Source organism: Cygnus olor, chromosome 4 (genome assembly GCF_009769625.2).
Source record: "Cygnus olor isolate bCygOlo1 chromosome 4, bCygOlo1.pri.v2, whole genome shotgun sequence".
Classification (NCBI taxonomy): Eukaryota; Metazoa; Chordata; class Aves; order Anseriformes; family Anatidae; genus Cygnus; species Cygnus olor.
In genome coordinates, this window is record NC_049172.1 from 77,197,054 (window position 1) to 77,327,190 (window position 130,137).

Below are 130,137 nucleotides of genomic sequence, written 5' to 3' on the forward strand. Positions count from 1 at the left end.
CTGTGGAGGCGGAAACGCTGCAGGGCTGCGAGCGCACGGTGCTGCACGTGCAGGGCGAGCGCGGCACCGGGCCCTGCGTGGGCTCCCAGCTCCTGCCGTGGGCAGGGAGAAAACCAGTGTACCCGGGGGGCTGCAGCTGGAAAATGCTGTGCTCGCTCGGTGCTGCCCCGGCCAGCCCCCTGGTGAGGAAGGCAGCGCGCCCTCGTCCTCCCCGGCCGAGCAGCGACATGCCAGAGTCCTCCCGCAGAGCTTCTGCCTGCCCACGTCAAACCCAGGAGCGAATTACTGCTTTGGGTAAGGATTTAAGGGTCGTGCGTGCACACGCAGCTGAGCGCCCAAGCATCTCTGCTCTCGCTGCCACAGCCTGGCCGGCCGGCCGGCGCCGCGCGCGCGGGGGCTCTCCCGTCCCCAGGGAGCAGAGCCGGGAAGCGGGCATCGATTTTCACGGGTGTTTGGAGGGTTGCGCTCAGGTGGAGAGGAATCGGCTCGCCGGAGCGCGGCGGCGGGCGGAAAGGGCAGGCTGCTGAGTCACCCGCGGGGCTGGGATGTCCCCGGGGGCCGGGGTCCCTGTGGCTGTCACCTCCTGCCCCAGAGGAGCTGCTCAGCTCCCCAAGCTGCCGTCCTGCCCCTCGGGCTGAGCTCCTGCGTCCCACGGGCAGCGCGGCCCTGCCTGGTTTCCGCATGGCGCCCTCCAGGTGCCTGAGAGCCGAAGGAGCGGGACAAGAAGCGGCCGGTAATCAGAAAAGTGAGCTGCTCGCCTAAATATTTACTTAAGTCCGTCTCTGTCTTCCACGATGTTGAAAGAAAATGCACAGAGTGTGGGCAGTGCTGGAAGTGGTGCTGGCTGTCCCCAGGCCCCGTGTCCCCTCGCTGTGCCACCACCCGCACCGCGTGGCACGGCTGCGTCCCCGCGGGCCCCTCGCCCTGCTGCCAGCCGGCTCCCTAATTAGCACAACGAGGCATCGTCAGATTCGCTGGCAGCAAGGGGAAGCTACATCAATCCGGACTAATGAAAAAGGCGTAAATTTTAACGGGGAGAATAATTAACTCCCGCACCGAGGCGCGTGGCTCCCCGCCAGCCGGAGAGGGAAGCTCGGGCGCAGCGACAGCCCTGCCCTGCCCGTCCCATGGCTCTGACACGCAGCTTTCCCTCCTTTGCCTTCACCAGCAGAGCTGTTTGGAAAAGGAGACGTGCACAACGAGCCACCCTGTGGGTTGAGCAGCCCCCGAGATGATGCTCCCAGCCCTAGTTAAGGGTTTGTTTTTTTTTTTCCCTGCAGGCGTAGAGGCAAGCCTGGGGCGGGTTTGCAGCGTTGGGGCTGGACAGCCCTGCCTGGCCCAGCTGGGGACCCTGCCCCTTTTCTGTCACTCAGAGTCTGCTGGGGGAGCTCTGGCCCCAAAACCTCGCAGCTGATGCCCCGGGTGCAGCACAGCTGGTGCTTCCGAGCGGCTGGAGAGCGCTGCCGTCCTCCGGCTGTTCGGGGGGAACGGCAGTGGCTGATGGAGACCGAGTCCCCCCGGTGCTGTGCCCATCCCTGGCCACCTCCAGCTTCTCCGGCAGCCAGAGCTGAGCCCCTACGTCCCTGCCCCGTGCTGCTTGGATGCGCTGGAGCATCCGGGGGGGCCGCAGCCCCTGCACTGTGCCATGGCCAAGGGCGAGCCCCCACGGTGCCACCGTGCTGGGGACTTCGCTCTGCACCCGAGCCCCCAGCACGAGAGGGTCTGCAAAGGAGCCTGGGGGAACCCGGTGCCACCTCGCCTTTAATTAAAGCACAGGAGGATACAGGCTGCTAGGAAATGAGCACAAAGCTAGCGACGAATGGCCTTGTCCGCCGGGTCTGTCTGTGTCTGTCACTTCTCGCCAGGCGTGGTCCTGCAGTGACCTTGGACCCTGCCCCTTCTCATCCCCCCCCCCAGCATCGCCCCCAGCCCAGCGGTGTTTCCCCAGTTTGGGGCAGACTTCTGCTCCCGTGCTGCCGTGCCCCAGCCAGCAGCTGCGCGCTGGTGGCCCTGGGGACACGGTTGGTGGCTGGCTCTTCCCCCTAAGCGGGACGGACGGATGACTGGACAGGACGGACAGCTCTGCTCCCCTCCGGCCGCCCCGCTCCGGGCAGGGCTGAGCTGGGTTTCGGGCTGCCTCCTCTCCGCCGTCTCTCCCCCTCCGGCCAGCCAGGCGCAGGGCCGGCTCCGGGAGATGCCTCCCACCGCCCGCGGTCGGAACTGGACCGGGGTCCCCGTCCCCGTGCCAGCGGCCGGGGGAGGCAGCCCTGCCAGCGTCCTCGTGCCCTGGGGAGAGAGACAGACAGACAGATGGGCAGAGGGGGGTCATCAGAGTCACAACGGGATGCTGCGAGCACGGGGACAGCGAGAGCAGGCCCTGTATGATGGACCTGTGCCACCATGCAGGCGCACAGCCCAACCCGAGCCCCTAAACCAAGCCCCGCAGCCCCTCTGCGCCCAGCCCCAGCCCCTACCAGGCTCCGTCCTGCCCCAGCCCCGGGGCCGGTGCTGTCCGGCTGCGGGGGGGGCGCGGGGGCATCGATCGCCCGGCGGCGCCGCTGCAGGATGGCCTCCAGCTGGCTGTCCTGGCCCCGCACGCTGCTCCTGCGCCCGCTCGCCCTCCTGCTCGCCCTGCGCATGGCGCCCTAGGAGAGAGCGCGCCGAGCCGGGAGCTACGGGAACAGCCCCGGGGGGGGGGGGAGACCCACGGGGTGCTCCCCAGCTCCAGCTGGGTCACCCCATGCTGCCACCTCCCTGCACCCCGGGAAGGGGCACCCCCCCCGCTGGGGACAGAGCTGCTCACCAGGATGCCCCGCAGCTCCAGCGCCGCGCTCCTCCGCTTGCTGGCTGACTGCGGGAGGACGGGAGGAGATGTGACCACGTCCCACTGTCCCCTCGGCCCCGCAGCCCCCCCGTGCCCATGGTCCCGAGGGCGACGCAGGCACTGGGGCTGGGGAGCCCAGGGTTTCTCGGGAAGGGACAGGCCAGGACAGGCAGGTGTCCTCGGGTTAAGGCTCCAGCTCCCCCGCTCGGGAGCAGCGGGCCTACAGACCTGGCACAGGGGGCCCTGGCCCCCTTTCACGTTCCCTTTTGTGTGCACCCAGCAGAGGTGCGCAGGAGCTGGTGCTCCCCAAAGGCACCCCGAGTCCCAGCCCCGGGGCCATTCCCCCATGGGACAGGGTCTGGAGGCGACCAGCCCCACCTCTCCTACCTGGCCCAGGGGCACCCGCTCCTTCGCGGGCCTCAGCACCACCCCGTTCTTTATCCTCTCCATCATCTCCTGCACGGCTTGGGCTTTGGCATCACTGGCTCCTGGCTTGCCTGCGTGGGGAACACCCTGCTGGGACCTCACGCACTGCGGCAGCGGGGAGCTGCCCCCTCCAGCCCCGCCACAGGATGTCCTGTGCCTGGCTGAGGGGGGCTCGCCCCCCACGCAGGGCAGGCGCTCCGTCCGCGTCGGGAGCATCGCCGGCACTCCCCTGGGAATTGGGGGGGTGCCACGGTGCCCCCGCACAGGGGAGGTGCAGGAGGGGAGGGCAGGAGTTTGGGGCCACGCTCTCGGACTTACGGTGCTGCGGCTTTGCCTGCCCCTTCCTCTGCCTGAGCGCCAAGAGGGGGCTGCGGGGAGGGGGGGGAGCGGGGCTGAGAGCCTGCCGGAGCTGCTCCCCGCTCCTCGCTCCCTGCTGCGAACACAGCAAAAAGCAGCGAGCAGCCAAACACACAGCCCGGCCTGCCCGCGTCCCCTGCTCCACCCACGGCACTGGTAAGGACCCGGCCAGACCCCCCCCCCCAAGTCCCTGCTCAGAGCCCACCTCACCCACCCCAGTGCCCAGCCAGAGCCCCCCCGGCACCGTGCCCCGTCTGCTCCCTGCCCTCCTGGCACCCACAGCGCCCCGGGGACAGCCCGGGGACAAGGCACAGCCCCACGGGACAAGCAGCCTGTGTGGGGTGGAGAAGGGTTCGTGTCCCCACGGCCCAGACGGGCCTGAAGCCCCCTGGTGCCGCGCCACTTACTCCACGGGGACAGTGGGCGCAGGCGGTGGCAGTGGTGGCGGCGGCGGCGGCGGCGGCGGCGCGGGCTCGCTCCGTGCCAGGTCCCCGTCCCGCTTCTCCTGCTGCGACCGCGCTGCGGTGGGGCCACATTTAGGGCTCGGGGCGGGGGGGGGGGGGGGGGGGCCGTGCTGGGGCTGGCTCCCCCCAGTGAGCCGAAGCCCCCAGCCCGGGGGTCGGGGCGAAGCACCCACCGGCCGCCTCCAGCTCCGCCAGCCGCCCGCGCGCCTCCTGCAGCTGCGCCCTCAGCTCCTGCCTCCCGTCCTCGGCCGCAGCCAGCGCAGCCCGGGCCAGGTCCAGCTCCTCCTGCCGCGGCCTCGCGCCCAGCTGCTCCTCCAGCTCCTTCACCTGCGGGCAGACACGCATGGGGCAGGGCGGGGGGGGGGGGGGGGGTTCTTCCCAGCCACCCCCCCCCCCCCCCCGCCCCGTGCCAGCCCGCAGCGGGGGTCCCACCAAGCGCCAGCCCAGCCCTGGGAGCCCTCCCCGGGCTTTCACAGCGTGGCGGTGGAAATCCACGGAGGGAAACCCTCTCCGGGCGATGGCAGGCAGTGCGTGGTGAGGGATGCAGAGGTCCGGTGCCACCCAGTGCCGTACCCCGCGGTGCCCCCCCCCCCAGGGCTGGGGCCGGCTCTCACCTGCTGCTGGTGCTGCTGCCGCGCCTCCTCCAGCGCCCGGGTGAGGCTCCCCACCTCCTGCAGCGCCCGCAGCAGCTGGGCGCTGGGCCCCGCGCTCTGCAGCAGGATGCTGCTCTGCCTGCTCGCCTCCTTCTTCGCCACCAGCATCTGCCCGAGGGGCCGGGGTCGGAGAGGGACGGAGGCTGGCGCTCAGCCCCTCGCCGTGCCGCGGCCGAAAACCCCGAAAACCGAACTGTGCCCTGCGGGGCAGCATCCCCGGGCGCTGCGATGGGCACCCGGGAGCCTCCGCTTCCCCTCGGGATTTGGGGCGAAGCCGGCAGTGCACCAGGTGTCTGCGCTGAGGGGCGCTGACGCCCTCGCCCTCCGATGTCCCGTAGGGCACCTGCCCCCCCCACCCCAGCACCCCGGGGTGCCCCCCCCCAGCCCGCCCGCACCTTGTGGGCGAAGGCCTCGGCGTGCAGGCGCAGGTCCTGCTCCAGCTCCAGCTTCTGCAGCGCCTCGCAGTAGTCCTGGGTGACGACCTGGGACACTGCCACGGCGGGGGCTCAGCCCGGGGGCGGGCACAAACCCCTCGGGATGCCCAAATCCCCGCGCTGGGGCTGCGGCATCGCCTCTGGTTTCCACTGGCTCCCCTCAGCTGGGTCACCGGGCTGGTGGCGCTGGGGGCACTGGTGGCACCGGGGAGCCATCCGGCACCTCCCTGGTGGGGTGCAGCGGGGCCGGGAGCGGTGCCGAGGGGACCCAGCACCCCCCTCACCTCTCTTGAAGGATTTGAGCGTCCGCTGGGATGAATCCAGGGCCGCCCGCAGGCTCTGCCTCTCCGTCTTCTCCTTCTCCAGCTGCAGCAGGACGAGCCCCTCGTTGGCACCCCGGGCTTGGGTCCTGCTGCCCCCAGCCCTGCCCCCCCCGCCAGCATCAGGGAGAGGGGCTGCACATGGAGGGGTCCTTCACCCCCCCCCAAAGCCCATCCCAGCTCAGCAAGGGGCTGCAAGGACAAGCAGGAGCTGGGGAAGGAGGGGAAAAGGGAAGGTGCTGAGGGGGCTCTGAGCACATCGGGGGGGCAGAGGGGCTCCTGGGGAGGGGGCACGGCCGGGTGGGAGGGGGGCTGCCCCCGTACCTGCTCCTGCAGGTCCCGGTTCTGCCTCTGCAGCTCCTGGACCTGGATGCTGAGCTCCTTCTTCTCCACCAGCAGCCAGGAGAGCTTCTCCTGCAGACCTGGAGCAAAAAGGGGGGGGCACGGGGTGGCCAAGGGGACGGCAGCCCCCTCCCCAGGTGGCACCCGTCCTGGCTGCGTCACCAACGACCCCACTGGAGGCTGGAGCGCAGCACCCCTGAGCACAGCATCCCCGCCCCCCCCCCCCCCAGCACGGGCAGGCGAAACAAGCTCCAGGCCACAAACACAACCAAAATCTCGAGCATGGGAAAACAGAACAGAGGAGGAGGAAGCGGGGCTGCAGCGTTTTCGTTTTGCCTCTTTCGCTTGTCCCAGCAGCACTCCCTTGTTGTTTCCCGGAATGAGGCACGAGGGAGAGCCGCAGGACAAACGCTGTGTGGGTGGCACTGAGGGACGCAGCCGGGCAGGGGACAGGGACCCGTGGGCTCAGCACCAATTAATGCGAATTTGGGGTATGACGTGCTTGCCACTAATTAGCTAATTTTGAGAACACCACTACGGGAACGGCCGGGGTCTGTGGCTCGCACCAGGAGCGAGCGCAGCTGGGCAAAATTCACCCTTGGGTGCCGCGGGAGCCATGCGGGGAGAGGCAAAAATAGAGGGGCCCAGCTCACCCTTGAGCTCCTGCCCGTGGCGCTGGGCAGGGTCGGGGCTGGCGTCCCCCTCCTCGGGCAGGTCCCCGTCCCCTGCGCCCACACCGGGCGGCAGGGCCAGGCTGAGCCGCTTCAGCTTCGTGTTCTCCTTCTGCACCTGGGGAGAGGCCGGGGCCGGGGCCGGGGGTCGCTGCTGGAGCCCTGCCCGGGGCTGCTCCGTGGGTCCCCAGGGCAGGCAGGGTGCCAGCAGGGTCCTGTCCCCGCTGGTAAATCCTGACCCCCCCCGCCAGGTGCAGCCGGCCGGGGGCACAGAACAGAGAGGGCTTCTCCCGTTGCAGGAAACATCGTTGGAAATGGTGGAAATTTGGCCCGTTTTCCTATTCGTTTCCATGCACAGCAAAAATGCCAACTCCAGCCCCATTCGAGGGGGGGGGGGGGGGGGGCAGAAATTGAAGTCTTTCTGCACGGAACTGCTGCTGACGTCCCCGGGGGGCACGGCAGCCCTGTCCCTGCTCCTGCTGTGACCCGTGTCCCCTCTGCTGCCACCCCTCCGTGACGCCACCTCGCAGCGCCTGGCTTTGGGCAGTGGCAGGGGACACAGCCCGGGAGGGAGCTGTGCCCACAGCGCTGCCCGTTTCCCTGAAACCAGCCCACAAATGAAGCCAGAGGGACGGCAGAGGGGTGCACAGCACCGCCCCGCTCCCACGGGCGCGGGGTCCCTACCTGTGCCGCGTACACCTCGGCTTGCTGGCGACACGTCCTCTCGATCTCACACTCTGCCTCCAGCGCTGAGAGCTCGGCCAGCAGCGCCTGCGAGGCTGCCGGGACAGCGACCGGGGCTCAGCACCAGCATGGCCACATCTGCCCGCGGTCCCTGCCCTCCTCCTGGCACCCTGCGCCCACCCCAGTGCTCGGGGCGCTGCGGAGAAAGCTGGGCCAGGGTCCGCACCGGGACATGCCTTTGGGCTGCCCTTCCCGGGCCGATCCCACCTCCTCCATCCCCATCGAGGCGCTTGGAGACGGAGGCGAGCAGCCCCCGGCCCCCGGCCCCAGCCCGGGGTGATGTCGTGGTACCAGTGATGCTCGGCAGGATGCGGCCACCGCACTCACCCTGCTGGAAGTCGTCCAGCCACGCTCTCACTTCGTCTTCCTCGGCGAGGGTCTGGGGGTGAGGCAGCGCTCAGCGCCGTGCTCGCCCCGCGTGAGCCCCAAGCCCCCGATTCCATGGGGTCACTGGGACGGGAACAGCCCGGCGGCAGCGTCCCGGGGTCCCCGGGGCACAGCAGGGCCAGCGGGCAGGGGACCCGGCTGGAGGGGTGGGTACAGAGGTCCTCTCTTGTCCCCTCTGGATTGCATGGGGAAGATGGAAATAAAGCAGAGAATGAGCCCATGAGTGATACCTGGACCATGGCTGCCTCTTCTTCCTCCTCGTCTTCGTCCTCCTCTTCTTCCTCCTCTTCCTCCTCCTTCTCTTTCTCCTCCTCCTCCTCGTTGCTGTCTGACTCCACGATGGCTGCAGGGGAAGCGAAACAGGGCCGGAGGTTACCAGCGCAGGTGGGAAAGTGTTTGCACTGCCACTCTTGTGGCTCGGTGCTCAGCAGCACCCCCAGGCACCAGGAGCAGGGCTGTGGGTTCTCAGCCCCGGGGGACCGGGGTGGTCAGGCCGGGGACAGGGACCCGCAGCAGGGCCGGCGGCGGAGCCAAATTTTGCTGCTGAAAATCAGTGAAGGAGCCAGCACCCCGCGCTCACCCGTCCTGATTTCAGCATGACCGGTTTCCCACTGGTCCCCAGTTTCCTCCCTGCTCACCAAACCTCGCACAGGGGCAGCCCGGGGACCCCCTGAGAAATGCGCTGCCCTCCCTGCCCCATAAAACAATGGGATACGGGTGGACCACGGCTGCCAGGTGCTGCTGCAGCATGCTGCCTCATGACGAAGGCAGTGAGGTGACAAAAAAGGGACCAAGGAACAGGTTGCAAAAGCCAGAGCCAACAACAGCAAGTTTCTTAGGGGAGGCAGCTCGGCCATGGGACCAGAGAGACCCTGGAGCAAAGGGGGTGCTCGGGGAGGGGTCCCCGGGGAAAGCAGGAGCACGGCGGGAGGCCGACACCGACCGCAGCTCCAGGGACGGAGCCGCTGCCGTCCCCGGCTGGCTGGGCACTGTGGGGGTCCTGGGGGGGACCCCTCGAGGCAGCAAGTGGCAGGGGGGCGAGCTGGGCTCCTGGGGAACCCAGGACCCCCGTGCACCCCCATTTTCCTGCATCAGCCCCTCCCCGGACCAGCTCCCAAAGCAGGCAGGGGCCGCGGTGCGTCACGGGCTGCGGGGCAGGAATCCGGCACCTGCCTCCGACCCTTTTCATAACAGCCCTAATCTGGTGGGGAATGCGCTCCGGAATCCAAATCCCCCCTTTTTAATCCACCCTCCGCCACCAGGACCCGCAGCCACCTGCAGGGGCCGGTGGTCCCACAGGACCCGCGCCAGCTGTGCTTGCAAGCCACCCCGCTGCACCTCATCGCTGCCGGTTTTGTTCTTTGGCCCACCCCACGCCGTCAGAACATAAAGATTTGGGCAGATTTTGAGGTGTGCCTCCCACGGCCCGGACGGACGGACGGACGGACAGAGAGACAAGCGGACAGACACACAGACACCCCCCATCTCTGGGGTCTGGCGGATGCATCTAAACGCAGCCCCACATCATCCCTCCCTCCCCTACACAGGGCTGTGCTGCACAGGAACCCCACCCCCCCCACCCCGCATCCACAGGGGCTGGCTCTGCCCTGCAGAGCACCTCGGGGAGCCCAGGGCACCCAGAAACCACGGGGACGGCCGCGGGCACGGCCCCACCACCCTTCCCTCGGGACGTGCCGGCACTCCCGGCTACCCCTGAGCCTCCGGGAAGGGAAGGGACCGGGACCCCAGACCCCCCCCGAGCCTCACCTGCCAGCTGCCCGGCGCCTGCCCCAGCCCAGTCCATGGTGGCAGCGGTGCCGGTGCCCCCCGGTCCCCCGGGTGCTGGGGCCGCCTGCTCCCAACGCCCCGGCGCTCGCCTGCCCGCCGCAGGGAAGTGAAACCCCGGTGCACGCTCAGCGGCTGCCCCTCGGTGTGCAGCAGCAGCAGCTCGGGGCCGAGCACCCGCATCCCGGCAGGGATTTTCCTGCTGCAGCCAGCCCTGGGGGTGCTGGTTCGGGGGGGACGTGGCGGGGAGCACGGCGGGACCCCCGGCAGCAGGGCTTTTTGCAGCGGGAACGTGCCGGGGAGATGCGCTGCTGCAAAAAGGCAGTGGGAACTGAAACTCGCTCTGCCCCAGCTGCAAGTCCCATTTCCCTCATGGTTGCGCCTTTTCTGTGCAGATTTGCAACAGAGACACGTTCTCGGGGGCTTTAAGCCTCCTGGGTCCTCTCAAAAAAGAAAAGGAGCTGTAGTTTAACGAGACGCCAGCTGTGCGCAGCCCAGGCAGCTTTCTGCAGCCGAGCACGGAGCACAGAGCGGGGCTGGGCTGGCTGCTGGGGCCCATGGGGCTGGCTGCGGGGCAGCTGCAGCATGGAGCAGGGCCTGGCCCACGTTCCTGGGGGGGGGACAAGGTGGGACAGCAGCGCCAGGCTGCCACGGGGCAGTGCCGTGGGGAGGCACGGGGCAGGAGGAGCTCAGAGCCGGGGTGGGAAGCACGAGCGCACAGCCCGGGTTTAGAGATCGCACTGCTTTATTGAGCGAGGGTCGGAGGTTTCTTGCACTTTCCTTTTCATTTGGGTTGGAAGCGGAGGTTTCTGGGCAGCAGCAGCCCGGCGCCGACCCCCCCCGGGGTGCTCACAGCGCCGTGCTGGCCGTCTGCTGGCCCGCAGCCTTGGCCTCGCGCGGGTAGTACTCGGCCAGGATGGTCTCGGGGATGCGCTTCAGCAGCTGCTTGGGGAAGATGCGCAGCAGCTGCCAGCCGATGTCCAGCGACTCGAAGATGCTCCGGTTCTCGTAGGGCCCTGGGGGAGATGCAGGCGAGGGCAGTGCAGGGGCTGGGTGGCGCCGGGCTCTGCCCCGTCCCACGCAGCCCTACCCTGGGTGATGAACTGCTTCTCGAACTTCTGCAGGAACTCCAGGTACAGCAGGTCGTCGGCCGACAGCGCCTCCTCCCCGACCACCGCCTTCATCGCCTGCACGTCCTTGCCGATGGCGTAGCAGGCGTACTGCGGGGCAGGGGGTGCCCTCAGGACAGACGGACCCTCCGTGCAGCCCCGGCAGGAGCAGCGCAGCTGGCGGCTGCCTGGCTCGGGAAAACGCCAGCCTGGGCTTGGCTGCTTGCCCCCTGCTCGTGGCACGCCTGGGGACACCCCGAGCGGGGTCTGTGCGCCTGCGTTGGGGCTGGGCAGCTGGACTTTGCGGGCATTTTTTGACCCTCCACACCCTGCAGCACCAACAACCACCAATTTGTGCTGTGTGACCAACATCCCCTTGGCTGCGTCTTGCTCCTGCAGCAGGACAAGCCACAGCCGTGCATCCCCTGTGCCCCGCTGGGACTTTGCGCCCTCGGGACTTCCAGCTTCCCAGGCCAGACACCCCAGCTCCTCCTCACCTCCAGGAGAGGCTGGGTGCTGAAACTAAGGGCTCCAGCCCATGATGAGCAAGATCTCAGCCCACAGACAGGGGAGGAGGGGGCTGCAGCGACAAACGGTGCCGCTTCCCTCCCGCCCAGCCCTTACCAGCTGGTTGGAGACATCGCCGTGGTCCTTCCTGGTCATGCCCTCCCCGATGGCCGACTTCATCAGGCGGGAGAGGGAGGGCAGCACGTTGATGGGGGGGTAGATCTGCGGGGAGACAGGCACGGTCCCACACTGCCAGCCCCAGTGACTGCCCTTGGCCCCCCAGTTCCCCCTCACGAGCCCCGGTGCACTCAGTATCGCTGCGCTCCCCAGCCCACGGGCATGGATCCGGATCCATCCCCGTCGCGGTGCCGGGAACAAACCTGCCGGTTGTGGAGCTGCCGGTCCACGTAGATCTGCCCCTCGGTGATGAAGCCCGTCAGGTCGGGGATGGGGTGGGTGATGTCTGGGGAAAGCAGGCGGCGTGAGCACGGCTGCTCCGTGGGCACGGGCACAGCACCGGCCACCAGCCCAGGGCAGATGGAGCAGTGCCACTGGAGGATGCAGCTGGGAGAGAGAGCGGGTCCCGCACCACAGGGCAAGCAAGCACCAGGTGTAGAACTTTGTGTGTGCGCACACCCCTGGGGGGTGCCTGTGTGCCCCCCATGCACACGTGCACCCCAGTCCCGTGCCCACCCCAACCACGCTCTGGCAGGAGTGTAACGCCGTGCGCCTCTGTACTGCTCCGCCTGGGGAGGCGCAGGGGGACACCGTGGGGAAAAAAGGAGAACGAAATTGAAACCAAGCAAGTTTTGCTACAAAGCGCCTTGAACAAAGCCATGGCAGATCCTACGAGCTCCCCCACACCCGTTTGAATAAAAGAGTTTGGCGTTCCCCAGCCCTGTGGTTTCCCGTGCCCTGGTGTCCCCGCGCACCCCAGCGCGACGCTCACCGTCGTTGGGCATGGTGAGGATGGGGATCTGCGTGATGGAGCCGTTCCTGCCTTCCACGCGCCCAGCGCGCTCGTAGATGGTGGCCAGGTCGGTGTACATGTAGCCGGGGAAGCCGCGGCGCCCGGGCACCTCCTCCCTGGCTGCCGACACCTGCGGGACAGGGGGGCTGCAGTCGGTGCTGGAGGGGGCAGCGGGGCGAGCAGAGGGGGCCTGGGGACGTGGGGGCATGGGGATGGGGAGCTGGGTGGGGGCTGTGGGCGGCACCGACCTCCCGCAGGGCCTCGGCATAGGAGCTCATGTCCGTCAGGATGACCAGCACGTGCTTCTCGCACTGGTACGCCAGGAACTCGGCCGTGGTCAGCGCCAGGCGCGGGGTGATGATGCGCTCGATCCTGCGGGGAGAGGGGCTGGCGCTGCCGGGGGGCTGCGGCGTGAAGCGCCCAGCGCCTGCAGAGCCTCCCGGGAGGAGGAGGAGGAGGAGGAGAATAAGAGCTGTGTGCCGGAGCCCCCGGGTGACTCACGTGGGGTCGTTGGCCAGGTTGAGGAAGAGGCAGACGTTCTCCATGGAGCCGTTCTCCTCGAAGTCCGACTTGAAGAAGCGAGCGGTCTCCATGTTCACCTGCGGGGTGAGGCCGCTCAGCGGGCACGTGGCAGCTCCGTGCACAGGGAGGCAGAGGCAGGAGAGTGGCGTGCCCCATGCAATTTGGCTTTGCCGAGGTCCCCTCCCGGGCCCGACTCACCCCCATGGCCGCGAAGACGATGGCGAAGTTGTCCTCGTGGTAGTCCATCACGTCCTTGGACTTCTTCACCAGGCCGGCCTGCCGGCAGATCTGCGCGGCGATCTGCAGCGGGACGGGGCAGGCGTGCAACGCGGGGCCGTGCCGCAGGGGCCACAACCATGCCGGGACCGCACCACGGCCCCACGGCACGGCCAGACCCCAGCGAGGGGCAGGGGGTGCCTCCAGGGCACAGACAGCGAAGGAGGAAGCATCCCCAGGCACCAGCATCCCCAGCCGCCCACCTCACGGCCGTCCCTGCTGTCCCCAGGTGCCCCGCAGGGGTTGGGACCCGAGGGGCCGGGGGGGGACAGGCAGCTGTGCCCCACGGCCGTGCCACCGTGCCCTTCGCACTGAGCCCCGGCTCGGCCGTGTGAACTCTCCCCTGTCACTCCTGATCCATCAGGGACGTTTTTCTGTCCCACTGCATCACCGTCTGGCGCTGCGCCGTGCCGCTGCTGCCGGGGGAGCGAGGGGCTGCGCTCCCCGACCCTGTCCCTGTCCCTGTCCCCATCTCTGTCCCCAGCCACCCGAGCTTGGTGGTTTTGGTGCAGCGCCCATGACTCAGGGGATGCTGGGGGGGCACTGCAGCCCCCACCCCATGCTCGGGGCACCCCACATTTGGGGCACCCCTCACCAGAAAACCCCACATCTCATCTTATAGAGAATCATAGAATATCCCGAGTCGGAAGGGACCCACAAGGATCATCGAGTCCAACTCCTGGCACCACACAGGTCTACCCAAAAATTCAGACCATGTGACTAAGTGCACAGTCCAAACGCTTCTTAAACTCCAAAATCTCTGCCCCCAGTTCGGCTCTTGGCATAATGGGGTAGCAGAGGGGGAACTGCAGATGGGGAAACTGAGGCACGAGGGAACGCCTTCCCCGCGTGCACCCCAGCGGTGCGCCTGGTACCCACCCTGCACGGCGTGGATGTGGCAGAGCCCAGCACCACGCAGAGCCAGAGCAGGGGGCGAGGAGCAGACGCTGGTGGGAGCCAGGATCCTAAACCACCCCCCCGGTGTCCTCGTGCCGGGAGCTCGTGGCCCCGCTCTGCCCCATGGGGACAAAGGCACCCACCTCGTTGTGGGGGAGGCCGGCGGCGGAGAAGATGGGGATCTTCTGGCCGCGGGCGATGCTGTTCATCACGTCGATGGGCGAGATGCCGGTCTGGATCATCTCCTCGGGGTAGATGCGCCCGTGGGGGTTGATGGGCTGGCCTGGAGGAGGAAAGGCCGACGGGGCACCCCGAAGTGGTGGGGATGGCCCGGATGACACAAAACACATTAACAGAATAATAACCATAATAATTAATATAGTACAGAATAACTAATAAGTAGCCTTCTTCGGACCCGTGCAGCCACCCAGCCCCACAGTGGGTGGGGGGCCTGGGCTCAGCAGCCCCACCCCGGCCCCGGTGCCCGCGCCCGTTACCGTTGATGTCCAGAAAGTCCTCGGCCATCACCGGGGGGCCGCTGTCGATGGGCTTGGCGGAGCCGTTGAAGACACGACCTGCAAGGAGAGGGCTGCTGGTGCCCACGGGCAGCTGCACGGCCCCGGGGACAGGAGGGGACGGGTCTGGCTGCGCCCCCCGGCAGCGCTGCCGGGTGCATTTGGGCACTGGGGTGAGAGGCGGCTGAGGCCGAGCTGTGTTCATGGAAAAGCAGCGCTTTGGGTGCCCAGAGGGTGCACCCAGCCCCAACCCCTGCTGGGCCATTCCCAGCATGAAGCATTGAAACGTCTGCCCCAGGCAGCAGCTGAAGGGTCTGCGACGCTGCTGGGCGTGGAAATGGAAATGGGGAGCACCCAAGGGTGCCACGGGGCGTGGGCAGGGAGCAAGGCACGCGAGGGCTGGGTGACATGCACAACCCCACGGCACCCCGGCAGCAAGACGCCAGGACACGGGGCCAGGTCCCCGCAGCCCTCCTGACGCCACCCACGCCACCTTCTCCATGGGGTCCCTGGGCTGGGGTGACACCCAGCACCCCACGTCCCCAGACTGGCTCCAGGGGGTGCCAGAGGGCTCCCGAACAGCTCCTGCACTGCAGCTCGTGCTCAGCCTCCTCATCGAGCGGCTCCGCTGGGGATCGATAGCTCCAAAGCCAGCGTGTCTCCGGTCCCCCCCACCTGCCGCCCCTGTAGGACTATAGGGGCCGGGGCAGCATTGCGGGTGTCAGAGCACATAAAGATCACGGCGGGGATGGGAACGGGGCGAGGGAGCGCGGAGCATGAAAGGTCAGCAGCCTTGGTGCTGGCTGGGCACGCAGGCAGCGGTGGCACGGGGCCGTCTGATTCATTGCTGGAGCACGAGGAGAGGCGGGGGAGCTTTGCTTTATTGACCATTTTTCCCTTTGCTTTGCTTTATTGACCGGTTTTCCCTTTGTTTCGCTTTATTGACCATTTCCCTCACCGCCGCCGGTCCCGGTGGCACCAAGGTCAATAAAGCAAAGCACCTGAAGAGCACCACGGGGGGGGACAGACCCTGCACCCCCCCCTGCCCACACCCTGCAGGGGATGGGGAGACCCCGGCCGGGACCCGTGCAGCCAGCACCGCACGCAGCCGTGGCGCTCAGCACCGTGCCCCCTGCCCTTTACCGCTGCCCTTTGCAGGCAGGGCGCTGGCCCCGCTCCCCGCGAGCTGGGAAGGAGATAGCAGGAGACAGGCAGCCACGAGCGGGGAGCGGTGCCCTGCGTCCAGCAGCCCCCTTCACCCCGTGCAACCCTGGTTGGGGTCAGGAGATTGTGCTGACAACAATAGGACCTGGGGCTGGAGCTGGGCTGTCCTGGTGGGAAAACCCTTCTGGTCCGTGCCAAGCTCCGTGTCCTGGGCCAGCCGGGCACCGAGACGAGCCAGGGCTCGGCCGAGCCGGGCTTACCGAGCATGTCCTCAGACACCGGCGTCCGCAGGATGTCCCCGGTAAACTCGCAGGAGGTTTTCTTGGCATCGATGCCCGATGTTCCTTCAAACACCTGCAGGGAGCGGGGCAAGAGTCCAGCTAGCGGCAATTAGCGGGCAGAGAGGGGCAGGGGGGGCTCAAGCGCACCGTGGGGCTGGGTTTCATCAGCAAGGTTACTCGATTTGCCCTCATGGGAAAAATGCACCAGGGAGAGGTGATAAAAGAGAGGGAGAAATCCCGGGGTTAAGAGGTCTGCCCCGAGAGGCGCTGGCTCAGAGCGCAGCAGCGGCGATGCTCCGGGTCATCGCTCCCGCTGCCAGCCCCAGCTGCACCTTCCCTCAGGGAGCACGGGCTCGGGACACACGAGGTGCCCTTAAAGGCATCCCTGGGGATGCAGGGAGGTGCAGGAGGGGTGCTGGCACCCAGCACTGGCTCTGGGCATCCCCTGGGTCACACTGCACGGCAGCCGTCCCTAAAGTGGCACGCATGAAGGCGTGCGCGGCTGCGCTCACGTTGGTGCGCCTGAGTAAATATTTCCCAACCTGTAAAGCATCGCTGCAACAAATTCCCAAACTGGTGGCACCAGCTCCTGCTCACACGCAATAAATAAGTGCTAGGGACCTGCAGAGGCACCCTGTGCTTTCAGGCCTCCCGGGTGGCTGCCGAAGCACCCCCGGGGCGGACGAGGTGCTCGTTACAGCAGGGAGCGCAGCAGCCCCACAGCGAGACCCCATCGCGGCGCTGCCCCTAGCAGGGAAGGGAAACCCAAGGCACTTTCATCCGTATAATATTTGACACCATTTGTATTAATTAACCTCCAGGCCACTCCTTTAATTAGAGCCGGAGGGCCCCCTGGAGAAGGGCTGCCTTGGGAAAGCCGTGGCACGCAGCCGGGTGACGGCGCGGTGCCTGCGGGTGCATGCCCGCGGGTCTGCCTGCCAAAGCACCGAGCTGCTCCTGCCAAAGGAGCCTTTTTTTTTCTTTTTTCCTTTTTTTTTCTTTTTTTTTCCCTTTTGAGGCTGACTCCCTAATAGGATTAAGAGGGCGCTGCAAAGGTCTGGGCAGCATTAGAGGGGCGAAGTTCGGCAGCTCGCCAGCGAGGTCCCGCACAGGTCGCCCCCGCAGCCGCCTCGGTTCACCAAACCAAGCCACAGACTGCGCTGGCTTGGTGACGATGATGATGGTGATGGTGGTGGTGGTGAGCAAGGACTGGGGCCACCTGGGTAGGATGGTCCCTTTGCCTACAGAGGGCCCCCATGCTCATGGAGAACCCCCCCCCAGGCTCTTGGGAGCCCCCAGTCCCAACCACCTGCCCGTGGGGTGGATCAGGGCAGAGGGCTGGTGGCCGTGGAGTGACAGCGGGGGGGTCACAACGTTCCTGCCAGGATGCGCAGGAAGGCAGAGCAGGGAGGGAACAGGAGGACATGGGGACAAGGGACAGGGGTCCTGAGGTGGCTGTGGCATCACTCGGCCAGCTTGCCCCAGCGGGGACAGTGGGTGACGGCTGGGAGAGGGGACAGGGGGACACACGAGGACCAGAGGCCAGTTGTGGGGCTGTGCCCACGTCCGCCCCCTGCATCCTACTGAACTTCTGCAGATTTTGCTGTTTGGAATTTGGCACCCAGACGCTGCTGCTGTGAGCCAGCTGGGTGCCAGCCCCGTCCCCACACGTGCCACAACGCGACCCCACGCTCGAGCTGCTGGGCCGAGGGCCAGCACCGCAGCTGCTGCGTGTCCCGGGACACGGAGCCGCGGCCACCAGCGCCCTGTGGGCTGGGACAGCCACCACTGGAGGGGGACAGAGCCACAGGACAGAGCCCCGGGCCATGCCTTGCGGTGCCGTGCGGTGCCGTGCAGCCCCTGCCCGCCGCGCCGCGCTCACCTGGACGATGGCTTTGGAGCCCACCACCTCCAGCACCTGCCCGCTGCGGCTGGTGCCGTTGGGCAGCGTGAAGTTCACGATCTCGGCATACTGGGCAAACTGGGGGGGACAAGCAGAGGTGGGAGGTCAGGGTGGGATGGCAGGGAACACGTTGCAGCCCCCCATGCAGCCCCCTCCTGTCCAGGGGTCCAGGGAGGAGGAGGAGGAGGAGGAGGAAGAGCGAGGGGAAGGTGCCGCCTCGCCAGCCCCATCCTAGAGCGTGCCCAGGTGCAGCACAGCCCTCTGCTTCTCCGGGCTGTGCCGCATCCCCCGTGCCCCCCGGGAGGGGAAGCCAAGCCATGTCCTGCTCTGGGGACAACGTCCGAGGGGGTTCACTCCACGAGAGCCTGCCCAGCCCTGCTCTCTCCTCTCCCCTTTTTCCTCCTCCTCTTCCTCCTCCTCCTCCTCCTCCCCATGAGTCCCCAGCTCGCGCTCAGCCGCCGGGGCTGGCTCCGCCGCTGCGAACTTTGGACTTTAATTCTCCTGCAAAGACCTTTGCATAAAGGACAACAAAGCGAAGGAAACACTCGCCGCAGCCTAGCTCCTTAATTGAGCTTATTAATTTCCGTCCTGCCGGGATCGGCGTGAAAGGGGCCATAGAAAGGAGCCAACAAAGCCCTGACCGTGCATCCCGGCCCCACAGGACCCTCGCGGGCTCCCAGCTGGGGGACGCTGCGACACCCGGCTGCGCCCACCCAAACCCGGCCACAGGAGCAGGGACACCACCGGGGTGCCCCCGGCCCGGTGCTGGGGACGGGGTGCGTGGTGCCGTCGGGGCAGGCGGCTGGTGCAGGACTTGGGGCACCTGCAGGAGCTGGGCAGAGCGTGCGCCCGGTCACCCGTCTGCATGCGGAGAGCACGTGCTGCGCGCACACACTCATACGTGTGCACACACACTCACACGTGTACACGCTCACACACTCAGCCACGGCTGCTCGCCGGGCTCTGCTGCTGGCTGCGTCCAGAGGAGGGAGCTCAGGGACGGCTCACAGATCCCCAGAGTAGGGGACAGCCCCGGGGACAGGGGGCAGCCCAGGGGACGGGGGTCGCACTGCCCCATTGCCCACTCCCTGCCCCAAGAGGGGGCTGGCAGCCAGGCCCATGCAGGGACAGCACGGTGGTCCCCCCCAGCCCCAAGTGACACGGCCGAGGGGGTCCCCCCTTGGCAAAGGAGGCTCTCTCCCACCACTGGCACGGCCAGCACGTGAGCTGGTGGCCAAAGGCGTGCCGGGGCCGCGTGTCCCCATGAAAGGTGACACCTCTGGTGGGGACATCCATGCCACGGTGGGACGATGCTGTCCCCCTTCCAGCCCCGTGGGACCGAGGAGGGGGCTCTTACCTTCACGTTGTCCAGCACCACGAGGGGCCCGTTGACGCCGCACACCGTCCGGTAGGCTGTGGGACAAGGACACAGTCAGTACCCGGGGACCACGGGGATGTTCCCAGCCCGCTCCCCACATCGCCACCCCCAGCCCACGGGAGGGGGTGCCAGAGAGGGGTCCCGGGACACAGACACGGCCCTGCCGTGCCCTGGGTGCCAGCTTTGACCTCGGCTGCTGGAAACAGCCCATAGGAAACATCCCTTTCACCCAATGAGTTCCATCTCAGTTCGCATTAAAATATTTAAATAAAATACAAGTTGCAGAAAGAGAGGAAATCGGCAGCCTCCAAATACGCTGCGTGTGCAGCCAAACAAACGCCGAAGCTGTCCCTGGAGCACTTCTGCAGCAGGCTGCTCGCGGTGCGCCTCGGCACGCAGCAGAGAATGGAAACAAAACGACATTTAGAGCCCGAAGTGAGTCAGCGCCGACAGCCTGCCCCGACCCGGCCGGGAGCTTTCGCTCCAGCACCTCTTGCCAGAAAACGGAAAGCTTTTGTGCGAGTCGATGTTTTCCAAGGGCAGGTTTGCATTACACCGAGTCCGGGGTTTGAGAGAAGGCAATACGGAACCTGCTAGCGGAAATAAACACAGAAACAAGTCACAGGAGCTCCTTGGACCGGGGAAGGGTGATGCGGGCAGGATGGGGCCCATGCCCCCCAAGGGATGGCGGTGGCTCCGCGGTGGCTTCGCTGCCATCACGCACGGTGACAGCCCCACCACCCCGAGGTGCCCCCGCACCCCAGCATCGCGGGGTCCTGCAATGGGGGGGCCCTGAGGCAATCCCAAGTCCCCAGCCCCATTTGGGGACGCAGCCCCCTCCAAGCACGCAGCTCTGAGCCCGTTTTTGGGCCTTGCTGCAGGCGGGACCCCGGCGGGACCTGGCTCCCAGCGGGTCCTCTGCTGCCCAAGCCCCTGCCACAACCCGGGGGTCACAGCTTGCCCCAGCAAATCCCCCGGGATGGGCAGCGGGAGCTGGATCCCACCAAGCACGGGACCGGCTCCGGGGGCCACCGGAGGTGCCAGCACCCTGTGGGGCTGGGGCTCTGCACCCCTTGGCTCCAGGAGATGCAGGGTGAGGAGAGGACCCGGGGCACGGCCAGCACGGGGTGGCTCGGGACGAGGCGGGGCTCCCAGGGGACGGGACCTCTCCAAAGTGACCCAAAGGCAGGGAGCACCCGTGGGGCTGAGCGCAGGGACCCCAGTGGGTACACACAGGTTCACAAACCCCGCAAGAGGGGGACGGTGCCCAGGGAAGGGGCAGCGGGGCTGGGAGCGGCTCCCAGGCGGGTGCAGGTGCTGGGGAACTGATCCGGCTCTAAGCTGCTCCTTGATCATTTCCCCGATGTGTCAAACGCCGGAACGCCTGCCATGGCGGGGCCTGGCTTTGCTGACCCCGCAGGGCCCTTTCAGCCCCCTGCCCTCTCCTCTCACACCGGGCTCTCTGATTTACTCATGATCCTAATAGGATTGGAGAGGCCGGGCCAGCTGGCGAGCTCGCGGCCCCCTCCCTCCAGCTGCGGGGATGGGTGGTCTGCAGGGGACGGGGGACCCTCGCCGCAGCGTCCCCGCAGCCAGGGCTGCCCGGTGCCGGCGTCACCGCGGCACGTGCATGGGCAGGATCCGGCCCCAGAGCCGAGCGGGACACGGGGAGCTACCCCGTCCCTCCTGGGCCCTCTCCGTGCGCCCACCCTCACGCCCCGGTGTTAATCCCGGCCACTTTTGCAATTAGCCGTCTCCTCGTTACCCAATTACGCCCCGCTCCTGCCCAGTAGCCCCGCCGCCCATTCAGCAGCCTGGGGGGCTGGCGCGCCGGGGGACCCAGCCGCCAATCTCCCCGCTTTTGTCTCCTTTATTCCCAAAGTGACCATTCTGCCTTTTATTTCCCCTTCCAGCCCCTTCACAAATATCCGCCCGCTTCCCTTCCCTTGGGAGGTTTTGTTGGGCTCTTTTCTTCTCTCCCGCTTCCCTCCGCCACCGGAGCCACCCACGTGGGGCACCCCACGGGCTCGGCCTTCTCCCCACCCCACGGTGGTCTGCGGGCACCCCCCTGCCCGCCGGCCCACTCCAGGACATCCTCGCCCACCGAGGGCATCAGAGCCGCCGGCTGCACCACTCGGTCCCCCCTTACCCACCAAGCTTCCCGCCTGCCCGCCACCTTTACACAACCCAAATATCTCCATGCCCTCCGGAGGGCGCAGGCAGGAGGCTGATGGAGGTGTTCCCGAGGGACACGGGGCAGATGGAGACATCCATCCCCAGGGCTCGGCCACACAGAGCCCCACAGCATCACCCCGGGCTCGCTCTCACCATCACGGCACCACCGATGCGGGCAGGGACCGCTGGGGCCACCAGGTCACCTGGAGCTGGGGTGGGGAGCCCATGGGGAGCCTCCCCAGGCAGCTTCTGCAGTGCCCAGGAGGAGATCGGGGGGACTGGGCCCCCAGAGATGGGTGGGCAGGAGGACGGATGGACAGAAGACCCAACCTTGGGTCTGGAGAAAGGCGCAGGGGTGCTTCGTGCGGGTGAAGGCCTCGCTCACACATCGCTGCTCTTCACCGGTTCCGCTGAAAAGCCCGGCACAAAACCCTCCCAGGGAGCTCGCCTCATCCTGGGGGGGTTTCTGGGGGTTCACCCGGCCTGCCCCTGGTGGGGCCGACGTTACGGAAACCTTAATCACACGCGAGGGACTCTCCTGCAAAATTTCTCATTTCCTACGACGCGAGGAGTGAATGACAGCAGGAACGCTCCTGGGAGCGCAGCTCAGCTTGCTGCAAGCCAAGGGGCACCCGAGAGTCACCACGCGGTGACGTTCCCCCCAAAATTCAGGGACACCCCCAGCTGGGGCACCTGCCCCTACGTATGTCACACCAGGGGACGGGGGCAGCTCCCACCTGGTGCTCTCTGGGCCCTACCTCGACGTACGAGCATATCGCGACATATCGCGACAGCACCGACGGCCGCTCGGCAGGCGCGGGGCGATGTCGTGACGGGGTTAGGGGCGAGCGGGGAGGAAGGGAAACCGCCGAGAGCAGGGGGAGGAGGAAGGTGGGGGAGTGCCGGGGCGGAGGTGGTGGGGGAGAGCCCCCGCTACCGGAAAGCACTAATTCAGATAATTAAGACGTTGAGCCGTTATGAAAAACCCAGCCCCGGAGCGGCGGGGTGGGTGGGCTGGGGGGGGGGGGGGGAGAGGGGCCAGGGGGGGCCCAACCTGCGGGCAGAGCGGGACTGGGAAAGCAAAGTCTGGCAACCTGGCCCTTGCACGCCCCCTCCCCAAATTCACAGCTGCTGTCAGATGCCATCTCCGTTAGCCGGCCGCTCACGCACTATTAACTCCAGCGGCGGAGGGCGGCCGGGGCAGGGGGGGGCGCAGGCACGGCCCGCTGACAAAGCGGCCCCCACCCCGCTAATTGGTGCCGCTCAGCCGCCCTGCCCTCCGGCCCTCTGCCCCTGCCCCGGCAGCGCTGGGTGGCTGCTCGGCCGGACGGCTTAGGGCTCTGCTCCAAAGAGCCTCGCTGCCTGGCCCTCCTCTTCCTCATCCTCATCCTCATCCTGCTGCCGGGGGGGCCGCATCCCGCGCCTCGGCTGAGCCTGGCGCCGGAGGTGACGGAGGCGTCCCCGTGCCGCTGCTCGTCCCGCTCCACGGGGCCCTGGACACGGGGCAGAGACTGGCACAGACACCCCTGGGTGACGGGCTCACCGGAGGCTGGGTCGAGGCCGGGTTCAGGTCGATTTGGGTGACAAAGCTGCGAAGGGCTGCCGCAACCAGCTCCACAACAGCTGCGTTGGTGCCCAGGACTCGTGTGAGGCTCAGCGCTGCCCGGGGGGGGGGGTCCCGCGGCCCCCAGCCACCTCCCCAAGCACCGACTGCAGCTCTCGGTGCCCCTCGAGCCTCCGAACATCTCCGGCCCCAGGCGTGAACCGAAGCACTGGGGCAGGAAAAGCGAGCAGGAGCTGGCACAGACTGGGAACGTGCCCAGCAAACAGCCCTACAATGCTCCCAGCCCTTCTCCCGGCCCCAAGCACAAGGAGCGAGGGGACAGAGCCGGGGTCACCCCGCACGGAGCCGAGGGCACCCACCCAGCCCCACGCTGACCTCCCCACCCGAATTTTAACCAAAACTCTTAGCGAGGCCCATGCTAGGCACGGCACAGGTCCCAAGACGGGGCACGGATCCGTGCTGGTGGCCCGACGGCGGCTTTCGGCACCAACCCCGGCCCTGCCCGTGCCTTGGCCGCCCCGAGCCGCGCGTGCCGAGCCCCGTGGCCGCTCCTCAAACTTTTCCGACAGTCCCTAAGTGACCGCTCTCCCCCTCGCAACCTGCCCATTGTGCGATGTGTCAGTTTGTGCAGCGCTGTCAAATGCGCGGGGCTGCCCAAGCCCAGCGGAGCCCGTGAAAAGCCCGGCGGGGGGTCACACACTATGCCACTAATTAGGGCCGCCGGCCGAGGGTTCCCATACACACCTGCACGGTCATGTGAGGGAGGGCAAAGAATGGCAGCACCAGCCAAGCGTGAACCAAACAACCAGCCCGGAGAGAAAGAAAAAAAAAAAAAAGAAGGAAAAAAAAAAAAGAAAAAAAAAAGCACTGGGCTTGCTGTCACATTTCTATCAGACTAAACAGGGCTGGGGGTGGAGGCAGGAGCGGGGCTGCAGGACCCCGTCCCGGGGGGGCAGAGCAGGCGCCAGCTGGGCCAAGTGCCCTCGAAGGACTGCGGGGCTGAGATGCAAGAGGCATCTCTGCCTGCCTGCAAGCTGCTGGTAACCCCTCCGGAGGTGCTGGTGCCCGCTCGTGGGCACAGAGTGGGTGCTCCGGGCATGGCAGGGGGGCTCGGGATGGGCTCTGCACCCAGGCAGCTTTCCTTACCCCCCCCAAATCCTTTTCTCACCACTCTGAAACAAAACCCCTTTGTGGGCTCCCCTTTCTGGGCTCAGCCCTGCTGCTCCGGCACCCTCTCCAGGCCCCCAAGCACCACCCGCGCCCCCCCCGGCCTGCAGCAGCAAAGGCACCCCTAGGGCCGGGCAGGCAGGAGCTGGGCAGCGGCAGCAGGAGCCTCACGCCAGCTCCCCGTCACCAGCAGCCCCCCAGTGCCCAGGGACAGACAGCCTGGCCCCGTGGAGGCACGGTGCAGCGGTGCCCACATCGAGCACCGGGTCCCCTCCCAGGCAGCACCTGGTGCTTTGGGCTTTCTGCTTGCCCCCACCCTGAGGTGGCCATTTCGGAAAGCCGGCGTTGCCCTCGCCAGGCACCCATCACACACCTCTGGTGGCTCTGGGGGGGGGGGCTTTTATTCCTTGTCCGGACGGACAGGGGTGTTCTGCCGAGCCAGCTCCGCACACAGCACAGCCGGAGGACGTCGTGCTGGCACAGAGCTGCCACGGCTGCCTCGGGGAGCGGCACGGAGCAGCCACCCCCCTGCCCGAGAGGTCACACCGACACCGAGCTCCCGCAGAGCCGTGGGCACAGCACGGGCTGGGACCCCGAGGAGCCGCCCTGCGCCCGCCAGCACCAGGCTGCTTCGGTGCAGCCTCGGTAGCCATGACCCAACCCCATCCAGCACAAACCACCCGTCCTGCACGGCACACACCAGTCGGGGATGTCACGTCTTAGCCTCTCAGACCTCCCCAGCGAGCAGGGGAGGTCCCACCACGTGCTGATGGCTGCCCAAATTCGTGTAGGAAGGGGCGCCAGGGGCTCGCACGCCCGCAGCTCTGACGTGGCCGCCTTCACCGCACGGCCACAGCTCCCGGGAATTCTCCGCAAGGCTTTCAGGGAGCTAAATTTGGATTCCTGCTCCGTGCCTCTGGCTGGCTGTGACTCAGTGTCACGCTCCCAGCGAGCTCTCTCAGGTCTTACGCTGACTGCAAGTCGCTGGGCACGGCAGCGAATAGTCAGGGCGGTGTAAAGCAGAGACCAGGCAAGGCAACGTGCCTCCTCCCTGCTCCGAGCAGAGCCCCCCGAGCTCCTTGCTTCTCCCCCCGACTCTCCTGCACGACCCCAGCTGCTGCCCAGGCTGGGGGGGACGAGGACTGGTGCTCGGGGTGCGCGGGGCAGCCTGCACCTCCCCGGCTGCATCCCGTGGGACAGAGCCCCAGCCCCAGCTCTGCATCCCCCTGGCACCAAGCAGGTGGACAGGGACAACCCGATGCCGCCACAGAACCCAGCCACCAGGCTCGCTGCCTTCCCCCCCTGCACCCCCCACCTCCTTGCAGCCCTCGGGCCCCCTCCAGGCAGCGTTTGCGGGGCAGGGCTGGGCGCTGCGCGTTGCACGGGCAGCCCCGGGTCCACGTGCGGGCGGTGGCATCGCTCGCCGGGTTGTTTTTCGTAAAGATGGGTCAAGCCAAAGGCCAGGAGGTGATAAGTGCTTCTGCCACTCGCTTGTGCTAATGGATTCGCAGCGCTCGCCAGCAGCTGCTAATACCTCCTGGCTCTCAGGAGAGCCGGCCCCAGCAGAGCCGCGCGGGCAGGGCAGGCTCAGTCCTCTCCGCCAGCCAGCGCCGGGGACGTGTCCCTGAGGGGGACGGCTCCGGGTGACAGCCCAGTGCCAGCCTGAAGCTGGGGCCGTGTGGCTGCTCCCACAGGCAGCACCCCGTGGGGACCCCACACCGCTGGGCACCCCGTGCCGCTGCCACCCAGCCGTGGGGCTGGCAGCTGATGGGGTCACACGTGTTGGAGACCCCGTGCACAAACCCGGAGCTGCCAGGCAGCGCCCACAGGACCGTCCAGAAGCGGCACTCAGCTGTGCTCAGCCTCGCATGCAGGGGGCCCTCATAAAAGTCCCCCCAACCCTTCCAAATGCCACTCTCAGGTGCGCCCTACAGGGACAGCACCAGCCTCCCGCCCTGCTCCCACCCTCCCCTTCCTACCACCCCCATTCTGGGGGTCCCAAGGGCTCCCCCAGCTCCAGGACCCTCCTCTCCGAGTCCTCCACCTCCCCACAGCAGTGGGGGAAGGCACAAGGCTCGCTCATGCCCATGCGAGGCTGGGAACATTCCCTGACACACGGCCCCCAGAGCCAACGCAGCCCCCCAGGGCAACGTGTCCCTTGTTCCTACAAGCATCGCCACCACCCCGCTGCACCCCTGCACTCCTCGCCTCGTGCATCACGGGGAACGCTGGTGGGGGCACTGCGTGAGCCTGGCACGGGGGTGGCTGCTGCCCCGCTCCATCAAACCGTCACCCATGGGTGCACAACGCCACGGCAGCGAGAGCCGGTGCCTGCAGGACCGGTCTGGGGCTCTCCGGGGAGGGCAGGAGCTGCCTCCAGCGGGAGGAGGCACAGCCTCAGCCCCTCGCACTGCCCTCGCTGCCCTCCCCGCCCCTCCCGAGGCCAAAGGCTGCCCTCGCCCAGCGCCAACTGGGGAGAAGCCGCCCGCAGCCGGGCCCCGGCGGGTGCTGCTCCTGCCCCGTGTTGACAGCAAACACCGGGCAGAGCCGGCGGCACGCAGCCCTCCCGGCCTCCCGCGGGCCTCCAACGGCCTCCAACGCCCTTGACACCTCCGACCCCACCGAGCCCGGGCAGGTGGAGGCACGGTGACGGCCCCGGCTGCCCCTGGCCCCCCGGAGGTGTGCGGGGTCTTCCTGCCCGGCTCATGCACGGTGAGCCCAGGGACCCCCGGCAGGGCTGTGCCCGCACCAAGCACTTTTGGGGCCGGGAGGGGCTGGGAGCAGTGACACGAGTGGGTGCCACGCTCCGGCTCGTTGTCCTGGGGGGGGCAGAGCCGTCCCCATTACGGTGGGCTACCCCGGCTCCATCCCCTGGAGGAGCCCCCGCGCCCCCCAGCACGGCTGGACCTGACCTTGGCAGGGGGGCGGCCGTGACACCGGGCCCTGCAGGCACCCCGCAGGGTGGCGGAGCCCCCCCCAGCCCCAGCCCCAGCCCCCGGAGCCCCCCCCGAGCCCTGCCCCGCACTCACTCAGCCGGGGGCTGCTGCTGAAGTCGCGGGTGACGGCGAGGGCGTGCTCCCGGGCTGCTGCCTGCACCTGGACCGCCATGGACCGGGACTTGGACCCTCGGCACGGCTCGGCACGGCACGGCACGGCACGGCTCGGCACGGCTCGGCACGGCTCGGCACGGCACGGCACGGCTCGGCACGGCACGGCACGGCTCGGCTCGGCACGGCTCGGCACGGCACGGCACGGCTCGGCACGGCACGGCTCGGCACGGCACGGCTCGGCACGGCACGGCACGGCTCGGCACGGCACGGCACGGCTCGGCACGGCACGGCACGGCACGGCACGGCTCGGCACGGCACGGCACGGCACGGCACGGCTCGGCACGGCTCGGCACGGCACGGCTCGGCTCGGCACGGCACGGCTCGGCACGGCACGGCACGGCTCGGCTCGGCTGCCCCGCCTGCAGCAGCACTGCCCTGTGTTGGCTGTAAACAGAGGGGAGGTAGGGGCGGGGAGTGGGGTGGGGAAACCCAGGGGCAGTGGGGCAGGGGCAGGGGCCGGGGGGGTGATAGGTAAGGGTGGGGTTTGGGTCGGGGGAGGCTTGGGCTAAAAGTGGATTTAGGGTTTGGAGCGAAGGCCAGGTAAATTAGGAGCGTTAGGGTCGTGGGGAGGGCTGAGGACAGCGTTGGGGTCAGGTGGGGGGCATTTTGGCAGGGGGCTGGGGTAACCAGGGGGCTTTGGGTGGGGGTAGGGGTAAGGGTAAGGGAAGGGAGAGGGTCAGGGTCAGGGTAAGGACAGGGTAGTGTAGGGGAAGGGTAGCGTAGCCGGGAGGGCAGCTTGGCCACCGAGGGCGAAGGAGGAGGCGGCAGGCGGGAGGCAGGACGTAACTTTTATTAACCATTAGAAACCATAAGAAACCACGTTATTCATTAAAGTTTTACATACAGTACATTTTTCTTTTTCTTTTGTTCCAACTTCACAGGTCAGGGCGAGCGGCTGGCGGCGGTGCTGGCGGCGAGCAGGGCTGGGGCGAGCGCCCCGTGAGCGGGACCCTCCTGAGCCCCCCCGGGTCGGTTTTGGGGCAGCAGCAGCTTGGGGCGGGTTTGTGGAAGCTTTACCTGGGTTTAGCTTGCCGTAGGTGCTCGCTGTTACACTGCGGAGCAGCCTCCGCCTTCCCTGCTGCCCTCGCCGCCGAGCAGCAGGAGCAGGGGCGCAGGGGTCCCGCGGGGCATCCTTGGAGCATCCCAGGCTTCGGGGACTCTTTGGGAAACAAACCTGGGCCTGGCTCTCTCCGAAGTGAGCCCAAACATCCCCGACCACGTCAGGGCGAGGGGGTCACTTCTGTACCAAGCTGCCCCGAGTTTCCTCCCGGTTCAACCAGGAGGGGAGGAACCAGGCTGAAACCCTCGGGAAACGCTGGTGGCACAGCTCCCCCCGGGAGGTGGCTGCTTGGGGAAGAGGGAGAAGCAAAACCGGGCAAGCCCCGGATCTGTCAGCAGGTCCTGCCTGCGGGACCCAGCGCCAGCCCGCTGCCAGCCTGCCGCACGCTGCTCGCCCCCGCTCGCTCTGAAATACCGAGTCTGCAGACCGGGGAGGATGAAGAACGGCGATATAAATATAAATTAAGTGACGTGGGGAGGGGGGAAGGTCCTTGTCCTGCCGACATCCAAAACCTCAGTCAAACACAGCATCGCGACGTCGATGTTTGCAGCGCGGCAGCCGGTGCTGGTGCGGACGGGAGGGGAGGGAGGACGGGGAGCAGGAGCGGGCATCGGGGCCACCGCGAGCACGTGCCACACTTGGGGACAAGGGCATCTGCCTGCAGCCCCGGCGGGGCAGTGAGCTGTGGTCTGAGCCGAGCAGGAGGAGGGAACATCCACCGTGCCCCCCACTCTGTCCCTGCCTCCTGCCAGCCCCCTGTCCTGCCTCAGTTTCCCCACCTACGCTCTGGGCGCGGACCCCTCCTGGGCAGCTCCCATAAAGTGCTCCAGGCGTGAGTGATCGACAACTGCTGTGCCACAGAAACGCTTGATTTAAAGGAAAAATAGTCACTGGGACCTTTCCATAAAATCATTTATTTTAAATATTTCCCCGCACTGTGGCTGGGGCCGCGTCCTCCCGCAGCAGGGGCAGGCTCGGGCGCTGCTGCCTGGGGTTCCTGCACCCGGCACCGAGCTGCACGGGCAGCGGAGGACGCGGGGTCCCACGTCTGCCTGCAGTGCACACCCTCAGGGATTTGCTTTACCCCGGGCAGGGACCTTTGCTAGGTGGTTTCTGGTGTTATTTTGAACTTCTTTCTGCCTCTCTTCCCCAAACACTTCAGTTCTGTTGAAAAAAAGAGAATGTGAGACTCTTAAAGCTGACTTTCGCTCAGTGCTTACAAGGCTGGCTCTAGTTCCAGCTCCTGCTTTTCCTCTTTTCATTTCCCGGACAGAAATCTGCAGAGCTTCCCCCACCCGCAGCAGACGTTGGGTGTGAGTGGTTTGGTCACTGCAACCCCCGCAGAGCAGAGCAGCCCGCGGGGTTTTGCCATGGGCTTCCCAGGAAGCCTCTGCACCCAAACGCACAGCCCCGTCCACGGGGTGAGCCGGGAGCACTCTGCAGGGCGTCCTGCTGGGAATAATGCCACTGCAGAGCATCCTGCCAGGGAATAATGCCACTGCAGGGAATCCTGACGGGGAATAATGCCACTGCAGGGAATCCTGACGGGGAATAATGCCACTGCAGGGCATCCTGATGGGGAATAATGCCACTGCAGGGAATCCTGATGGGGAATAATGCCACTGCAGGGCGTCCTGCTGGGAATAATGCCACTGCAGGGCGTCCCGCCAGGGCAGTGCCTCTGCAGGGTGTCCTGCCAAGGGGATGCCACCGGAGCATCCTGCCCAGGAGGTGCCAGGCAAGGATCCTGCCCACATGATGCCGCCCAGGAGCAGCCCCAGCACCGCGCACAGGCTGAGTCCTGCCCAGCAGTAAGCTGCCATCCCCACCACTGCCGGGGCTGAGCCCTGCTCCTGCCCAGCAGTGGGAGGACTGGCACCGGGACCCTATGGCCACCGGGACGCTTCAAGAGAACCTCAGCCAGCGCTCAAAGCCCTTTGCAGGTGGGGAAACTGAGGCCCAGACGCTTGCCCAAGAACAGGCAGAGACACGGCCTGGTCCTGCCCTGCGCTCTCCCTTTCGGGTTGCCCTCCCGCCTGTCCCCATCCCCAGGGACATGGTGACCCCAGCACTTCGGGTGACAGCCCGCAGGGACCAGGGCTCTGCGGTTTCACCCGTGCCGCTCCGTGGGACGTGAGCAAACAGCGGGAGACGTCCACAGGGCATCAGCACCCCCTGCCCACCCCCGGGGGCTGCTCCTCTCCCACAGCAGAGACCACAGCATCGTCCTGCAAGCCCTGCCCGGGGGTACCTGGAAGGGGAGGTGGCCCCGGTGGATCCAGCAGTGTGGGAAGGGGACGCGGCGGTGCCGGTGACACGGGACACCCGGGAACCCAGGCAGCGGTGACCAGGCTCGGCGTCAGCCCTAGCGAGAGGAGGTGGGCGGCGTAGTCCTCGGTGGGATCTTAGTTCCTAGGGAGGGGGCCGGGCGTGCACGCACACACACACGCACAGCACCCGGACATTTGGTAAAGTCTTTCAAACCCCACTCGCGAAACAAGCCCCGTGTGGGGCGCAGGGTGCGTGGGGACGGAGGGGGGGCAGGACGCCTTTTGACACTCGTTTTCACTTAAGGGCTCGGCTTCTTGCTGGGTATAGAATTGTCTTTCCTTTCCAGCCGCGTGTAAGGCTCAAAAGCGGAACTGCCCAGTCCGTAAGCGCTCGGGAGGTCGTGCAGGCTGCCCAGCAGCGGCGCCCCGAAGCACAGCGGGGCCGCGGGCAGCCTGGCCGAGGAAGAGGAGGAGGAGGATGAGGAGGAGGAGGCGGCGAGGGCAGGGACCTGCAGGCTGAAGGCTCCGGTGCCGGGGGGGCTGCTGCGGCCGCCCAGCCCCGGTGAGGTGGTTCCCGGGGTGGCCACGCCGGACCCGCTGCCCGCAGGACTCCCGACGGGGTGGGAGGTGGGGGACAGGAGGCTGGGGGGGGCCGGGACGGAGAGGAGCCGGCCTTGCTCCAGCAGCCGGAGGATGTTGCAGGTGGCGAAGGACTCGGAGGTGGAGGTGGAGCGTTTCTCAGAGTCCCTGCTCTGGTCCTTCTTCTGCTTGGTGCGCCGGTTCTGGAACCAGACCTTGACCTGGGGAGGGGAGCGGGGGGACGGGGCAGGGGGGGACAGAAAGGCACGGGCAGAAAGACAGCACGGGGAGGGCAGGGACAGAGAGACAAGAACCAGGAGAGAGTGAGAGATGCGAGAGAGACAGACGTGTTAAAACAAACGCCCGAGCCCCGTGCCCCCGCAGAGAGGCTGCGGGGAGCCCAGCCCGCTGCCATTTCCAGAGAAACAGCAAATTTCTGAAACAGCAAAGCTCTGAAACAGCAAAGTTCTGTGTCTGCGAGGGGGAAGCGGGGCCAGGGCCTGCTTCCCATGGTGCTGCCCGTGCCCATGGGTGCTCTCCTGGGGCAGCTGAGCTACGGGCGCTGGGCATCCCCTGTGGTGCCCCTAAACCCCAGCTGCGGCTCTGCCGTCCTGCCCAAGCAGCAGGAGTGTCCCCGGCCATGCTACGGTGCTGGGGTCACCTTCGGGCACAGCACGGCTCTGGTGGCCCTGAACATCTGAAGGCAGAGCCGCTTCCAGGCGTGAAGCCGCGGGGAACGGGGCAGGCATCCCCTCCCCAAGCTGCCTCGAGCATCCCTGCTCCAGCCCCTCCATCCATCCTCCGGCCCGCAGGAACTCCAAAACTGGAGCTCGAGCACCTGAGTGCCCGGGTGGGACGGGCCCCCAGCCCTCTGCCCCGCATGTCCCTTGTCCCACGGCCACCCTACGTGCTGGGGCCAGCTCAGGGCTCAGCCTGCGGGTCGGGGCTGCCCCGGCACCCCTAACCTGGTGGCATCGCCACGCTTCTGTCCCTCCCTGGCAGAGCAGAGGGGTAGGAGAGGCAGAAAGAGACAGAGAGGGGAAGGAGGGACAGACGGACAGGCAGAGGCAGGTGAGGGAAGGAGACGGGTGGGAAGACATTCGTGTTAGCGCCTGGCAGGAGGGGCTGCCACCCTTGGGGCCGCTGCAGCATCGCCCCAGGACGGCCACCGAGCGGCACAGCCCTCGCGCGTCCCCCGGCACAATAGACCCACAGTGCAGAGCTAATGGACCGTGGGCTGGAGGAGGTCGCAGCCCCCGGCCCCTTTCTGGGGGAATAACAACGCAGATGTCTGCGCGAAGCCGGCCGCGGGCTGGGGCTGCTCGGGGAGGAGCAGGGACACCAGGACCAACATCCAGCACCTGAGCCTGCTGGAACACGCGCCATCGCCAGCCCACGTCCTGCCCACACCCGTTCCCAAGGGGGGGCCCTGCATGACCGCTCACCTCCATCCCAAGGGGCCCTGGGTCCCTCCTTGCCACTGGGGTCCCCAGAGCTGATGTCCCCTTCTCACTGCCCCCATCCCTCCCTCCACATCAGTGAGCAGGACAGGCCACACACCTCCACCGCCCTGCATCCTGGGGCACAGCATCCCACCACGGGGTTAGCAGCCCCTGGCTCTTCTGGTGGGCACTCCCCAGGGCGGCCCCGTTCTCCGGGGAGGGGGCAGTGAGCCACCAGATTAACCTGGTCCTCCTTGGGATGCCCAGCAGCAGCGCTGTGAGAAGAGGACCGGGGAGAACAGTTCCCAGGCCAGCACGGGTCCTGCTGCTGCTCCGGGACAGCAGCCAGGCAGAAATGCGCAGCTCCAGCCCATGTGCTTCGAGCCCAGCCCAATCTGTGTCCTTCAGCCCCACATCCCCAGCACCAGTTTTCACCCCTGTCCGTGCTCTCCCAGTCTGAGCACATCACCTCCCCGTGCCCTGGAGTGCCGGGGGGGCGTCTCACAGATCCATCAGCTTTTGGTGCAAAGGGAAACCGAGGCACGGACAGCCCCTGAGGAGCTCATTGCATTGCAAAGTACCCCGGATCCCAGCAGGGTGGGATGCCGTGCTGAGCAGCACCAGCCCGGGCAGGGCATTACCGCGCTGAGGGACTTTGGAGCAAGCACCTGAGTGGAGGCACAGCCCCATCACCACGCGCCGAGAAGGACAAAAGGCACCGGCGTGTCCTGCACGTGGGACGAGCAAGCCCCAGGTGACGAGGCCGGTGCAGCGCACCCACAGCAGCACAGCGGGGGCAGGCGAGGAGGACGGGGTCCCCTCACCGGTATTTTTCCTAAGACGAGAACCAGGAGGCACCAAGTGGGGTTTCCAGGTCGGGGCTGGGTCAGCACCTGCGCCGCTGCCCTCTGCGCCCTGCGCCCCAGCCCAGCGCTGCGCTCCTCGTCCTCCCACCCCCTGCCCGGCAGGGGCTCCTCCTGTCTGCACGGGTGCCGTACCCGACGAGCAGGATCACATTTGCCCTCATGGCTAAAGTTCATATCCAGCTTGTTGCTAATTAGTAGATCCATGTCCTTTTCATCCTCCATTACGATCAAGGGCTGCGTCCCTCTCGCCGGAGATGTAAATAAGCTCAGCCAGACCCGGTCCTCGACGAGTCCATGAGTAATTCCCCTCCAGCCCTTCGTCTTCCAGCAGTATCCGTCCCCACCTCCCCTCTCGTATGGTTCTCACCGCAGCCAGAGCTTTGCCAAGGTCTTATCTTCATTTTGTCCCGGCAAAAAGCCGCCTCCTGCCCCCGGGGTGCCGGCACGGAGGAGGCAGGCGGCACAGAGGTGAGCCCGAGGGGATACGGCTCACAAGAAGCCCGGCAAGAGCTCTCGGCGTGGTGCTGCAGGTGTGAGGACAGGCACGGGCTGAGGCTTACAAATCTGTGAGCGTTCGGAGGAGTCCTGGTGCTGGGGACACAGGCAGTTACCGCGCCACACGGCCAGGTCCAAGGGTGCCCAGCTGGGACGCGGGCATGCGCTTCCCACCCCTGCCTGCACCAGAACGAGCAGAGCCGCTCCCAGGAGAAGGGTAAGGGAAGTGCAGGAGGAGCGCTGAGCGCCGCGTGAAAGCAGGGCTGCAATTCCCTCCCCTCCCAAGCAGCTCCTGCCGCTGCGGGAGGTCCCCAGGGCCACAGCCAGCCCCGAAACCGCGCGCCTGGGAGCTGGGACGTGCGGCGCTGGAGGCAGCATGTGAGCTCCCCGCGTCTGCGAGGCTTGGGCAGCCGGCTTAATTTAATTCAATTTAATGGTTTTATTTTATTAGTTAGTTTAACATATTAATTTAATATATTAATATTTTTGTTTGCTTTACTTTAAATGCACCCCCCCCCCCCCAGTGCCTGCCCTGTGCCAGAACGAGCAGCCGGACTGGCAGGGGCACAGCCCCGAGCACCCAGCTGCTGGGCATTTCCCTGCACGAGGCTTCCCTCACATGGGGAAGGGTTCGTCCCCTGCGAGCTCACTGCCAGAGGCCCCACGGGACCCCCCGGCAGCCCCCACGTTGTCTCATGGTTTCTCCGTGGGCCCCCTCGCGCTGCACCTTGTGCTGGGGCTGCCCCCCCTCCCAGCATCCTGCAGTGCACGGGGGGTGCAGGGAGAGGAATTAAAGATTCCTCGGACTGCAGGAGGCCGGATTCCTGCCTCCATCCTGCTCTGATGGGGGAAAAGGGTCACTGGGAGGAGTGGGGTGAGCCTAATGGGGCAGTGCCATGGGGAGGTGGAGAGTGGCCGATTCCCTTCCCCTCCGAGCAAAGCTGCTGCCAAACACTCTCCCCCTGTCCCCCTGCCCCCCGTCCCCCTCCAGCCCACCTCCGAGGCCGGGCTGAGCACCACCAGCCCCCCTGTGCCCCCCATACATCACAGCAGTGATGTCTCCGACCGCCCCCCCCGGCTCCCCACTTGGCAGCCGAGCAGCAGAGCCGCGTGCTCGGTGCCACCTGCTCCCCTGCACTGGGAAAACGACTCAAAATGTCACCGAGCACCGGAGCTTCCCAGGGCTCTGCTGTGGGGATGCTCCGAGAAGTCACTCTGTCCGTCTGTCCGCCTGCCAAGCAGTGGGACGGACACACATGGGCTCTCCCCATGCCCAGGCTGCCCCACAAGGCGCAAGTGCCCGCATCTGGGTGGGAAGATTCTACATGAGAGACTTCACCAGCACGTGCCAGCAACACCGAGTGCTTTAAAGCATCCCCCAAACCAAACAGTCACTGCACCCGCTTCTCTGCACCGCCAGTGGAAAAGCCGCCCAAGGGGCAGCCAGGATTTGGGGTGTGCAAAACCACCAGGGGACTGAGGGGGCTGGGGCAGGAGGAAGGCACCAGCAGCCCCCCCACGGGTCCCCTGCAGGGAGCTGTGCGCAGCGGCTGCCTTTTGGCACGGCCCCACGCGCCCACACACTGCGCACACGCGCGTGCTCTGATCCACGCGCGCTCCTGCCCACACGTGTGCGCTGGCACGGGCAGCACCACGTGCGCACGCTCGCGCCCTCGGCAGCATCCTGCTCGCAGCCAGCCGCGGGGCCACGTCTCCCCCGAGGGGAGAAGCAGGGCGGGGGGCACGGCCCCCGGGGGAACAAGGCCGGGCAGCGGGGATGCTGCTGCACAGAGCAGCGGCTGCAGCACGTGCGGGCAGCCCTGGGCAGGCTCCTCCTGGCTGACCCCGCGCTGCTGCAGCATCAAGAACGGGCACGGGGCCCTGTGCCATGAGCACGGCTCTCACACGGCTGCGGGCAGCGTGGGGCACCAGGAGCAGCAGCCCACACGAGCTCTGCGGGGGGGGAGTTGGTCCCCAAAGCCTTTGCCCCCCGCCACCTCCTTCCGTGGCTGAGCCGGGGCTGCAGTGCTGGGAGCGGCTGCCGGGACCCTGCTCGGATCCCTGCCCTCCGCCCGACACCTCTCAGCTACAAAAGAAACGATTTCCAAATGATTAACCCCGATTAAGGCCCCCAGCCGGCAGGCCAAGCTCCCCGTGCCGCTCCGGGGTGGAAAGGTGGAGGGAGCCCGTGGCTGGGGCGGGGAGGGAGCAGACATCGTGGGGAGGGAGCTCAAATTGTGGGGAGGGAGCCCAAATTGTGGGGAGGGAGCCCACATTGCAGGGCAGGAGCCCGCATCGCCCTGGGGCATTTGGAGCATCCCAGAGCCCAACGAAGCATTTTGGCTGCAGTCCCCCTGCTCCGCTCGCCCATCGCTGCCCCAGGCCCTGCGAAAGGTCCCACAAGATTTCCCACCCCACGCCAGTCCCCACCTAGCCGGATACAGCCCCTGGGCACTGCCCTCCTCTCTGCACACCTATTTTTCATGTCACAGGGCACCCAGCAAACGCGTGGCACTGGCAGGAGGCTGAGCAGCGGCACGACATTTCTCCGTGTGGTCACAGTTCACTGGAGGAGCCGAGCAGAGCCCGAAGCCGCCGCCGCTGCCCACCCAGGTCCCGTGCCCTCAGCCCTGCTCACTAAGCCGTGCCGGCGCGCACACACTCGTGCAGGCGCGCACGCTCACCTTCGCCATCTCCCCCCGGCCGCCCTGCCCTTCCCCAGGCTCCCCGTTGGGAAGGCACCGAACCTCCCCAGCCCATCGGCAGCTCCGCGCCCCACGGTCTGGAGCTCCCCATCCCCTGGTGCTGGCGCCCTCGGGCCTCGCCACGTGGGGGACGCGGGGCCGGGCGTGGGCAGGGCGGGGGGCTCGCCTGTTTTTTTTTAACGCCGTTTGTTATTTAACAGCCCGGCCCCGGCAGTGACCCCGGTGCTGTGACGCGCTCCGCGCCGTGCGCATCCATCGCGCCGGGCAGCCGGGCGCTTCGCAGCGCCAAACGAGGCCATTTCCCCACCGGTGCTGGGATCCGCCCGGGATTAGCTCCCCGCCGCTGCGCCCACCGTGGTGCGGGGAAGGTGGGAGGCAGCCTGCCGCAGTCCCAGCTCCCGGCGCACCCGGCTGCCCTTCCTCCTCCTCTTCCTCCTCCTCCTCGCACCACAGCCGGCAGAGCCCTCGCGCGTTGCGTAAGCCGGCGGGCTGCTCGCCCAAGAGGTTTTGTAACCGCGCGGTGGCCGCGCAGACGCTGCCTTCTCGCCAGCCCCGACGGTGATGGGAGCCGGCGCTGAGCACCCACCCCCAGCCCCGAGAGTGCCAGGGTGCAGCACCCACACCGAGCCCTCCGAAATGCCCAGGATGGACGTGCTCCGGGCCATGGCTGTGCCTACGACGCACGACAGAGCGCGTCTGCAATAAGCACCGGGAGCCCTCCCCACCACGCCGTGCTCCGAGCCCCACTCTGCCCCAGCACTGCTGCCGGGCTGAAGGCAGACACCAGCCCTCAGCCTCCCTGTGCCCTGCAGCTCAGGACCATTCCAGCTTGCCAAGAGCATCGCAGGATGCTATAACGCCCCGGCAGGGCTGTGCGAGACGGAGCTGGGCACAGCTGGGTGGGAGCAGCGCCCTCCTCCACCCGGCCCCGCCGCCTCTCGCAGGGGGCACCCAGCCAGTGAGTGCCGAAACCGGGTGGGGACGACCTCAGATCTCCTCTGAGGCTCCGGCAAGGCTGTGGGATGTTTTTCCCCATCTATAAAAAGCCTCGGGGATCCAAAAAGTGGTCTTGGGGAGGAGACAGACCTGGAGGTGGGCAGGGAGCTGTGTGGTGGGAGCCCCAGGCAGCACCGGGGTTCGGGCTGCAGGGCTGGGGTTCCCTGCGCCAGCGGCACCAGAAAATGGGGTGGCATCAGAGCCAGCCCCCGAAACTCCCGTCAGAACTGCTTTCCATCAGAAAGTGGCACTTTTAGGAAACTCCTTCCCCATAATTGCACCCACTGCGATCAGTGGAGCTTGTTCGGAGAACACCCAGCGCCCTCTTACACTTCAGAACCACAACCTTCAATCACAAACTCTGGGATTATCTTCCATTTGCAATTGGAAGTGCCTAATGATATGAATCTCAGTTAAATTTTCCACCTTTATTTACATTGACCATTTTGCTTAGCGCCAGCTGAGTTTGGGGGACTATAGGAGCACCCAAGCCTTTTGGATTACCCCCTAAACCATCTCTAGAGCAGCTGTCTCACAAAAACTCCAAAAATAGGTGAATTTTGGGTGGTGGATGGGTGGGAGGATGGACGGGAGGATGGATGGATGGATGGATGGATGGATGGATGGGTGGATGCCTCCTCAGGAAATAACGTACTTGGCTCTGACAACTATCTATTCTGCATGGTCGGGAAAAGGGATTTCCAACAAAGCTTTGGAAATTTATCTTCCCCACATGCTGAGGACTGCAGAGACTCCAAGGACGACGAGTGCTCTGCCCCATGGCACGAGGCCCAGCCTGGTGGCCCTACCTGCCCCTTACACTTTGGGACGGCTCTGACCCACGGATCCCACCTGAGGCTCTGGATGGCTCTCACCCCCTCCGGACCACAGCTTTCCTGTGGTTCTCCACGCAGGAGGCCAACAGACCGTTGTTTCATTGTTCTCTCGATGCAGGGGCCGATAGTTGTTAATGACTGGAGGTGCGATTAATTTTTAACAGCGTCATCTTAATTGTCGTGCTATAAATAGACCTGCCTGCCCCTCCCCTGGCTCGGCTGCTTTCTCACGTCTGTTTTGCTCGGAGTCAGGGGGAAAAGTCCTGGAAGCCTTGTGCAGGGGGTACCCCCCCCCCCCACCACAGAGGATGCTTGGGGGTCGGGCTGTGGGGCTGAGGATGGCCCAGGACCCTGTCCTGAGCAGGCTCTGCCAGCCGGACCCGCTGCGAGGCACGCAGCGTGGTGCTGGGACCTCTCCTCTCCGTGCCCCACCATCGCTCTACAGGGGGTGTCCAGACCCTACACGGGAGCCCAAAAGCTCACCGAGGTCTCCCAGGAGGTGCACGGTCCGAGGCCCGCCAGCAGTGCTCCAGGACATGGCATCGCCCCCCACGGCCACCCCCGTCCCCCAAGGGGGCTCCTGCGTTTGGAGGAGGGAGCGGGCTTGGAGCTGGGCACCGCACGGAGAGCATCCGGCACAGCAAGCCCGGTCCTCAGCCCCTCGGACATCCCGGGTGCCCCGCACGCAAAAGGGACCCGGGGTGGACGTGTGCCACCTCTGTCCTCACTCCCATGACATAGGAAGAGCTGGCAAAGGCAGCGGGTCGCTTGAACCTGAGCCTGGCATTGAACTCCTGACCCAGAAAGCAAAGCCTCCTGGCCCGGGCAAATCCCCCCAGCCAGCCCACCCCTCCTCGCCTCCCGCCTGGGGATTTGCAGGAATTATCCTCCCCGCGACATCCCCCCGGGGTCGTTCTGCCTCGCCGCTTGGCTTTTCCATCCCGTAACGACACTAAGAAGGGGCACCTTGCCCTAACGCCTGGGGGTAGGGATGCGCTGCCTGGAGACAGCCTGGTGCGGGGAGAGGGGCTGCTGCTGGGGGGACTCGGGCAGCCCCCGTGCACCGCCCCGGGATGAGATGGGATGAGAGAGCCCACTGGGATGTCCCCGTGCCAAGACAGGATGAGGGAACCCACGGGGATGTCCCCATGCCAAGATGGGACATGGGAGCCCACCGGGATGTCCCAGTGGGGACGAGGGAGCCCACCAGGACGTCCCAGCGGGCAGGGATGCATTTCCAAGCCGCTGCTTTACAAGCTAATGGAAGCACTCTCTGGGCTAATTAAACTCGCTTAGCACTAAACTGCCATTTGCACGGATTAATTAGAAAGAAAGAACGCAAACGGCACTGGGCTGGGGCCAGCGCAGCACCCGGCAGGCAGAGCAGGCGCTGGGCCTCCTGCCTGGAGGTGCCCCCCAGCCCTCGCCCGGTGCCCAGCAGTCCCCCAGCTCCCCTGGGGAAGGCAGAGCCGGCCCATCCCAGCAGACGGACACGGGGACAAGGCACAGGGGGGTGCAAGGTAGCCTGGAGCAAGGGGAGACACCGGTGGCTGTGTCCTGGGTGCTTCCCCATCCTCGGTGAGCCCCCACCCTGGGCAATCCCCCCTCTCTGGGGCTGGGGCCAGAGAGGAGAAACCCAGAGGATCCCAGCTGCCCAAAACAGAGGTGAGGTGCTCCGGCTTCCCTGCAACGCGCTGCAGTTGCTTCCTTCCTCCAGGACCACCAAAAAGCAGGACCAGATGCTGGGGAAGTAAAACAGGAGCCCAAAGATGCATTTTTTCTGAGTCAGGATCCCTCGGGGCCACACCGAGGGGCAGCCTGGCTGCGGCCCCCCAGCTGCGATGCCACCGTGTCCCTTCCCACCTCGTCACGCTGCCTGCGCCCTCTCCTTTCGCAGGGTTGGATCCTTCCTTCCCTGACTGCTGGCAGGGGCAGAGCCCACCCGGGCAGTGCTGGCCCTGTGTGCATGGGGGGACGTGGGGGGGTCCCGCCACGGGTGCAATTCGAGGTGTAATTCAAGGAGGGAGCGCAAAGGATCTGCCCCACGGTCCCAGTCGCCAGCACAATGCCAAATTCGACCAAGAGCGAGCCACAGGATGCTGGTGGCTGGAAACTGCACAAAACATCAGATGGAGCAGTTACCCCACGGACTGCCCCGGGTCCTGGGAGCTGGATAGCTCACTGGGACGGAAACCACCCAAAGTATGAGAAATGCAGCAATTATTGCAAAAATTGGATTTTCCGTGTCTGAGGCAACGGGCACAGGGGAGCCCCGTGGGACAGGAGTGGCTGGTGCTGAACCCCCAGCTCTGGGTCACATCTCAGGGGGGGAAGCGTGGTGCGTGGGCCGTGCAGCACAGACGCGTCCCCCAGCCAGGGGGGCATCACCAAGCTCCTGCCACAAAACCTCCCCGACGCAGACAGCAACGCCTGGGTGTGCAGAGAGCCCGCAGCGCCGACCCAGGGGCCCCACCTCGCCAACGAGAGCGGGGCCGGGGAGGGACGGCGGGGGGCACGGAGCTGCCGCTGGGAACTGGCTGCAGGGGAAGAAACGCCGTGAAAAGCACAGAAGGGGATTCAAGAAGACAGAGATGAAGGAGAGCGATGGGGAAAAGAGGATGCGGGAAGGAGAAGAGAAGAGGAGAAGAGACAGCCGTGGCCTACAGGGTGTGAATTTTCTCACCGAGCGACGAACGCAGCACCGAGGCACCAAACAACCAGACACTGGGCCCTGACACAAAGGCTGCGCCTCCCCTCCTGCCAGCCCCGGGCTGCGGCAGCCAGCGCCCGCCCGGCCCCGCTGCCCTCCCCTGCTCGTCCCCAGCACGGCCCCGCCAGCGCCGTGCTGCTGGCACCGGCTGCGTCCCCAGGGCTGGCACCGCGGGGAGCAGACCCCGAGCGCAGGACCCGGGGTGCTTCGCTCCTCACCGCGCTCAGCCGTGCCACCAGCACCTCCTGGGACGCGTCCCACAGTCAGAAACCTGCTCCCTGCCACCAGCAGAGCGAGGGGGTGTTGGGGTTGTGTGAGGGGCTCTGCTCCTCCCTGCTCCCCTCGCAGGGCAGCGCAGCGGCCAGAAGGGGGATGCCGTGGGGGTCTCCCCGCAGCCAGACCCCCAGCACGGCACGCAGCAGGAGCCTGAAGCCAGGGGCCGGGCTGCTGGCAGCGAGGGAGGATTTGTTCTGTGAGACTTTGGGAAAAATTGAGATTATTTCCAATCTGAATGTGGGAGAACTCGTAGCTGTCTCCAAACGTGCCTTACTGGCCAGACGGAGCAGACGGAGTTATTTTGGTAGTTCCCAGCTGTGCTGTTTGGCACCGGCGTCTTCATTAAATTTATTGTTATTACATTTGCATTAGTTTTCAAACCGAAACCACTGCAACCCCAGCAGACACACTCCTGCTTAGCAGACGTCACCACAACCCCCAGAGCACGGCACAAACTCCTCCACCTCCGCTCGCCCGGACCGCACAGCCCAGCGCAGCTCTCCCCGCGCCCCGCAGACCTCAGCAGAGCTGTGCTGGGGCAGGGTGCGTGCATGTACTGGATTTATGGTGTGGGTTAACCACCACACAGCAGACCTGGACAGCCCGCATGCAGCCTGCTCCCGGCAGCACCGGGCGCTCCTGCCCGACCACGCAGTGCCGCGGGCGCTGCCGTGAGCGTTTTGGGGCAGCACCGAGAGTTTTGGGGCAGCACCACGGCACCAGGGATGCTCCCTGCAGACCCCACATGGGTGCTTGGCCCCCCCCTTAACAGGCAAACTGACCGCTCCTTGGCTCAAAAAGTAATAGTGTGAGGGCACCTCACACACAGCACCTCGCACACAGCACCTCGCACACAGCACCTCGCACACAGCACCTCGCACACTTCTCCCAGCTCCAGACCGAAACACGAGCGAGCCGGCACGCACCGAGCCCCTCCTTGGGGGCTGGAGCTGTGGGCTGGGGTCAGCCGCAGGCTCTGCACCGGGACAGCTCTCCCCCTCCCCTGCGCCCACCTTCCCCCTCCCCACGTCCCCGGGGAGGCCCAGGGGAGCCGGGGATGGCAGCGGGACAGCGGCTGGCCCCTTACCTGCGTCTCGGAGAGGTTGAGCTGCCGCGCTAGCTCGGTCCGCTCGCGGCCCACCACGTACTGGCAGCGCTGGAACTCCAGCTCCAGGCGGTAGAGCTGCTCCGCCGTGAAGGACGTCCGCGTCCGCTTGGGCCGGTCCAGGTCCAGGCCCTTGGGGAGGACGATCTCCCGAATCGTCCCTTTGGCATCTAGGGGGAACGGGGAGAGGGGCCGTCAGGGGGGAGCCTCCGCGGGGGGAAAAAGCCTGGCCGGGGGGAAAGGGGTCTGGGGGAACTGGTCCGAAGCACCCGCTACAGGGGGAGGAAAATCTTCCTTAAATAAGGCTGCACAACGAGGGCCGGGGGGAGGTTTCGTTCCTGGGTTCAACGCAGGAGTAACTCTGAGAAACCGTCCGAGCTGCGGCTAGGAGAGGTGACACCGCATAGTTCAATTGTCCCCTCCGGCCCCAAATGCTACGAATTTATAAATCTGCAGGGAGTGTTAACAGTTCTTCATAAAAACGGGGATTTTTTTTTCAAAATGAAAAATAGAAACCAAAAAACTCCTTAAGGAAAACGAAGCGTTTGGTCACAGATAAAATAGTTTCTGAAAGCTAGAAGCAGAAGAGAGTTGTATACCAAGAAAGAGTTCAAGTTAAACTGAATTTTAATTAAAAAGAAATTTCATTTTTTGTTTATGTCCTGCCTTTAGAATATTGGGGGGAAAAATCCCTGTTTAAATTCCCTTTTTATAAAGGTATTCTCACTGCAGGAATACTCTCATTACAAGTCAGCAGCCCCCACTTCTGGGGCAGTTCTCTCTCATTGAGCCCCTTCTGGATGCGCTGTGTGCCTCGGGATGCTCCCGCGCCCCGGAGGACGGGCTGGGGGGGTGCTGGTGGGACATGGCTGGGACCAAAACGGCACGGCACCACCGAGCGGTGCCAGCCCCAGCGTGCCCAGCCCCACCGGGTGTGCAGCGCCTGCACCTCCTGAATGCTTTACCATGGGGCAAAACCGCCAAGACCAGACACACTGGAGCAACTGGGGGTCTCAGGGCTGCGTTCGAATACTCCAAGGGAAAGGAGGCTTTTGTTAAGAATAAAACTGTTGCACGTGGAGAGCAACGAGACCCGCAGCGGCTTTGCAGCTGGGGGTGTTCCCAGCTGCCCTGCTGCGGAGGCTGCAGATTGCACCAGGCTGGGACTGCTGCTGCCCAAAGCCTTCCTCGGGGAAACACGGGGATTTGGCTCCCACATATCGCACCAGCCCCTTCCATGCTGCAGGATGCTGCCTGCAGCCCGTCCCAAGGAGCCCCAGCATTACTTTGCACTGACAGGGTGCTTGCCCTGCTACCTACCGAGGGGTCTGGGTGCTGGGTACAGCACCAGAATTAAAAATCGCCCCTGCAAACTCCCTGCTGGGTTCCTCCAGCACTCCCAGAGCACAAACCCCTCGTGCTTGCCGTCCTTTGCGCTGCCTTTCCTTAAACACCACGGGCACAGCGCTAATCACCAGCAACACTGGTAGAGCCACGTTGAAGCAAAGCCTGGCCGCAAAGCCCCCGGTTCTGCCAAGCGCCTTTCCTGCAACATGCAGGGTAAAAAACACTCACAGAAACCACGGCGAGGCCGCTGCAGGCAGCCCGCTTCCCAGCCCCTGGCTTCAGGGCTCCCCGGCCCCGCGGGACCCAAGGGCTCCAGCAGCCCCGGCTGGAGGTAAGTTGCTTTCTCTTTCTGGCTGACTCAGGCGTGAAAGGATTATAAAGCTGCTGGGGCAGGAAGGGGGAAACAGGGAGGAGGAGACAGGGAGGGGGCGATGGAGCTGGCATGGGGACGACGGGAACGGGGAGCAAGCACGGGCTTGGGAGAGGTACCCGAGTCCTGAAGCTGTTTTCCTACCATCAAGCCGTGGTGCGTGGCAGCGGCACCATCCCGGCGGCCAGAGCCCGATCCGGGATGGAGCACAGCACTGCAGGAGGCGCTGGGACCACAGAGCACATGGGGAGGGCCGGGGGGGAAAGACGGTCTGGGGGAGGCAAGGAGCCTGTGCTGGCCTCTGGCCAGGCGGGGAAGGTGCCCTCTGCCCCAGGGTATCTCCAGCAGGATTAGGACGCCGGTCTGGGAACCGTTTTGCAAGGGGCAGAGCGTTGGCTGGGATGGCACCCGGACCACGTCCGCACTCCGCAGCCACGCCGAGGTCCCCCAGCACAACAACAGCCGGGGCTGTAAGCAAGGAGCAGCCAGCAGAGACCTCCACGCTGCCCAGCCGCAGCTGCAACAATGTGCCCCTCCGCCCTCGCCGCTCCACACGGCCCTGCTGGCATTATTAGCGGTATTATTAATTGTTATTTCCCCCGCCAGCTGGGTGCGGGGAGGGGGAGCGGGCTGGGTGTGATGCGTGCAGAGCCGCAGCACGCCGCGCCAGCTCGGCAGGGCCCCGTGCCCCAGCCCTGCAGCACTCACAGCAGGGCTGCAAGGTGCCCATCCCCACAGGTCTGGGGGGCCTGCAGCCAGCCCCCGGTGCCAGGAAGGGCAGAAATCCCATTAGGGGATTACAGACCCCAAACAGCCCCCAGGTCCTGCCACGGCAGCTTTGCAGCCTCCCTGGTGCGGTTGTAGTGAGTCGGTCTGCTCTTGGGGACCGGGAACGCTGATGGCAGCACATCCAAGACAAAATTTGGGACTGAAATCCCTGGAAAGGGGGCTGGTGCCAAAGGGACTGGTCCTCTGCCTTGGCAGCTAAACACGACGAGGCCCTACAGCCAGACAGGGCCGGCAGCAGGAGGGAACGGAGAGCAGGCAGCAGCTTTGGGCAGCCGACCTCGGCGCTGGCAAACAGCGATTTTACAGCAAGCACACGCTGTGCAGCGCATCACACATGGGCTCCCCCGGCACATAAGGGACACATCACGCACTGCAACACAGCGGAGCCAGACCCAGGCTCGGGGACACCGCACACACAGCGGGCGTGCGGGGCGCTCCCCCGGTACACACCAGCTCACACCGCGCACACCCACGTGCACTGACACAGCTGCCGGGACACCCCTGGGGCTCACAGCACCTCGCCAGCCCCCAGTACGGGCACGGGGCTGCTGCAGCCCCCCTATGCCCCAGGAAGAGGAGAACGGGAGAAGCGGGGAGCACCCCGGGCAGCCGCACCCGTGGGCACAGCGGCGGCCGCTGGCTCCGGTACGGCGCAGGTCCCGGTGCATGGGCTCAGCCTGGCCGAGCCGCCGGGGCTCCCGGTGTGCACGGCCCCCAGGCAGGGGGAACGTGGGCCCCCAGGTCGGGAGCGGGGCCGGTGCTGGGAGCAGCACACGCGGAGATGCGGCCCCGTTCCCCCAGGACATTGCAGCCCCTCAGTGCCCAGCCCTGAAACAGCGGAGCGCAGCTGGGAGCCCCCCGCCCAGGCCTGGGGACACGGCTGGAGGATGGGGGCGAGGTGGGGGACAGCGGGCCCGGGTCCACCCCGCCGCGATCCATCCTTGGCGTGGGGGAAATAAAACACCGGGAGGGAGCTGGAGCAGCGGGGAAAACAAAATCACTTTCTGGGAAATCAACGCCGAGCGGCTTCCCTGGCGCTGCCCGGTGCTTGGCACCGAGCCCTTCACCGGGAGCGGGTGCCGGGCCGGCCTCGCCACCGCAGGTGCCCCCGGGACCGTTCCTCAGGGCCAGGGGCTCCCCGCCAGGGCCCCGCTCGCTGCCCGCTGAACTCCGCCGGTTTGCGCCCTTCCTCCCCGCCACCATTTTGTCCGCGCCATGGCGGCTGCAGCAAGATGGTGCGACCGGCCGCTGCCCGGGGAGAACCGGGGCCGGGGAGAACCGGGGGCACCCCCCCGAGCCCCTGGCCGCCCCCGGGCCGCTCCCAGCCCGGCCCCGCCGGGACCGCGGCCGAGCCCGGGCAGAGCCGGGCCTGACCCCGGCCTGACCTCCGCCGGCCTCGGCGGCCAACCGGGGGTGCCCCGGGCGCGTCCCGCAGCCACCGGCCCCGGGCTCCCACCCGCCCCCACCCGGGGAACCGGGGCCGCCGGGGAGGGCTCGGGCTGCCCCGGGAGAGGTCTCCCGACAGGCGCCTATCGCGACACGCGGGAAGGGCCTCGCAGCGCGGCGAGCCCCGAGCGCGGCTCCCTGCAGCCCGGGCGCGTCCCGTGGAGCATCCGCGGCTCACGGCCGCCAAGCGCCACCGAGCCTCCGCCGGGCCACGGCTGCTCGAGCCGAGCCGAGCCGCGCCGAGCCGGGCCCGCTCCTGGGAGCCAGCGGAGACCCGGCTAGAGCCGGGAGGGGAACGCGGCCGTGCCGGGATAGGGGCTCCGGCTGCCGCCGCGCCCCGAGCGCTGGGGAAGGGACCGGGGAAGGGACCGGGGCAGAGCCCGGGCGGCCCCGGCCCTGCTCGCCCAGCGGCCTCCGAGCCCCGGCTCCCGCGGCGGGGTCGCGGTGCCCGCAGCCCGGGAGGATGCGGCGCTGCCGGCCGGGAGCACGGGGCCGCCGAGCGCCGGGCCCCGGAGCCCCAAACTTTCGGGGTTCGCCTCCAGCCCGGCCGGTGCCGGGAGCCGCGGGCCGGCGGCGGGGAGGGATGCTCGGCTGCCCGCTGCCCGCCGCCCGCCGCCCGCTACCCGGGCAGGGCAGAGCCGAGCCGAGCGGAGCCGAGCCGAGCCGAGCCCAGCCCGCCGCGCGCCCGATATTATAAAGAGGGAAAAAAAAAAAAAAAGGAAAAAAAAAAAAAGAAATAGCCCCTAACTCGCCGCCGCTCCGTGACGCTTTTCTCCTGCGACACCGGTTTAAAAGCGAAGCTGCTCCGCTCGCCCTTCTCCCGCTGCGTGCGCGTCCCCCGAGCGGGGCACGGCCGGGCAGGGGTCGTGGACCCCCTCTGCACCCCCGCCCCGGCCGGGCAGAGCCCTGCTGCGCCCCCGGCCCCGCTCCCGGGACCGCGGGGAGAGCGGCCCCGTGCCCGCCGCGCGGAGCCGAACCGGTGGCAGCGGCGGCGGGGCCGGGAGGCCGGAGCCCGTGGCCGGCCGGCGGCGGGGCCGCACCGGGAGCACCGGGAGCGGGGCCGGGCGGGCGCGCGCCGCCCGCCGCTGGCAGCCGGAGCCGCGGGCAGGAGCGGGGAAGCGCTGCCGGGGGGAACCGGGGCCGGGGCCGTACCTCGCACCAGGATGCGGCGGCAGTAGTCCGCCTCGCCGGGTCCCGACGGGCTCTCGGTGTCCGGGGCGCACTCCTTGGAGGAGCCGGGGCTGACCGCCGACGTTCCCGGGATGTCCTTGAAGCCGCCGCCGCCGCGCAGCGCGCTCTCCAGCTCCGCCCGGGTCGGTGCCTTCTCCCGGGCCCGGCCGGCGGCTCCGGGCTCGGCCAGCAGCACGGGGCTCCTGCCAGGCTCGGCCCCTCCATCGCTCATCCCTGCGGGCGCCGCGGCGGGATCAAACATCAGGAGGGAGAGAGAGAGACGGAGAGAGGGAGAGAGGAGGCAAGACTAGGCGGGGGGAGGGCAGCCCCCCCTCCCCAGACCCCTGCCCCTCCCCGCCCCTCCCGGCCCCCCCTGGGCTCGGCGCCCTGGCAGAGCCGGGGGTTCGGCGCCCCGCTCGCCCCCATGGCCGCGGCCCGCCGGCAGCCGTCGCCCTCCTGCCTGCGGGCGGCGGAGCCGGCCCCGGGGCCGGCATTTAAAGCTCGCCCCCTCCCCGCTCCGGGGGGGGACGGAGACGGGGACGGCGGGGTGCCCCCCACCCCCGGCAGGGCACCCCACGGGGGGGTGCTCCGGGGCCGAACGGGAGTTACAAACTTTGACAGCCACCCCCCCCCCCGCCGCCCCCCGGGTGTCCCCCCCCCCGCGCCCTCCCCAGCTCCACCTCCCGCGGCACCTCGCTCCGGGCAAACTTCAGGCGCTCCGGCTCCCCCCGGCGCCGCGCTGCCCGCCCATGGAGCTCCCGGCCCGGCCCCGCCGAGGACCGGCGGCGGCGGCGGCGGCGGCGGGGGGGGGGCGGCGGCGGAGGCGGCGGCGGAGGCGGCGGGGCCGCGCCGCGCCGGGCACCGGCCGCCGATCCGCGTGCGGGGAAATCAACACCGGGAGGGGGGCGGCTGGGGGGCACGGAGGGGAAGGGGAGGCGGCGGGGAGGGAGCTGCGGAGGAAGCGGGCGGGGTGGCGGCGGGAGGACGGGCGCTGCTGCTCCGGCCCGGCCCTCCCCCGCGCCGCCGCTCTGCGCTGCGCATCCCCGGCCCCGCGGCGGCGGCGGCGGCGGCGGCGCGGGGGAGGCGCGGGGAGAGAAGCAGCGGTTTTAAGCCGGCTGCCCGGCACGCACGCAATTTCCTGCCCTCCCGGCCCGTGAGAGCGGTGGGCAAACAAAGAGCCCCTCGGCGGCCGCTGCCCGGCCCCGGGAACGCGGGGGGAGCGGCGGCAGGGCCGGGTCCAGCCGCACCCCACCCCCCCGGGCCGGGCTGCAGCGGCGGCGAAGCGCTCCGGGGTGGAGGGAATAAGGCGAGAAGTGGGCCCCGGCCCGGCTCTGCCCCCCCGGCTGCCCGGTTTCGGGTCGGGGGGCTCGGGGCCGCTCCGCTCCTTCCCCCGGTGGCGGCTCCGCCCGGCAGCTCCGGGCCGGTGGCCGGTAACGGAGGCTTCCCGGTGCCGCCGGAGACACCCCCGCCGCCTCCCCGAGACCTCGCGTTGGTCCCCGCTGAAAGCCCGGGGCCCGGCGCGGCCTCTGCCAGCCCCGAGGCGAGCGCAGCCCCGTGCCCGCCCCGAGCGGCTCGCACCGAGCCCGGCCGGGGCCTCCGGGCCGGGGGTCCCGGGCAGCTGCCCCCCACCCACGGCTCCGTTTGGAGCTCCCTGCGGCGGGGCAAAACCCGTGGGAAAGCGGGGACCCGGCGCTGCTTCACCTCCTGCCGCTGCCCGCAGGACGGGCTGCGAGCGGGACCCCTCTTCGCCGCGCACTGAATCCCCTCAAATCGAAGCGGTTGTAGTGACGGTGGATTAAAAATAAATAAATTAGCTGTTAATCCAATTGCCGGGAGCCCAGCATCCCCGAGAGCTCAATCCCCGACGAAGGACACCGCGAGGGCTCCGTGCCCCCCGACGCCGCAGCTGGGCTCCGCAGCCCGGCACCGGGCGTCCCCCGGGGCTGCGGCAATCGTGGCCGCCGAGGGGCCTGGGCACGGCCGGGGCGGGAGCTCCGGGATTCCCCGGGGACGGGGAGTGCGAGGCCTCCAAACGTGCCGCCGGGCTGCGGTGGGCCCCGAGCCGCCGCTCGGTGTCTGCGGCGCCGTGCGTCCGGCCCCCAAATAACGGGAACCGGCGGAGACGGCGCGGAGCGAATAGAAACGGATTGAGGGGAAGAGAAAGGAAAGAAAAAATTAAAAATAAAGAAAATAAAAAGAAATAAAAAGAGAAAGGCAAAGCGCGGCGCGCGAAGGAGGCGGTCGCGCAGGGAGGGCCGCTGCGCCCCGCTCCGCACCTCGGCTCGGAGGGGCCGGGGGGGGCAAACGGGGCACCGCGGCGGGACGGAGCCGGCGGCCGGCGCTGCCCGCGGTGCTCAGCTCCCGGCTCCCGGTTGCCCGCTCCAGGTCCCGGCGCTGCGGCAAGGCCGGGCCGGGGCCGCGCTCCCCTGTCCCCGCCGCCGGGCCCGGCTGGCGAGGGGGCTCGCGTCGTGCCGGGGCCGAGCGGAAAAAAAAAATAAAACAAACAAATAAAAAACCAGACAAAACCCCCACAACCAAACCCTAACGAAACCCAGGGAAACAGCCGCCACCCCGGTGCCTCCGCCCTGCCCCGGCCGCTCCCGGGGGAGATGCGCGGGGAGGGCTCCGGGCCCGTTCCCACCGGGGAGCGCGGAGGGCAGAGCCGCCAGCACCGAGCCCCGGCTCCGCACCGAGCCCCGGCACCGCACCGAGCCCCGGCACCGCACCGAGCCCCGGGCCGAGCCAGAGGCAGCCCGGGGCCGCGCAGCCCCCACGGAAAACACCCCCGGCGCAGCCCCGCCGCCCACCCTCGCCCTTGCTGCTGCTCTTATCGGGGTTGCCGTTGCTGTCGCTCGCATGAACCGCCCGGCGTTTGCTCTGCCTCGGTCACGGTGCGCGGAGCAGCCGAGGAAGGGAAATACCCGCCTGGAGCCGAGCCGGCTCCGCCGTTCCCGGGCGCAGGAGGCGAGCGGATCCGCTCCGCTCCGCGGGCTGCGCAGGGCTGAGAGGAGCCGCGGCGAGCGTGGGGCTGCTCCGGCTCATAATCATAAATAATAGCGGTTACCGTTATAATAAACAACGCGGAGTATTGCTGTTATTAGACCATTGCTCTTGCCCGTTTAGTTTCACCGCCTGATTACTGCCGGCGGTGCCGGTATTGTTATCGCCGCGCCCGCTGCTTCACGGCTCGCTCGGGAACCGGGACCGAGCCCGGGGCAGGGCCGTGCCGGGCGGCTCCGCTCGGCCCCGCCGGCTCCCACCCCGCCGAGGGGCCGCCGAGCCCGGCTGCTCCGCGCTCCGGCCCCGGGGCTCCCCCGAGCCGCTCCGGGAAGGGGGGAAAAATTCCCCCGCTTTTCCGTTTTACGGCTCGGCGGAGGTGCCCGGCCTCCCGCCCGCAGCTCGCCAGGCCCGGGGGGCTGCGGGAACGGCGCAGCCCCGGCCCGCTGGAAATGGAGGTAACGCGGAGCCGGCGGCGGGCACGGCCGCTTCTTGCGGGCTCGGCACTGCACGGCTCGGCACGGCACGGCCCGGCTCGGCACTGCACGGCTCGGCACGGCACGGCAAGGCTTGGCTCGGCGTGGCCGCGCTTCTCCGGGCCCACTGCCCGCGCGGGCGGCCTACGGGTGTGGATGCTGCCGGGGAGCCGAGCCCCGGGGACCCCCGGTCCCCCCGGTCCGGCTTTGTCGGGGAGCAGCCGGGTCTGGCCGGGAAACAGGGGGGGCCCTTCCCCGTCCCCTCCCCGTCTCCTCCCCGTAAACAAAGGCTCTCTCCCGGGAAGAAGCCCGGCCCGATCCCCTCGGGGACCGCGGGGCCGGGCTGCGGCTGGGGGCTCCGGGGCACCCCGAGCACAGCCCCGGGTCCCCAGCACCCCCGCGCCGTGCTCGGGGCCGGGGGAACGAAATCGCGGCCGGAGGCAGCCAGGGAGCGGGGCGCGGGCGGGGGGCGGCGGGAGGGCACGGGGGAAAGGTGCACGGCCCCGGAATAAATGTGCTTGGACATGGGGGAACCGTGCATGGACGTGGATGGGGGAACTGTGCATGGACACGGGGGAACTGTGCGTGGACACGGGGGAACCGTGCGTGGACACGGGGGAACTGTGCAGGGACACGGGGGAACTGTGCGTGGACACGGGGACCGGGCACAGACACAGGGGAAAGGTGCACGGCCCCGGGATAAATGTGCATGGACATGGGGGAATTGTGCAGTGTATGGGGGAATTGTACACGGACATGGATGGGGGAACCGTGCATGGACGTGGATGGGGGAACTGTGCATGGACACGAGGACCGGGCACAGACACGGGGAAAAGGTGCACGGCCCCGGAATAAATGTGCTTGGACATGGGGGAACTGTGCTTGAACATGGATGGGGAACTGTGCATGGACACGGGGACCGGGCACGGACGCGGGGGAAAGGTGCACGGACACGGTGATCGTGCACGGCCCCGGAATAAATGTGCGTGGACATGAGGGAACTGTGCAGTGCATGGGGGAACTGTGCATGGACACGGGGACCGGGCACGGACGTGAGGGAACTGTGCAAAAATACGGAGATCGGACACGTGCAAGGGGGAAAGATGCACGGCCCCGGAATAAATGTGCTTGGACATGGGGGGACTGTGCATGGACGTGGACGGGGGAACTGTGCATGGACACGGGGGAACTGTGCATGGACACGGGGGAACTGTGCATGGACACGAGGACCGTGCACGGACACGGGGAAACTGTGTATGAATACGGGGACCGTGCACGGACACGGGGGAAAGGTGTACGGACACGGGGAAACTGTGCATGAACACGGGGACCGTGCACGGACACGGGGGAAAGGTGTACGGACACGGGGAAACTGTGCATGAACACGGGGACCGTTCACAGACACGGGGGACGCGTGCATGGCCCCGGATTAAATGTGCTTGGACATGGGGGAACTGTGCTTGAACACGGGGACCGTTCACGGACACGGCGAAGCTGTGCACAAACACGGGGATCGTGCACGGGCACGGGGACTGTGCACAGACCCGAGGGAACCGTGCACAAAAACGGGAGAACTGTGCACGGGCATGGGGACCGTAGATGCACACGTGGAAACTGCACAAACGCGGGGATCGGGCACGGACACGGGGGAACTGCGCATGAACCCGGGGACCGTGCACGAACACGGGGAAAACGTGCACGGCCACGGGGGCCTTGCATGGACACGAGGGAACTGTGCACGGGCACGGGGACCGCGCACGGACATGGGGAAATGTGCACGAACACGAGGGAACCGAGCACGAACACGGGGGAAGGTGCACGGCCACGCGACAAATGTGCACGGCCACCGGGTAAAAGTGCCCAGACAGAAAGTGTGCCTGGCCTCGGGGGGACACGGGGGAAATCCGGGGAACACGCGTGTGCTGCGGCTGTGCACGGCCACAGCATCGGTGTGCCCGGTCCCCGGTGACTGTGCGAGCAGTGGATGGGCACGGGAAACGTGCAAGGACACGGTGTGAGTGTGCACGGACACGCTGGGAGTGTGCACGGACACGCTGGGAGTATGCACGACACGGGGCAACTGCACGGGGTAAACGGACACGGGATCAGTGCACGGGCATGGTGTCGGTGTGCACGGGCAGTGTAAGTGTGCAAAGACACGGTGTAAGTGTGCAGGGACACGGTGCCGGTGTGCACGGACACACTGTAAGCCTGCACGGACACGGTGCCGGTGTGCACTGTCACTGTAAGCGTGCACGGACACGGGGTGAGCGTGCAAGTTGTGAGTGTGCAGGGCTTCACAGCGGCTCGAGGTGACTGCACGGAGACGCCGTGAGTGCGCACGGGGCGGGTGGCTGGGCACGGCTGTGCACGGCTGTGCACGCCCACGGGGAGCTGCGCGGGCACGGCGCCACTCGGCACGGACACGGGGCGGCCGCGCGTGGGTGGGTGCTGTGCAGCCGCGCACCGCTCCCCGCTGGCTGGTGCTGGGGGCTTTCTCCTTTTTCTCTCGTTCTTTTGCTTTTTTGTTTTTGTTTGTTCGGGAATTGGTTCGGCCGGGTGGGTGTCTGCTGCCGGGGGCCACTTTTCGTTTGGTGCTTTCGTTGATTTCTGGGGTTGTTTTTCAGGACACGCGGCGGGCGCGCACACACGGCGGGCGTGCAGCACCCAGCGTGCCCGTGCCCGGGCGGAGCAGCGAGCACGGACCGCGTGTGCCCGGAGCAGAGAGGCGCCGGTGCGCGGTGCCACGGTGGGGGCCCAGCGGGCAAGGTCCCACGCGGCGGTGCGTGCCCACGGGGCGGCGGGGGGCGCTTCCCGTGCCGCCCGCCCGGTGCCGGGCACTTTCTCCGCAGCAGGACGGGGGTCGCAGCCCCGGGGCCACCCCCGGGGTCGGTGCCACTGCCCGGCACGGGACGGTCCCGGGAGGCCTCGGCGGCTCCGCCCGCACGGGCCCCGCTTTCTGCCCCGGGGGCAGCGCCCAGGAGCGGGTGGGGGCGCTGGGACCCCCGGGGCCCCCCCGACGTCGCCCTCGTCCCGGGGCCCGCCGCGCGGTGCCCAGCCCCGCCGCGCCCCCCACCCCGGCACCCCGGCAGAGCTTATTTCGTTTGCGGGACCCGGCCGGCCCCGGGGAACCGGGGCGGCCCCGGGGCTGTCGGGGCGGGGGGAGCCCCCTGTCCGGCCCGGGCCGCTCCCCGCCGGGCCCCGCCGCCCCGCAGCCCCGCGGGCGGGATGCGCTGCCCCGGCCCGGCCCGGCCCGGCCCGACCGCCCGGCCCCGGTGAAACGAAATCAGTGGAAATCAAACGAAATCACGGAGCCCGCTGCCGCAGCCGCCCCCGCCCCGGCGGCTCCCGGCCCCGCACCGCCGAGCCCCTGCCCCGGGGCTCCCCGTGCGCCCATCCCGGCCCGGGCAGCTGCGGGGCTCCGCGCCCCAAACGAGTCCTCGGCGGTGGGGCCGCCCCGAGCCGGGCAGCGGTGGGGTCCGGGGTGCCCAGGTCCCCCCCCCGCTGCTGGGACCCGCCCCGGGCGTCCTCTCCCCCCGCACCCTGGTTCTGGGAACCCCCGCTTCTGGGGTCCCCTCTCCATGGGTTCCTGGTCCCTCACTGCTGGGATCGCTGCCCGGGGTCCGGGCAATCCCATTGCCCCCCACACACATCCCCCAGCACTGGGGTGCGGTGTCCCCGCAGAGACCCGTCCCCCCCCAGCCCGCTCCATGGCACACCAGAGCTCCGGATCCAGACAACTGCAAAAACAATCCCTGGGAGGGGGTGGCAGAAATGCTGAGGAACGTGGGGCAGAGTGCAGCCCCGACAGAAACAGAGCACGCACACACACAGCAGGTCCCCACGGCCCCCCAGGTCCCCACGGGGCAGGGTGAGCCCCCAGACCATGGCTTGGGTCTAGCCTGGTGCTGGCCCAGTGCTGTGCAATGCTTGGCTCTGTCCCCAAACCCAACAACCCCCCCCCCCACACACAGGGGCTCTGTTAATGGTGCCTCATTCTCCCCTCTCCAGATGTGCACGTCCCCACAAATACCCACGGCAGGGGACACGGTGACAGCAGCTGTGAAGGGGCACCTGGCCACGGGGCCCCCAGCCCGCCACGGGGCAGGGGGAAGGAGCGTGCACAAACCTTAGGCCTCAGCTTGCCGAAGCCCCTCGCGGGTTGTTTTGCCCCGGAAGAAGCCGCGCTGCGTTTCGCAGGCTGGCCTCTGGCTGATGTTTCTCCCTGCACATCCCGAGCGTCCCCAGGGCCGCACACCGGTGCTGGGCTGGGGTGACCTGGGGGTGACAGGCGGCTGCTCGCACCCCATGCTACCAGGTGTCGGAGCCACCCTCTCATTGTCTCCACCTTTCCCATCTTCCAGCCCCCCTGCTCTGCTCGGGACCCCGTCCTCCTGCACCCCCCTATGTTGCCCCCCCCCCCTTCCCACTGCCTGGGCTCTGCAGCCAGCCCCGGCCTCTGCAGTGTGCAGCCCCCTGTGCTCCCCCCCCCCCCCCCATACTTCCTCAGGGGGCCGAAATGGCTCCAAAGCACGGTGCCTTCTGCAGGCACCCATCACTGCCACGCAGAGGCAATTCCAGTTAATGAGCATCAAATTAATGGGGTGGGGGGGCCTTGTCACTCCTCATCCGTGGAGCCCGAGGGTGCTGCTGGGCACGTGGGTTTTGGCAGCGGCCTTAGTGATCCTGGGGTACCAGGAGGGCCCCAACAAATCCCAATAAACCCCTCTGTGGTCAGCAGGAGCAGCGGGGTCCCCCGAGGCCGGCACGGGGGCTCTGTACTGGAGATGCTCCTGCAGCGCCCATGGTGTCCCACGGGTTTATGGAGCAGCCACGGAGGTGCCCAGGGCCACGGAGGTGCAGGGCTTGGTGCTGAGCTACTGCCCATGAGCTTCAGGGATTTCACAGCACGTGGGGCCGGGAACAGGAATGGGTGTTGGTGGGGGTTAAGGGAAGCCACCCCTATGGGGCTTAACAAGAGCTGGGGAGCACCATCCTGCCACCCCCTCCAGCTCCCACGTGAGCTGCCATGAGGTGCAGCCACGTGCTGGAAACCCAGGGCTGGGGGCTGCATTGGGACAGGGGCAGGGGGTGTCCCACAGCCCCCCGAACCCACCAGAGCTCATTGTCCCCCCCCAGCCGCCACCTGGCCCCCAGCTATGGGTGACCTGCAGATAATTGATGATGATGGGGAGGAAGAAGCAGGATGGGCTCAGCAGATGTTACCGAGGGCGCAGAGGGGTGGAGGAGGACGTGACAGGCGCCAGCGCTGGGATGGAGGAGAGGTGACCGCAGACAGGACAGGAGCTGGAGCAGAGCAGCCCGAGCCCAGGCTGGGGAGGCAGCGGGGGGGGGGGTGCTGCTGATGCTTTGTTGTGGGCTGAGGGGTAAATCCTGGGGGCACAGAGTGCAGGGGAGGCAGCACGGTGTCGCCCCGCACCTCTCGCCCTTGTGGACACGCGGCAGCGCCCATCGCCCCGCCAGGCCAGCACCGAGCTGCCGGTTTGTGCAGCTCAAAGCCCCCCCGCCGGGCAGCAGGGCAGAGGGCAGGGCGAGGGACACATCTGCACGGGGCCGTCACGCCTCTGCTCCCACGGGGCTCATTTCCTGGCCGAGCGGGGCCTCCTTACGCCTCTGAGCCCGGCAGGCCAGCGACGATAATTGCAGCAGTCATCAGCGTCACTGGTGCACCGAGGCACGGCTGGGTGACACTTGTGGACAGCTCCCCCAGCACAAAGCGACGTGAGCGAGCCGAGCCCTCCGCGTGCCCCCAGATCACCCCCGGAACGAGCGCCGTGTGCACTTCAGCCGGCCCGAGGATTATTGCAAACAACAAATCAAAGCGTGCGCTAATTTATCCGAGGAGAAATGCCTCGCACATTTCTGCAAGGTCCTCTGCCTGATGGCAAATCCGTGGCCTCCCGTTCACCTTCTGACCTGCCCTTATTCCCTTGCTCTGCCTTTAAACCATGTGACGGGAGGATTTGGCTTAACGCGTGTCGCTCCAGAAGGAAAGGAGGAGAAGGAGCTCAGAGGGACCGGAGGTAATCGCTGGCTCCCGTAGCGCCGGCTCTGGATTAAGCAGGGAGCGCACCCCGGTCCCCTCCCAAGCCCTGCGGCTCCCTGGGTCTCCCTGCTCGCCCCGTGCAGGCTTTTAGCAGAGCTTTGGCACAACCACAGCGAGCACTCGGCTCTCCCACGGTGCCACCCCGTGCCCGCAGCCCCTCTGCGGGTCCCTCAGCAGCAGGCACCTCCCGGTGCCCCCCCGGAGCAGGCCGCAGCGGTCGCGGTGCTGGGAAGGGTCCGCAGCTGCCACGAGCACCCGCCAGCATCTGCCCCGGCCCCCCGGTGAGCGGCTGGGCACGGCGGGCAGCAGGGGCCAGCTGGAGCAGCTGGGCCACCCGGGGGGGCTTCGGGCGAGAATTAATGAACTTCAGCCTTGTGAGATGCGGAGGGAGGGAGCTGAAGAGCACGGGGCCCCTCCTCGGAGCCCGGGGCTCTGTCGGGAGCAGCGCAGCGAGCGGGTGCTTGGGGAGGACGGAGAGGGCTCTGGCACGGAGATGCCTTGAAAAGGTGATGTCCAGCCGGAGGGGGGGACCTGCCCAAGTCACCCCGGCTCCACCTGGACTCGTCTGCCTGGGCGTGCAGCTTAGCAGATGATGGAGGTTTAACCTCGCCGCTGCTGGATGCGGGGGGGGGTCTCAGCAGGAGGCTGGGGGGGTCCCTGCTGCCCACACAGGCTCCGCTCTGCTCCCATCGCATCCCTCCCTCAGCACTCACAGGCACAACCTGCAGCCATGGGAGCAAAGCCAGCCCCTTGCTTGGGGAGCTCAGGGCTCCCCCAGGTCACTGTGTGTGTCCCCCACAACAGGTTTCAGCCCCCACCTCTGCACCAAGAGCAGACCCCAAAGCCCCACCGGCTTTCCCAGGCCCTTGTCCTGCCAAGCGTGGCTCTCTCCGGGGATTCCCACGGCACCTACAGACCCTGGCTCCCTCCTTAATCTGTCCCGTAGTGAAGGATTAATTCCGCTTTATCAAATCAGACTTTCTATTCCTGTGACTTGTGTCCTTTGCTCCTGTCACTGTGCTGCCCTCGGGGACCACCGCTAGCTCCAGTTTGTGGCACTGGGGGTCCCAGAGCAGATAGGTGCTGTGGGGACAGCCTGAGCGCTGGCACAGGGACGTGGGTCTGTGTGTGCCAGCTGGGTGAGCAGATTAGCTAGAAATGTTGGAAACAGCCAACCTTTAAGGCCCCTTCCAACCCACACCATGCGATGATCCTATGGGGTTTGGGTGTGGAGAGGCGGTAAGGCAGAGGGATGTTCGGGAAAGGCAGGAGAGGCAATGGGATCAGATGGGGGGTGTGGGCGCTGCCCCAGGCCCCGCGCCAGCCGCAGCACGCTCCTCCAGTAAATAAACAAGAGCAGCAAAGCAGCCGGATAACGTGGGATTAAGCACCCACGTGGGCGAGCATCACCCCCGCCGCCGCCACCCCGACGCGTGGGCACCCACAGCAGAGCCGGGTCTGGCACGGGTGGCCTCAGGGTGACATCTAACGGCGGCGAGCCGGGAGGGGACAGGGCACGAGGTGCTGCAAGCAAACCCCCACGGTGAGCCCCTGACAGAGCCACCCGCCCGCTGTGCCGGGGAAATGGGGCGCTGTGACCGTGGGGCTGGCCCCGAGCATCGCGTCCCCGATGTTGTGTGCGCCTCGGAGCCACATCCGCAGGAGAAGTGGTCACCGGCTGCTCCGTGGTGGCCACAGACAAACCACAGGGGATAAAACAGGAGAGAGCAGCACCCAGCAGCACGGGGGGCCCTGTGGGAACCAGCCCTGCCTGGCCCCCCAGCTCCCTCTGAGCTCCCCCAATTCCCAGAGCAGCCCCCAGGGTGCTGAGCACCACCCCAGCCCCCCGCACAGACACGCGCTGCTCGCTGCTCCGTGCTTTATTTCCAGACAGGTGAGTAGCACGCAGCCCCCGGGGGCAGTGGCTCAGTCAGGGGGGGGGAGGATGGTGGTGCTCAAGAGGCCGACACCAGGCTCGCCCCCCCCCCGGGGGGGGTCCTGGGCTTTCGGCAGCTCCGAGCAGCCACAGACTGCGGCGCACCGCGCGCAGCCGGAGCACCACGGGCGCTGTGCCCAGCACAGAGCTGTGCCCACGTGCAGCAGGGGAGGGAGGGAGGCAGGGGGGGCTTGGAGGGGGTGTCAGGATGGGGCTGGGCTGCCCCAGGGTGGCTCTGGGCCCCCCTCTCTGGGGCTGTGCGGTTTCCAGCTGCTACAGTCGCTCCTGGGCCAAAGAGCCAGCGGCTTAGGATGCTCCGTCCACCTGCAAAGGTTCAGGGCTGGCTGGAGAGGCACTGAGCAGAGCAGAACCCACCACGCCCCGGGGAGCACCCACATGAAGCCCCCCCAGGAGCAGCCTGCGGGAGTGAACCTGACCCTCACGAGGCCCTTCAGGGGGTGCTGGGCTGCAGCCCGGACCCCCAGTGCCCATCTGCCCAGACCCCCATGAGAGCCAGACCCCGACCCCAGCCATCCCCCAGCACCGTGCCCCATGGCCTCGGTGGGGCTGGGGACGTTCAGGACCCCTCAGAGTTGGTGGAGCAGAGAGAAAACGGGGGAAGAGGGCTGGAGGGGGGGCAAGGGCAGGTTGCAGGGAGCCCATGGGTGCTCCAGCACGCTGCTCCCCATGGACACCCGATGATGGGAGCTCGGGGCAGGGTCCTCAAAGCCAGCCCCAGCACCGCTGACTCCTACCTGCAGCTGCTCCTGCTTCCTGCTCAGCTCGAAGGTGTCCTCAGCCCGCGGCAAGCCCCAAATCTTCCGCAGCCTGGGCAGAAGGAGAGGCAGCTGCCACCCACTGCCCCCTGCCCACGTGTCCCCACGTCCCCGTCCCAGCCAGGGGACGTTACCTGGGCCACAGCCTCGCGGCCAGGAGGGCCAGGAGAGCCACGCAGAGCAGGGCGAGGAGCAGCCCGGCCAGGATGGTGAACACCAGGAGGTGGGAGAGTGCTGCGGGAACAGGAGGGGGGGGGGGTCCCATCGGTGCCGGGGTCTGGGGCCGGGCTGGAGGGGCTTTGGGGAGCCTCCTCCTCCAGGCCCCTTCCACATGCCTGCAGCCACGGCTTGGCCATGGCGTGGGGTTGGTGCCTCGCCCCCCCATGGGATCCAGTGGATCACAGATGTGCCACGGCTGGGGGGGCGCAGTGCGGCACGGCATGGCGGGGACCTCACGGGGACACTCATCCTGGTGTGCCCCTGCCCATGTCGCTGCCCCTGCACCCAGGTGGGACAGGCTGGCACATCACCGTGTGCCCCCCCCGCTGGATGGTGTCCTGCCCCCCATACCCTTTGCCAACACGTGGGGCTGGGGGCCACGCACAGCAGCAGACAGCATGAGCATGCTTCGCCTTCCACTGAACCCTGCCCTAGCCCATTTCTTCTCACTTTTTTGGTCAAGCTTTAGCATTCAACTCAATTTTCTGCTTGTGGGGGGGTGTTGTAGCCCTTACAAAGCATCCTTCCGCCCCCAGCCTGGGATGCTGCAGGAGAAAAGCTCCTAGGAACAAAATACCGAATTCAAGAACAAAACACATGCTTTGGCAGTGAAACCCTCTTTGCCTTTCCACCAAAAAAACTCAAACTTCTGCCGGTCGTCCCCCACCACCCTAAAACCTGAAATCCCACGGACCCCCCCGGGCAGAGCGTCCCCACGGGGTCCGGCCCCACTCACTGCGGGTGTCGAAGTAGGCGCTGGCCGTGGCGTTGCCCAGCGCGTTGCTGGCCACGCAGCTGTACTCGGCCGAGTCCTCGGGCCCCACGGCCGCGATCTCCAGGCGCAGCGCGTTGCGGGAGGCGGCTGCACGCAGCCCCGGGGTGGAGGCCGTGGCCAGGCTGGAGGCCAGGAGGTGGCCGCGGCGGTACAGGGCGAGGGCGGCGGGCGGGTGGCTATCGGCCGCGCACAGCACGATGCCCACGCGCCCGCTGCGGTTCTCCAGGAAGGTGCTGACGGCCACGGCCCGCGGGGCGTCTGCATGGAGGGGAGGGGGCTGGGTGGGCCATGGCGCAGGGAACCCTTTCCCGGGCTACAGGGAGAGGAGCGGGGCAGGGAGAGGGGGAAGAAGAGGAGGAGGAAGGGCCACGTCCCCTGCAGCAGGACCGTGCAGATGGGACACATGTGGCAGCCTGTCCTGCCCTGTCCCCGCGGGGCTGGGGGACACTCACAGAGCACGCTGAGGCTGAGCGGGGCCGAGGCCGCGCTGCCCCGCACGCCGCTCGCCCGGCAGTGGTAGAAGCCGGCGTCAGTGCTGGAGACGGGGCCGAGGACGAGGGCGCTGGCCGGTCCCTCCCGCAGCCACCGGCTGTTCTTGTACCACGTGTAGTTGGCCTCGTCGCCCACCCAGGGCACTGCCGAGCAGTTCATGGTGGCCGTGGCACCTTCGGGGACTTCTGGCGAGGGCTCCACCGTGACTCGGACACCTGAGGAGGAGGAAAGGGCCGTGCAGCCGGCGTGGCACGAGGCACACGGGGACGCCCCACGGCCAGCTCCGGGCAGCACGGCGCTCACCGCTCGCCGCGAGGAGCAGGGAGGCGGTCGTGGTGCCGAAGCTGTTGTTGGCCGAGCAGACGTAGATCCCCGCGTCCCCCGGGCCCAGCGCCGCCATCCGCACCCGCAGGGCGTTGGGCTCGGCCTGGACGGAGACGCGGGGGTCGGAGGGGCCCCGGGTGGAGGCGAGGGGCGCGCGGCCCCGCAGCAGCACAATGTCGGCGGGCGGGTGGCTGTCCACCGTGCAGAGCAGCTCGGCCTGCCGCCCGCCCCACGGCTCCACCAGGGACACAAAGGACGGCTCCCGGGGCGCGTCTGCAACGACAAGGACAGCGTGTTGCCTCCTGGCTCCGGCTGGCCTCGGGGGGCCACGTCCCCCCACTGGCTTGGGGGGTTTTATGCGTTCGTTGCTGGCTCAGGCTGGGGAGATGGGGCATGGTGAGGGTGGGGAAGCATCCGTCAGCCAAAGCGAGCTCCCCCCGGGTAGGAGAGCAGCGTGCTCTCCACCGCAGCCCTTCCCCTGCACCGCCCCACGGGGTTTTAAACCATTTTAACACCAAATTTTCTCCTTCCAACACCCCCTTTGGAACAGCGGCTCGGGCACCCTCGGGAGGGGACCAGCGGTCACCAGATGGCGACACAGCCCGCGCTTCCCTCCCCGGCAGCTCGCCCCGGTGCGGGGCAGCCCCCGCAGCCCCCCCCGCACTCACACAGCACCCGCAGGGCTGCGGGGGGGGCCCGGCGGCTGCGCGCCCCCGTGCGCGCCTGGCAGCTGTAGGCGCCCGCGTCGCTGCTGCGCGCGGCGTGGAGCAGGAGCGCGGCACCGGGGCCCTCCTGCACCCAGCGCCCGTTCTTGAACCAGGTGTAGACGGTGCCCGGCTGGGCGCCCGCGTCCTCGCAGCTCAGCGTCACTGCCGTGCCCTCGTGCACCTCGGTGCCTGGCCGCACCACCACCCTGACGGCTGGCAGAGACACGGGGATGGGGGTGCCGGTGGGTGGCAGGGCCACGGGACCCCCCCTCCGTGCCCACGGCGAGGCTCGGAGCGGGCACCGAGCCCCGAGCCCCCCTGTGCCACACTCACCTTGCACGTGGAGAGGCAGGGATGTGCGGGTGCTGCCGAGGGGGCTGCGTGCCCGGCACTCGTATTCGCCCTCGTCCTGCGCCGCGGCGGCCGGCAGCTCCAGGCGCAGCGCGTTGGGAGAGGGCGAGCGTTGGCCGGCGGCCGCAGCGGCGCTGGAGGCCACCAGCTGCCCCTCCCTGTGCAGGCTGACCTCGGCCGGGGGGATGCTCTCGACGGTGCAGAGCAGGATGACGGCTCTCCCCCCGCTGCTCTCCGCGAAGGCCTTCAGCTGCATGTTCCGGGGGGGGTCTGGAAATGAGAGGGGAGGGGGCTGTGGGCCGAGCACCGTCTCACCGGGAGGGAAACGGCTGCCGAGGGGCAGCTCTCATGCCGGCGATGCTCCATCTCCACCGGTGATCTCTCGTCTCCGCCACGCCGTGAGCTGAGCGGCGATGCCTCCGGCCAGGACCTGCTGTGCCGTCTGCAGCAGAGGCTCTGCCTGGCAGCGCTGCCTGGATTCCCTGCGCCTTCCTCGAATCAAAGCACAGCTCAGCACACCGCAAAGCGATGCTCGGAGCCCGTTCCCACCTGCAGCCTGCTCACAGCTTGGCCCCTGGGTCTCCGCTCGCACCCGGCCCAGCAAACCCCCCTCTGCTGGAAAAACCAGGGCTGGCGAAACGGCAGCAAAAACCTGGGCTGTAACTCAGGCCCAGGACGCCAAGGTGGTGTTAGCAGCATCCATCCTGCATTCCCCGTCCAAAACCGGGAGCAGGGAGAGACGTGACACATTTCTGAGGCTCTCTGGAGGGCATTTCCAGGAGAGCCCCTCGGCAGTCACTCCTCGCAGCAGACTTACAAGTTAAAGCCATCTTTTTCTACTAAAAAGGAAAATCTTCTATTCTGACTTGCAGCTACAGTTTTTGCGCATCTTTTTTTAAACAAAGTCTGGTTTCAATTTGCCAAAGCAGGAAAGAAAAAAAAAAAATCTTGTGATCTTCCCCAAAAGCCAAAAATTTTTCTGTTTCAGTTTTGGTTCAAAATGCAAAGAAAACTTGAAAAAAAAAATCGGAAAAACTGGAAAACCCCCTGGGCACTGCAGGCCATGCCCAGGGGGTTTTCCAGCCCAGGGAAAGGGATGGGGGCTCTGAAGCCCCCCGAACTCACAGAGGACGCTGAGGGTGCTGGGGGCCACGCTGCGGGTGCCGGCGGGGCTCTGCACGGCGCAGTGGTAGGAGGCGGCGTCGGCGGCCACCACGCTGGGGAAGACGATGTGCGGGGCCGTGCCGCTGCTGAGCCAGACCTTGTTCTTGTACCAGGTGTAGGTCAGAGCCTCCTGGGCAGCGCTGTCCACTGCACAGGTCAGGGTCACGGCGTCCCCTTCACGGACGTCCGGGGAGGGCGAGATCCAGACCCGGGCGGCTGCAATGGGAGGAGAAGAGACGGTCAGGGAAATGAGCTCTGGGCTCCAGCACGTTATGGTTCTATGCTTATGGTTCTACCACCTGGGACTTTTCTCTGGGCTCCCTCCCTGCAGTTGCAGGCAAGAAGTGATGGAGACACTTCAGCCACCACTAATTCCTCTCCCTGCCCTGCAGCAGCACAGCGCAGGGTGATGGCAGCTGTGCGAGCCCAGCCACGACAGAGCTGTGGACAGATGCCACGGGAGCTTCCTACAGCGACACATCCCCTTGGAGAGGGAGCTGCAGCTCCTGCTCCATGTGCGCACTCCCCCCAGTAACCCTCCATCCCCATAAACCTGCAGTTTCCACCATTTCTTCCCCATTTCTGTGCTGCCCATCTTATTCTAGCTCTCTCCCCCTCCTCCTTTCCCCACGGGCATCCTCCAGCTCGCCTCTGCCTCCATCCACACCTTCACCGCAGCCCCCAGCACCCGTCCCTCCCGGTGGCATGCCTGTCTGAGCGCCGTGCCCACCCCGTGCCCACCGCACTCACTCCCTGCCGTGAAGTTCGCCGCGGTGCTCGCGTTGCCGTAGGCGTTGCTGGCGGCGCACACGTACTCGCCCTCGTCCTCCAGCAGCACGTCGCCGATGCTCACCCGCAGGCTGTTGGTGGCCGCGGTGACGCTGAGCCGCGGGGAGGTGGCGGGCCCTGGCAGCGCGCTGGAGGCCACCAACGCGCCGTCCTTGAAGAGCTCCAGCTGCGCCGGGGGGCTGCTGTCCACCCGACACTGCAGCACGCCCTGCCGCCCCCCTGGCGTCTCCAGGAAGGAGCTCAGCACCGGCACCCGGGGGGGATCTGCAGGGCGAGATGTGGCCGGGTGTGAGCGAGGCCGGGCCCCCGGGGGTTTTTTTGGTACCCCTCGGGGAGCACCCGCACGGCGGCACCGCACGCTCGCAGCAAAGCACTGGCAGCCTTTTCCTTGCCAGGAGTTTCCCCCTCTGTCCCAGAAGGACGACATTTCTCCAAAACTCAAGTCTTGAAATGTGTAAGCAACTAGGTCAGTCAAAATGTGTTGTTTTTACAGAACCAAAGCACTGGTTATTGCATTTTCCCCCCTTTTTTAACTGAGAGCAGGCAGCGGGGTCCCCGGGGTGGCCACAGCGCTTCCACCAGACAGCCCTGCCTGAACGGGGACGCCTTCAGGTGAGGTGGCTTCTGTATGGCCTTATCGAGGAGCTACGTTGCCACCAACACCTTACTTTTAACATTCTGGCCTTTTCTCAAGGCAGACAATGCTCCTTTACTGAACACGCGGAGCTGTCGTTAAACCCCAGCCTCTCTCTGTGCGGGGGCCATCCGGGGACGGTGCCAGCAGCAGGGGCCGTGCCGTGCCCCGCTGTGCGCCAGCTGTGGCCCCGTGCCACGTCCCACCCCGCGTGCCGTGTCCCCACTGCCACTACGTGTCCCCAGGGACGCTGTCCCCTCGCCCCACTCACAGAGGACGCGCAGGCTGACGGCGGGGGAGACGCTGGCACCGGTCCCTGCAGGGCCGTGGGCTTTGCAGTGGTAGGAGCCCGCGGCATCGCTGGCGACGTGGGGCAGCGCGAGGATGTGGCCGGGGCTGTCCTGCACGTGCTTGCTGTCCTTGTACCAGGAGAAGACGGCATCTGCCTGCAGCTCCCCCAGCACCTCACACGTCAGGGAGACGTTGTCCCCTTCCAGCACCTCCGCCGACGGCGTGACGAGGACGCGGGCGGCTGAGGGAGGAGAACAGCGCGTGGTGGACGCAACACCTCACATCGTGTTGATGCTCCTGCTGCAGCCCGAGGCTGGTGCTAGGTGCTTATATGAAGGACAACGCATCGCTCCCTGCCTCCCTTAGCTGAAACACCCCCGGGGCTCCTCCACTTGTGTTCACCGGTGCTGGGGCCGAGCTGTTCAAATGTGGCCCGTGTAGGGTGGGCGATGTGAGCCGGGACCTGCAGAGCTGCAGCCAGAGCCCAAGAGGGACCCAGCGCCGTCCCCAGGGGGATGCTCTGGCCTTTCCCCCACAGAAGTGACAGGTCCTGAGCACCGGGGCTGAGCTGAGGAGCAACCCATGCCAGGCCCTGCCCAGCTGCGGCTGCGCACGGGGTTTTAGCACAAACCACTCTTCCTGCTGCGCCCTGGGGGGAGCAGAAGCACACCCCCTGCAGAAGCTCGGCCGCGTTCTGCTCTCTGGCCACAGCTTGAGATGCTCAGTGACATTTCTCTGCCCCGCTGTCCTCGTGGGACAGCCGGGACCATTATCTCTTCCCATCAGACGGCCGTGCAGAGGCAGGAGCAATGCAGAAAAGGTCACAGCCTGCGTTGGCTCTCACCCAGCCCCGACCCACGGCGCTTCCCACCCACTGGGACCAGCCCGTGCAGGACACACAACACGCAGCACGCCCGTGCTCACCCTGCACACGGAAGTAGAGGTGCTGGGACACGGTGCCGTGCGCGTTGGTGGCGGCGAGGCGGTAGGTGCCCTCATCTGCCAGCGTGACGTCCCGGACCTCCACCCGGAGGGTGTTGGGGGCGGCCGTGGCGCTGACCCTCGGGTTGGTGCCGTGCCCTGCGCTGCTGGAGGCCACCAGCTCCTCGCCCCTGTACAGGGCCAGCTGGGCGGGCGGGTTGCTCGCCACCGAGCCCTCGAAGATGGCCAGCCGGCCCCGCTGTGTCTCCAGGAAGGCGGTGAGCTGCGGGTCCCTCGGGGGGTCTGCGTGGGACAGCACAGCCATTGCACGGCTACCTGTCCCCAGCTCCGCCTCGGGAAGGGGCAGGATGGGACGGGAGAGGACAGGATGGGAAGGGAAGCTGCTGGCTGTGCTCCTGCAGACACCGCCCGACCAGCCCAGCTCACACTCAAGGGCAGCGGTGCATGGGGCTGCAGCTGGAGCACGCCTCCACGGGCTGGCAGTGTGACCTCCGGGTGGCACCAGGGGGACAGATCCCCACGGGAGGAGGCACCAGGACACACAGAGGCATTCAAACATGTGCACCTGCACCCACACTGGATTGCCCAGGCTGTGGGTATGCCCATGGGGGCCATGTGCCTGAGCAAAGCTGTGCACACCTGGATGTAGGCTACATGTAAGGCTACAAACCCCAAGATGATAACATAGTGGTTTGCATTCACATCTCCATAGGCGGCCGCACACAGATGTGCTGTGTGCCCACCCTTGTGCACTCCATGCAGTGCCACAGACCCCCTGCACCAGCCCCAGGGCAGCCCCTGCCCAGAGAAGAGCAGGGGCAGCCAAAAAGCTGCTCCTGCAGCACATGACAGCTCCCCAAACACGCCCAGCACCCCAACATCCCCAGCACCCCAAACATGCCCAGCACCCCAAACATGCCCAGCACCCCAACATCCCCAGCCCCCAAAACATGCCCAGCACCCCAAACATGCCCAGCACCCCAAACATGCCCTGCACCCCAACATCCCCAGCACCCCAACATCTCCAGCACCCCAACATCCCCAGCACCCCGCACTCACACAGCACATCCAGCAGGACGGCGGCAGAGCTCCGGCTGCTCCTCTCGGTGGCGGCGGTGCAATGGTAGAGCCCCGCGTCCCCGCTCGCCACCCGCCGAAGCACCAGGGATGCGTCGGGGCCCTGGGGGAGTCGCTGCCCGTTCCTGTACCAGGTGACGTTGGGCAGGGTCCGGGAGTCGCTGCTCACCTGGCAGGTCAGGTTGGCGGCGCTGCCTTCCAGCACGCGGGAGGACGGGGACACCACGGCGCGGGCAGCTGAGGGCAGGGCGGAGGCAGGAGGGGCTCAGCTGCAGCGCCCAGAGCCTCAGGGGGGCTGTGGGGCTGCAAGGCAGGATGCCTGGCCCAGCACCACCACGCCGTGAGCGACACCACTGCGGGAGGGAGCCTGCAGGCACCTCTGCAGGTACGGCACCAGAAGGCAACACAGCGTGCGCAGCGCCGGCGTGCAAAACCCTACTGGGGCTGCAAGGCAGCAGCCCAGGCTGTCACCCCACGCCGGGTGTCACCCCATGCTAGGTGTCACCCCATGCCGGGTGTCACCCCATGCTGGCTCCCCAGCCAGCAGCCCCCCTGCTTCCCGCTGCCACCACGTGTGACACCCAAAATATTTGCTGTTTCTTCCACTCGTGGGAAGCCAGGTCTGATTTTCCTAGCTTGCTCACAGTGCCAGAACGGGAGCCAGAAGGCTTCTCAGCCTGCCCCCTGGGACTCTGCACGGTGTGCCCAGCACCCAGGTCCCGCACAGGACCAGAGGTGAGCCCCGCTGGGAGCCCAGGAGGGTCGGGAAGGGCCGGCGGCTGCACCCTCCCGTTGCAGCACCCGCTGTAATCCTGCTCGTGGCCCACCCCAGCACCCTGTGCACACATTTTGAGACCGATGCCGTTTGCTACCCTGATGCCCTGGGTTTCATGTGCACGTGTGCTACCGATGCTGGCTCTGCCTTTACGCAAACAGTACCCAGCTCCTCCTGCTCCGGCACCCCTCTCCACCCTCCTCTGTCCCAGGATTTCCCCAGCGCTCAGACCCTGGGGGCTCAGACCCCGGGCACCCTCCCACCCCCCCAGCACCACACTCACTCTCGGCACTGAAGGCCATGGAGGTGCTGGCATTGCCCTGAGTGTTCCCGGCCCGGCACACGTAGGTGCCCTCGTCCTCCAGCACCACGTCCCGCAGCTCCAGCCTCAGGCTGTTGTACGAGGCCGTCGCCTGCAGCCGGGGGCTGGGGGCCGGGGGGCAGCCCTGCGTGCAAGCCAGTGCCTCGTCTCCTCTCCACAGGGTCAGGTTGGCCTCCGGGTCGCTCTCGACGGTGCACTGGATGATGCCCAGCTGCCCGCCCTGGGTCTCCAGGAGGGAGCTCATCACTGGCTGCCGGGGTGGGACTGCAGGGACAAAGCAGCGTGGGTGAGAACAGGACCGTGGGGTCAGGGGAGCCCCTGAAGCTGGGGGATTCCTGCCTTCCTGCCTGCATTCACCCGGGGCAGAGGGTCCCACGTCCACCCGCTCTCCACAAGGGACCTGCGTGTCCCCAGCACCTCCGAGGGCACTGCTCTGCCCTGGGGTGAGGCACATTCCCTACCGTGACTACAAAAACCCACCCCTTCCTCAGCACTGAGGCTTCCCAGTTGTGTTTTCCTTGTTTGCTATCAGGGAAGATTTTTATTTTTATTTTTTCCCAGCACGAAATATTTGGAAGGCGAAGTCAAACCGGGATACATCTTTCACAGGGCAACTTGGGCTCATTTTGTGCTCTGAGAAATACAAATTAATATCACGGGATGTTTTAAAGTTCTTTGTTTCCTGGGAATTAGGGGCTTTTCTGGACTTCTCCCCCCACCCCCCTCCCCCCGGAATGGTTCACCCACGGCACTCACAGAGCACGCGGAGCGGGACGGCCGCCGAGGTGTGGCTGTGGCCACTGCCCTGTGCCAGGCACTGGAAGGCGCCGGCGTCGGCGCTGCGGACGGCCGGGAAGCTCAGCGCCGGCTCCGCGCCCTCCCGCAGCCACCGGCCGTTCCTGTACCAGGTGAACGTGGCCGGCCCCGCGTCGCCCAGCACCTCGCAGCTCAGGGTGACGGCTTCCCCCTCCCGCACCTCCGCCGAGGGCTGGATCAGGACTCTGGCAGCTGGAGGAGGGAAAGGAGAGGTTGGGCTGTCAGGGAAACCTCTGCTGCTAAACCTTTGCCCCTGCTGCGGATCCGCCTGCTCAAATCCCCCCCACACCACCGCCCTCCAGCGCACGGATCCGGGCAGCCCCCAGCCAAGGGCTCGCGGAGCTGGGGTGATTCTCGAGGGAGCTGGCAGCCAGCTGGGATGTCCCCAGCCAAGCCATTCTCACCACTTCTCTGCCACCAGCAGAGACCCACGGGTGCCTTCCGGAGAAGTCACTTTGCTCCCACCAGGCACCCGTGTTTGGTGAGAGGAACTGGGCCAGGAAAGGGGCTGGGGAGGAGGTGAGGGGCTCGGATGGAGCCATCTCAGGCTCTCGGAAACAAACCCAGCTAACAGCACCACCCAGACCAGCGTTATTTCCTTTGGAACCTTGAGGTCCAGCTTGGTTTCTTTTGACGTCCTAAGGATTCCCCTGGATGTGTTTTTGGGGGCTTTCCCCTCCTCCCTTTTCATTGCTGCCTCCCTTCCACCCCAGACGTCAAAAGCAGGGGGAGCCATGGGGTGTGACGAGAGGGAGCAGGGGACCCCCTCCATGCCCGGGTGCTGCTCCTACCGCACTCTACCTGCACCAGGAGGAACGGGCTTGGACAAGCTCTGCTGCAGATTTTGAATTGCAAAGCTCCAAACCACCTCCAGCTGTGAAACCTCCTGGGGTGGGGAAGGGCCACAGGAGACGGCACCACGAGCACCCACCCCGGCACCCGGGAACATGGCAGGACCCACAGCCACGCAGAAACACCCCGGCACCCCCGGCTCCGTGCTGGAGGAGGTGCCGTGCCCCCAGCCCCGGGGACAGGAGCAGGCAGGGCACGGCAGGACTCACTGTGGGTGACGAAGGGCTGCGTGGCGGTGGCGTTCCCCAGGGCGTTGGTGGCGGTGCAGCGGTACTGCCCGCCGTCCTGCGGCCGCACGCCGCGGATCTCCAGGCGCAGGGCGTTGCGGGTGGCGGTGACGGCGAGCCGCTGGCTGGGGGCCGCCTGCGAGCCGCTGGTGGCCACGAGGTTGCCGTCGCGGTACAGCGCCAGGGTGGCCGGCGGGCGGCTGTCCACCGTGCAGTGCACGACAGCCAGCCCGCCGCCCTGCGGCTCCTGCAGCAGCGTCAGGGAGGGGGTCCTGGGGGGGTCTGCGGCACGGGGAGAGGGGTCAGCGGCCGTGCTGGCCCCGGGAGGCCCCGGCATCGCGGCCGTACCTGGGCGGCCGCACACATGTCACGTCCACCCAGCCCTGCCAGCGAGCACAGCTGCTCCTCAGAGCTGTTTTCCCACTGACGTAAGCGGGTTATATTTATGAACAGAAATGTCAGAGCCAAACCCAGGGCTATTTTATTTTTCCCCTGACTTGCAAAAGCTCTTGAGCTGTTATTATCACCGCTGGCTCCTGGGTTAGTAACCTCCGAGCGGAGTTTATGGCGCGCATCGGAGGGGCGGGAGGTGCTGAAATGAGCAGACGGGCGCCTGGTGCGGGGAGCTCACCCACTGCCGCCCTCACGGGGCTCACGGCCAGGAGCTGCTGCATCTGCAGCATCTCCTGCCTGGGTCTCACCCGGCGAGGCCGAACCCCCCTTCCCAGCTGGACTGATAGTGTCTGGGGCAGCCTGGGGCTTGCACGGCCCCTGGCACTAAGGGAGCTCACCCGTGGGGACCCCCCATCCCCGCAGGGTGATGGCCAGGGCCACGAGCACTCACAGGTCACGCTCAGGCTGACGGGCTGGGACGCGGTGCTGCCCCGGTCGTTGGTCACCTTCACAGAATCACAGAAGCACAGAATCATCACAGGATCATCCAGGTTGGAAGAGACCTCCAAGATCACCGAGTCCAACCTCACCTTGCAGGAGTAGAAGCCGGCGTCGCTGGCGGCCACGCGGTGGAAGAGCAGGGTGTGCACGGGGCCCTCCTGCAGCCAGGCGCTGTTCTTGTACCACGTGTAGTTCAGGTCCTGGCCCTCCCTGCTGGGCACGTCGCAGGACAGCTCGGCGCTCGTCCCCTCCTGCACCTCAGCCGCAGGGCTCACGGAGATCTCGGCGGCTGGCGGAGACGGGAGCACGCTCAGGGCGGGCAGGAGACCCCCAGGAGGCTGGCCAGGGGGCAGTTTCTGAATTTAATGCAATATCCCCGGGGAAAAATCTTCTGCTTGTGCAGCAGCGTCCCGTGTCACTAAGGACCTGTGCTCGGGTACACGCAGAGCCCGCCCAAGCTGCCCCAGCCCAGGGGAGATGCTTTCCCACCCGGTCCCATCACAGCCAGTCTGGATCCCTTGGTGAATTGCCCGTTTCAGACTGGGTGCCTCCCCCTGCCAGCACCATCCCAGGGCACAGCCCCCCGGCACTTACAGAAGACGTAGAGCATCACGGCGGGCGCCGCGCCGGCCCCGAGGGCGTTGTGGGCTTCGCAGCGGTACTGCCCGTGGTCCGCCCGCCGCACACCCCGCAGGGTCAGGGTGCGCTCGCTGCCCACGGCAGCGCCGTCCTTGTACCACTGGTACGCGGAGACCGGCGGGTAGCTGCTGTTCACCAGACAGCTGAGGGACACCGTGTCCCCCACGCGGATGTTCTGCGTCGAGGGGGTGATCGACACCCTGGTGCCTTTCGGGGCGTCTGCGGGGGGGACAGACAGATGTGGTGGCAGAGGGGAAGCCGGGCAGGACCCTGGGGGTGCTGCCGCAGAGCTTCCTGCTGGCTGTATGGCAGGGAAGGGAGCCCTGAGAGGCTCTGCCCAGAGGAAAGGAGCAGGGAAAAGGGGACAAAGCTGTGACAGTGGCGGCAGAGAGGGCAGGGAGGAGCACTGCAGGATGTTTGTGGGACCTGCACGGGCCCTGGCCACGAGAGCCGTGGAGGAGCAGGGAGGGAGAAGCTGGGGACACTCTGCCCTGGCTTTCTGCGAGGGACCTCGGGGGTGGCACAGCAGTGGGAGAGGTGTCCCCGTGCCGTGCTCCGAGCCGCCCCACGTACGTCTCACCCGCAGGACCAGCTCCCCGCTCGCCTTCTGGGAGCCGTGGAGAACCTCGCAGAAGAGCGCCCTGGAGTGGTCCTTCCAGGAGAAGGAGGTGACGAGGCTCAGGTGGCGGCCGACCCCGCTGGTGTCCAGCTGGACGCGGCCGGACACGGAGGAGACGCGCTCATCATAGCCCGCCCAGCGCAGGGCCACGTCGCTCAGCGGGCAGACGTAGGGCGTGGAGCACTGGAAGGTGAACTCCGTCCCCTCGGACACCTCCTCGCTGGCGGCAATGTTCGGGCGCTCCAGGACATCTGGGGATGGAGAGCCGAGGGTGGGACGTCCCCACGGGACGGGAGAGCGCGGGACCGGGCGGGATCAGCGCCGTACCCACCCGAAACGCTCAGCACCACGTCCTGCTCCGCCGACCACCGGTCTCCATCGACGATCTCGAAGCGGAACTTATAGGGCCCGCTGTCCTCCGGCGTCACCTCCCGCAGCAGCAGGGTGCAGTTGTGAGCAGTCGGGTCCCCCAGGAGCTGGGCTCGGCCCCAGAACCTGGCGTCCACCTCCTGGCCCTCCGAGTGGTACACCACGGTCTTTTGGTTGCTGTAGTCCTTGTACCAGATGGCCACGATGCCTTTGCTGGCCGAGATGCTGTCGGGGAAGCTCAGCGTGCAGGGAAACACCACGCAGGAGCCCGTGATGCTCCACAGCTCATGGGGGTAGGTGACACCCCAGGAGCCGTGGGCTGTCGGAGGGAAGGCAAGGTCTGGGTCATGCGGGGTGGCCACTGGTGCCCAGCTCCCCTGCACCATCTTGTGAGCCCTGTGCCACTGCTCCTCTACCCATCCAGCCAGGGCCACGGTGGGCAGGGAGGGCTTGGGGGAGGAGAGCTAAACCCTCCAGGAGAAAGCATGGAGGTGGAGATAAATAGGGAAGCGTCCGGCCGGGGGCAATGCTCCCAGCTGGGCTTCCAGCCGGCAAAAAGCACCAGCTGGACTCAAAGAGCAAAGGCCTAAATCACCAGTAAGAAAAGGGGAGATTTGCCCTCTGAGCCCTTCGGGAGCTCGTTTCCTTGCCCCTCTCCCTGTCTCCTTGTCCTTTCTCCATGCCCTGGCTGTCCCACCGCCATCCCACCCCATCCCATCCTGGTCCGTGGGCTGGGGGGATGCAGGGGGCAGCGGGCTGGTGTGGTGGCACCTTACCTGGGGGGACAAGGCTGGCCAGGAGGATGAGCCACTGCAGCTGGGATGTGGCCACAGCCATGGGGCAGGCAGCAGAGGGCAGGCTCGGGCACACACGGGCAGGAGGTGGCTGGTCGTTGTGCAGCAGCCCCTGATGGCAGAAAGGTGGCCAAAGGCCCCAGAACCACGTTAATCCACCCAGCCCCGCTTCACCCTGCATCGCACCGCCACCAGGGCTCTGCCAGCCAAGGCGTCCCGCACGTGTTTGGCCAAAAGCGATCCCTGCTGCAGGGGGACTGAGCGGGGAAGCCCATGTCCCAGCTCGTGCCCGTCGGGCACTGTCAGCAGAACATGTTGGTGGAGCCACAAGGCACAAATCCTGCCTCCAGCAGCACCGCTCTGGCTGCAGGTGGCTGCCTCATGGCAGTGGCAAGGTCACCGACATGGAGCAACGGGCACGGGCGCTTCTTGGGGCTGGGGAAGAGGAAGATGGTGAGGGAGAGCCCTGGCCCTGCCGAAGGCTCCTCCTGGGTGCTCACTGCCCCAGCGTTACCCACAGTGAGCTGGGGAGGTCAAGGACCCTGGGGAGGTCGAGGACCAAGTGCAGGTGGCACAGCGAGAGGTGGACAGGTTTATTCACGGGCTCCCTGCGTTGTGCAATGCGGGGAGCAAGTGAAGAATGAAGTAATACGGACATGGGAACCGTGCATGGCGTGGGCACAGAGTGGTGCAAATGCTGGTGACGTGGGGACAAAGGACAGAGGGACGCACGGCACAGCAGCCAGGTGTCCTCTCCCCGCTGAGCAGGACTCATCTCCTCATCACCTCCTGGACCCATCACCTCCTCACCCGGCGCTGCTGTCCCCACGAGGTGACCCCACACGGCCAGCCCAATGCTGTCCCCAGCAGCCACCGCACAGCCCCGGCGTGCCAGCAGTGGTCAGGATTAAACAGCAGCAGCACTTCCCCCTTTTTGTGCTCTTTCCATCAGTATTTTGTTCTCTATGGGCTGGGATTTATTAATCGAGGGGAAGGAAGCGCCGTGGCCCCCGCTCGCCGCCCGGTTTCGTTTCTCTGCCTCCCCTCCCAGTTTCGTTTTCTGGCGGCAGGGCCGGGGTCCCGTGAGCAGATGAGTGGGGGCACGGGGGGGCCTGGGGCATGGCAGCTCTGCAAACCCAAAGCTTGGATGCGTTCAGCTGCCATCGATAAGCTGTGTGCGTGCACACGTGTGGCACGGGGAGGTGTGGGACGGAGCAGCAGGGTTGTGCATCGCCACCCTGACACCGACAGGACAGCAGCTGGATGGCACGCGCTGGAAAACGGGAAAATGGGGTGATTGCCTGGGGAAGGAGCCTGTAACCGTGTTCTCTGCACCCACACGAACCTGTCTCTGCAGGACAGCCTCCAAAATCCCTACGGGGGCTCCCATGCACACAGGCAATGCCAGACAGATCGCCAGCTCCTTCAGGTGCTGGTGGAACTCACCCGTGGGGCTGAGCACCAGGAGGGGCACGTGGAAACTGCTCAGCACCCCCCGGTACTGATCCTGCCCCAGCCCAGGAGGCCGCGGAGCACCCACGGCAGCACCCCCATGGCAAACCTCGGCCCCCAGCGTCCCCTTCCCAGACCCTCTGCACCCCAGGGGCAGCAGCATTACCTCGGCGTGGCGGGGAGGGTCTGTGTTCCCCTGGTGGTCCCCGTGTCCCCCGGCAGGCACCCGGCTGTGCCTCCACAACAGCGCCAGCCCCGTGTGGCTGGGGGCGAGCTATTTATCTGCTGCGGGAGTAAGGAGCCAAAATTCACATCACTTCCCCGTTTAGGGGTTTGTCCCTGCCTCCGGTTTTGGGAAGTGGCTGACACTGTCAGCTATTTCTTGCCGTTTACTAACGGGGGCTCTTTTGGGGTGGGCGCTAAGGTGGTCCGCATGGGAGGATTTTGCAGGGGTCCAGGCCCCCAGTCCTATTTGGGGGGGGTGAATGCTTTTGCACCCCTTCGTCATCCTTATGCGGTTCCCAGCCCAAATTAGGGCACAGGAGGCACCAACCCACGGGGCACTGCCTGGATGGGCTCCAGTTTTAGGGCCCCGCTGGGTGCCCCTGCTCTGTGCCGCTGACCCTGCAGTGGGGCGAGCCTAACGAAGAGCCCCTGGGGCAGCCGCAGCCTCCCTACAACCCTGGGCTCCCCGTGCCAGCTTTTGGGGGCCAGCCGCCCCCAGAGCCAACCTGGGGCCCCGCACAGGCAGTGTCCCAAAGAAACCAGAGCGGCCGTTTGCTGCCTGTGCCGGTGCTGCAGCACGCAGGGACCGCGCTGGTCCTGGGCTGCTCCGGGACAGGGCCCAGGTCCGGCCCCTGCTGCAGGTGCCTGGATCTAAGGGAACGGAACCTGTGCTGTGGCACGGGCGCTCTGTGCACCGGGCGAAACTGGGGCTTGAGGACTCAGAGTCGATGCTTGATTTTGTGCAAAAGGGCTGGGAACGTGAGAACTGTAAGCCGCCCACCGAGCCCTGGGTTCTGCGTTCACCCTGCCGCACACCACAGCTCCCCGCAGCTCCCTGCAGCACCCCGCAGCACCCCGCACAGCGGCCCCATGCCGGTGCCAGGCTGGGCTCAGCACGGTGTGGGTGCAGAGCCGGCGCCACAGCTGCACAGCCCCCTGCCAAAACGCCCTGGGGAAATGGCTCCCGAGGGGGCAGGCAGGCAGGGAGCGGGGCTGCTGCCCCCAGGGACCTGCAGGGACCTCCCTGCATCGGGCACTGTGTGTTTCCAGCCGGGTTTGAGCCGTGAGCCCTGACTTGGGCAAACGAAGCCAGGGGCGCCTGGGCTGGGGCCAGCCAGCGCCAGGAGATCTGTGAGGATCCAGCCCTGACCACCCGGCCCCGACACAGCCCCAGCGCCAGCCCCTCTGTGTGGGCTCCTTGCACCTCTGCTGCCCTCCCTCCCTCACCACTTCTGGAGCTCTGCAGCCCTCACACACCACGGCTCCACTCGCCCAGCTCTGGGCACTGCTGGGGCTGGATGTGCCCCTCGCCGCGCCGCAGCCTCATCCCAAACCTGTCCCCATGGCCGCCCCAGCTGCCCAGCACCGTGATCCCTCTGCCCCAGTGGAGACAGCTCCTGTCTGGACATTTCAGACCCCCCCCGGTCCGCAGGCACCCAGGGGCTGCCCCTGAGCCGTGTCCCAGCAGCGGAGCTCGATGTCCCCCCGCGGCGCTGGGCACGCAGAGGGTGCCTGCCTGCGGGAGCGCTCGGCACCGAGCCTTCATGTGGGCAGCGGGCAGCATCCAGGCCGGAGCCCCTCCGGTTCCTCTTTCCAGGTCCCAAGACATGTTCCCCGGGGTTGGCGTCCGTCTGGAAAGGGGAACCTCCTGGGGAAACCGAAACAAATGAAGGCAATGAGTGAAAGTCTGCACTGTGCCAGCAAAGCCGTGCCCCGCGCACGGGGACAGAGGAGCGGCGGTGGTGGCCTGGGGACCAGCACCCAGGCGGGTGCTCTCCCAGGGGTGCAGGGCTGGGGACAAGTGGCTGGGGCAAGGGGCACCACGCTCAGCACCAGCTCCTTGCCCCTGCCGCTGGCCGTGGGCTCGTGGGGGGTCAGGGTGGGCACAGGGCATGGGGGAGCCGCCGTCCCTGCTTCACACACTGCAGGGGAGCAGGGCTCCCACGGGGCTGGACGCTGCACCCCACAGCCAGAGCCCTGTGCAGTCGGAGGGTGCACAGCCCCGGGGAAGGGCTGGGCTGCGGGCTGGGCGCTCCCTAAAGCTGCCCAGGCAAAAAGTGAGGGGGAGCCTGGAAATGGCCGGCCGGAGGCAGCCTGCTGCTTCTCCCCAGAGGAATGCGGGACGGGCCGGCATACCAGAGCGATAAGGGGCTGCCCAGGGGCATCCCAGGAATTTGGGGTGTGAGGTGTCGGGAGGGAGAGAGGAAAACACCGGGGAAGAGCGAGCATAAATCAGCAGCAGTGACATGCGGGGGGGGGGCGGGGGCTGCAGCCCCTGCTGGCAGTGGTGGGAATGGGGGGGGGGAAAAATTCCCCATGAAAAATGCGCCTTGTGCCCGTCTGCCCGCGGGCCGTTGCTGGATGCTTGGGGAGCAGGGGGAGAGGAGGCAGCGCAGGCAGGACGGGCTCAAGGCCCGCTGCAAGCCCCCCAGGAGTCACGCTGAACGTCCTGGGGGGAGAAATGGGAAGAAAAGCACGAAAACCAAATGGCTCAGAGCACAGACACCAACCGGCTCTTCCACTGGGGACAGGCTGCAGCATGGGCACAGCCGGCACTGTGCTGGCACCTGAGTCAGCAGGCACTGGTTGTCTTGGGGGAGGGAGAGCGGGGGGCCAGGGCTGCTGGGGGCATGGGGCTGCCTTCTGGGGGGCCGGGGCAGCTCCAGGACCCTGCCCTCCCCGTGCAGCCAGAGGGGAACTGGGCGCCCCACAGGGACACTGGGGGCCCCACGGGGACGTGCTTTCCTTGGCAGCAGGGTGGGTGCGAGGGCTCGGGGCCCTCAGCGGCCCCCAGGCTCTGGGCCAGGCTCTGGTGAGCAGACCGGAGGGGGGGGGGGATGCGAGCCCCCAGCCGGAGGCGGGTGCAGGGGCCCTGGGAGGGACAGGGCTGTGGAGCTGGGGACGAGGGGACCCAGGGCCGGGGCAGAGGTGGGGATGGGCAGGACGGACCCTGAACAGTGGGGGGGGAGCGAGGACCGGGGCTGCTGCGGGGCTGGGAGCCCCCCTGCAGGCAGAGCAGCCCCCCCAGGCGCCCCTGGTTAGGTGCGCACGCAGCCCGCTGAAAGCAGCGCGCTGCTCGGCCGGCCCTGGGAGCTGGGCTTGTCGGAGCAGAAGTGTTTGGGTTTGGATTCCAGGAGATTTGGACGTGCACACATGTAGAAGCAAAGCAGGCTTTCAAGTGCAAAATCAATTTCGAATGCACAAATCCAACTTGTACATTTCGGAGATGCCGGACTGAAGCGGTTTCGGCGTTGCGAGTCACCGATCCCAGAAGCTTCATTAGCTCGCGCGCCAGACAGGGCTGCTGCAGAAACAGATGAGAAAAAAGACTTAAATTATTCCTGCGACACGAGGAGCAATCAAGTCCGATGCGATGTGATGTGGCACACGCTGCGCTGCGGGAGCTCTGCCGACACCTCGCTCGTCGCCGCCGCCGCCGGGCCAGGCGAGGGGTGGCCGGGGAGCGCAGGTCACCAACAACGCACCTCCTGGGACGGACCCAAAGCCTGGCTCAGCCTAAAACTGGGGCCAAAACGTGGGGTTTGTGCACACAGGGGTGGTAACGGGGACAGGGATCCTTGCCTGCTGGCACCGCTCTGCTGCCAGGCTTTGGTGGGGCGGAGGAGGTGCCCAAAAGCACCGGACCCTGCCGGGCTGGTCACCGGCACGGAGACAGCACTGGAGGAGCCCCAGGTGACACCGGGACAAGCCCCGGGCAGAGCCCTGAGGACCAGGAGCTTGTTCCCCATGCGTGGGGACCACCGGCTCTTGCCCTGAGGTCTGACAGCACCTTCTGTGGCAGAGGGAGGGACGGTGTCGCTGCAAGCTGAGCCTGTCCCAGCCCGAAGGGACAGCCCTGCCGATGCACCCGCAACCGCGATTTCCCCGGGCCAGAAGCGCTGGTGCCGGCAGCGGGGTGCTGAGCCCTGCTCACGGGGGCCTGCGGCATCGCAGGGGGCAGAGGGGACAGTCTGCAGGGGACAGGGCTGGGGGGGACGAGCGGGTGGCAGCGGGGAGGGCGGAAAGGGGAAGAGGGAACCGCAGCCTCGTCCCCGGGCTGCCGCGCACGTGACACCAAAAGTCTCCTTCCTCGGGGAGCGGGGCCGCGGCACGGAGCCCACACAGCGAGGGGCTGCCGGGGGGCTTTGCTCCGAGCCCTGCCCCAGCCGTGGCTCCTGGGGAGCAGCACTCGGCACGTAGCAGGCTCACTCCAGGCCCCCCCTGCCAGCAGCACTGTCCAAAATGCACTGAGGAAACCCAGCGCCCCGTGTCAGCCCCAAAACTGCAACCCAAGGGGGCTGCGCAGGAGCAGGTGAGACCCCAGAGGGGCCTTGTGCCTGCTGAGAGCCCCGGTGGGCGATGAGCGGCCCCCTGTGCGCGTGGGGTTCTGTGAACATCAGCAGCTTTGCACTGAAACACTCCGATTTGGGGATTCTTTCAGATTTCTGGAGGCGAGGAGGCAGTTTCTGCCAAAACTGTTGGCAACGAAACGTGGACTTGGAAATCGGAACATTTGCTCGGGGAATTAAGAGAACGCAGCTTGAAGGGGAATTTTTAAGGCATCCTCCCAGGGTGCTGGGACGTGAGGGGCAGGGCCGGGACGCGCAGGGTGCCCCGTTCCCCGTGCCAGGGCAGCGAGGGGCTGCCCCGAGGGGTGGGGAGGAGAGAGGGGGCTCGGGCACATCGCCGCCCAGAGGGAGCCGTGCCGAGCAGCTTGCCGGGGTGGCTGCTGTCAGGTCGATGTCCCCGACACGGCTCTCGCCTGCATCGCATTACGGGCAGCGCCGGCGCTGCCGGGAGCGGGCTACGGATACCGTGCACGCCTCGCAGCGCCCGTGTTCCCGGCCGCGGCCGCTTTGCTACAGCGCTTTGCATTTTGCTCGTCCTTGTTCTCCGCTCACGGTTATCAGGACCTGAAACATCAGTGTGCAGCGCGGGGCTGGCGGAGGCACGCGGACCCCCCCGTGCTGCTGATATTCCAGCTCGGGGCAGGGGGAAGGGGTCCCTTGGGTTCCCAACCCCACGTTTCTCCTCCCAGGGAAACAGCGGGTCCCCGTGACTGCAGCCCCCCAGGTCCCACCGCAGCCCCCGACCCCCAGCTGCCATCCCGGTGCCTTCGTCCCCACGTGCCCATGGAGGGAAGGGACCCGTTATGGGGCGAGGGGCTGGGGAGGGGCCCTGGGGACCCAACACGGAGACCGGGGGTGGGGTGCCCCAAGCACGCAGCCCGATGTGAATTGGGCCCACCCAGACGGGGACGGATATGTGACATTTTGGCTGTTCCATACCCCCACCCGCTGTGCCCCGGTGGCACCAGGAAACCACCGAGGACAAGTCAGGGGACCGGGGACCCACGGGGACACACCTCACCCAGCTCCATGGCAGGACCCACCGGGAAGCCCCCCCCAAGCCCCACGGCGATGTCCCCACGCCGGCTGCAGGAGCCGTGCCGGCCTCTCCAGGCCCCGTTACGACACCGCAGGAAGGAGCTGAGGTCAGGTTATTTTTAGTGGTCTCCTCGGCTGAGCTGCTGCCCCGCACGGGGCTCCCGGAGCAGCTCGGCCACACGTGCTGGCGTCATCAGGGACATTTCAGTGAGAGGGCGCAGGTGGTGGAAAGCCCCGGGCCCGGGCATCTGGCACCCCGCTGGTGTGAAAGTGCTTCGTCTGCAAGAACCGCGCGCTGCCGGGGCAGGGAAGCTGCAGGAAAAAGGGGAGAGCGAAAGGATGAGGCTTTTTGGGCAAAGCCCGCTGCGAGGTGGCAGCGGTGGGTGAGCCGGGAGCAGGGACAAGGACCCAGCGCCGGGCAGCCGGGGCGGGCAGGGGAAGGGGAGCGGCCGGGAAGGAAGCTGGCAGCACCCGACCTGGGGACAATGCGGCCCCGGGGACCAGAGGTCCTGCGAGCAGCGCGCAGGCGCCGTGCGCGGCCGCGGCTTCCTGGGGAAGTCAGGAGTGGGTGTGCGTGGGCGGGGGGTGCAGCATGCATGTGTGAGCGTGCGTGTGCATGCATTTCTGCATGTGTGCGTGTGGCAGGACAGGGCTGGGCACAGCTGGGACCCGGCCACACGGATGCACAGAGCGTAGGCTGTGGGACTGCATGGGGTCAGGGCTGGGATCCAGCCCTGCAGAGCATGGGGGGGCTGTGCTGCTCCCCTGGCAGGGGGGTGCAGGGGCGCAGGGCTGCCAGCAGCAGCACGGCTCCGTGCACGTGGCCCCATATGGGGGCACGCGTGGGGCTGCCCCAGAAATGGGCATCCCAGCACCGAGCAGCACGGCGCAGGGACGCTGCGACCCCGGGGCTCCCCCGCTGCGGCTCCCCCCGGCACCAGGGGCAGGAGGGAAGGAAACGAGGGGCTGGGAGCAGACGGGACACACGGCAAGGCACAGCGGGGAACCTGAAGGAGGGAAGAAGGAAAACCTTTCTGCCCATGAAAATGAGGGGCACGGGCCCCCACCACCCACAGTGCTCCCCCCCCGAAGCAGTGGACGCCGTGCTGACCGGGGCACCGAGGCACGGGCAGCTGCTGCCCGCCCGTCCCAGCCCACGTGCCCCGTGACCGCAGATGCCCCCGCGCTCCGGTGCTTTCCTTCGCCCCGGGGTTCCCGTGGGAAGCTGGTGCGGGGGCCACCAACCCGAAAAGCCCCCCCAGGGCAGTGCTTGGCAGCTGTGGAGCAGCAGGCGGGAACGTGGCGGGGTGCGGGGACGTTGGCTGAGCCCTGGCACCCCCAGGGCAGGGGCAGAGGGGCTGGGGCTGTGCCCAAAAGACCCAGCAGGTGCTGCCCAGGGGATGCAGTGCTGCAGGGAGCAGCGGGGCCGGGCGGGATGGGAAGTTTTGTAAAAGGGTCCTGAGCAGCCCACCCGGCCGACAGCAGTGGGCAGTGGGGTCCCCTGGGTGCGGTGGCCCCTTCCTTCGCTCCCCCTTGCACCGTCCCCACCGCCCGCCTCGCCGTCCGGCTCCCCCAGCCCCACACCTGGGGGCAGAGGGAGGTGACGGGGGGGCTGCAGCCAGGTGGCCCTGGTGACGCTGCCACCGGGTGGCGGTGACAGTGGTGGTGGTGGTGGTGATGATGGTGATGATGATTGCCCCCCTCACGCTGCACAGCAAGACCCGGCACAGGAAGGGCCAGCTCTGCTTTGCCCACCCAGGCTGGCACTGCCGGCCTCTGGAGGAGCAAACTGGGTGAACTGGGCTGTGAGCATGTCCAGAGGAGTGAACAAACTGGGTGAACTGGGCTGTGAGCATGTCCAGAGGATCAAACTGGGTGAGCTGGGCTGTGAGTGTGTCCAAAGGAGCAAATAAACTGGGTGAACTGGGCTGTGTGTGTGCCCAGAGGAGCAAACTGGACGGGGCTGCGTGCCCAGGGGCTGCGGGGAGGGAGGGGGGGTGCGGAGCCAGCCCAAAAGCAGCAGGGGGTGCCCGCGTGGGGGACGCCCAGCCTGGCCTGCCCCCGTTTTGCTTTTCCACCCGGGCACAGCGTGAGCTTTGTGCCCTGGCCGGGGACCGGTGCTGGCCCCCGGTGCTGCGCTCTCCTCCCGTGCTTCCTGCGGCAGCGCGGCACCGCTCTGGGCCCTTCCTCAATCGCCGGAAAGCGCTACCTCATCCCTTGACGGGGAGCCAGGGAAGCAAACACAGGCGTAGCCCCCTCCGCCCCTCTCTTCCCCTCCTCTTCCCCTCCCTCCAGCAGCTTCCCGGCTCCGGGGGGGGGGGCTGAGACCCCCTGGCAGTGGGGGCACAGCCAGGCCCCGTGCCCCCACAGCCCTGGAACCCGCTGCCCCGGAGAGGTGCCCTTGTGCAAGAAGCGGGATGCAATGCACACGCACGTGTGTATGTGCACCCACGGCCTGTCTGGGAGCCCGTGGCGAGGCACGCGCAGGGCACTGGGGGGGTCTGGGCACTGCCCACTGCCCAGCACCTTCTGGGCTCCTCCCAGTTCCCAAACTGGGGCCGGCGACTCAGGCACCGAGGGGACACGGGCAGCAAAGGGGCAGATAAACGCGTGTGCGCGCGGGCAGGGGAAATGTGTGCGGTGAGCAGGGAGAGGGATGGATGCAGGTGTGCATCAGTAGGTGCGCGGGACAGACAGACGGACGGACAGCCCACACACCAGGGGCACCACCCAGCAGCCCAGCACCCCTTGTCCGCAGCCAGCAGGATGAGTCCCCCGACGCAGGCAGCAGTCTGAGCGGTGCGCTCTGCGCAGGGCTGCGGGCGAGCAGCACGCGGTGCGTGCCACCAACACCAGCACTGCCGGGCACGGCTCGCCCAGCCCCGCTCATCCTCACCCCTCCGTGCAGCCCCCCCCCATGGTTTGATGCCCTTTTGGCAGGGCCAGGCTGGCCCCGGGCAGTGCCACGGCGGTGGCCGCGCAGAGGTGGCACAGTGCCTGGCTGCCCCCTGCTCTCGGGGCCAGGGGACACCGCGGTGTGCCCCGGCCAAAACCCTCAGCTGGAGAGCAGGGATCGGGGCCGGCCATGGGGCTGGGGGAAACGGGGCTGTGAAAGGATGGGGAGGCTGGAGGCACGGACAGACAGACAGGCAGGACAGACACACGGGCAGGCAGGGACAGAGGGCTGCAGGGACACGGCCGAGATGTCTGTGGGTGTAAAGAGCGGCACAAACCCAGGGAGAAATGTGCGTGGGGGGGATGGATACATGAGAGATCTGTGGGGCAGCCGTGCCTGCAGGCGTCGAGGGGAGAGGGCCGAGGGTGCCCCCCAGCTCCCCGCAGCCCCCCAGCTGCTCGGCGGCCTCGGCCCCTCGGCGGCCTCGGTCCCACCCCGGTGCGGGGAGGCCGGGGCCGAGCCGAGGTTTCCGTCCCGGCGGCCGCTGGCCCTGCCTCCTCCCCGCTCCCACATCTGCAGCTGGAATTGCAATTTGAACCGCTGCCGGGGCTGGGCCGGGCGGGAGCGGGGAGCGGAGGAAGGCGCTTCGGGAAGCCAGAGCGAAGCGCAGGGCGGCGGGGCCGGGCACGGGCAGGCGGGGGCTGGAGCTGCTGGGCATCGCCAGCGGCCGTGGGCAGGAGGGCATCGACAGCAGCACCCAGGGTACCGGCAGCACCGAGGGTACCGGCAGCAGGAGCCGCAGGAGCAGCTGGAGCGAGAAGGCGGTGGCTGGCCCAGGGGTCCCCCCGCTGCCCCCGCCGCAGAGGTGAGCTCCTGCGGGGTTCGCGGTGGGACCTGGGGACCACCGAGCGGCACCACCCGAAGCGTGGGGTCAGGGGGACCTGGCACTGCCTGGCTGCGGGCTGGGCCACGGGGAAGGTGTCACAGCCGTGACGCCGGAGGTGTCTCCCCAGTTTGGGGACGTTGGCGAGTGAGTGCCGCGGAACTGGGGAGGGCTGGGATGGGTTGGGTCCTATCCCCAGCCCGGAGCTGCGGGCAGGGAACACGGGTGGGAGTGGGGATGGCTGTTTGTACTCCCCTGAGCCTCCATAGGCCCTATCCCCGTCCCCCCCCAAGTCCTGCGGGGACACCACCATGACCCGTGGGGACAACACGGTGACAGCCCAGCACCTTGCGGTGCCAGCAGGAGGCTGTGAGTGGCACGGGGCGCGCCGTGCTGGGAACACCCGGCAGTGGCCAAGCGATGGCAGCGGGAAGGGGAGGACACCCATAAACCATGGAGCTCTGCCCAGAGGATTTGGGGGCTCCCCAAGCCCAGCAGCCCCATCTCTGGGGTCACTGCACCCCCCCAGCCTCGCAGCTGCCCTGAGACCCCCGGGCTCGTGCAGGTGGAGCCGCGGGGCCCCCGCGCCCGGCGGTGCTGGTGTGCAGACACACCGGCACCCCGCGGTGCCCGGCCCGCTCTGCCTGCCTCCCCGAGCCCTCCCAGCCTCGTTTCCTTTCCCCGTTTCCCTGAGCCCCCGCAGAAACGGAAGCGGCAGAGAGCCCTCGAAACTGCTGCTGCTGCACAATTTGCTGCGAGCGAGCGCTGGGAGCCGCTGGCACCCTCCCTGGCAGGGGTTGCGGGGTCTGGTCAGGCTCGTGGGGCACCCCAAAGCTGTGCCAGCACCCGGCGGGTGCAGGGGACAAGTGTCCCGGTGCTGCACGAGGACAGGGGCCACCAGCCAGGTGAGCCCCGATGCCACAGCTCGGTTTGTGGAGCTGGAGGACTTCAGCCACCCGCAGCCTGGGGCTCTGCTGCGGCTCCCGACCGACCGACCAAGAGTGTCCCACGGCCACCAAGGGCAAGAAAATGAAATCTCTGAGTCACAAGAGCCCCGGGCCTCTCACTTCTGCCTCCTGCTCGGGCAGATGGCTCCGAGCACCCGCTGGAGGCGTGCAGCCTCTTTGGGATCTCCCAGGCAGCACGTGGGGACACAGAGGACAGGGACACGGAGGCTGTCCCTGCACGGCCCCATTGGCAGTCCCAGGCTGGGCGCTGGGGTTTTAGGGCCGGTGCTGCCCATCGAGGCTGCCTGGCGCTGGACGAGCACAAGGGGAGCTCAACCTCCAGGGCAAACAGCCACCATGGCTCGAGACAAGCCCTGGGCAGAGCTGCAGCCAGCCGAGCGCGGAGCAGAGGCGACCCCGCACAGCCGGGCTTTGGGGAGGCGATGCCGGGGCCGCAGCGGTGCAAGGCGCTTCCACCGCTGCGGGGAAGGGCTGCTTTTGGTGGAGGAGCCCCTGTCCTCGCCTCGGCCTGATGGAAACCCCCGGCCAGCACCGCCGGTGCCAATTCCTTGCTGCGGTCAGACCCTCGGCTTGCAGCTCCTCCTCACTCGCCCCTCACCTCCGCCTCCGTCGGCGCTGACTTGCAGGGCTGGCCGGAGCGGGACCGCGTCTGCCCCGGGACAGGGCTCGCCACCTGCCTTTTTTAGCACGAGGCCTTTTCTCAGGTCTCTGCCGGGGGTCGGCTCTGGCTGCCCGGGCGGCAGCGCGTGGGTGGGTTTGGCTGGGAGCGAAGCCTCCTCCCCGCCTCGCTAAGCCCTGTCCGGAGCCCTGGGGCTCTGCGGGATGGAAACCGCTGGTGCGAGCCGGCGGCCGCCCCGCACGGCAGCCTCGGGGGCGGCGTGATGCTCTCGCAGCAGGCAGGGCGCCAGGAGCCCGTTCCTCAGCCAGGGGAGTGGAGTTTTGGAGCGGGTCCGTGCTGGATCTGCCCCCTGGGACAGGCAGGGACACCTTCAGCCACGGCCGCTCCTACCAGCACGACCCCAACGCTGCAGGGAGCCTTTTCCAGCACAAATAACTCCTTGCAGTTAGGCAAATAGCTTTAGCGGATCTCCTGCTCTGCCATTTTCTCTCTTCCACCAAAGCCTGAACCTGGGCAGCGTGGAGGCGGGTGCTGAGGCACGGCAAGTGGAAATTAGCTGAGCAAAGCGGGTGCCCTCGTCCCGCGGGGCTGCTGCGGTGCCCGTGCCCGGCCGGCACCGCTCGGTGGCCACCTGAACCAGGACCATTGTCCTGCAGGGATGGCACGGAGGGCTTGTGTGTTGGGACTAAGGCCAGTGACACCCCCCCGTCACCACCGGTGTCCGACGGACCTCGGGCTCCCCTACCACGGTCCCTGCTCCTGCAGGGTCCCGGAGGACGCAGGGTCACGGCCAGCCCTGTCCCCACGGGGTCATTGAGTGGGGTCGAGCCTGGGCTTCCCCAGTGACCCTGGGGGGCCCCGCGTGTGCTTGGTGGGTGGCACACCGTGTGCCCCGAGGGTGTGGGGGGCACCAGGGCACCGCCGGGCGCTCTCCCACCGCCCGCTCTCCCTCTCTTCAGCCGGGAAGGCGAGGCCGCGATGGCGACGCTGCTGGAGCCCGGCGTGCGCGGCCTGCGCGTGGGTAAGTGCCGCGGGGAGGGCAGCGGGTGGGGGTCTGTCTGCCCCCCCCCCCCACACACACACAGGGCGCCGCTGTCCCCGCCGCCCCCCCCCGGCTGCTGACGCTGCAGAACCCCCCCGCGCCCCTAATGAGCTGCGCTCCCCCGCGCCCCATAACCAGAACCAGCTGCTGCTGCGAAACCTGACGCCGCGCCAGCAGCGGCCCCAGCAGCGGCACCGCACGAGCCCCCCCGCGGGTCCCCCCCCCGTGCCTGCCCTGCGGCCCCCCACACCCCACGCACCACCCCGTGTCCCCCCGTGTCCCCCCACCCATGCATTACCCAGCCCCGCACCCGCTCTGCCCCCAGCCATCCTTTGGGGTGCCGGGCTGCAGCCCCCCCAAAGACAGAGGCTCCGCTGCTTCCCCGACCACGGCCCCGCCGCCCCTGCCGCCCCATCCCGGGGGACTTTCCTTTTTGTCAGGGATCAAATATTCATGCCTCAGACACGGATACAGGGAAAGGCACTTATGGAGCAGGCGTGAAGGACGAGGCCGTGGCGTGCCGGGGAGCAGCCGAGCCCCCCCCCGTCGGATCCTGGGGAGGGGCCCACAGCAAAATCCAGCCTCTGGCAGCGGCACGCGCGGTGCTGAGCCCCGGTGAGCCGTGCGTGGTGTGTGCCGGCAGCTCTGCTCCCGGCCAGCCCAGGAGGCAAAGCAGTGGGGAACGGCCGGGACCCCCACTGCTGGCATTGGGGTGCCCAAAACCAAACCCAGCCCCAGTTTTAGGGTCGCAGAGGACCCCACTGCAGGCCGTGGGGCTCCCAAGCAGCCAGAGGGATTTAGGGAGCTGCCCCTGGGGTGTCCTGGTGCAAACTGGTGTCAGTGGGAGCGCGGAGGGTTCACGTGGACACACGGACATCTGGGCATCCGTACCGGGTACCCCTGGTGGCGGGGACACCCTCGCAATGCACCTCGTGCATTTATGGCAGCTCAGGTGGACTCAGCGAGCGCAGCCAAGCGCAGGCAGCTCGGGCCCGTGCGGGCAGCAGAAACAATCCCCTGCAGGGAGCAGACGCTGGGCAGCAGCCCTGCCCTGCCCCGGCCCCGTCCTGCCACCCCCAGGCCTGGCAGCCCCCCCTGCTCCTCACTCGCTGCTGCTCCGCCACCCCCCGCAGCGGGTCCCGCTCCCGTCCCCAGCCCGTCCCCAGCCCCTGTCCCCAGCACAGCCCCGTGGAGCCGCGCGCAGCCCCAGCCCCCCCCGGGCCCGCAGCTGGAGCCTGTCCATCCATCGGTTCGTGCACTCGCAGGCGGGTGATTAATCAGCCTCTCTGCTAATTGGAGCCATGTGCCGGGAGGAGCGCAGCCAGCAGGCAGCCCCGGGCACGAGGCACGGCTCCGGCACTCGCCCCGTCCCGGTGCTGGCGGTGCGGGGCTGGGGTCGGGCGTCCCCCCGGGCTGGGGCACCACGATTGAGCCGGGCACCTCCAGAACGAGCTCAGGACCTCGACTTCTGCTGCTGGATGGGGCCAGTGGCAGTCACTGGAAGAGGCACCGGGCTGGCTGGCATCGCAGAACGGGGGACACCAGTGCTGCAGCTGCTCGCCCCCCCGCACGGTGCAGCCGCCGGGGCTGTTTGCAGCCGTCCCCAGCAGATGTTGCCACGCCGAGTTAACATGTGTTTATCGCACATTGACGACCGTCTTGATTTAAAAATAGCCAAGCCTGGAGAACCCACCGCATCCCTTATTACTACAAATACGTCATGTTTCGTTAGTCCTAATTCTTCTGTCATCAGCTTGGAGGAATTAGATCCGGCTGCTCCTTCCCTGGTCAAAGACCCCTCCTCTCCCTCCGTCCCAGTTCCCCTCAGATGCAGAGGCAGGACCCATCCCACCTCAGCTCGCCCATCTGCAAGGGAAGGGTCTCCACCTGCACCCGCCACAGAGTCATTGTACAGCCAGGGGGCAGGAGCTGGGCTTGCAGGGTCACCCGAAGTGCTTCAGACACCGCTTTCAGGATGAAACGAATCCTCCTCCGTGTGCCAGTTCCCCTTGGGTGATGGGGAAGGGATTCAGCCCACGCCTCACCACCAAAGCCTGCCCCACCAGCGAGCTGAGTCCCTCGCTGACCCCACGGCCAAGTTGTCCCCAATCTCTGTGCCGAGCAAGTGCTGACCCCTCCCCGTGCCCCAAGGAGAGGGTGCCTCGGTCCTGCGGCTCTTCTCTGACCACGTCCCCATCCCTGCCTGAGCTGTGACCCCTCGCTGACAAACCCGTGCCCGTACCAGCACATCTCCATCAGGATGCCACGCGTTGCCCTCACACCCGGGAAGGACCTTCGGGGGGGGACGGGGCTCATCCCCGTGCCAGGCTCACCCCGCTCTGTCCCCAGGTGCCAACGGCGAGCAGTGCCCCACGCCGTCCCCCCCTGGCTCCCCAGGGACGCACCACGACAGCTGCAGCATCGCCCCGCTGACGCCCTCCCAGTCCCCGGTAAGGCAATCGGGGGGTCCCCAGGTCCCCACGTCCCCACACGGTGCCCTCGGCTCCTTGCCCATCGGTGCTCGCCCCTCACTGTCCTTCTGTCCCACCTGGGCACCCTGCCCACGGCACAGCCCCTGCCCCTCCAGCTACCGGCCGTGCATCGGGCCGGTGCCCAAACCCGTGCCCGTGCCAGGGGATTTGCAGCACCCGCAGTTTTCCCGGCCATGCCAGTGCCCGAGGGTAGCGCAGGGGGGCATGGCTCAGAAGCGGGGGGGGCTGGAGGAAATACCAGCATAAATACAACTCTTCTCAAAGCTTTTCTCCGGCTAGTGCCACGCGCTTTCTTTCCGCTTGCTCCTATCAGAATGTCCCGGGGGCTGCGAGGACAGACGAAGGCACGTGCCGGAGCGGATCCCTCCTGGGGACTTGCTGTCCCTGCAGTTACCAGGCCGTGCACATTTCTGAGACAACTACATCACCCGTGCTAATAGAAGCATTTTTTTTTTGAGGCTAGCTGATGTCTGCATTTATCAAATCTGAACGCATTAAAAACTTAATGAGGGCTTTTAGCTGGCTGCCTCTGCCCCGTGAAGGCGCGGGCGGTGCAGCGCAGGGCTCTGCACCGCCCAGTGCACAGGCTGGTGGGGACACCCGGTCCTGGGCTCCTGGACGTCCCCTGTCTCTCAAGCAGGGAGGGATTTTGGTGAATTGGAGTTAAAAGTTGCGGGGTTTGAAGGTGGCAGGCTCCCCTAACACCAGCTCCAAGTGGGGAAGAGCAGAGACCCCCAGGCAGCTTGCGTGGGCTGCAGGCGCATCTCCCTCCAGATGGTTTTTCTCCACTTCCCATAGAGGTTGTCTTTGGAAACCGCTGCAGTGAGACACCACGAGGCCGAGCACACAGGCAGCTTCTTTTCTTTTTGTTTTGGAGCTGTGCAAGAGTAGAAATTGCCCCGTGCTGTAGAACCGCAGAGCATCATTGCAGACGAAACCACGGCGTCACCGAGTCCCTGCCCTGGCGTGGGGTCAGACTCGGAGAAATCGCTGTGCCTGCGGGCCCGACACAGGAAAAATTAACCCCTTCAGGAGGCTTTGTCCCTTTTCCCGAAGCAGCCGGCACTGCTTTGCGCTCACCCTGTGCGAGATGGTGTCCCATCCCCAACGCCTGCCTTGTGTTTCAGAGGAGCGAGGCGCGCTCCCAGCAGAGCCCCTCCTTCGCCGTCGTGGTGGCCATCGACTTCGGCACCACGTCCAGCGGCTACGCCTTCAGCTTCTGCAGCGACCCCGAGGCCATCCACATGATGAGGTAACGTGCAGCTGAGGCCCCTGCGCTGCTCCTGCCGCCCACCGAGGGCTTCTGGCCAAAAGCAGCCGGGAGCCAGCTCGGGGAGAGGGGGGAGAGCAGAGAGAACCACCACCGGTAGGGGTGCCTGGGCACACGGGGTGGAAGCGCCCCAGGAGAGGGGGAGCACTGCTTAACTGACTGGGAGCACCGCTTAATTGGTGCTCCGTTATAATTAGCTGTGTGGGTGCCAGAGGAGCACTGCAGGGGCTGTGCGCAGGGAGCAGTCTCCATGCGGGTGTGAGCACGCGCCGAGAGCCCCGGCCTTCCCAGTGACTTTGTCCTTTCCTTGTCCCTCTGCAAGGCATTTGAGCTTGTGCCCACATAAATAAACAAGAGGGGCCAGGACCCATTCCCTGCCCCGAGGTTACGGCCGTGCAGCCGCAGTCTCCTCGGGCAGGGCTGGTGGCCACGGGGCCTTTGTGGGCTCCGTCCCCATCCCCAGCTGCCTGAGTGCAGACGTGGCTCTCCCTGCCCTGTGCCTCCCGGCCAGATCCTCACCATGCCGGAGGACTTGGCAGCAAGGAGCAGCCCAGCGCATCCCCCAGCGCACCGGCGTGGGGGTCCTGGGTGGCTTTATGGTTCCTGCGTGCTCTGGGGAGAGCTGTGGTGTGCCGTGGGGTGCTGTGTCGTGTTGTGCTGTGCCTTGTTGTGCCATGCCATGCCATGTTGTGTTGTGCCGCGCTACAATGTGCCATGCCGTGCCGTGTTGTGCCGCGCTGTGCCGCACTGCCTGCCCTGCAGGGGCTCAGCACCACCGGCTGCTGTGTGCAGGAAATGGGAAGGAGGGGACCCGGGGGTGGCCAACCAGAAGACCCCCACCAGCCTGCTGCTGACGCCGGAGGGCAGCTTCCACAGCTTCGGCTACACCGCCAGGGACTACTACCACGACCTCGACCCCGAGGAGGCCCGCGACTGGCTCTACTTTGAGAAGTTTAAGATGAAGATCCACAGCACCAGCGTAAGGCCGCGCTCCTGTGCTCCTGCAAAGAGAGGGGCTTGGGGGGAGGGGGAGGGGCAGAAATCTGGGGGGCTGGAGGGGGTGCAAAACAAACCTCTGAGTGTCAGCATCCACAGAGTGTGCCCGGCTCCCTGTTTGCTTTTCACGCATTTTACACTTTGCAACATGGCCCATTGCGGGGGGGGGAGATTTTTTTTGTTCCCCCATCTGAGCTGCTTTGGAGCAGGCACGTGTGGCTGCAGAGCAAAGCTTCAAGCACAAGCCACAGCCGTGCCAGTAACCAATGGTGCTGGCTGCCCCGGCCCTGGTCCTGTGCCTGCCCTGGGGACCTGGAGGCTGGGAATGGCCGTGGCCGTGCTGCACGTGGGACTGGCCGTGGGTGCAGGCTGGCAGCTCGCTGCTCCGGGCCCCTGCTGCCAGCCGCGTCCCAGCAGCCTGCATCATCCGTTCGCTGTCGCTGCTCTCCCGGCCAGGACCTCACCATGAAAACTGAGCTGGAAGCTGTGAACGGGAAGAAAATGCAAGCCCTGGAGGTGTTCGCCCACGCGCTCCGCTTCTTCAAGCAGCACGCCGTGCAGGTAGGGCTGCCACGGGGCTCCTGCCCCCCTGCAGCAGCACCGCAGGGCCGTGGCTCCGCGCTCCCTCCCCAGAAGGAGCGCACGCGGTGCTGGTCTCCTCCACCTACGGCTTCTGGCCCCTGGCCCACAGCCCTGGCACGAAAACCAGGGCGTCACCGGCTGCTTCTTGCCCGGCAGGAGCTGAAGGACCAGTGCCCGTCGCTGCCGGAGAGGGACGCCATCCGCTGGGTGATCACCGTGCCGGCCATCTGGAAGCAGCCGGCCAAGCAGTTCATGCGGGAGGCTGCCTACAAGGCGAGGGGGCGAGCTCGGGGTGGGCTGGGTGCCATCGGGCTCAGGCTTTGAAGCCTGGTGGTGGTGGGGGAGATCTCGGAGTTGGGCGTGAGGCTGGGGATGGATAGCGGGCAGGGGGTGGCAGGCACTGGGAGCAAATCCCCCAGGTGTGGAGGTGCCACTGCGAGGCTGGAGTCGGGGAGGGAGAGCTGGTCCTGCCGGGGCCAAGCCTCACCAACCCCGCAGCTACCTGGGCATGACGTAGAGCACCACACGATGCACAGAGGCTGCAGATGGGGAATCCTCCCAGTGCACCACCATGGGGAGCCTCTGCCTGTCACGATACCCTGTCCCTGTCGTGATGCCCTGTCCCAGTCACGATGCCCCGTCCCCCTCGCAGGCCGGGCTGGTGTCCCCGGAGACCCCGGAGCAGCTGCTGATCGCGCTGGAGCCCGAGGCCGCCTCCATTTACTGCAGGAAGCTCCGGCTGCACCAGCTGATCGAGCTGAGCTGCAAGCCCCAGCCCAACGGGCTGGCCCCCGACCACGCCATCGACTCCAGCTTCAGGCAGGGTGAGCGGAGCCGGGGCCGTGCACGGGGTGGGTGCTGCAGGGTGGGCAGCCCCGGGCTGCGGGGAGCTCAGGGGCTGTTCCCCGAGTGCCCTCCTGCCCCCCTGAGCTGCTGGGTTTGGGGGCAGCCCTGTCCCAGGCCCCCCAGCTTCACCAGGGCCCCCCTGCTCCAAGGGTGGATGTTGTGGGTGAGTCCTTAACAGGTGCCCCCCCACCCATAAAGCCAGCAGCGTCCCTGGTGCCGCCACAAGGATGGGGCAGGGCTGGTCCTCGGCATCGGAGACCCCCCAGCCCGCTGTGCCACACGGGGATGGGGGAAACTGAGGCAGAGAGCAAGTGGGCTGCTCCCCTTTGCCCTCTGCTCCCTGGCACCCGGTCCCATCTGCCCCAAGGTCCTGGGGCAGACCCGAGCTGCTTTCCCAAGAAGCTTTTGAGGAAAGCCCCCCCGGCCGACCCCACCTTTCCTGCCCCTACATCCTGGCTGGAGCCCCCTTCTGCAGGCTCAGCTCGAGCAGCCCCTGGCTCCTGCCCAGCCACCCCTGCTCCTGCTCCATGTTGAGCCACCTGTGGTGCCATGGCTGGAGGAATCGCCCTGCCGTGTCCATCCCCGCTGCCAAACGCCGGCCGGGGTAGCCGCACCTTCCCAAACAGCTCCTGCCCTTCCTGGCCGCCCTGACGTCCCCGGCCCCGGGAGGGGACAGAGCAGAGGAAACCCCACCCGGCCGGGTCCCGCTGCGGTGGCGGGGGGGAGAGCCGCAGGGGTGGCACCACAGAGCTGTGGGGGGTCCCGTGGGGTGCTGTGGGGGTCCCGTGGGATGCTGCGGGGGTCCCGGGGGATGCTGTAGGGGTTCCATGGGGTGCTGCGGGGGTCCTGTGGGGTGCTGCAGGGGTCCCGTGGGATGCTGCGGGGGTCCCGGGGGATGCTGTAGGGGTTCCATGGGGTGCTGCGGGGGTCCTGTGGGGTGCTGCAGGGGTCCCGTGGGATGCTGTGGGGGTCCTGTGGGGTGCTGTGGGGGTCCCGTGGGGTGCTGTAGGGGTCCTGTGGGGTGCTGCGGGGTCCCGGTGCGCCCCCCAGCCTCACGCCACCACCCCCGTTGTCCCCGCAGCCCGCGAGCAGCTCCGGCGGTCCCGCCACAGCCGCACCTTCCTGGTGGAGTCGGGCATCGGGGAGCTCTGGTCCGAGATGCAGGCAGGTAGGAGCGGGGGCGGCGGGCGGGCAGGGGGGGCCCCCAACCTAAATTGGGGTTCCTCGTTCCGGCCAAACGCTGCGACGTCCGTGTCCTTCCCCTTGGGGCCTCCAAAACCTTTTCCAGTTTTCAATTGAAAAAAAAAAAAAAAAAAACCACCGCACATCGGGGTTCAAGTGGCCCGTGGCTGCAGCGTGGGGACCCCCCAGGCCACCGCGCCCCCCCCCACGCCGCCGCTGCCCCCCCGCAGGTGACCGGTACATCGTGGCGGACTGCGGCGGCGGCACGGTGGACCTGACCGTGCACCAGATCGAGAAGCCGCAGGGGACCCTGAAGGAGCTGTACAAAGCCTCAGGTGGGCTGCAGCCCCCGGGCCCCCGCCCTGGGAAGGGACGTGGGGGGCTTGGGGGGGCCGTGGGGCTGGGGGGGGTTAGGGACTGGTGGGACTTGGGGGGGGGGGTTTGGGGGCGGTGGTGCTGGGGGCTGTGGCACGGGGGTGCCCTGCTGCAGCCCCGTCCCGTGCCCCCCCGGCTGGTAACGGCGGGGCCCCCCCGCGCCCCCAGCCCCGCGGCGCCGTGCCCGGCCTGTCCTGCGGCGACACCTGGTGGCAGCGGGGAGCGGGGACGGCACGGGGGGGGGGGGGGCCCAGAAAGGGGGGGGCCGGCTGGGGACCGCAGGGGGGGCAGGGGGGCGTGGGGACGGAGGTGTGAGTGGGACGGGGGGGCGCAGTGGGTTGGGGGGGGCGAAGCAGATGAGGCTGAGGCCCAGGTCTGGGGACGAGCCCACCCCCCGCAGCAATGTCCCCCCGGGATGCGCCTTGTGTCTCCAGTGTCCCCGCTGATCTCCCAGTGTCCCCGCTCCAGCGCCTCCATTTCCTTCAACCCCTGGGAAAGCTGCGCATGGAGACAGGCACCAAGCCCCCCCCCTCCCCAGCATGGCCTCAGGACCCCCGGCAGGGCCATGCCCCGGCCAAAGGCTTTGTCCAGAGGGCCGGTGTCCCACGGCCACACTCCTTGCTGGGGGGGGGACATTCCGTGTCCCCTGCCACTGCAGGACCCCTCCTTGCCCCAGCTCAGCCCTGGGCAGGGGGCTCCCCTCCGCGTCCCCCCACCCCGCTGCCCCCGCGCCGTGGCCGTGCGGTGCCGTGGGGCCATGGTCGCTGCCTGACCCATGGCCCCGCCACCCAGGGGGTCCCTACGGCGCCGTGGGGGTGGACCTGGCCTTCGAGCGGCTGCTGTGCCACATCTTCGGGGAGGATTTCATCGCCACCTTCAAGGCCAAGCGCCCGGCCGCCTGGGTGGACCTGACCATCGCCTTCGAGGCGCGCAAGCGAGCGGCGGCCCCGTCCCGCGCCAGCCCCCTCAACATCTCCCTGCCCTTCTCCTTCATCGACTTCTACCGCAAGCACCGGGGCCAGAACGTGGAGACGGCCCTCAAGAAGAGCAAGTGAGCGCCCGGCGAGGGCGGGGGGGCAGCCGGGCACCCCCAGGCCCTGGGAGCGCACGGCCCTGGAGGGTCCCCCATGGAGGCACGGAGGGGCAGGGAGGGAGCCGAGCACAACGCTCTGCTGGGGGGCCGTGGGCTGGGGGGGCTCAGGGTGCTGGGGGGAGCTTTTGGTGAGGGTCAGCCCCAAGTGCCCCCCTCCTCTCCTCCTTCCCCAGCGTGAACTTCGTCAAGTGGTCGTCCCAGGGGATGCTGCGCATGTCCCCAGAGGCCATGAGCGAGCTCTTCCAGCCCACCATCACCCAGATCATCAAGCACATCGGTAGGTGACAGCCTGCAATGGGGGGGCATGCTCCCTGCTCCCCCCGGCACCATGTGGAGCACCTTCTGCACCCATCCGCCCCCAGCACCCCCCAAAGACGGGGAGCCCCAAGCCCCCATGGGCAGCCCCTCGGTGGTTCCGTCAGCACCGAGCGCTGCCCGGAGCCAACCCTGCTCCCCCATTCACCGGCACTGGGGGGGCTCCCTCACCCCCCGCCCAGGCCCAAATCCCCTCTCTCCCCAACCAGACGCCCTCCTGAAGAAGCCCGAAGTGCAAGGCATCAAGTTCCTGTTCCTGGTGGGCGGCTTCGCGGAGTCGGCCATGCTGCAGCACGCCGTGCAGGCTGCCTTCGGCCCCGTGTGCCGCGTCATCATCCCCCAGGACGTGGGGCTGACCATCCTCAAGGGGGCCGTGCTCTTCGGCCTCGACCCCACCATCGTCCGCGTGCGGCGCTCCCCCCTGACCTACGGCGTGGGGGTGCTCAACAAGTTCGTGGAGGGGAAGCACCCGCGGGAGAAGCTGCTGGTGAAGGAGGGCAAGAACTGGTGCACGGACATCTTCGAGAAGTTCGTCTCCGTCGACCAGTCGGTGGCGCTGGGCGAGGTGGTGCAGCGCAGCTACTGCCCGGCCCGCGCCGGCCAGCGCAAGACCATCATCAACATCTACTGCAGCGCCACGGACGACGTGGTCTACATCACCGACCCCGGCGTGCGCAAGTGCGGCACCATCAGCCTGGAGCTGCCGGAGCTGGGCGATGCCGGCAGCCCCCCGCGCGCCCGCCGCGAGATCCGCGCCGCCATGCAGTTCGGGGACACGGAGATCAAGGTCACCGCCATGGACATCCGCACCTCCAAGACGGTCCGGGCCACCATCGACTTCCTCTCCAACTGACGCGCCCGGCGGGGCCGGGACCGGGCCGGGGGGGGCCCCGGCAGCTGCCTCCGTGCGGTGCCAGCCCCGGGGGCACCCTGGGGCGCTGGGACCCAAGCGCTCACCCCTCACCATGCCACGAGGCTGCTGCCACCCCACGTTTCACAGGGCGCCCTGAAGCTGTGCATCACTGCTGTGGGCAGCCAGCACCGCTCACAGAAAGGGCTCGGGGTCCAAATTCAGAAAGCATAAAACCAGCCCTGGTGGGGCCACGCGGGCAGCACTGCCCCCGGCACCCGGGGAGGGGTCTCAGGCTGCCCCCCCCCCACGGCTGGAGCCCACAGAGAACACAAGCACGCATGCTTCCCATGCCCCCGAATTTCTGGGTTTCACATACTGCTCAGCACTGCGGGTGCGTGCTGAGCCCTGGGGACACAGAGCGTGCGGGAAGGAGCCCTGCACCCAGCCCGGGGCTGCCTGGAAATGCCTGCCCCCCCCGCCCCGCACCACCATCCCCTGGCTGCTCACACACCAACAAATACATCCTCACCCCCCCGGGGAGTCTGAAAGCTGCAGGGAAGGGCCAGGGTGCCCCCCCCCCTCCGTGGGTTTTAATCGCATTTGGGAGAGAAAATTGCCTGTGAGGGGGCAGCGGGGGGAAGGGAGCTGCTGGCAGCAGCCAGCCCCGAAGCCCTGGGGGGTTTAACACAGACAAGCTGAGCTCTGGCATGTTTTCAACTGACATTTATTATTTACCTCTATAGATTATTTTTTTTGTACTTAAAAACCCACACATACACAGTCATGTATATATATATATATCTATATATTTATATATATAGGCACATAAAGCCTCCTGTTGCTTTCAGAACTGAATCACTTCTCCCAGTCCTTGCACCACGGGCCAACAAATGAAAGAAAAAAGCAAAACGGGAGGAGATCGCGGGAGGGGATCAAGGCGGCGCTCGACATGACGACAGGGACAGGCAAAGGGGCACAGGCACCAGAGCCCTGGGGACCCAGCCTCCATCATAGGGCCAGATCCTGCCCCAGCCCCCAGGAGGCAAAATTTAACCCGGGGAGGGGCCCAGCTCGGGGTCTGCCACCCCAAGCCCCCAAATGTCCCCTCCTGGGGAGGATGGGGTGGGAGAAAAGCGAGGGGGAAAGCAGCAGCAGCAGGCGGGCAGCAAGGGAGCCCCTTCCCCGCCCCAGCCCCATGCGAGGCGCAGAGCTCTGGCAGGAGGTGCTGGGGCACTTCAGGAGCCTCTGGGGGTTTTGGGGGGAAGCCCCCACCCCGAGCTGGGGGGAGCAGAGGCACACGGCGGGTGTCGATGCAGCGGCCCTGGCTCAGCGGGCAGAGGGGAGCAGCGGCAGCCACCAGCTCCGTGGCAGCAGGAGGGCTGGGGCCCTGCCGACGCTGGGGAAGGGGGGTGGGTTGCTTTTTCTGTTTTAAATGTGAGCTCTGCCCCCGGGAAGAAGGCAGGCTGGGGGCTAGTCGAAGCCGTGCCAGTCGCTCTGCTCCGAGTCGTACTCCAGCTCCGCTCCGATGCAGCGCACCCCGTCCAGGAGCATCGGCGTGCCGTGGTGCCGGTCTGCGAGACAGGAGGGGACAGTGGCAACGGGGACACAGACCCTGGTCTTGCACCTTCTGTGACACCAGGGCTGGCTCCAGCGCTGCCTGCACTGCCTCTTCCCTTCTCAGAGCCCTTTCAGGCTCACACGCAATTGTCCTCCCACAGGGGACACTGTCACCTGCGGGGCTGGGAAGCGCAGGGACACTGCACCCTGTCCCCGGGTCACCGCTGCAGTCACAGCCCCAGGGGTGCTGAGCAGGAGAAGGAGCTCAGCCCCATGGCGCTGCAATGCACCGGGCACTGGTTAGGAGTTATGGAATTGGGACACCAAGTGGGGGCACCAGGCTGGCCACAGCTGGGACAGCGGGTCCAGCACAAGCCCTGCAGCCCCGTGGAGCCGGTGCCCCCAAGCAAGCACCCACCGGCACCACGGTGGGGAAGAAACCGGGGGCGTGCGGGGGAGCGGGGAGATGCTGGGGCTTGAAGCGGCCACTGCCATCATCCCACCCGGCCGCCGTGCCAGGGAGGCCCCGCAGCCTCCCCCCGCGACGTCCCCCAGCCCCAGGATTTTCGGGTGGAAAGTGTCCTGCTTTAGGACCGTTGCTCAGAAGCCTCCACCAGGGGGACGGCGGCGGCTGGAACCGGGGCAGGGTCTGCAGGGCCTCAGCTCCCAGCCCGAGGCAGGGCAGAAGCAGGGGCTGCAGCCAGCTCCGGGTCGTGCTGGGGAGGAATCACAGCTCCAAAACCCAGGGAGGTTTTGAAGCGTGAGGCCCACGGGAGCTGCACATCCACCACCAGGCTGTGAACCCCCGGGGCAGGCAGGACAGACGTCCTGGGCCCAGACTGACGTCCCCGGCCCCACAGCAGCCCTTACCCATCACGCGGGCTTGGACCACGACCTTGAGGCAGGCGCCGTCCCCGGTCTCGCTGGCGAGGAGCATCTCCTCCTTCAGGACACCCTCCTTGTGCGCCGTGTACTCGCACTTGACGCTGTAGCCTGGGGACAGGGGGGGACGCTGTGAGCCCAGGTCCGGGCCAGGATTTTTGGGGGGGAAGACAGGAGCTGGTGCTGTGCCAATACCCCTGCTCTGGGAGCCCTCCAGCCCCAAGGCGCCGCTGGCATCGCCAGGGGCAGAGCTGATGCAGCACGGCCAGGGCAGGAGCACGAAGCAGGCAGCACGGTGCCAGCACACACGGAGCCCCGCTCAGCGGCACTGCTGGGATGCACCGGGGTGCCTGGGCACCGCAGCACCCGGCCCCAAACCCAGCAGCACCCTGAACACCAGCACGCTGTGCAACCACCCCCAAAAGCACCGAAATCAGCCGCTCTGCCCGCACCCTGCCCTGTGCACAGCCACGGGTGGGCACCCATGCCGTGCCCCAGGCCACCGTCTCCCATCAGCCAGGCACCCCAAACCCTTCCTGACATGAGAGCCCGTGCCAAAACATTGCAACTGCCCCCTTTGCAGGGCAGGGGGAACAAGGACATGGCCCCAAAGCGAGCCAGGCGAAGGCTGGCCCCAGCCCTGCGTCCCCTCCCGGGCTGCAGACACAGCTGTCAGAGCCAGAGGCGGCAGCTGCTTTCCATCCAGAGGAAAAAAAGCTCTCTATAAAAGTAAGGAGTAGGCAGAAAAATAAACACCTGCGGCGTCTCAGCAGAAGAAAGGCATTAGTGCAGCCCCGGGGGCACGAGCCTGCCGCAAGCACCCGGCACAGCGCCGGGCCACCGGCTCTGCAGGCCCCGAGGGGAGGCCCCCGACAGAGCTGGCGTTGGGGGGACGCAGTGACGGTGCTGGGGAAGAAATAAAAACGTGCTGAGCACCAGGGGCCCAGCACCAGGGCTGGGAAACACCCGCTGTGCCTGGGTGGGTGGAGGAAAGCAAGGCAGCAGCGGGAGCAGCGTGGTGGGTGCCTGTCCCTGAGGCCGCCCCCCTCTCCTCCACGTCCCCACCCCAGCACAGGGCTCAGGAAGGATCTCAGCACCGTGCTCAGGAGGAGGGGAGCAGGGGCAGAATCAGCTCAGGGGGCTCCAGGAGCTCCAACCACCTCCAGCAAAGGCACAGGAGCATTTTGGTGATCAGAGAAGGGCCCTGGGGCCACCCAGCAGCGTGCGGCTCCCCTGCTCCGCTCCGTCGGGCGGCTCCACCTCAAAACAAGGTCAAGGGTTTTATCTGCAGGCCGGAGGGAGAAGCGGTGGCAAAAATCTTTCTTCTCACCGCCAGGAGCCCCGTTATCACCTGGCTGCACTCCCCGGGGCCGATTCATCTCTGTCTCGCTGCCAGTGGGCCAGCAGATCAAAGCCTCGCTGGTGCCACCCATGGCTGCTGTCGTGGCCAGCCCCGGGCCGTGTCCCACCAGGCGCCAGGCTGGGCTCCCCCCGCTCGGTGGCACGGGCTCCTGCAGGCTGCCGCCACCAGCAGGGACTGGATCCATCCCAAGGTGATGCCCAGCCCTGCCCGCAGCCAGGACGCAGCTCACACCCCGAACTGCCCGGCCCGTGCACCGAGCCGTGCTGCGGACATGCTCAGCGCAGCACCAAAGCCCGTCCCAGCTGCTGCGAGTGCTCCTGCTCCCTTCTCCAGGGCCATGAACCGATCCCAGCGGCTCCCGGAGCAGTCCCCGTCCCCGTCCCCCAGGCTGCAGGCTCACCTCCCACCTCCCGCCTTCGAGACCGACCCAAACCGCGGGCGAGGGACAGGAGGGCTGTAACGTGCGATGGCAGGGGATAAATAGCGGAGGGACATGGGCTCGAAGCAGGGGGAGCAACAGCCACAGGGCCAGAGGGGCCGTGCCTGGGCTGTCACAGGGACGGACACAGCCAGCGGGACCGGGGGAAGCTGCACGGGAGGAAGCAGGGGTAGAGGGGGGGGGTGAAGCAGCCAGCGGGGCCCCCCCAGACCCGCAGCCACGAGGCGGGGGCTGCCACGTGCCCGGCTCCGGAAGGGCTGGGAGGAGGCTGAGCTGCTGCAGCTGCAGCAAAACAAATCCCAGGCAGCGCCGCCGCACCGAGAATCACGTTGTGGTGCTCACTCGTCAGGATATTGCTCCCCCTTCCCTCTCTGACATGGAAATTAGCTACGAGCGTGGAGGCAGGCTGAGAGGCAGGGCTGTGCCGCTTCTCCGCGCGGACCCTCGGCACGGAGAAAGAGCAGACAGAACGAGGGCTAAAAATAAAAGCACGTCTGGACTCTGTTCAGCAGGTTCCTGGATTAAAATGCCACAAAAGCCGCTCTTGAAGCACGCGGGTCGGAGTCAGACGTCTCCCGGGAGGCGCATGGAAACACGGATTCCTTCTCCATGCTGTAAAGCTCTCCAGCACGGCGAGGGACAGGCGCTGGGACACGGCCCCACGCTCCCTGCCGGGACTGCTGCCCCTGCCCAGGAGCCCCCCAGGCGTTTCCAGCTCTGCGTCGCGACGCCCGGCTGAAGCCGGGGTCTCACGCCCTCTGCTCGGCACCCTGCATCCTGGCTGCTTCTGCCCAGCAGCCTCAAGCCCCAAACACCCCGCCCTGTCCCCGCCACACCATGCCACCCCCATCCCAGTGGAGCAGCGGGGACAGCCCCCTGCAACAAGCCACCCCCAAGCAGCAAGGGTGCCAAGCCGGTGCCACCCGCATGGGCGCACACCGTGCTGGGGGACCCTGGGGACAGCAGCAGGACCCGCTCTCCACCGCCCATCTCTCGCCTGTCCCTGTTAAGCCCTCGGCAGGTCAATCGGTTCCGGCTCCCGGTGATGATGTCCCCCCGGGGACAGAAGCCACCCGCAGGACCCCGAGGGGAGGCGGGTGGCACGCGGGGGTCTGACACGGTGTAGGGACGCGGGGACCTCACCTTCAGGCACCGAGGTGACGCTGAGGACCCTGAGGTTGAGGTTGGGGAGGGGCACGGCGCAGACGTCCTTCCCCAGGCGCTGCGACGGGGGCAGCAGGAAGGTGATCTCGTACTTGTGCAGGATCTTCAGGAAGCCCACCTGCGAGGGGAGAGGAGCGCTCGGGTCACGCCGGGCGGGATGGAGGCACGGCGAGGGGCCCCCACCGCCACCGCCCCATCCCACACCCCCCTCTGTGGGGCAGGGACCCGCCAGCACCCGGCGCTCGCCCCCAGGCACCACGGGGGTGGAGCGGGGTTGGCAGCAGCCACTGGGGGGGGGGCTGTTTTCCCAAACAATCAGGAAAATGTAATAATAAACGCATTTATTTTAGCTGCACAAAGCAAGCAGCAGAAATAACCAGTTCTGGGAAACGCACTGTTAAGAACAACCCTGGGGTGCTTTGGGAGCAGCAGACCAATTTTCCCAGTTCAAGCTGAGCAGCGTTCAGCTCCCGCTGCAGGTCTCCAAAAGCCAGGACGCTTCCAGGAGCACGCCTTCACACGCCGTTTATCCTTTTCCACGATGAAAACCAGAGCCCTCTCCCAGCCAGCAGGTCTGTTTCCATCCAGCAATACACGTTTCGGGAAGGGAACCCCCCCACGGTCCCCCCAGCACCGACCAGAGCCCCCCGAGCCAACGGGACCCCAAGGAGAGGGCGGACACCAGTCCTCCGAGCGCCCCAGCTGCTGGCACGGGCAGGGGGAGGCGAGGAGCTGAAGCGGAGCTAATCGCTGCCGGGGGGTGCGGGGGGAGCCGCCCGCACCTTCCGCGTCAATCAGAGGAGGGCGCGCGGCACGCGGCGGCAGCGCTGCCGGCACCCACAGCCGCCCAGCACCGCGCCTCTCCGGGTGCTGGGGCAGCCCCGGCCGTGGCACAGCGCCCGCGGCAAAGGAGTGGGAGCTGCTGCAGCGAGGGGTGTGCAGGGAGACGGAGCCCCCGCCACGCCCAGCCCGCGGATGGCTCGGGAGGGGTTTTGGGGACAGCAGTGGCTCTTTGTCACCCGGGGTGACGCGGGAGCCACGCAGCATGCGGTCGCCAACCGCGTGGGCGACGTGACCGCATCGAGCCGTGCCACCTCGTCGCTCTTCCCGTTCAGCGGGGCGATCCTCCGCTCAGACACCGCCCTCCGGCCCTGCAACCCCCCCCCCCGGGCGTCGGGATATGACCCCCGCCACGGGCACGTCCAGCCAGGACAGGCACATGTGCAACCCCGTCACGGTGCCCAGAGCCTCAGCCACCACTCTGCGTGGAAATATATCATTTCTTACATAATGTATAACACACACGCATAAATATAAATATACAAAGTGCAAGCCATCTGCCTCGCACGGCGGCACTCCTGCCCGTGAGCAGCTCGGAGACATCACTGCAACACAGCAACCAACCCAAACAGCCACAAACGCTTCGGGGATTTTCAGGACAGGGACAGACACGGGGTGAGCAGCCCCAGCGAGCCCATCTCACCCCCGGCAGGGAGACGCAGCTCTCCTCTGCCTCCGAAGGCATGGGGCGGGCTGCACGGGAAGCACCACAGCACCCCGGGGCTGGGAGAGCTCCAAACCCACCCTAAATCCACCCAAGGAGCAGCACCGGCCGCTGCCGCTCTGCCTCGGGACCCGCGTCCCATCTGCAGGGCACGTGCGGTGCCGGGGGCGCTCGCAGCACGCCGCGCTCCGCCAGCAGAAAAACACCAACAGCCACCCACGGGGCGGCAATCGCTAAGCAATTCGCAGCAATTTTTAGGGCAATAACCCATCATCCGCCCCAGACAAATAAGTGACTCAGAGCTCAAAAGGGAATTTTAAATCGCTCTGCTTCATGCAACGCCAGGATACCTGCCGAGCCCTTCGCCGGCGTTATTTCTCGGGGAAGGGAGCCCCCAAGGGGGAGGCTGGGGATGGAGGCCCCGCGGTTCGGCCTCTCCCCCTCCGCCTGCAAACCAGCGAGGAAAATTGTGGAGGTTTTTCTGCAGGACTGAAGCCTCCTCTTGCAAACACCCACAGGGCTGGTGGCCAGCACAAAAAGCCCCGGTGCTCATCCCACAACAACCACGAGCACCCCCTCGAGGCGCTGCCCCAGCCCCACAGAGCTGCCCGGGTGCTTGAAGACGGGCCCGGCCCCCTGCCCCGTGGCAGCTCAGCACAGCCCAGGGGGATGGGGGCAGGCTGCGGGTGCTCGGGTCTGCGAAGTCCCAGGGAAGCTCTGGGAAACGCACCGTGTCCCTGGTGGGCAAACCCCAACCGGCCCCGAAGGGCAGCGGGTGCCGCGGCGCTGCCCGCAGGGAAGCGAACGCTCTCCTCCACACATGCCTGCCCCTGCGGTCCCTGAGGGGTCGGATCCGTCCCAAGAGCCCCAGGCAAACACAGCCTGGGCCAGGCAGCAGCAACGGGGCGGAAATCAGGGGTTATCTCTGTGAATCCGGAGCAGAGCACCCCCCGAGGAGCCTCACCGCCACCCGTGGAGAGGGGTCCCCAATCCACAGGGCACCTGCGGGCCCCCCGGGCGCGTGTCCGCAGATAACAGCCGCCCCAGCACGTGCCCCCCACGCCCCCACCTTGACGAGGAAGTGTCCGTCCTTCTCCTGCGTCACCATCACCGCCGAGTCGCGGAGCTTCTCCTCGAAGTGGACGTGGCCGGGGGCCCCCTCCGCGGGCTGGCTGGGGGCGAAGCGCACGCCGCCCGCCTTCGCCTTGCTGCCTGCACGGGACGAGAGGACAGAGCCTGCGTGTCACCTGCTGTCCCCGGGGACAAGAAGCCAAGGGGCAGGACGGGTTCCGCTCCCCTCCCCGGCCCCTGCCGCCTCCAGCCGCCCGCCAGGACCAGCGCCGTGCGCCCTGAGGCTTGTGCCTTCGCAGAGTGTGGTCTGCGGGCTGCCAGGAAGAGACAACTCCTCCTCCTCCTCCTCCCGCACCAGTGATCCAGGAAGCCACCCGGCCAGGCTGCCCGCACAGGGCGAGGAACCGATGGGAAGCACTGCCGGCATGATTTCACCGGCAGCCACTTCTTCTCCCTGCCGTCATTTGGGTGCTGGAGCTCTACAGTAAAAACCCAGCTGCAGAGAGCGCAAACGAACAGCAAAAAATACACCCGCCTCCCCGGCCTGCCGCAACCAGCAGAGCCCAGAACCGGCTGGGATGAGACAAGGGGCGAAATCCCGCCGCAGACAGCGCGGGCTGGGGTGGCACTCAGAGCACGGGCTCTGCAGCCGGACACCGATCTGGGAGCAGGGCCGGGCACAAGCCAGGGCGCTGGTGACTTCAGCACAGGAGGGCACAGAGATGCGGGGCAGGAGGGCACGTGGGGACGGCGGGTCCCCAGCCAGGCTGCTGCAGCTCCATCGCCGAGGCGTGGGGGGGCAGAACCCCAAAAAGCTGGGAGCTGCGGCAGCAACGCCCCACGATGGTGCTGCACCACGCAGGGCGAAGCCCCCTCCCCAGAGCCGCCGAGCACGTCCATCTGGCAGCAGGCACGGAGCAGATTGCTGCCTTCTTAAAGAAAAGGCTCTTTGTGCCTCGGCAGACTCTAATTTACTGAAACGCAGGAGATTTAATAACTCGGCATTGTTCAGCAGGAACAGCTTGGCAAGAAACGCTCCTCGGCGTGGAGGAGGCAGCGGGCCTGGGGGGCGCGCGGAGCGCTGCGGGTGCGGGGCCGTGCACGGGGCTGTCCCCGCCTGAACTCAGACGTCCCCCAGGGATGCACAGCTTCGGGTGGGCCGAGCACACCAGGCAGGACAGAGCCCACGGAACGGCCCCGTGGGATGAACATGGGGAGCTGTGGCTGAGGTCCCAGCTCGCTGCTGGCCGCGGAGCCCCAGCAGTCCCTGGGCACCTCTGCGGGGGCACCAGGACCCAGCACCGCATCCTGCCCACGGGGGGCTGGCAGGGACGGTGCCACCCGCCCTGAGCGCTGGCACCGGGCCTCTCCCCGGCGACCCAGAAAGCACCGGGCAGAGCCCAAATACCCGACGGCAGCCCCAGCACCACGGGGCCGGGGCCGTGCCCACGCGTCAGGCAGCCCAGAAATGAAATTAGGGGTGCAATCCAATTGCGCATCCTGCACACACCCAGGCAGCGACGCCGACCGCGTCTCCTGCTCCGGCAGCTGCGTGAGTCAGCCTTGGGCAGGGTAGAAAATCACCCAGGGCTATTTTGCTTTATCTCGTGGGGTAGGGGACTGCACCGAGTCCCACCACAGCAGCAGGAGGGTCGCCGGACCCCTCCCTGGGGGTCAGCGTGCCGGCAGCCAGCCCTGGTGCTGTGCTCCCCCTGCTCCCCGAGCCTCTGCGCAGCGGGGAGGGTCTGCCCTGGGGAGACCGCCACGCCTGTGTCAGGGACGGTCACGAGCCCGGCAGTAAATGCCACCTTTTGTCACAGGGTCCCGAGGCGAGGGTCCCCATTGTCCCCCCAGCAGGCAGGGCTGGGAGCGCCGGGGCTGTCCCGGCACCGACGGAAACGAGGCAACGGGCGGTCTGCCCTTCGGCACCGCTGCCACGGGACCGCCACCGGTGCCAGGAGAGCCACAGGTGATGACAGCACGCGGAGCAGGGGACCCTGGCGCTGTGCCCCTCGTTCAGCTGTGACAGCAGCCCGGACAAGGCTTCACCGCGGGAGGGAGGGTCCCCAGGGTGCTGAGCGACCGGGGACGGAGCCGTCCCGCGACCTCGCTCGCTGCAGGAAGGGGACGCGGGGATCGGGGGCACGGAGCCGCGGCCACGCAGAGATGAAAGCACGGCTCAGCGGAGCACAAAGAGCTCCTGGGGCTTTGTCTGGGCGGCGCAGGGCAGGGAGCGCCGCAGCCTTTCCGGGTCACCTCCCCGCACCGAGCACACGGCCGGGTCCCAGCCCCGCGGGGCACCGGGAGCACCCCGAGGAGCAGCACCCACGGGACGCGCCCACAGCCCAAAAAATAGCAGCAATCCGTTCCCCACCCGTCCCCTGCTGCAGGGGCAGGGCAGGCAGCTCCGCGCAGCCCCCGCCACAGCACGGGGACCCCCCACGGACACGGGCGGGGACCCCCGCAGCGAGCGGCACCGAACCAGACCCCGCCGGGGCGCGGGCACGCAACCGGGGGAGGGAGCCGGGGGGGGCCGCCGGGGACTCACCCTTGTTGGCCGCAGCCATGTGTCCCCGCCGCCGTCCGTCGTCCTTGCGCCGAGCTTCAGAGGCGGCGGCGCGAGGCCATGCTCCGAGGGGCGCCGCCGGAGCTGGGAGGGGGAGAAGGGGCCGGTGAGGAGCGGGCAGGGCCGGCGAGCACCGGGGACGCGGCTGCCGGGGAGGAGCCCGGGCCACGGGCACCGGCAGCCCCTCGGCGGCAGCGGCGGGCACACGCCGGGCACGCACGGGGCAGGCGCTGCCGCAGCGAGAGGGGGCGGGCCCCGGGGTACGGCCCCGGTCCCGCCGCCCCCGGTGCACGAGGAGCCGGCCCCGGCCCCACGGAGCTCCCCGGGGCCCCGCAGCCGTCCCGAGGCTCTCAGGCTCCGTCCCACGGCCTCGGGGTCACCGCGGCTGGGACGGGGCCAGGAGCGGCCCCGGGGGGGCGGGGAAACGGGGCCCGGGAGGGGAGCACCGGGGCCGTGCCCTGACCCCGGTACCGGCCCCGGTGCCCCGGGATGAAAAGGGAGGGGGGGGGGGGGGGAGGAAGCGACAATGGGCACAGCCCCGGGACCGGCGGTGAGCAGCGGGAGCTCGAGGGGAGGGCGTCGGAACGGAGCGCGGAAACCGGGCGAAAACACGGCGGAAACGGCAAAAACGGAAAACGTTAAAATATAAAAAATTAAAATTAAAAAAAAAAATCATTGAAAACCACGCACAGGCAGGAAACCCCGCACGCCGCGGGAACCGAGGCCCGAACCCCCCGCACGTTGCCGTTGCCGTTGCCGTTGCCGCTCCCGTCCCACGCCCCCCGCCCCGACCCCGCTCACCGCCGCGTCCCGGGCGCTGCCCGCTGCCCGCTTCCACTACCGGGACACGCCCCCCGCCCTCCTATTGGTCACCCTGCTGCTCGGACACACCCCCGCCGCTCCCATTGGTCCGCCCGCTCCGCGGTCACGCCCCCCCGCCACTCCCATTGGCTCCGGTTCCTACGCGGCCCGCCGGCGAGGTCGTCTCCAAGGGGCGGGCCCGTCGCGGGGGGCGGGGTTGGCGATAGTAGAGGGCAGCCAATGGGGAGAGGGTGGGCGGGGCTTCGGTGGCGGGCGGCCCCGCCCTGCGCGACGCGGTTGCCATGGGGACGCCTCCCCCCGGTGCCCCCTCCCCTCCCCGAGCCCCGCGGCCCCGGACCGGGACGGACCGGGACGGACCGGGACGGGCGGGGGGAGACGGGCGGGGCACGGTGGGGAGGGGCCGGGGAGGCTCGGGGGGGCCGCGCCCGGCTCCCAGCGGGGCCGGGAGGTGGCACCGGGGAGGGCACCGGAGAGCCCCGGGGGTGGTCCCGGGGAGCCCAGCGGAGCCCGCGGGAGCACGGCCCCGGCACCGCGGCTCCGTCCCCGGGGGCTGCTCCGGAACCGGCCGAGTCCCCGCGTCCAGCGGTGCGTGACAGCCGGCACGGCGCGGCCCCGGGGGACACCGGGTGTGCGCCGCGAGCCCGGGGCCGAGCCCGCTGGGACGGGGGGTTGGGGGGGGTCACCGAAACGGCTCCGCGAAGGGATTAACCGGCAGCCCCCCCCCCGGGATTAACCGGGAGCCGCCCCCCAGGGATTAACCTGGAGCCCCCGCCCCCGGGATTAAACGGGAGCCACCCCCCAGGGATTAACCGGGAGCCCCCCCCCGGGATTAAACGGGAGCCACCCCCCAGGGATTAACCGGGAGCCCCCCCCCCCCCGGGATTAAACGGGAGCGCCCCCCAGAGATTAACCGGGAGCCCCCCCCCGGGATTAACCGGGAGCCGCCCTCCAGGGATTAACCGGCAGCCCCCCCCCCGGGATTAACCGGCAGCCCCCCCCAGGGATTAACCGGCAGCCGCCCCCCCGGGGATTAACTGGCAGCCCCCCCCGGGATTAACCGGCAGCCCCCCCAGGGATTAACCGGCAGCCCCCCCCCGGGGATTAACCGGCAGCCCCCCCCAGGGATTAACCGGCAGCCCCCCCCCCGGGATTAACCGGGAGCCGCCCCCCCAGGGATTAACTGGGAGCCCCCCCCCGGGATTAAACAGGAGCCGCCCCCCAGGGATTAACCGGGAGCCCCCCCCCGGGATTAACCGGGAGCCGCCCCCCAGGGATTAACCGGCAGCCCCCCCCCCCGGGATTAACCGGCAGCCCCCCCCAGGGATTAACCGGCAGCCCCCCCGCCGCCCCCGCACTCCTCGGAGGAGCAAACACGGGATTTTCGTCGCCGAGGCAGGGACGGGGAGGCACGGTCAGGGGTGGGAACGGGGCTGTAATTCTGCTCCTGCCTCCGTCCTGAGAACCGGGAGACCCCGGGAGGCCCCGGGTGCCAGCCCCGCGGGACGGGCGGCGGGGCCAGGCCGCGGGGCCGCCGGGGCTCTGCTCAGCGGTGCCGGCGCTGCGCCTGCTGCAGGCGCCGGCTGAGGTCGTCGATCCGCGTGTCCTTGAGGCGCAGCAGCTGCTCCAGCCTCCGCACCTTCATCTGCAGGAGCTGAGCGGGACCTGCCCTCAGCTCGCCCCCGCGCTGCCCCCGGCTCTGCCCCGGCCTCGGTCAGCCCCGGGGGCCACCGGGAGCGGGGACACGGGCCGGACGTGCAGGTGACGTGGCTGCGAGAGGGGCGGGAGGCACTGAGCAGCCCCGGGCACCCTTAGCCGTGGGGAAACCGAGGCAGGCCAGCACCAGCGGCAGATCTGGGGCCGCAGCTCCCGCATCAAGCAACGACCCCCCCGGAACAGGGCCCCGGAGCCCTGGGCCCCACGGGGCAGCAGCGACGACGCTTCCCAGCTTAAGGCAGCGCGGAGCACTCCTTCCCCTCTGTCAAAACCGCCCCTTTTGACGTTTCCCGGCAGAAAAGCCTGGGTTTTAGGCAATTCGGACCGAGGCGTCGCCCTCCCGCGGCGCCGAACAAACCTCTGGCAAAAGCCGCTGCTGCCGGGGGCCGGATTACGACGCCCCGAGCCTGCCCTGCGCCCCAGGACAGTGCGGAGGCCAGCGGGGCAGCGCTGCTGAGGCCTGCCCTGCGCCACCTCGGCCACCGCTGGCTGAAAAGCGACCAGGGAGGACAAGGATCGAGGGCCGGGAGCACCTGGGGAGCGGGGACGTGTGACCGCTGGGTGCCGGGCACGGCCAGGAGGGGAGGGCTGAGCAGGAAAGGCTCCCGCAGCGGGAGAGCTGCGGGCAGAGGGTTTGGGGGGGGGCAGGCAGAGGCAAGCTGCGGGGATCGAGCCACGTCTCCGGGCCGTGCTGGGCTCCGGGCGACCTCCCAGCCTCAACGCCCGCCCTCGTGTGACAGCACGGCACCACAGCCCGGAGCCCAGCCCTGCCCCGGCGCTGCCAGAGCAGCACCCCAGGGAGACGTGGGACACCCGGGCAGCAGCGGGGCCACCTCCAGGCCGGGACGCGCCCGAGGGCGCCACCAGAGAGGGGTGGCCCGGGAGCCTGACAGCACGGAGCAAACGGCCGTTTGGGAGCACGCCGCCGCCGCAGGACTGGCTCGGGGGGGCACGGGGAGCCCGGCCCGGTCCCGGTCCCGCTCCCGCTCACCTGGACGGTCTCCTGGGCCAGGAGCAGCGCCTGCTCCTTCTCTGCCAGCTGCAGGTGGATGGCAGCAGCGTCCCCTGCGGGATGCTGGGCGTAGCCGAGGTGGCTCCTGTTCCCCCTGGGACGGGGAAGGGAACGCCAGGACAGCGACTGAGCCCCCCTGCAGCACCCACAGCCCGCGGGGCTGAGCCCCCGGCCGTGCCCAGCGCGTCCTGGGCTCCCCCTCCAGGGCCCGCACCCCGCGGGGACCTGCAGAGCCCATCCCGCCGGGAGCCCCCAGGAAGGGCACAGCACCCGCACAGCACCCGCACAGCACCCGCGCAGCACCCGCCCTTACCCGGCAGCCCCGGGGGACTCCTGGGCACAGCCCTGTCCCGTGCTCTTCGCCTTGGAGTAGCCTGTCAAACGCGGCGATAGGGACACAACAAAACAGAACGGAACGGTTGGGTCGGATGGACCTACAAAGATCATCGAGTCCGACTGCCCGACCGCTCCCGGGCTAAGCAGAAGTTAAAGCACGTCCCTGAGGGCATCCTCCGAACGCCTCCTGAGCGCTGACAGGCACCGGGCACCCCGCTCGGAAACCAGTGCCAGCGCTTGGCCACCCTCACAGCAAAGACTTTTTTCCTAAAGTGCTGCCTGAGCCTCCCCTGGCGCAGCGTTGTGCCGTCTGCACGCGTCCTGTCACCAGTTACCCCCCCTCTACGAGCACAATTAGCGTCAATTAGCCCCAGGAGCACCTCCCTCAATTAGCACGTGCCCTGCCCGACCAGCTCTGCCCCCCACCAGCCCAGGACGACCCCCCCAGCAGGAGGCAGGGACCAGAGGGCAGACGGTTTGGGTTAGGAGCGGGGGGCCCCGAGGTGCCACGCACCAGCCCTACCCGTCTCCAAGTAGCCGATCTCCTCCTGCGCTGTCCTCACACCCAGCTCCTGCACGGAAAACCCCCATCGCCCGCGGCTCCTCGCCCCGGGGGTGAGCCTGCAAGCAGCCCCCCTGCCGGGAGGCAGCCCCGGCCCACCCCGCTGTCAGGAAAAGGGGGGCCGGGGCACCCCAGCCCATCCGGCCGCTCCCGTGGCAGAGGTCAGCTCAGAGCAGGGGGTTCCCAGCGCAGCGTGGTGCTGGAGTTACCGCCCGAAGGCAGGGCCGGGATCAATCTGCCCGAATTCCTGCGCAGCCACAGCCCTTCCCACCGCGAATTCCTGCCCTGACCTGAGCGCTGGCAGACGCAGCCCAGCCGGCCCCAGGCCCGCGGGCTCCTTATCCTCCCTCACACCGCGAGGACCAGGACCCTCGTGGGCTGAGGGCTTGGCTGCGGCAGGAGAGGAGGCGGCTGCTGCCGCCAGCCCCATCCTGGAGCCGCGTGCTCAGCTCTCAGCACGGCTGCCAAGCCCGACCCAGCCCAGGCACGCTTCCGCTCCTCCCCAGGGCTGGCACAGCGAGGCGACAAGCAGTGCCGAAGGAGGATGACGGAGCGAGCGTCCCCTCACCTCCCCGGCTCACAGCAGCTCCTCCAGGGCTGCCCAGGCCAATTCCTGCCTGCGGGGCCGCGGCGCTTCCCGGGGCAGCACATCTGTGGCTGCCGCGACGGGCCGGCCCTGCCGCCTGCCTCACGCCTGCCCCGGCTCTGCCCCGCTGACCTGCCCTGGGCCAGGCACCGCCTTGCTCTGCTTCTGCTTCTCCTCGATCTTCTGCCGCAGCAGGAGCAGCACCTGCTCCACCGCGCCCGGCCGGCACTGCACGACCTGACGGATCACCTCATCCGGGAGGGAGAAGTTCAGCTTACTCAAAACCTTCCTGAAAACAAAAAAGGAGCCAAACCGGCAGGCGGGAGGGCAGGGAGGCAGGGCACCGAGCGCCCACGGCCCTGCTGCGAGGGGCAGCGCTCCCCCAGCCCGGCGGGGAGCAGGAAGGCAGGGTGCCCAGCGCCCACGGCCCCGCTGCGAGGGGCAGCGCTCCCCCAGCCCGGCCGGGAGCAGGGAGGCAGGGTGCCCGGCGCCCACGGCCCCGCTGCGAGGGGCAGCGCTCCCCCAGCCTGGCCGGGAGCAGGGCAGCGCCGCCCCGCTACCTGTTGAGGTGGCCCCAGTTGACCAGCTTCTGCGGCGTGGAGCCGGCGGGCACGTAGCTGTGCAGCTGCACCATGGCGGGGAAGAAGAACTTCACCAGCTCGGCTGCCAGCACTGGGGGAGGAGGAGGAGGAGGAGGAGGAGAGGCTCTGGGACACGGGCGGGACGCGGGGCCTGGCCCCACAGCCGCGGCCTAGCCCCCCCCAGGCCCCCGCCCGGCTCCCTGGAGGCCCGGGGCCCCTCGCACCGCCGTCGCTGAAGTCGCGGGCGATGTTCCTGCGGGGCCGGGACAGCGGCACGGCGTCCACCCAGCGGTACAGCGCCCGCAGGCCGCCATCGCCCGCCGCCGGGCCTAGGGCCGCCATGGCGCCCGCCGCGTCGCCATGGCAACGGGGCCGCGCGGGGCATGCTGGGAGCGCGCCGCTGGGTTGCCTGGCAACGGGGGGGGGCAGAAGGGGGGGGCTGGGGGGCCTGAGGGATGGGAGGGGGGTCTCTGAGCAAAGGGGGAAAGGGGGGGTAGGATGAGGTGGGGGGGCTGAGCAATGGGGGGGGCACCAGGGGGTCTTGGGGGTCCTGAGGGATTGGGGTCCTGAGGGATGGGGCCTGGGGGTCTCTGGGCAATGGAGGGAAGGGGGGGTAAAATGAAGGGGTGGGGAGGCCCTGGGGAATTGGGGGGGGGCAGCAAGGGGTCCTGAGGGATGGGGGTCTCTGAGCAATGGGGGGAAGAGGGGGGGTAGGATGAGGTGGGGGGGGGGGCAGCAGGGGGTCCTGAGGGTCTCTGAGCAATGTGGGGAGCTGGGGGTGCAGGACTGAGGAATGGGGGCCTGAGCAATGGGGGAAAGGGGCTCAGGAGAAGGGGTAGGGGGGCTCTGAGCAATAGGGGGGCAACAGGGGGGTCTTGAGGGATGGGGCCCGGGGGGTCTCTGAGCAACGTGGGGACCTGGGGGTGCAGGACCTGGGGGAGGGGGGAGGCCTGGGGGGCCTGGCCCCATGGCGGGGGGTCCCCAAGCCCCATGGGACACCAGGAGAGCCCTGACCCCACGGCGGTGGGGGCCCGGCACAGAGGGGGCCCCCCAGGCCATGGGGACTGGGGGTGGGTCACCGTGGGGCTGCAGCACGGGGGGCCAGCCCGCCCCCCACCCGGCCTCGTTAATTAGAGTGATCATTAGGGCAGCCCTCGCTGTGCAGCCATTAAAGCGAGCCGCCCCCCCGGCCCCCCCAGCCCCGACCGTGGAGGTGGGGGCTTGGGGGGACCCCCACGTCCCAACCCGGGGGGGCTGCAGATGGGGTCTGGCTGGGTCCTGCTGCGGGCGGGGGGCTCAGCACCCACTGCGCCCCTCGCTCCCATTTGCTCCCCAGAACCCCCCATTTTGGGGGATGAGGATGCGGGGGGGGGGGACTAGCAGGAGACCCCCCCCCCCGAGGCCAGCGGCGTGGTGTTGGGGCTGGCAGCAAGCGCTGGGCTCCCCCCGGCCCCCAGCCCAGCCTCCCGCTGCTGGGGCTGGAAGCAATTACAGCCCTGGGCGGGGGGGGGGAGAGGGGGGCAACAACCCGCAGCCCCCAGAGAGGGGCCGGGAGCCCCCTTCCCCTGTATGTACCCCCCCAAAACCCCCCCCCAATGCCACGAGCTGCGGGGGGGGGCACAGGACCCCCCCCCCCCCCAGCTCCTCCAGGGGCGCAGGATCCGGCCCCCGCAGTGGTGCCAGCAGGGCCGTGTGCCCCCCCATGCCGGGTGGGGGGGGGCTGCCCCCGCTTGCCCCCCACCCTCCGTCCGGCAGGGCTGCGGGTCGGGGTCTCGGCACACCCGCACCCCTTTTATTTTCCCCTCTGAAAGGAGAGAAGGGGGCCGGGGACAATGGATGAAAGGCCGGCCACCCAGGCCGGGGCTGCCTGCGCTGTGCCCCCAGCCCCTGCTTTACATGAGAAAGGCTGGCCGGGGGGGCGAGGGGGGGGGGAGGGGACACCCCCAAACTGGACAGATGGACGGACGGACAGATGGACCGGGTCCGAGCCCCCCCCACCACCACCACCAAGCGGGGCCGAGGTTGGGGTCTCGCACAGCTCGGTGGCCTTGGTGCCGCGCGGTGGCACGTGGCGGGGCCGAGCCGGGACCCCCGGAGAATTGGGGGGGGGGGGGCTATGTCCGAGCAGTGGGACGGCCCCCCCCCCGAGTCCCACCACCCATCACCCACGTGCACCCGTCCACGTCCGCCCTCGCACACCCAGCCGTGCCCCCCGACCCCGCACAGCCCCAGCACGTGCCCTGCCGTGCCCCCCCCATAATGCACCCCCCTTGTGCCCCAACAGCCAAGTGTCCCCCCCAAAGTACACCCCCTCCCCATATGCAGCCCCCCAGCCATGCACCCCCTTTGTGCCCCCCCAGCCATAAGCCCCTCCACGCCCCCCCCACTGCACACCCCATGTACAGCCCCCCCCATGCACCCCCCTTGTGCCCCCCCAGTCAAGTGCCCCTCCACACCCCCCCACCGCAAACCCCTTCCCCATATGCAGCCCCCCCCAGCCATGCACCCCCCTTGTGCCCCCCCAGCCAAGTGCCCCTCCACGCCCCCCCCTTCACACCCCCATGTGCAGCCCCCCCCCGCCATACATTCTGCCCGCTGCACATCCTTCTTGTGCACCCCCCCCGACCCTAAACTGCCCCCCCAGGCACCCCCCAAGCCCTGCACCCCCCCGGCCAAGCCCCCCCCCAAGCCCTGTACCCCCCCCCCCCAGCCAGAAACCCCCTCATGCCCCCCCACCCCAAGCCCCCCCGGCCATACACCCCACCCGCAGGCCACACACCCCCACGCGCCCCCAGCCATGCGGCCCCCCCCCCCCAGCCACAACCCCCCCCATGCCCCTCCCCCGCCAGCCACGCAGCACCCCCCCCAACCCCCCCCCCGCCCTACCGACGCCGCACCCCAAACAGCCCCATCCAGCCCCGGCCGTGCCCCCCCCCCCGCCCCGCACTTCCCGGCCCCGTGCCCCCCCCCGCGCCCCCCCCGCGCGGGGCCGGGCTTGCGGCGGGGCCGGGCTCGGGGCGGCGCCGCGCTCCCGCCGCTCGGTGTTATTTTTCGAATAGAAATAGGGGCGGCGGCACCGCGGCCTGCGGGGGCCCCGGCTCCGGCCCGACACCGCCACCGCCCCCCCCCCCCCATTTTATTTTTTATTTTTATTATTTTTATATTTTTTAATTTTCTTTTTCTTCTTTTTTTTATTTTTTTATTTTTATTTTTTAGTTTTAGTTTTTATCTTTTTTTAAATTTTTATCTTTTATTTTTATTTTATTTATTTCGTTTTTATTTTTGTATTATTTTTTATTATTTTTTTATTATTTTCGGTTTCCGCCCCCCCCCCATGGCGGCGCAGAGCGGTCCCAGCCCCCGCCGGCCCCGCGGGCTGCCCGGGCTGGCGGCGCTGCTGGCGGTGGCGGCGGGGGGGGGGGGCCGGGGGTGTCGTCGGGCATGGCGGGGATGTCGCCGGTCACCACGCTGGCTCGCGACATGGACACGCTGGCGGGGCTGGGCAGGTGAGTGGGGGGGGGTGACATGGGGGGTGCTTTTGGGAGGGGTGCTTTTGGGGGGGAGTGATGTTTTGGGGGGGGTGCTTTTGGGGGGGGTGCTTTTGGGGGGGTTCTTTGGGGGGTGCTGTTTCGGGGGCGGTGCTGTTTCGGGGGGGTGCTTTTGGGGAGGGTGTTTTGGGGGGGTAGGTGATGTTTTGGGGGGGTCCCGGGGGGTGATGTTTTGGGGGGGGGGGGGTCCCGGCCGTGGTGCGGGGCTGGGACCGGTGCGGGGCTGCGGGTGCCGGTCCCAGCCCCATGCCCCCCCCCTTGCCCCGCAGCCACTGTGACACTCCCCGGAGGAAGGCTCCGGGGGGGCCCTTCCCGGGCCCCCGGTGCCGCCTGGCCCGCGCCTCCTCAGGCTCGTCCCAGGACTCCGCCACCTCCGACGCCTCGGATGCGGGTGAGTTTGGGGGGGGGCACGGGGGGGGGTCCCTCGTGGGGCAGCAGAGCCCCCCCCACGCACCCCAACCCCTCCTGCTACCCCTGCCCTGTCCCCCCAGGAGTGGGCCTCGACTCCCCCACGCAGGAGGACCCCGAAGCCCTGGAGGACGTGTGAGTGCCCCCCCCAAAGGGACCCCCCCCCGTACCCCAATAGCACCGCGTGGGGGGTGGATCAGGGGTTGCAAACAGTCAGGAGCAGCCCCCCCCCCCCCCCCCCCCGGCAACACCACCCTGCACGGAGCCGCCTTTACCCAAAAACCAGCCGGGGGGGGGCAGGAAGCCGCAGCCTGTTCCGGGTGGTGCTGGGCGCTGGGGGAGGGGGGGGGGGGGGGGCAGGATGGGGGGGCTGCAGGCGGGCCCTGTCCCCCCCCCGTGTCTCCCCCGTGTCCCCCCTGTGTCCCCCCCGGCCGTTGGCAGCGAGGGGGCGGCGGGCAGATGGCCGGTGCGTCCCCGCGGCGCCGGGGGCCAGATGGCGGGGGCAGCGCTGGTGGCCCCCATTTGCATACAGGTGGGGAGCGGGGCTGCGGGACCACCCGCGGGCCCTGCACAGCCTAACCCCCCCCCCCCCCCCCCCCTCCCCAGGGCCGTGCATGAGCCAGAAGCAGCCTGGGGGGGGGGGGGGGGTTGGTGCTGGAGCTGGGGCCTGGGGGCAGCATTGAGTGTCCCCCCCCCCCCCCCCCAAAAGCACTGCCCGGCGTGGGGGTCCGACGCCCCCGGACCACGGCTCCGCTCTCCCCGCAGCTTCGAGAAGGCCGTGCTGGAGGCCGGGAGGGTCGTCACCGAGTAAGTTTGGGGGGCTGCCCCCTGTCCCCGGACCCCCCCGGGTCTGGTTCACGCCTGCAGGGGTCCCTGTCCCAGGGCTCTTTTGGGGGGGGGGGGTGTCCACGGCATCCTGGGGGGGCACGTTGTATATATCGTACCTGGGGCGCCTTCTCCGTGGTTTATTCCCTTCCTTTTCCTGCTTTCTGCAGCAACAAGCTCCTCATCCGGAGAATCCACTCGCTGCCGGTAAGTCCTGGGGGGGGGGCAAATCCTGCTGCGGGTCCGCCCGGGAGGAGGCTGGAGCAGGGAGCACGGGACCGTGACAGTCCTGGGGGGGGCCGTGCAGCACCTCTCACCCCCCCTCTGCCCCGCAGCCGCGGCTCCTGGGGGCCAGCCCAGCCCTGAGGAACATCTCCAACTGCAGCGAGTTCAACAGCCCGCCGGCGAGAGAGCAGCAGGGGCAGCCCCGGGACGATGTGAGGGGGGCAGCCGGGCTGGGGGGGCTCGGGGAGGGGGCAGAGGGCTGCTATAACGCTGTGCCCCCCCCCCCCCGTCCTTCCCGCAGGAGGGGTTCGTGTTTAAGAAGCCCCAGAGGCCGGGGCACCGCAGCCGGCTGCAGGCGTCGGAGGGGGGCTCGGGGAAGGAGCCCTTCGCACAGAGACCCAGCTCCGCGCCCAACCTGCTGGTGAGGGGGGCCGGGGGGCTGGGGGGGGGGGCGCTGGGGGGTGCTGCTGCTGTTCACAGGAACCACAGGAGCAAATCTGTGTGCCTGGACACCCGTGGGTGTGGGGGTGGCACCAGTGAGGGTGGCACCAGCGAGGGTATCGGGGTGCCCCATATCCCAGTGGGGCCCCTGAGCCACGGGCTGTCCCCCCACCCAGTTCGACACCCCCGAGAAAGAAAACCTGCCCGAGGGCGAGAGCCCCGTGGTGCTGCGCCGGTGCTCCCTCACCTCCTCCATGGCCGAGGAGGACGACGATGGCTTCATGGAGATCCTGGACGAGGAGGAGATGAAGGTAGGGAGGGCTCTGCTCTGCCTCAGGGGCTGTGTCTGGGGAGCAGCCCCTGCCCCTCTGCAGCACCGTGCCCCCCCCCCCCATGTTCCCCCCCTTTTTTGGCTGCGCCGAGTTCCCGGGGTGGGCTAATCCCTATGGCTGGTAAAGCCGAGGGGGTGTCGGAGCTCAGGGACACCCCAAAACTGGGAGCGGGGTGACTGAGCTGCCTGCAGCTGCCGTCCCCCCCAGGGGGCAAGGGGGCAGCAGGGCTGAGCCCCCTCACGCTCTTCCCCACCACCGTGGCAGCAGAGCGACGCGGAGGTGCCGCCGGGGATGGCGAGCCTGCTGACCGCCCCGCTGGTGAAGAAGGAGGAGGCAGAGCCGGTAGGTGCAGCCCCCCGAAGAGGGGGGGCCTGGCCGGGAGCCCCCGGGCCGCTCCCCGCTGGGGGCTCAGAGCCGTGGCCCCTGGCAGAGGGGCTGCGGGGTGGGCAGCGGCAGCCCCGGGGCTTGGGGCACGTCGTGGGCTGCTGTGGGCTGCTGGAGCTGGATCCTCGCCCTGGCGGGACCAGCGGAGCCCACGGGACCCTCGTGGGGTTCTCCCCCCAGCAGCGCCCCGCCAAGCGCAGCAAGTGCCGGCAGCTCTTCCGCTCGCCCTCGATGCCCAGCAGCGTCATCCGGCCCATCCTGAAGCGCCTCGAGCGGCCCCACGACAGGGACACCCCCGTCAAAACCAAGCGGCGCAGGAGCGTGGCCGGCACCCCGGGCGAGGTGGCGGAGCCGGTGGGTGACGGCGGGGGCGGTGGCGAGGGGCCCCCTGCCCGCGCCGGGCCCCGCACCCACGCCTGGGGGTTGTTTTTTTTGTCCCGTTCCTTCGCAGAAAGCGCGGCTGATGCGCTCCAGGTCCTTCTGCCAGGAGGAGATTGAGAACATGCTGGCCAACGACCACCGGGAGCTCATCGGAGACTTCTCCAAGGTGGGGGCCTGGGGGTGCTGGAGGTCACGGGGTGCCCTCAACCCCCCCAAAACCGAGGGTGGCCGCAGAGCCCTGCTGGGGGAACAACACCCGGGCGGGGAGCCTGGGCCGGGTGGGCGCCCCCGGTCAGCCCCTGACCCCGCACAACGCCTCCAGGCCTACCTGCTGCAGACGGTGGAGGGCAAGCACCAGGACCTCAAGTACATTTCCCCCGAAATGGTAAGGGAGCGGCCCCGAGAGCCCCCCCGCCTCGCCCCCAATGCCGGCGGGGGCTGACGGGCTCCTCGCTCCCCGCAGATGGTGGCGGTGCTGAGCGGGCAGTTCAGCAGCTTCATCGAGAGCTGCGTGATCGTGGACTGCAGGTACCCCTACGAGTACGAGGGAGGCCACATCAAGGTCAGAACCGCTGCTGCGCCCCGGGGGCTCGCCCTGCCCTTTCGGAGGGGGGTGGTATTAAAAATATCAAACGCCAGGGGTTCGGGACGCTCTAAAGGTGCTGAGCATCTTCGCAGAGGGTGCTGTGAGGGTGCCTGGGGTGGCGTGGGGGGGGTCACCCCGACGAAGCCCGGGAGGTGGGGGGCTGAAGGCGCCTCCTCTTCCCCGCAGGGTGCTGTCAACCTGCCGATGGAGCAGGACGTGGAGGAGTTCCTGCTGAAGAAGCCCATCGTGCCCTTCGACGCGACCAAGCGCGTGATCGTCATCTTCCACTGCGAGTTCTCCTCCGAGCGGGGGCCCAGGATGTACGTTGGGGCCGGGGGGCTCTTGGGGACTGGGGGCTTTTGGGGCCGGGGGCTCTTGGGGCCCGGCACGGCCCGGGCAAGGGCTGCCCCGAGCATTCTCTGCCCCCCTCCCATCGCCGTCCCGCTGCCCAGGTGCCGCTTTGTCCGGGAGAAGGACCGTGCCTGCAACGAGTACCCCCACCTGCACTACCCCGAGCTCTACGTCTTGAAGGGGGGGTACCGGGAGTTCTTCCCCCAGTACCAGGTGAGCCTCCCCCAAACCCCCACCCCCCGCCCGGGGCCGAGCCAGCCGCCGGTGGCAGCCCCCCCCCCCGCCCCCCCCCCATCCCCCGGGGCCGGGGCCGCGTGCCCCTCTGACGGGGCCGCGTGCCCCGCAGGCGCACTGCGAGCCGCAGGACTACCGGCCCATGCACCACGCCGACTTCAAGGAGGACCTGCGCAAGTGCCGCCTCAAGAGCCGCACCTGGGCGGGCGAGCGCAGCCGCCGGGAGCTCTACAGCCGCCTCAACAACTGCTGAGTCCCGGGGGCACCGGGGGAGGGGACCGGGGGCGGCCCCGGGGAGCCCGGCCGGGACCGGGGGGGTGGGCCCAGGCCCCGTCCCCCAGCACTTGCAGCCCCCTCCCGGGGCTCCGTGCCCGCCCGTTGTACCGGGGGGCCGCAGAGAAGCACTTAGAGCCGCCCCCCCCCCCCCCCGGATGGGTGCCCCCGGTAAGGCCGCGGGGGGGTGGGGGGGGGAGGCGGGGCCGCGCCGTGTGACCGCGCCGGGCAATAAACGGGGCCGGGGCCTGGCGGGCCGCGTCCGCCCGGGGGCGCTTCCGGGTACGGGCAGCGGCTTCACCGCCTCGCCCTCCCTGCTCGCCTTTCCGCCAATTAGAGCGCGTCTTCCGCGTCGGCTCGGCCAATCGCGTCGCGCCAATCGCGTCACGTGCAGGGGGCCGGCCGCGAGCCTCGCCGCCCGCACCCGGTTCTCCCGTCGCCCACCAATCGGATCCGAGCGTCTCCGCGTCAGCCAATCGCGGGCGGAGGGGGGCGCTTAGCCCTGCCCCGCTCCCACGTGACGCTTGGCGGGCCGGGGTCGCGGCGCGGCGTTGCCATGGTGCGGGCGTTCCTGCTGCTGGCGCCGGGCGGCCCCGGCCCCGGCCCTGGCCACGCCCCCGGCCACGCCCCCTGCCGCCTGCTGCTGGCGCGCGCCTTCGCCCCCCCGGGGACCCCCCCCGGGACCCCCCCCGGGTCCCCCCCCCGGCAGCGCCTCCGCCGCAAGGAGCAGCTGCTGGCCGTGGCCAGGTACGGGGGGGGGGCGGGGGGATGCCCCGGGGGGGCGGGGCTCGGAGGGACCCCCCCGTAACCCCCACCCCCCGGGGCTGCGGGACCCCCCCAGGGGGAGTCCTGTTTGGGGGGGGGGGAGGGGGCTTGGTGGGAGGGCTGTGGACCCCCCCCAGTATCCCCAGGGCTGGGGGACCTCCATTGTGGGGGGAGGTCTGGGCACAGTGGGACCCCCCTGCACCCTCCCCACTGGGACCCCCAGGCCGTGGGACCCCCCTGCACCCTCCCCACTGGGACCCCTGGGCCGTGGGACCCCCCTGCACCCTCCCCACTGGGACCCCCAGGCCGTGGGACCCCCCCCAGTGGGAATCCCATTTGTTGGGGGCGGGGGAGGCAGGGCTCGGTGGGAGGGCTGTGGACCCCCCCCCCAATACCCCCAGGGATGGGGGACCCCCATTTGGGGGGGGGGCCTGAGCTCGGTGGAACCCCCCTGCACCCCCCCCACTGGGACCCCTGGGCCGTGGGACCCCCCCAGTGGGAACCCCATTTGTTGCGGGGGGGTCTGGGCTCAGTGGGAGGGCTGTGGACCCCCCCACTCCGTCCCCCCAATACCCCCAAGGATGGGGCAGCCTCATTTGGGGAGGGATAAGGCTCGGTGGGAGGGCTGTGGACCCCCCCCAATACCCCCCAGGATGACGCGGCCCCATTTTGGGGGGTGCAGGGCCCGGCGGGACCCCCGGGGCCGTACGTCCGTACGGCCCCGGGGGTCCCGCCGAGCCCTGCCCCCCCCCCCCAGCAAGGCGTTAACCTTGCCCACGTGGGGGGGTCCTCACCCAAATCCCCCCCGCGCCCCCCGCAGGCAGGTCGCCTCCCACTGCCACCTTCACCAAGCATCCTCCGGCCGCCCCCCGGCCCCGCCGCTTCCCGAGGACCCCCCGTCCCTCCACAACGCCCCGGGGGGGCTCTTCCGGCTGCCCCCCGGCGACCCCTTCCCCCAAGGGACCTCGGTCGCCTGGCTGGCGGCCCCCAACCTCGCCTTCGCCCTGGTCTGCGACCCCCGGGAGAACCTGGCGCTGGCCGAGGGCACCCTGCGGCACCTCGCCCCCCGCCTGCTGGCCACCCTGCGCCCCCCCGGCACCGGCGTCCTGCTGCGGCCCGACGCCGCCGACCTCCTCCTCGACCGGCTCCTGCCCCACGGGCAGCTCCTCTTCCTCAGCGAGCGCTTCCTCCAGGCCGCGGACCGCGAGCTGTCACGCTGAGCTGGAAGCCCCGGGGCTCGGTTTTTGGGGGGGGGAAACGGGGGGGAAAAAAGGGCTGCGGCTGGGCTCTGGGGGAGCGCGGCGGGGGATGAAGCGACGTGGTGGTGAAGGGTGGGCTGTCGTTGGTGAAGGGTGGGGTGTCGTCGGTTTAACGCACGGCGAGGGCTGCGGGGCGGGGAGGTGTGCTGCTGGCGGGGGGGGGGGCGGGTTGGTGGTGGGGTGAGCGGGGTCTGAAATCATTGAATGGGGGGGGATGGAGTGGGATAGGGTAGAGCAGGGCGGAACGGCGTGGAACGGGATGGACTCGAGTGGAACGGAATCATTTAGACTGGAAAAGACCCTTAAGATGAAATCCAGCCATCGACCTGGCACCGCCAAGCGCACCGCTGAACCGTGTCCCTAACTTGGTTTATTCCAGGGGATGGGGACGGGATTGGGGACGGGATGGGGATGGGATGGGGATGGGATGGGGACGGGATTGGGGACGGGATTGGGGATGGGATGGGGATGAGATTGGGGATGGGATGGGGACGGGATTGGGGACGGGATTGGGGACGGGATTGGGGATGGGATGGGGATGAGATTGGGGATGGGATGGGGACGGGATTGGGGACGGGATTGGGGACGGGATTGGGATGGGAGTGATATGGGATGGGGACGGGGATGGGATGGGATGGGGATGGGATACAACAGGACAGGACAGGACAGTTCGGTTCGGTTCGGTTCGGTTCGGTTGGACGGGACCTGCAGAGATCACCGAGCCCAACACCCGAGCACCTCAGGGCTACCGGGAGCCCAGGCGCGTTCCTGAGGGCACCGTCCCAGCGCCCGGGCGCTGCGGGCACGGGGCACCCACCGCCCCGCCAGGGGGCTGCTGCGGGTGTTTGCCCACCCTCGGGGGGAAGAAATGCGGGCGCCCCAAAGCGAAGGGGTCGGGGGAGAAATGTCAAAGCTCCCGCGCCCCCCGCCCCGCTGCCACATCTGGGAGCTGGGGTCTGCGCACGGGGGGCTCAGCCCCTCCTGGTGCCGCACCGGGGCTCCCCGGGGCAGGGACGGGGCGGCCACGGGGGCACCGGGGGCTGGCAGAGGGGGACGGGGGCAGCGCGGAGGTGGGACGAGGCGGGGGGCACGGGGCGAGGCGGCACGGAGGCGCAGCAGATGTTTAATTCGATTTAATTCAAGGCGAAGCGCTGGGCGCCGCCGGGCGCTCGCTGCGCCCCAGGGACCCAGCGCGGGGGCTTCACGCCGCAGGGTCCGGCCGCGGGCGCTCAGGGCCCCCCCAGGTCCCGCTTGCAGATCCAGAGGAAGGGGATGTTGCAGTTGTGGTCGTTCCAGAGCCCGGTGCCCACCGGGTGGATCTGGGCGCAGCCCTCGCGGCCCTGCTGCCCGTGGTCCTGCCGGTCCGGCTGCCCCGGCGCCCAGAAGCTGCGGGGCAGAGCGGCTCGGGGGGGGGAGGCCAGGTTCCACGCGTCCCCCCCCCCCCCCCCGGGTCCCCGCCGCCCCCTCACCTGTTGGCCGGTGAGTACACGGTGCCGTCCACCCAGCGCCAGGTGTCGTTGCGGTCACCGTCCTCCAGCCCGATCCAGTAATAGCCCCCCCGCGACTCCCGCGCCAGGAACTCCTGCGGAGAGGGCTCAGGGGGGGCGGGGGGCAGGTGGGGGGGGCGCAGGGGGGCAAATGGGGGGGCAGGGGGTGCATGGGGCAAGGGGGTGCATGGGGCAGGGGGGGCGAATGGGGCAGGGGGGGCGAATGGGGCAGGGGGGCACAGGGGGCAAGGGGGTGCATGGGGCAGGGGGCAGGGGGGTGCAGGGGGCAGGGGGTGCAGGGGGCAGGGGGTACATGGGGCAGGGGGTACATGGGGCAGGAAGGCACAGGCAGGGGGGGTGCAGGGGGCAGGGGGTACATGGGGCGGGAAGGCACAGGCAGGGGGTGCAGGGGGCAGGGGGTGCAGGGGGTGGGGGGCACATGGGGCAGGAAGGCACAGGCAGGGGGGGTGCAGGGGGCAGGGGGTACACGGGGCGGGAAGGCACAGGCAGGGGGTGCAGGGGGCAGGGGGTACATGGGGTGGGGGGCAGATGGGGCAGGAAGGCACAGGCAGGGGGGGTGCAGGGGGCAGGGGGTACATGGGGCAGGGGGGTACATGGGGCAGGAAGGCACAGGCAGGGGGTGCAGGGGGCAGGGGGTACATGGGGCGGGAAGGCACAGGCAGGAGGGTGCACAGGGCAGGGGGTACATGGGGCAGGGGGTACATGGGGCGGGAAGGCACAGGCAGGGGGTGCAGGGGGCAGGGGGTGCAGGGGGTGGGGGGCACATGGGGCAGGAAGGCACAGGCAGGGGGGGTGCAGGGGGCAGGGGGTACATGGGGCAGGGGGTACATGGGGCAGGAAGGCACAGGCAGGAGGGTGCACGGGGCAGGGGGTACACGGGGCGGGAAGGCACAGGCAGGGGGTGCAGGGGGCAGGGGGTACATGGGGTGGGGGGCACATGGGCAGGAAGGCACAGGCAGGAGGGTGCACGGGGCAGGGGGGTACATGGGGTGGGGGGCAGATGGGGCAGGAAGGCACAGGCAGGGGGGGTGCAGGGGGCAGGGGGTACATGGGGCAGGGGGTACATGGGGCGGGAAGGCACAGGCAGGGGGTGCAGGGGGCAGGGGGTACATGGGGTGGGGGGACATGGGTGGGGGGGCACGCAATGGGGCAGGAAAGCACAGGCAGGGGGTGCAGGGGGTACATGGGGTGGGGGGGTACATGGGGCGGGAAGGCACAGGCAGGGGGTGCAGGGGGTACATGGGGTGGGGGGGTACATGGGGCGGGAAGGCACAGGCAGGGGGTGCCCGGGGGTGCAGCTGGCAGCAGGGCACGCAGGCGGTGAAGGGCACGGAGCCCCGCGCACCCACCTGCTCGTCCCGGCTGGTGACGGAGGTGAGCTGCGCCCGCTTGGAGAGGCAGAACTCCTTCGCCTCGCGCCAAGGCTTCTCGTCCCACGAGAAGTAGTAGATCTTCCCCTTGTGGTACCTCCAGCCCAGGCCCAGCCCCTGCAGCCACCGCCCTGGGGACAGCGGGGGTGCTCGGTGCCACGGCCCCGCGGCCGTGCCGTGGGGCACGGGGGGCACGCGGGGGAGGCACAGCCCTGCCCCGTCCCCATGGGGTCTGTCCCCACGTCCCGACGTTACCCAAAAAGTCCCTGCGCCTCTGTGCCACGTCGGGGCTGTCACTGGGGCTCCGTGAACCTGGCCGGGGGACAGCAGGGACAGGAGCCGTGGCACAGCCCTGCCCGCACCCCGGTGCCGCCGGGCGCACTCACCATCGGGGCCGGGCGGCAGCAGCGGCCCCAGCGCCTCCAGCTCTGCCCGTGCCACCCGCAGCTCCGCCTGGTCCCGTGCGCCTGGGGAGGGCGGGGGGGGGTCAGGGCAGCCCCAGCCTCCTGCCTGCCCCCCACGGGGTGAGGGTCCCCAGCCCGGCCGTGCTTACGCAGGGTGGCGACGGCCGTCAGGGCGGCCCCCAGGGCCAGGAGGGCCGCCAAGCCCATGGCCAGCAGAGTGCCCAGCACCCGGCGGGACGGGGACGGCCGGGACCCGAAATCCAGCACTGCGGAGAGACGGCAGAGGGGTCCTCAGCCGGGGCTGATCCGGACCCCCAGGACCCAGCACCCCCGGGCCCCCAGCCCCACGGAGAGGAGCCCCGGGGCTGGATGGGGAGCCCTGCGGGCCCACCTTGCTCACCGCGCGGGTAGCGGATCTTCAGGTTCTCGTACAGGTCCGGCCCCTCAGTGGCCATCCCGCAGCTGGCCGAGTCCACAGCCACTTCCTCCCGGAGCCCTGCGCATGGCAGCCCCAGCAACCGAAACTGCCAGGAAAGGGAAGGCGGCAGCCGGGGGGGCACGGTGCTGCTTGGGGTGCCACCGCCCAGGCTGGACAGGGATTCCCCCGTCCCAAAGGGACAGACCTCCACGCAGGGCTTGTGGCCACATCTTGGCTTGCTGCCCCACGGCCGGCCACCCCACGGGGCCACCCTGCACGGGGGATCCCTGTCCCCCCACCCCACGGCCAGCCCTGGCTGGTGGTGACCCACAGGTGGCTCCCATGGGGACACATCAAGCTCGTGGGGACAGCACGGGGGGACGGCCCCAGCCCCGCTCAGCCGCAGGCGCAGCAGCACAGGGGGGACCCCTCGGGGCTGGGTGCAGGCAGCACCCGTGTCCTCAGGGGGAGCAGGGCCAGGTCCCCAGCATGTCCCCGGGGGGAGCAGGGCCACGTCCCCGACGTGCCCAGGGGACTCTGCCCAGCTCCATCACCCCTCGCCTGGCCCGCGCTGCCTCCCGGCCACCCAGCACCAACCCTGCCCCCATACCAGCCTTGCCCCTGCTCCAGCCCTGGTTTTATTCCCGAGCACATCCCCACCGCAATCGTGTTCCGCTTTTTGCCCTCAGACGCAGAATCGCGTCCGGGAACCCCTGGCAAGCAGCGCAGATGTTACGCCCTGCTTCTTGTTAGCAGCTCTCATGTGCCCGGCGTGTGGCTCGAGCCCGGCTCCCCGCTGCCCGCAGACGGGGAAGGCTCAGACGGAGGCGGCGACGCGGGAGAGGAGAGGAGCTGCTACCGCGGTACTGCTGCCGCACAGCACCCCAGGGACGGTGCTGGGCGCAGCAGGGACGGGGACGGATGCCCAAGACGGGGTCGCGGGGTCCGTCCCTGGGGGCTGCTCTCCCACCCGGCCTCCCAAGGGACCTCCCTGAGGCTTCCCAACAGGGGAAGGCCGTGGCTGGAGCGGGTGCTGGGGCCGTTTCCTGGGCTCAGCACCCCCGGTGCCCCACACCCAGCACAGCCCTCGCCCGTGCGTCCCCCTGCGTGCCCCACGCCTCGCTCCGGAAGCCTCGGCTGAGTTATTTTGCAGCTTCTGGGTGGTTTTTTGTTTTTGGTTTCTGTTTGTTTGGGATTTTTTTTTTTGTTTCAGCCCAAACCATTGTGGTGTTTGACGCAGGCTCTGAAAATAGCTCCAAATCTGCAGAAGCAGCACTTCTCTGGCACAGGGATGAGTTACCAAAAAGGCCGGGACGTGATTCCCCCACCCACCTGCAGCTCCTTGGCAGGCTCAGCTCCAGTGGCCCTGCTGGGATGAACTGGGAGTCCTTGTCCCCCCCAGGCCGCCCCCCCCCAGCTCGTGGGGGTGTTGTGAGGCACGTTGGGGCGAAGGAAGGGTTTGCTGGAGGCTGCCCTGCCCCACGAGGACAGCATCAGGAAGCAGCCCGGGAGAAACCCCCGACCCCAGCAATAAGGACACAGATCCGAGACCGCCAAGCCCCAGCACGAGGCAGGAGCGAGCAGGAGCTGTCACAGGGGACTGGAGACGCTGCAGGTTCAGGGCAGGGGGTGGTGGAGATGTCCTGTCCCCGAGCACGGGGCTGAGGCCTCCCGGGATGAGGGGTTCTGGTTTCAGCACTTCCAAGGAGCTCCTAGGGGCCAGAAGGGTTTGGTCCTTGTTGCAGCGGGTGTCTTGGACTCGATGATCCTTTTGGTCCCTTCCAGCTCGGGATTTTCTATGATCTTGGTGCTCGGCGCTGGTGGGGTCTCGTGGGGAGCTGCTCTGTAGCAGCAGCCGTGCGCAGGGAGAGGACAGGGTGGCTGAAAGCCCCAGCACGGGGAGCTTCGTGCTGAGATGCACAAGTGAGGCAGGCGGAAAAAAACACCGAAAGAAGCAGCCCTGAAAGCAAAGCCATCGGCCCCGCACTGCAGCTGTGCGTGGAGCCCGCCTGGGCCGCGGTGCAGAGGGAGCCCGTGGGGGCAGCGGGGAGCGGGGCCAGGGCCTGCCGGGCTGCTTGCGAGCAGGGAGCGAGTGTGCTACCCGAAATGGCAGCAGAAAGCCCGATAAGTGCATCTAAAGCAGCTCGGTGCGATGTGGCACTGCCTGAAATGAGGGATGGGGTCACCGGCTGGCGCCCCTGGGTTATGGGGTCAGACACCACTCCGCCACCACCAGTACCACCACCACCAGCACCACCACCACCATGACCACCAGCACCACCATCGGATGGCTCTTGGCGGGGGTTCCTCTGCTTCAGCTGTGAGCAGCGGCTGCCCCAGGCACCCCCTTCTGCCTCCTTGCCAGGGGACTGGGCAGGGTGACGGTCCCCGCTGGGGGAGCTTTGCCCTGCGGACTGGCCGCTTCCCTGTCCCCCGTCGGTGACAGCAGCTCCAGGTGAGCCTGAAGGCAGGGAGCAGCCCCAGCTCGGGAAGGGCCAGCCTCTCCCTCCAAGCTCCCTGGCAAAGCCCCGGCGTTTAGCAGTCACCACAACAAGCGCGGCGCCTGCCACTGTCCCCATGGCTCTGTGCAGGCCGTGCTGAGCCAGCTGCTGGCTCCCACCGGGAGAGACCCCCTCCTGTGGCCCCCCCATGGGCATTGGTGCAAATGCCCCATCTGCACCAGGAGCTGGAGGGGCCACGGTCAGGGACAGCTCCTACGAGCTCCCCAAGCACTTTCCCAAAACCCACTTTCTCGGGCACAGCCCCTGCCCAAACACGTGCTCGGCGGCCAGCTGGGGAGCAGGAAGAGCCGAGGGGTTGGGGTGCAGCCCACGTCAGCCTTGCCGCAGCAGCCCGAGCTGCAGGATGCAGGCCTGAAGCAGCATGAACTGGAGAATGAGTGACATCAGGCAGTGGAACGTTCCCTCAAAATGGGATTGTGCTCATGTACCAGCTCCAAACACAGAGCTGCCGCTCCAGGGGCTGCTCCAGGGGTGCCTGTCACTGCCCCCAGTCCTCGCTGTGGGTGGGGGTTGCCCCAGGCTCCCTGCACCCCCGCTG

At 68.0% G+C, this 130,137-nt stretch overlaps 9 protein-coding genes across 28 annotated transcripts; 3 read left to right on the forward strand and 6 right to left on the reverse strand.

Annotated features, from left to right (window-relative positions):
- Positions 1–1,743: 1,743 nt before the first annotated feature.
- LOC121069631 (shootin-1-like) lies at positions 1,744–9,697 on the reverse strand. Its single transcript, XM_040555987.1, has 16 exons — positions 9,390–9,697; positions 7,853–7,965; positions 7,563–7,614; positions 7,176–7,270; positions 6,474–6,609; positions 5,803–5,900; positions 5,443–5,524; positions 5,120–5,214; positions 4,686–4,832; positions 4,245–4,398; positions 4,015–4,126; positions 3,569–3,618; positions 3,212–3,321; positions 2,804–2,851; positions 2,475–2,645; positions 1,744–2,286 (listed from the first exon to the last, which is right to left on the reverse strand). The coding sequence occupies exons 1-16, from the start codon at positions 9,424–9,426 to the stop codon at positions 1,852–1,854; spliced, it is 1,935 nt and encodes a 644-aa protein (XP_040411921.1). The 5' UTR covers positions 9,427–9,697; the 3' UTR covers positions 1,744–1,851.
- Positions 9,698–10,015: 318 nt separating this feature from the next.
- On the reverse strand, positions 10,016–27,202 carry ATP6V1B1 (ATPase H+ transporting V1 subunit B1). Its single transcript, XM_040556107.1, has 14 exons — positions 26,865–27,202; positions 18,909–18,964; positions 17,531–17,629; positions 15,628–15,721; positions 14,186–14,263; positions 13,832–13,971; positions 12,714–12,815; positions 12,495–12,592; positions 12,242–12,365; positions 11,973–12,123; positions 11,404–11,486; positions 11,141–11,245; positions 10,498–10,627; positions 10,016–10,423 (listed from the first exon to the last, which is right to left on the reverse strand). The coding sequence occupies exons 1-14, from the start codon at positions 26,941–26,943 to the stop codon at positions 10,257–10,259; spliced, it is 1,506 nt and encodes a 501-aa protein (XP_040412041.1). The 5' UTR covers positions 26,944–27,202; the 3' UTR covers positions 10,016–10,256.
- A 514-nt stretch (positions 27,203–27,716) lies between these two features.
- Positions 27,717–47,736, reverse strand: VAX2 (ventral anterior homeobox 2). Of its 2 annotated transcripts, XM_040556109.1 has the most exons (4): positions 47,390–47,736; positions 42,268–42,455; positions 31,820–31,849; positions 27,717–31,075 (listed from the first exon to the last, which is right to left on the reverse strand). In XM_040556109.1, the coding sequence occupies exons 1-4, from the start codon at positions 47,667–47,669 to the stop codon at positions 30,575–30,577; spliced, it is 999 nt and encodes a 332-aa protein (XP_040412043.1). In that variant the 5' UTR covers positions 47,670–47,736; the 3' UTR covers positions 27,717–30,574. The 2 variants fall into 2 exon arrangements, with proteins under 2 accessions (XP_040412043.1, XP_040412044.1); XM_040556110.1 differs by lacking the exon at positions 31,820–31,849.
- Positions 47,737–58,812: 11,076 nt separating this feature from the next.
- On the reverse strand, positions 58,813–75,491 carry SIGLEC1 (sialic acid binding Ig like lectin 1). Its single transcript, XM_040555861.1, has 23 exons — positions 75,350–75,491; positions 73,714–73,843; positions 72,900–73,256; positions 72,523–72,819; positions 71,905–72,168; positions 71,400–71,599; positions 71,261–71,315; positions 70,399–70,698; positions 69,278–69,529; positions 68,483–68,785; positions 67,407–67,661; positions 66,330–66,629; positions 65,386–65,646; positions 64,442–64,744; positions 63,653–63,907; positions 62,510–62,797; positions 62,138–62,389; positions 61,449–61,742; positions 61,106–61,360; positions 60,615–60,911; positions 59,794–59,893; positions 59,639–59,711; positions 58,813–59,207 (listed from the first exon to the last, which is right to left on the reverse strand). The coding sequence occupies exons 2-23, from the start codon at positions 73,772–73,774 to the stop codon at positions 59,190–59,192; spliced, it is 5,040 nt and encodes a 1,679-aa protein (XP_040411795.1). The 5' UTR covers positions 73,775–73,843; positions 75,350–75,491; the 3' UTR covers positions 58,813–59,189.
- Positions 75,492–84,167: 8,676 nt separating this feature from the next.
- HSPA12B (heat shock protein family A (Hsp70) member 12B) lies at positions 84,168–97,979 on the forward strand. The gene is made up of 13 exons (XM_040555751.1): positions 84,168–84,556; positions 87,121–87,182; positions 89,553–89,653; positions 90,823–90,947; positions 91,758–91,944; positions 92,418–92,522; positions 92,700–92,816; positions 93,196–93,367; positions 94,471–94,557; positions 94,802–94,906; positions 95,739–95,997; positions 96,213–96,316; positions 96,564–97,979. Exons 2-13 carry the CDS (start codon positions 87,140–87,142, stop codon positions 97,205–97,207), a joined length of 2,049 nt encoding a protein of 682 aa, XP_040411685.1. The 5' UTR covers positions 84,168–84,556; positions 87,121–87,139; the 3' UTR covers positions 97,208–97,979.
- On the reverse strand, positions 97,916–113,761 carry C4H20orf27 (chromosome 4 C20orf27 homolog). Of its 14 annotated transcripts, XR_005819457.1 has the most exons (10): positions 113,590–113,758; positions 113,345–113,456; positions 112,917–113,073; positions 112,151–112,208; positions 111,614–111,734; positions 111,280–111,394; positions 107,736–107,837; positions 105,186–105,328; positions 99,635–99,757; positions 98,765–98,778 (listed from the first exon to the last, which is right to left on the reverse strand). XR_005819457.1 is itself a non-coding variant. In XM_040555757.1 (9 exons), exons 1-8 carry the CDS (start codon positions 113,705–113,707, stop codon positions 105,224–105,226), a joined length of 888 nt encoding a protein of 295 aa, XP_040411691.1. In that variant the 5' UTR covers positions 113,708–113,757; the 3' UTR covers positions 102,592–102,730; positions 105,186–105,223. The 14 variants fall into 14 exon arrangements, 13 of the variants coding, with proteins under 13 accessions (XP_040411699.1, XP_040411698.1, XP_040411691.1 ...); XM_040555757.1 differs by lacking the exons at positions 98,765–98,778; positions 99,635–99,757 and adding an exon at positions 102,592–102,730 and having other exon boundaries at positions 113,590–113,757; XM_040555765.1 differs by lacking the exons at positions 112,151–112,208; positions 112,917–113,073; positions 113,345–113,456; positions 113,590–113,758 and adding an exon at positions 102,592–102,730 and having other exon boundaries at positions 97,916–98,778; positions 111,614–111,674.
- Positions 113,762–116,647: 2,886 nt separating this feature from the next.
- Positions 116,648–121,686, forward strand: CDC25B (cell division cycle 25B). 3 transcript variants are annotated; one of them, XM_040556242.1, is made up of 16 exons: positions 116,648–116,871; positions 117,183–117,304; positions 117,405–117,456; positions 118,087–118,128; positions 118,317–118,353; positions 118,482–118,583; positions 118,673–118,792; positions 118,989–119,123; positions 119,409–119,486; positions 119,709–119,882; positions 119,980–120,075; positions 120,232–120,294; positions 120,373–120,471; positions 120,682–120,815; positions 120,948–121,059; positions 121,193–121,686. In XM_040556242.1, the coding sequence occupies exons 1-16, from the start codon at positions 116,807–116,809 to the stop codon at positions 121,331–121,333; spliced, it is 1,572 nt and encodes a 523-aa protein (XP_040412176.1). In that variant the 5' UTR covers positions 116,648–116,806; the 3' UTR covers positions 121,334–121,686. The 3 variants fall into 3 exon arrangements, with proteins under 3 accessions (XP_040412176.1, XP_040412174.1, XP_040412175.1); XM_040556240.1 differs by having other exon boundaries at positions 116,665–116,871; positions 119,412–119,486; XM_040556241.1 differs by having other exon boundaries at positions 116,666–116,871; positions 119,712–119,882.
- A 29-nt stretch (positions 121,687–121,715) lies between these two features.
- AP5S1 (adaptor related protein complex 5 subunit sigma 1) lies at positions 121,716–123,447 on the forward strand. The gene is made up of 2 exons (XM_040556243.1): positions 121,716–122,100; positions 122,939–123,447. Exons 1-2 carry the CDS (start codon positions 121,910–121,912, stop codon positions 123,336–123,338), a joined length of 591 nt encoding a protein of 196 aa, XP_040412177.1. The 5' UTR covers positions 121,716–121,909; the 3' UTR covers positions 123,339–123,447.
- A 1,036-nt stretch (positions 123,448–124,483) lies between these two features.
- On the reverse strand, positions 124,484–128,198 carry LOC121069913 (C-type lectin domain family 4 member F-like). 4 transcript variants are annotated; one of them, XM_040556443.1, is made up of 7 exons: positions 127,051–128,198; positions 126,809–126,925; positions 126,642–126,722; positions 126,511–126,567; positions 126,235–126,386; positions 124,847–124,959; positions 124,484–124,763 (listed from the first exon to the last, which is right to left on the reverse strand). In XM_040556443.1, exons 1-7 carry the CDS (start codon positions 127,112–127,114, stop codon positions 124,607–124,609), a joined length of 741 nt encoding a protein of 246 aa, XP_040412377.1. In that variant the 5' UTR covers positions 127,115–128,198; the 3' UTR covers positions 124,484–124,606. The 4 variants fall into 4 exon arrangements, with proteins under 4 accessions (XP_040412377.1, XP_040412378.1, XP_040412380.1 ...); XM_040556444.1 differs by having other exon boundaries at positions 127,060–128,095; XM_040556446.1 differs by lacking the exon at positions 126,809–126,925 and having other exon boundaries at positions 127,060–128,106.
- Between the last annotated feature and the right edge of the window lie 1,939 nt (positions 128,199–130,137).

What these genes read in the sequence shown, in the direction of transcription:
- LOC121069631 (XM_040555987.1), bottom strand. Translation starts at nt 9,426, where the DNA reads ATGGACTGGGCTGGGGCAGGCGCCGGGCAGCTGGCAG. An exon ending in GCTCAAATCCTTCAAGAGAG is followed by an intron (nt 5,215 to 5,442) that starts GTGAGGGGGGTG and finishes CCGCCGTGGCAG; the next exon opens with TGTCCCAGGTCGTCACCCAG. An exon ending in GGCAGCAGCACCAGCAGCAG is followed by an intron (nt 4,399 to 4,685) that starts GTGAGAGCCGGC and finishes GTCTGCCCGCAG; the next exon opens with GTGAAGGAGCTGGAGGAGCA.
- ATP6V1B1 (XM_040556107.1), bottom strand. Translation starts at nt 26,943, where the DNA reads ATGGCGGTCCAGGTGCAGGCAGCAGCCCGGGAGCACGCCCTCGCCGTC. An exon ending in TGGTGCTGGACAACGTGAAG is followed by an intron (nt 17,630 to 18,908) that starts GTAAGAGCCCCC and finishes TGTCCCCCCCAG; the next exon opens with TTTGCCCAGTATGCCGAGAT. An exon ending in CCTCACCATGCCCAACGACG is followed by an intron (nt 11,487 to 11,972) that starts GTGAGCGTCGCG and finishes TGCTTTCCCCAG; the next exon opens with ACATCACCCACCCCATCCCC.
- VAX2 (XM_040556109.1), bottom strand. Translation starts at nt 47,669, where the DNA reads ATGTTTGATCCCGCCGCGGCGCCCGCAGGGATGAGCGATGGAGGGGCC. An exon ending in CCGCCGCATCCTGGTGCGAG is followed by an intron (nt 42,456 to 47,389) that starts GTACGGCCCCGG and finishes CGTTCCCCCTAG; the next exon opens with ATGCCAAAGGGACGATTCGG. An exon ending in AAGCGTGGCGATGCCACCAG is followed by an intron (nt 31,076 to 31,819) that starts GTTAGGGGTGCC and finishes TCCCCTCCCCAG; the next exon opens with GTCAAGGTCTGGTTCCAGAA.
- SIGLEC1 (XM_040555861.1), bottom strand. Translation starts at nt 73,774, where the DNA reads ATGGCTGTGGCCACATCCCAGCTGCAGTGGCTCATCCTCCTGGCCAGC. An exon ending in CATGGCCTTCAGTGCCGAGA is followed by an intron (nt 67,662 to 68,482) that starts GTGAGTGTGGTG and finishes CCCTGCCCTCAG; the next exon opens with CTGCCCGCGCCGTGGTGTCC. An exon ending in GCCGCGAGGCTGTGGCCCAG is followed by an intron (nt 59,712 to 59,793) that starts GTAACGTCCCCT and finishes CCTTCTGCCCAG; the next exon opens with GCTGCGGAAGATTTGGGGCT.
- HSPA12B (XM_040555751.1), top strand. Translation starts at nt 87,140, where the DNA reads ATGGCGACGCTGCTGGAGCCCGGCGTGCGCGGCCTGCGCGTGG. An exon ending in CGTGCGCGGCCTGCGCGTGG is followed by an intron (nt 87,183 to 89,552) that starts GTAAGTGCCGCG and finishes CTCTGTCCCCAG; the next exon opens with GTGCCAACGGCGAGCAGTGC. An exon ending in TGCGGGAGGCTGCCTACAAG is followed by an intron (nt 92,817 to 93,195) that starts GCGAGGGGGCGA and finishes TCCCCCTCGCAG; the next exon opens with GCCGGGCTGGTGTCCCCGGA.
- C4H20orf27 (XM_040555752.1), bottom strand. Translation starts at nt 113,707, where the DNA reads ATGGCGGCCCTAGGCCCGGCGGCGGGCGATGGCGGCCTGCGGGCGCTG. An exon ending in AACTGGGGCCACCTCAACAG is followed by an intron (nt 113,074 to 113,344) that starts GTAGCGGGGCGG and finishes TTTTGTTTTCAG; the next exon opens with GAAGGTTTTGAGTAAGCTGA. An exon ending in GAGTCCCCCGGGGCTGCCGG is followed by an intron (nt 111,395 to 111,613) that starts GTAAGGGCGGGT and finishes TCCCCGTCCCAG; the next exon opens with GGGGAACAGGAGCCACCTCG.
- CDC25B (XM_040556242.1), top strand. Translation starts at nt 116,807, where the DNA reads ATGGCGGGGATGTCGCCGGTCACCACGCTGGCTCGCGACATGGACACG. An exon ending in TGGACGAGGAGGAGATGAAG is followed by an intron (nt 119,124 to 119,408) that starts GTAGGGAGGGCT and finishes CCACCGTGGCAG; the next exon opens with CAGAGCGACGCGGAGGTGCC. An exon ending in ACGAGGGAGGCCACATCAAG is followed by an intron (nt 120,472 to 120,681) that starts GTCAGAACCGCT and finishes TCTTCCCCGCAG; the next exon opens with GGTGCTGTCAACCTGCCGAT.
- AP5S1 (XM_040556243.1), top strand. Translation starts at nt 121,910, where the DNA reads ATGGTGCGGGCGTTCCTGCTGCTGGCGCCGGGCGGCCCCGGCCCCGGC. An exon ending in CAGCTGCTGGCCGTGGCCAG is followed by an intron (nt 122,101 to 122,938) that starts GTACGGGGGGGG and finishes CGCCCCCCGCAG; the next exon opens with GCAGGTCGCCTCCCACTGCC.
- LOC121069913 (XM_040556443.1), bottom strand. Translation starts at nt 127,114, where the DNA reads ATGGCCACTGAGGGGCCGGACCTGTACGAGAACCTGAAGATCCGCTAC. An exon ending in GCTGCCGCCCGGCCCCGATG is followed by an intron (nt 126,568 to 126,641) that starts GTGAGTGCGCCC and finishes TCCCCCGGCCAG; the next exon opens with GTTCACGGAGCCCCAGTGAC. An exon ending in GAGGCGCAGGGACTTTTTGG is followed by an intron (nt 126,387 to 126,510) that starts GTAACGTCGGGA and finishes CGCTGTCCCCAG; the next exon opens with GGCGGTGGCTGCAGGGGCTG.